Source organism: Anomaloglossus baeobatrachus, chromosome 4 (assembly GCF_048569485.1).
Source record: "Anomaloglossus baeobatrachus isolate aAnoBae1 chromosome 4, aAnoBae1.hap1, whole genome shotgun sequence".
NCBI classification, from domain to species: Eukaryota; Metazoa; Chordata; class Amphibia; order Anura; family Aromobatidae; genus Anomaloglossus; species Anomaloglossus baeobatrachus.
In genome coordinates this window covers 262,599,847-262,744,025 of record NC_134356.1, presented here as the reverse complement: position 1 = coordinate 262,744,025, position 144,179 = coordinate 262,599,847, and the positions used below count along the sequence as shown (strand labels likewise).

The 144,179-nt window shown below is 46.4% G+C and overlaps 1 protein-coding gene across 1 annotated transcript; it reads left to right on the top strand.

Annotated features, from left to right (window-relative positions):
* Positions 1-74,842: 74,842 nt before the first annotated feature.
* MRPL42 (mitochondrial ribosomal protein L42) lies at positions 74,843-133,204 on the top strand. Its single transcript, XM_075342441.1, has 5 exons — positions 74,843-74,998; positions 122,130-122,187; positions 128,367-128,451; positions 129,019-129,176; positions 133,070-133,204. The coding sequence occupies exons 1-5, from the start codon at positions 74,887-74,889 to the stop codon at positions 133,113-133,115; spliced, it is 459 nt and encodes a 152-aa protein (XP_075198556.1). The 5' UTR covers positions 74,843-74,886; the 3' UTR covers positions 133,116-133,204.
* The last annotated feature ends 10,975 nt before the right edge of the window (positions 133,205-144,179 follow it).

Below are 144,179 nucleotides of genomic sequence, written 5' to 3'. Positions count from 1 at the left end.
AATTGTCTTTCAGGTAGGAAGTCACTAGTGGGGAATAGTGGCTCCCGTTACAGGTCATGGTAACTTGAGGGCGTAGGTTCTGCAAAGTAGGGGTATTAATTATGGGATATTAATACCTCATGCCTTGCCTGGTGTGTTGTGACCAGGAATAATGATTAGGTCATGGGATTTGGCTTCTGGACCAGATTTATTGGTGGTTAATTATTTGTAATACAAAAGAAGACAGTTTGCACTCTGATAATGCTAAAGTATGGAAACTATGAATGTGTGAACATGGACCTGCATTACTGCTTAGGAAAATCTAAAAAAAAATGAGATATTTAGCATATATAAATGGCCATTTGTATATCTGCCCAGTTGCCACTTCACGACATATCTCGTAACGAGAATTTTTCAACCTTTTTCCACATTTCAGCCTTCAAACATAAAGATAAAAAATGTAATGTTATGGTGAAGAATCAATAAGTGGGACACAATTGTGAAGTTGAACGAAATTTATTGCTTATTTTACACTTTTTTAAAAAATAAATAACTAAAAAGTGGGGCTTGCAATATTATTCGGCCCCTTTAAGTTAATACTTTGTAGCGCCACCTTTTGCTGCGATTACAGCTGCAAGTCGCTTGGGGTATGTGTCTATCAGTTTTGCACATCGAGAGACTGAAATTCTTGCCCATTCTTCCTTTGCAAATAGCTGGAGCTGAGTGAGGTTGGATGAAGAGCGTTTCTGAACAGCAGTTTTCAGCTCTTTCCACAGATTCTCGATTGGATTCAGGTCTGGACTTTGACTTGGCCATTCTAACACCTGGATATGTTTAATTTGTGAAAACATTCCATTGTAGATTCTGCTTTATGTTTGGGATCATTGTCTTGGAAGACAAATCTTCGCCCCAGTCTCAGGTCTTCTGCAGACTCCAACAGGTTTTCTTAAAGAATGGTCCTGTATTTGGCTCCATCCATCAATTTTAACCATCTTCCCTGTCCCTGCCGAAGAAAAGCAGGCCCAAACCATGATTCTGCCACCACCATGTTTGACAGTGGGGACGGTGTGTTCAGGGTAATGAGCTGTGTTGCTTTTACGCCAAACATATCGTTTGGCATTGTGCCCACATAGTTTGATTTTGGTTTCATCTGACCAGAGCACCTTCTTCCACATGTTTGGTGTGTCTCCCAGGTGGCTTGTGGCAAACTTTAAATGACACTGTTTATGGATATCTTTGAAAAATGGCTTTCTCATTTCCACTCTTCCATAAAGGTCAGATTTGGGCAGTGCACGACTGATTGTTGTCCTAAGGACAGACTCTCCCACCTCAGCTGTAGATCTCTGCAGTTCATCTAGAGTGATCATGGGCCTCTTGTCTGCATCTCTGATCAGTCTTCTCCTCGTTTGAGATGAAAGTTTGAATGGACAGCAGGGTCTTGGTAGATTTGCAGTGATATGATACTCCTTCCATTTCAATATGATCACTTGATAAACGAAAAAGCTGTGGACAAACAAGCGCAAATAGGGTCTTACCCCAAAAGAGTGTAGGGTGGGGAGGGGGGAGTGATGCTACTCACCAGATGTGGTTGTGAGAGTCACAACCACTATAATGGCATGTACAATCGATCCACGGCTGCAGCCACCCAGTGGCAGAAAACAGAGAACAATAGAGAAGGGTGTTTAAATGCCGCGCCAACAGATCACTCGTTCAGATGGTCAGACCAATGTCACTTTATTTTCATCCAGGTCTACTCGTTTCAGGAGCACCTGCTCCCTTCCTCAGGACCGTCAGGTTACAAATAACATCAAATCTGTCTTACACAAGACCAGACATACAATAAGTAGTCAAGGTGACGTCATAGGACCATCCCTCTACTGAAAAAAACAGGCGGGAAAGGGTGCCACGTTGTCAGCTATGACGTATTAGAAAATTCTATAGATATATAAAGTAAAACATTAATATTAAACAGTTAGAAAATCGTAACCATAATCATCTCTCATAAAAGAGAAACAAAGGAACAAAAATTAAAATAGAACAACGTGAATATGCAGCAAAAAAAAACCTCAGAATGTGTGTCAAATAAAGTATACATCAGCGGATGACTACCCGTATATTTACAATTAATCATGCACATACTGAATGTGAAGTGCAACAGGATAGAACCAGGGGTGGTGAGAGCGCAAAAAACCTCACCAATAGGTGTGTGTTGAATTAAACACCGAAGGGGAAAGCACAGCATTAGTGTATGTCACCACCCGGGAGTGCATGGTTTTAATCAAACAAAGTGATCATTTAAAACTTCCAGCACGAAGTACAGGTGAGTTCGTGGAAACATGCAAAACATGAAAAACCACCAAAAGAATTATTCAAGAATCAGGATTCAAGACAGCAGTTTACTATCGGGCAGAAGCGTGGGAACCAACTGATCCACGCATGCGTCCCAGGTCTGTATCTGGAACCGAAGGTTAAACAAGTTCAAGACCGTGGAAACCAACCCATAGCGCATGCGTGACGATCAATAGACCCAGCGCACGCCTGAGACAGCCGAGGGGAGACAACAGAACAGTATAGATCAAAAAGAACCGAATAGACAGCCATACAGGGCCAAGATATACCCTGAAGGCTTATGATGGGAAGGGCATAGAACTAGAGATGTATACAGAAAAGCTCAAGACAAAGGTGTGAGCATTATATCACGGCTCAGTCACACCGAAAAAAAGTCATGACCCGCATACAAAAAAGGGGGGGGTGTGTAAAACAAGTGAGGGAGAGGAAAAGACAGTTATGGAACAAAGGGGAGTGGGGAGGGATCCTCATAAACCCAAAGTAATAGTAGGAATATGAAACTAAAAGTGGAAAGAAAAAACCACCGGGAATCTTGGATAAAAACCATATATATATATATATACACATGCATATACAGATCCGGACATGTGGTAGTGACCAACCCGAAAACAAGTCAAACCAATTATTACATGTGCACATAAAGAATAAGTGTGTGTGCAAAATCATACACGTACATACAATCAAGGTTACATACATAAAGCATCAAACAAATATATACATATATATAAAATCGTATACATGTATATGTATAAAGGTGAGCCAAGGCTCAAAAAGCCGACGGTGAGAGGGATAGATAAAAATCAATAAAATAAGGATAAAATGAAATCACCAGACCTGGTACAGAATCACATGAAAATGTGATTCAACAATAGAATTAATAACAATAAATAGGAGCATACAGATAAAACCAATAAACATATATATAAAAAAATATGTATGTATATATATAAAAAACATATGAATCAATAAAAAACAGGGGAGGTTGTATTCCCCATAAAACACTAAAACATACAACACCGCTTAAAAACATATTACGGATATCAATGAAATAAATCAGTCACCTCATTCAGGCCCCGAGGTTTTAGGGTGTTAAGTCTATAAATCCAATAGGTTTCTTTCCTACAAAGAACTTCCAACCTGTTAGGATTATGTGCAGGTATCTGTTCGATAGGGGTGACTTTTAATTTAATTTTTTTATTATGATAGATGGTAGTATGACGGGACAGCCCATGAAGCATGTATCCCACCTTAATATTATGCCTGTGGGAATTGATTCTGTTATGCAGGGCTTGAATCGTTCTCCCTACATAATGCTTATTGCAGTCGCACTCGATCAAATAAATGACATAATCCGATTGACAATTCAGGTGTCCCTGTATTGGAAAACCCATGTCCCCCGGGTCAGACCCAAAAGAGACCCTTCCATGTTGGATCGATTTACAGCACAAGCAATTTTTGGTCAAACAGCTATAAGACCCAAAAGGTTTATTAGTACTAATAGTGCTGGAGGAACTCCTCAGTCTGCACGGGGCCAACTGATTCTTTAGGTTGGAGGCTCTACGAAAAGTGATCCCAGGATGAGAGGGTAAAACATCTTTGAGAAAAGGGTCATTATGTAATATAGACCAATGTTTCTTTAATATCCCTCTGATGGCATCCCCGTCACTACTAAACGTAGTTAGGAAATTGGATGCAACCACTTGTCATAGTGATTACTATTAAAATCAATATACCCATTGCAGTCTACTTTTTTAAAAAATAAAAAAAAATTTAATAGTAATCACTATGACAAGTGGTTGCTCAACGTTCCTAAAAATCAGTACCAAAGAATCAGGAGAAATTGTACATTAGATAATGATTTGGTTTTTGTGACTTTGGTTCTGAAAGAAAGATTCCTGTATAAAAAATACCCTTTGACTGTTATAAAAAAAGCGTACCAGGCTAATAGACATCAGGTGCAAGGGGACCCGTCCCCTACAGCTGTTTCAGGTGTTGAATCTGTCCCCAAAAATAATTTTGCATCCAATTTCCTAACTACGTTTAGTAGTGACGGGGATGCCATCAGAGGGATATTAAAGAAACATTGGTCTATCTATATAATTGCCTTATTCTGTCTGTCTGTCTGTCATGCTCCAAAATTGTGTCACCGTGACATGTCCTTACGGTGACACAAAGCTGATTGGCCGCTGGGTTCGCCATGGCCCCGCCCCCCCCACACGGATTGGCCTCTCGCCCCGGCTGCGCCCCCACACGGATTGGCCAGCCGCTCGCCCAGGCTCTGCGCCCCCCCCACAGATTGGCCTCTCGCCCCGGCACCCTGCAGGCATTGGCAACTCGCCCACGCCACGCCCCGCCCCCCTCACGCAATAGACGTTAGCTCTCGCCCCCCCCCCCCGCATTGCCCGAACTGACACGGCCACGGAGCCACGAATCCCAGGTGAGTACTGTACTCCCCCCCCCCTTTCCCCCCTCACCAACGGGAGCCCACATCAGCGTACGCCGCCGCCGTATGCTGGTGTTGGCTCCCGTGCGAGCGGGGGACGTGTTGCGCTGGTAACCATGCTTGCATAGTTACCAGTAAATCAAGGTCCTGCAGCGGCGCGACTTCCACACGCACAAACATAACAGCACACACACACGCATACACACACACATCAGATCGCACTCACTCTCACACACACCTCACACACACATCGCATCCACATACTCACAGCATCCGGCGATATCGCTTGCTTCTCGGCCTCGATACTGTGCTGTTGTGATCTTCCAGGACCTGACGGAGGATCACATGGCCAGAGGCATGTGGTATGTCCGGATGTTGTGAGTATCAGCGCGTATGTGCGATATCGTCAGTGTCTGTGTGTGTGAGTGGATGCGATCGGGTGTGTGTGAGTGGATGTGATCGGGTGTGTGTGAGTGGATGCGATCGGGTGTGTGTGAGTGGATGCGATCGGGTGTGTGTGAGTGGATGCGATCGGGTGTGTGTGAGTGGATGCGATCGGGTGTGTGAGTGTCGGCAGAGGAGCACGGCGTTCTGGAGGAGGCTGGGAGCAGAGAGGCTGATCATGGGGAAGGCTGGGAGGAGAGAGGCTGATGATGGGGGAGGCTGGGAGGGGGAGGCTGATGCTGGGGGAGGCTGGGACGAGGGAGGCTGATGCTGGTGGAGGCTGATGCTTGGGGAGGCTGATGCTGGGGGAGGCTGGAAGGAGAGAGGCTAATGCTGGTGGAGGCTGATGCTTCGGGAGGCTGATGCTGGGGGAGACTGGGAGGGGAAGGCTGATGCTGAGGGAGGCTGGGAGGAAGGAGGCTGGGAGGAGAGAGGCTGATCCTGGGGAAGGCTGGGAACGGGAGGCTGATGCTGATGGAGGCTGGAAGGAGTGAGGCTGATGCTGGGGGAGGCTGGAAGGAAAGAGGCTGATGCTGGTGGAGGCTGATGCTTGGGGAGGCTGATGCTGGGGGAGACTGGGAGCGGAAGGCTGATGCTGAGGGAGGCTGAAAGGAAGGAGGCTGGGAGGAAGGAGGCTGGGAGGAAGGAGGCTGGGAGGAGAGAGGCTGAATCTGGGGAAGGCTGGGAAGGGGAGGCTGATGCTGGGGGAGGCTGGAAGGAGAGAGGCTGATGCTGGTGGAGGCTGATGCTTGGGGAGGCTGATGCTGGGGGAGACTGGGAGCGGAAGGCTGATGCTGAGGGAGGCTGGGAGGAAGGAGGCTGGGAGGAGAGAGGCTGATCCTCGGGAAGGCTGGGAAGGGGAGGCTGATGCTGAGGGAAGCTGGAAGGAGAGAGGCTGATGCTGGGGGAGGCTGGAAGGAGAGAGGCTGAGGCTGGGAGGAGAGAGGCTGATGCTGGGGAAGGCTGATGCTGAGGGAGGCTGGGAGAGGAAAGCTGATGCTGGGGAAGGCTGGGAGGACGGAGGCTGGGAGGAGAGAGGCTGATCCTGGGGAAGGCTGGGAGAGGGAGGCTGATGCTGGAGGAGGCTGGAAGGAAAGAGGCTGATGCTGGCGGAGGCTGATGCTGGGGGAGGCTGGAAGGAGAGAGTCTGATGCTGGTGGAGGCTGATGCTTGGGGAGGCTGGGAGAGGGAGGCTGATGCTGAGGGAGGCTGGGAGGAGGGAGGCTGGGAGAGGTAGGCTGAGAGAAGAGAAGCTGATGCTGGGGGAGGCTGATGCTGGGGGAGGCTGGGAGAGGGAGGCTGATGCTGGGGGAGGGTGGGAGGAGGGAGGCTGGGAGGAGAGAGGCTGATGCTGGGGAAGGCTGGGAGGAGAGAGGCTGATGCTGGGGACAGAGAGGAGAGGCTGATGCTGGGAGGAGAGAGGCTCATGCTAGGATGAGAGAGGCTCATGCTAGGATGAGAGAGGCTGATGCTGGGAGGAGAGAGGCTGATGCTGGGAGGAGAGAGGCTGATGCTGGGGGCAGAGAAGCTGATGCTGGGGGGCAGAGAGGCTGATGCTGGTGCAGCATGGGGGATGGAGCACGATGGGGGGTGCGCAGCATCGGGGATGGAGCATGATGGGGGGGTGCGCAGCATCGGGGATGGAGCACGATGGGGAGTTCACAGCATGGGGGATGGAGCACGTTTGGGAGTGCGCAGCATGGCGGGTGGAGCACGTTTGGGAGTGCGCAGCATGGGAGATGGAGCACGATAGGGGGTGCGCAGCATAGGGGATGGAGCACGATGGGGAGTGCGGAGTATGGCGGATGGAGCACGTTTGGGAGTGCGCAGCATGGCGGATGGAGCACGTTTGGGAGTGCGCAGCATGGCGGATGGAGCACGTTTGGGAGTGCGCAGCATGGGAGATGGAGCACGATGGGGGGGTGCGCAGCATAGGGGATGGAGCACGATGGGGAGTGCGCTGCATGGGGGATGGAGCACGATGGGGAGTGCGCTGCATGGGGGATGGAGCACGTTTGGGAGTGCGCACCTCCCCCCAAAACACACACACACACACACACACACACACACTAGGAACCACAAACAACTGCCCTACACAGACACCCACACACACAGACAACGCTGCGCACACACAGCACCCAACACACAAACACCGCGGCACACACAAATATACGCACATACCGCACAACACACACATTGCACAAAACATACCTCCCCCCAAAACACACCACACACACACAAACCGCGCAACACACACACAACGCTACAGACACACAGCGCTCCACAAACAACGCAACACACGCAACACACATACAACACCGCTCTCACCCCCCCGTCACACCCAGACAACACCCAGAACATGTACAGCCCCTACACAAACACTTGGTAACTACACACAACAACATCTATATATATATATAACAAAAATCATACATGAACTACACAATACGTAAATTCTAGAATACCCGATGCGTAGAATCGGGCCACCTTCTAGTATTACATAATGACCCTTTTCTCAAAGATGTTTTACCCTCTCATCCTGGGATCACTTTTCGTAGAGCCTCCAACCTAAAGAATCAGTTGGCCCCGTGCAGACTGAGGAGTTCCTCCAGCACTATTAGTACTAATAAACCTTTTGGGTCTTATAGCTGTTTGACCAAAAATTGCTTGTGCTGTAAATCGATCCAACATGGAAGGGTCTCTTTTGGGTCTGACCCGGGGGACATGGGTTTTCCAATACAGGGACACCTGAATTGTCAATCGGATTATGTCATTTATTTGATCGAGTGCGACTGCAATAAGCATTATGTAGGAAGAACGATTCAAGCCCTGCATAACAGAATCAATTCCCACAGGCATAATATTAAGGTGGGATACATGCTTCATGGGCTGTCCCGTCATACTACCATCTATCATAATAAAAAATTAAATTAAAAGTCACCCCTATCGAACAGATACCTGCACATAATCCTAACAGGTTGGAAGTTCTTTGTAGGAAAGAAACCTATTGGATTTATAGACTTAACACCCTAAAACCTCGGGGCCTGAATGAGGTGACTGATTTATTTCATTGATATCCGTAATATGTTTTTAAGCGGTGTTGTATGTTTTAGTGTTTTATGGGGAATACAACCTCCCCTGTTTTTTATTGATTCATATGTTTTTTATATATATACATACATATTTTTTTATATATATGTTTATTGGTTTTATCTGTATGCTCCTATTTATTGTTATTAATTCTATTGTTGAATCACATTTTCATGTGATTCTGTACCAGGTCTGGTGATTTCATTTTATCCTTATTTTATTGATTTTTATCTATCCCTCTCACCGTCGGCTTTTTGAGCCTTGGCTCACCTTTATACATATACATGTATACGATTTTATATATATGTATATATTTGTTTGATGCTTTATGTATGTAACCTTGATTGTATGTACGTGTATGATTTTGCACACACACTTATTCTTTATGTGCACATGTAATAATTGGTTTGACTTGTTTTCGGGTTGGTCACTACCACATGTCCGGATCTGTATATGCATGTGTATATATATATATATATGGTTTTTATCCAAGATTCCCGGTGGTTTTTTCTTTCCACTTTTAGTTTCATATTCCTACTATTACTTTGGGTTTATGAGGATCCCTCCCCACTCCCCTTTGTTCCATAACTGTCTTTTCCTCTCCCTCACTTGTTTTACACACCCCCCCCCCCTTTTTTGTATGCGGGTCATGACTTTTTTTCGGTGTGACTGAGCCGTGATATAATGCTCACACCTTTGTCTTGAGCTTTTCTGTATACATCTCTAGTTCTATGCCCTTCCCATCATAAGCCTTCAGGGTATATCTTGGCCCTGTATGGCTGTCTATTCGGTTCTTTTTGATCTATACTGTTCTGTTGTCTCCCCTCGGCTGTCTCAGGCGTGCGCTGGGTCTATTGATCGTCACGCATGCGCTATGGGTTGGTTCCCACGGTCTTGAACTTGTTTAACCTTCGGTTCCAGATACAGACCTGGGACGCATGCGTGGATCAGTTGGTTCCCACGCTTCTGCCCGATAGTAAACTGCTGTCTTGAATCCTGATTCTTGAATAATTCTTTTGGTGGTTTTTCATGTTTTGCATGTTTCCACGAACTCACCTGTACTTCGTGCTGGAAGTTTTAAATGATCACTTTGTGTGATTAAAACCATGCACTCCTGGGTGGTGACATACACTAATGCTGTGCTTTCCCCTTCGGTGTTTAATTCAACACACACCTATTGGTGAGGTTCTTTGCGCTCTCACCACCCCTGGTTCTATCCTGTTGCACTTCACATTCAGTATGTGCATGATTAATTGTAAATATATGGGTAGTCATCCGCTGATGTATACTTTATTTGACACACATTCTGAGGTGTTTTTTTTGCTGCATATTCACGTTGTTCTATTTTAATTTTTTTTCCTTTGTTTCTCTTTTATGAGAGATGATTATGGTTACGATTTTCTAACTGTTTAATATTAATGTTTTACTTTATATATCTATAGAATTTTCTAATACGTCATAGCTGACAACGTGGCACCCTTTCCCGCCTGTTTTTTTCAGTAGAGGGATGGTCCTATGACGTCACCTTGACTACTTATTGTATGTCTGGTCTTGTGTAAGACAGATTTGATGTTATTTGTAACCTGACGGTCCTGAGGAAGGGAGCAGGTGCTCCTGAAACGCGTAGACCTGGATGAAAATAAAGTGACATTGGTCTGACCATCTGAACGAGTGATCTGTTGGCGCGGCATTTAAACACCCTTCTCTATTGTTCTCAATATGATCACTTGCACAGTGCTCCTTGGGATGTTTAAAGTTTTGGAAACCTTTTTGTAAACTTCTCCACAACAGTATCACGGACCTGCCTGTTGTGTTCCTTGGTTTTCATGATGCTATCTGCGCTTTAAACAGAACACTGAGAATATCACAGAGCAGGTGCATTTATACGGACACTTGATTACACACAGGTGGCTTATATTTATCATCATCAGTCATTTGGGACAACATTGGATCATTCAGAGATCCTCAATGAACTTCTGGAGTGAGTTTGGTGCACTGAAAGTAAAGGGGACGAATAGTATTGCACGCCACAATTTTCAGTTATTTATTTTTTTAAAAAAGTTTAAAATAAGCAATAAATTTAGTTCAACTTCACAATTGTGTCCCCCTTGTTGTTGATTCTTCACCATTACATTAAAATTTTTATCTTTATGTTTGAAGCCTGAAATGTGGGAAAAGGTTGAAAAATTCAAGGGAGCTGAATACTTTCGCAAGGCACTGTATATATTGTGTGTATTCACAACTTGTATGTTGTTTAGAATATTGTCCTATGTGTTCTGTTTTGTCTGGGGTAGTTTTATATTGAAATAAAGATATAGTTTTATAATCTCTTTATTGGGTATAATGGATGCCACATGAGAAAATATTTGCGTATTCGCATTCCACTTGCATTACACTCAGAAGACCACACAGATTTCACTCGTCCTACTCTCCTTGATAAACATTGGACCTATTTTTTTTACATGCTCATCTGACTCCAGCCTTAAGGCTGCTTTCACACAGCGACATCGCTAGCGATGTCGCTGCCGATCACACCCGCCCCTGTCGTTTGTGCGTCACGGGCAAATCGCTGCCCGTGGCGCACAATATCGTTGGTCCCAGTCACACATAATTACCTGCCTAGTGACGTCGCTGTGGCCGGCGAACTGCCTCTTTTCTCAGGGGGCGGTTCGTACGGCGTCACAGCGACGTCACATGGCAGGTGGCCAATAGAAGCCGAGGGGCGGAGAGCAGCTGAAGGAAAGACACGCCCACCTCGTTGCCGGAGGATACAGGTACGGTGTTGTTCGTCGTTCCTGGGCTGTCACACGTAGCCATGTGTGCTGCCTCAGGAACGACGAACAACCTGCGTCCACAACGAGCAACGATATTATGAAAATGAACGACATGTCAATGATCAACGATTAGGTGAGTATTTTTGATCGTTAACACTCGCTCGTAGGTCTTGCACGCAATGACGTTGCTAACGAGGCCGGATATTTGTCACGAATTCCGTGACCCCCAACGACATCTTGTTAGCGATGTCCTTGCGTGTAAATGGGCCTTTAGAATGGCGCTCATGTGGGACTCAACCACTGATCCATTCATTCCCTCAATTACTGCTTTTTCTGGCAGCGCCAAAGAGGATTAATAGAGCTGTTGACATATATCCGACCTGTCACTGAATTTTAAAATGAGGATAAAAGTTCAATATTCCTCCGATTAGTGTGGCTTTGGTAAGATTCCATCGATTGATAAGTTATTATCACCAATCATGTGGCTCTTCAATAACTTGTTTTCACGAAAGAACCCCTTTAATACAAACTAGCACAAGGCACAGTGCGTTTTTCGCTGCGTTTTGGATGCATTTTGAATGCAGAATGGATGCATTTTTGAAAGTGCGTTCCCACTCGGCTCTGCGACATCCCCATAGAGCATGGCTGGCTGCGAGACAGAGCCGCGCGATCAGAATGAACTCGGATGAACTTCAGCCGACTTCATTGTCATCTCGCGGCTCTGTCTGGGTGCCACGGCCTGATTTATGGTCACCGCAAATCCCCCGAGTGACTGAAGTGAGCTGCGCTATCAACAGTGCAGTCACTCAGGTTACCCGTGGCCAGCTGGAGTCATCTGCCCGATCACTGCAAATCACCTGAGTGAGGGCACCGCTGATCGCGGGGCTCACTTCAGTAACTTGGGTGACTTGCTGTCACAGTTGGAGGACTCCAGCTATGGCCGCCCGCGGGTCACCTGAGTGACTGAAGTGAGCTGCGCGATCAGCGGTGCTGTCATTCAGGTTACCCGCAGCCACAGCTGTGGTCCTCCACATGAGACAGTTGGAGGATCCAGCGTTGGCCGCGGGTAACCTGAGTGACGTCATCGCTGACAGCGTGGTCATCGATGGTGGATCATCCTGGGCCTCCCGGTGCTCGATTCATATACCGGGAGACACAGGCTGAGCAGAGGGGGAAACATCGCCGGCGTGGATCATCCTGGGAATCTGGTGCACGATTCATGCACCGGTAGGCCAAGCCTGGGCAGAGGAGGAAACATCGCCGGTGAGGCTCATCCTGGGACTCCCGGTGAACGATTCATGCACCAGGGAGTGCAGGCTGAGCAGAGGGGAAAAACATCGCCGGAGCGACTCATCCTGGGCTGCTGGCTTCATGAAGCAGATCACTCAGGCTGAACAGAGGAGTACACATCGCGGGTGCAGCTCATCCTGGGATGCCTGCTTCATGAAGCAGGCTGCTCAGGCTGAACAGAGGAGTACACATCGTGGGCACAGCTCAGTCTGAGCTGCCTGCTTTATGAAACAAGACGCTTAGGCTGAGCAGAGCAGGACACATTGCGGACTGCATTTTGAACACGCCCCCATCACGTGACAAATTATGTCATACCTGGAAGGAGCCAATACATTCTAGCATTTACCTTAACTTTTAGTGTACGATCTAGACCCACACAGCTCCGGAAGTGATTGCGCGACCCGGAAGCAGCTTGCCGCCATGACACGGAGCATGGGTGAGTACACTGCGCGCGCTGCTATCCACTATCCCTTTCACTAATATTTTTAATCCTTGGATTCTGGTTCCCATAGACTTATATGAGTACCGGATTCCAGATCAGATCCGGGTTTTTTAAGAAAATGAGCAGGGACCTGGGATCCCGTTTTTTTTGCGAGTCCGCTTAGCTCTAGTGACTAAGCTAATAAAGCCACTATATAAAATTGCCAGAATACATAGTGCATTTGATTATGGACAACTGGAAGATGGTGGCCAGTTGTATTGGAATACATTTGCTTCTAAGTCATTTGGACAACCAGGTGCATGTGTTTCGCTTACCTTGGGAAAAGATATTCCCAATCTCCAAGATGGCAAGGTAGCATGTCTTGCTCCAGGCAATGTTCTGCTAGGAAACGTTGCGTCCTGGCAGTTATGTTACTTTGACACATTATTATATTGAGAAAATGTTATTAGAAATACTGCAGGTGGTGAAAATCAGGGCAAATGTTCTACTCTAACACTAAGCCAAGCTATGGACAGTAAACTATATCAGCACAAAGGCAGGGAAGACACAAATCATGTCGCTCCTGCCAAAACAAGACCATATGTGTCGATCGTGCCTTTTTGAGATCAGTGATGTCATAGGTAACTATGGCAACCCATTTGTGGAAGCACGCAAGTTATGCATCCTCAATTACTGAGCTCATATTTAGTACTGAGCACAGAGAGGTGACAGAGAGGCTGATTTATAGGTAGTCTGTCAAATTGTGAGAACTCAGCTAATTTATATTTATACACTGATCAGCCATAACATTAAAACTGTCTAATATTCTGTAGGGTCTCTTGTGTCCCCAAACAATTCTGACTCATGGAGACTTGGACTTCATAAGACCCCGTAAAAGGGTCCTATCATACATTAAGACTTTAACATAAGTCCAGTAAGTTTTCGAGGGGTGGCCTCCATTTCTTTTCAGCACCTCACACAGATGAGCAGTTGGATTGAGATCTGGGAAATTTAGAAGGCAAGTCAACAACTTAAACTTTGCCATGTTCTTCAAAGTGTTCCTGAGTAATTTTTGCAGTGTAGCATGGAGCATTATCCAACTGAGTGAGATAACCGCCAATAGAAAAAATGTTGTCAGAAAGGGGTAGCAACAATGTTTAGTTTGATAGTACGTGTCAAAGCAACAGTTTCATAAATACCAGGACTCAAGGTTTCCCTGCAGAACGTCACACACACCATCACACTGCCTGACTTCCTCCATAGTGCACGCTAGTACAATGCCCCTGGCCATTCACATGATGTAAAAGAGAAAAGATGCATCCGACAACGCCACCTTATGTCATCACTCCATGGTCTAGTTCTGACGGATGATAGATATCAGCACTCAGACAGAATTTCTTTTTGTAGTTCTAGACGTACTGGACCAAAAATTATAGCAGTAACAACTACCTAGCTCTCCATTCACAAACACCTCATTCGCCTAATAAACTGGTGGGCAGCCTGGAAAACCTGAACCCGGGAATATAGAACCATTTAGATGGGTAATTTTAAGCATGCCTAAGGGGTTCTTCGGGAATAGGAAAAAAAAAACAAACTTGAATAAGTACAGGAAATGTCAGTGTAACTAAATTCCAAAATATGTTTAATTAGCAAATCACAATTGTTTTGTCTAGTTAGGTAATCACTATGGAACTAAAATGGTCGCCGCCTTGCTTCACTGAGAGAATGCTGTCCTAGAATGTTAGGACAGATGCCTGTGAGCATTTGCAGTAGGAAGCTCTGCCCTCTATCATATGTAGGAAGATATACTAACTACTGGAGATACCAGAGGTGCTGAAGTAAGAACAGTCTGCTCAAAATTCTGTATGCCCTGTATTTCTGAATAACAATACAAGTATCTCCAGGACACAACAGGGGAGCATGGTACTGCACACACTCGTAGGCTCCTGTCCTAATATTCTAAGATAGGTTTCTGTCAGTGTAAGAAGACGGCAGCCATTTTAAAGGGAACCTGTAACGTCTTTTTTTTTTTATATTAAACTGCCTCCGAATCAATCTGGGTGCGTACACCCAGATTTAGTGCGCATGATCCTTGGGAGCACAAACGCTAAACACTGTGCTTCCACCATTGCTGTCAGGAGGAGAAGAAGGAAGGACATGCAGAGCGCATGACCGGACAGCTGAGGGGCAGTGCGCAAGTGCAGAAAGCTGAGGGGAACTGCGTAAGCGCAGGAGTTAGGAGATTGCCGTGACATTGTGCCAGTCATGGCAATCATTCACAATGTAGGGGGTGTGCATATATTGAAGAGGAGCCTAACTGAAACAAACAAATGTGCCACCCCTATGACCCTATGTGCCACCCCTATGACTGACAGAAAAGGTCTGTAATGCAGTGACCTGACCATAAGAAATGTTTTTATTTAAGATAAATACAAAAACTTTTGTTTGACAAAACCATGTTAGTGATGTTCATTGCCTCACTAACAAGACATTTCAGGAAGTTTAATATACTAAAAAAGACATGAGAGGTTCCCTTTAATTCTCTAGTGAGTACCTCTCTAGAAAAAAATATTGTGATTTGCTAATTAAATACATTTAAGAATTTATTTATGATGACATTTCCTTCACTTATTTTTTTTTATATTCCTGTGGAACCCCTTTAATGCGCTTGTTTAGCTGCCTATTCTCACAGGCTGACAAAAAACAGTATGGCATAGGGATAGAGGGTTCATTATTACGATTACTGCATCTCCATATATCATCATGTTGTTTTCTGCAAACAACGATGATAAAAAATTGTTAAATTGTTGATCTAGGTAGGGTGTGATAACTGCTACCTGAGTGCAACATAAGTACATTACTCAGTAGAAACAAATAGATTAACCCCTTATATTCACCCACTTCACATGCTGAAAAGGTGTGTACGTGACAAACTGTGTGTTCTGGCTCCTTTCTATCATAGAAATGTTTGCTGAACTTTTTCAGCAATCTGTGCTTTAGAAGTTCACTTGTAGGATTTAAATAAGAAAGCCGCGGAGACACCATCACGTGTTTCTCAACGCTGCCAGGAAACTAGCTAGGTCTTTCACCGGGAAGGAACAACCACGGGAAGGGCAGTCTCCAGTCAAGGAGACCACCTATACCAAACATGGTATCCATCCACAGACAGCCGTTTCGGGGTATTTGCCCCTCATCAGTGTGGAGTAGGAATCTGGCTAGTGGGGGCAATGCCTAGTAAAAGACTACTTAAGCAAGCATTGTTGACCTTAGGGAGATCAACATATCCACTGCGGAGACACCATCACGTGTTTCTCAACGCAGTGATTCTAGAGCAACGCCCCCTGGGAAGTATGCAAATAAGAAAGCCGTGGAGACACCATCACGTGTTTCTCAACGCTGCCAGGAAACTAGCCAGGTCTTTCACCGGAAAGGAACAACCACGGGAAGGGCAGTCTCCAGTCAAGGAGACCACCTATACCAAACATGGTATCCATCCACAGACAGCCGTTTCGGGGTATTTGCCCCTCATCAGTGTGGAGTAGGAATCTGGCTAGTGGGGGCAATGCCTAGTAAAAGACTACTTAAGCAAGCATTGTTGACCTTAGGGAGATCAACATATCCACTGCGGAGACACCATCACGTGTTTCTCAACGCAGTGATTCTAGAGCAACGCTCCCTGGGAAGTATGCAAATAAGAAAGCCGCGGAGACACCATCACGTGTTTCTCAACGCTGCCAGGAAACTAGCCAGGTCTTTCACCAGGAAGGAACAACCACGGGAAGGGCAGTCTCCAGTCAAGGAGACCACCTATACCAAACATGGTATCCATCCACACTTTGACAGCCGTTTCGGGGTATTTGCCCCTCATGAGTGTGGAGTAGGAATCTGGCTAGTGGGGGCAATGCCTAGTAAAAGACTACTTAAGCAAGCATTGTTGACCTTAGGGAGATCAACATATCCACTGCGGAGACACCATCACGTGTTTCTCAACGCAGTGATTCTAGAGCAACGCCCCCTGGGAAGTATGCAAATAAGAAAGCCGTGGAGACACCATCACGTGTTTCTCAACGCTGCCAGGAAACTAGCCAGGTCTTTCACCGGGAAGGAACAACCACGGGAAGGGCAGTCTCTGTGGATGGATACCATGTTTGGTATAGGTGGTCTCCTTGACTGGAGACTGCCCTTCCCGTGGTTGTTCCTTCCTGGTGAAAGACCTGGCTAGTTTCCTGGCAGCGTTGAGAAACACGTGATGGTGTCTCCGCGGCTTTCTTATTTGCATACTTCCCAGGGGGCGTTGCTCTAGAATCACTGCGTTGAGAAACACGTGATGGTGTCTCCGCAGTGGATATGTTGATCTCCCTAAGGTCAACAATGCTTGCACTTGTAGGATTTGACTGTAATGCGGGCGTCACACGGTACAATATATCTGGCGATATGTCGTCAGGGTCACGTCGTTAGTGACGCACATCCGGCATCGTCAGAGATATCGTACCGTGTGACACCTATGAACGAGCAGAAATACTCACCTTCTCATTCATCGTTGACACGTCGTTCATTTTCATAATCTCGTTCATCCTTCTGTGCTCCGGTTGTTCATCGCTCCCGTGACAGCACACATCGCTCCGTGTGACACCCCGGGAGCAACGAACACAGCTTACCTGCGTCCCGCCGGCAATGAGGAAGAAGGAGGTGGGCGGGATGTTTATGTCCCGCTCATCTCCGCCCCTCCGCTTCTATTGGCCGGCTGCCGTGTGATGTCGCTGTGACGCCGAACGTCCCTCCCCCTTCAGGAAGAGGATGTCCGCCGCCCACAGCGACGTCGCCCTTGAGGTAAGTATGTGGCGCCCTGGACAAGCCAGGGGCCACAGGTAACAACACACACACCCCCACCCCCAGCAGTTCACAGCAGTCATCCCCAGTGAGACCTGATTTCTTCCTCGGGTTCAGACAGACAAACCAGGTGGGCGGAGTCAGGCAGATGGGCACGCCCACCGAGGAGTTTCGCTGGCCTGAGGCAGAAAACAAGTTCAGACAAGTCCAGGCAGAGAAAGAGAGAGGAGGTCTGCAGAGAGGGAGACGCAGACTGGGGCCTAGGTTGGAGTCTAGGGCCCTTGTGTAGAGAGTCAGGCAGACGGTAGTGGCCGTCTGCAAGAGCCGGGAAGACAGTCTGGTGGAACCGTAGGTAGCCGGGGCTGGGCGGTGGCCCACCGGTACCGAGCCGGGGAGCCAGCTGGAAACCGGAGCGCGGGAGGAGCGTACGGAAGGTGCAGGAAAGGACTTACATTACCAATCTGGGGTCAGGGGAGAACGACCGCAGCCGCCTGTGGGACCCAGCCATCCAGCCGTTTGTTTCATCAGAGACTCCGTGTGTGTTACTGGCTGAGTGAGTACCACCGTGCCGTGCGGCACAGCGCTGCCCCCGCGACCCTGCACCTCGCCAGGCCCCGTAACCCGCCTGCCATCCATCCCTACCCCATCCCCGGACCAACCAACCCCCCTACCCACGGAGGGGAGAACTAACATCCAGGCTGCTCCCTGTCATCGCTCCCGGGATCCCCGTCCAGAGCAGCAGTGGTGTCACCAATCTCACCACAACCGTGGGTGGCGTCACGGACAATATCAACTCCCCACAACCATTCCCCTTTTCACTCACGGGCGAGGAACGCCGCTCGAGTCCCCGGGATCCGACCCACCACTCGCGAGCAGCAGCAGTAGCCGGACCCGAGCAGTGGGAGAGCGCAGCGTCCCCTCCTCCGCCCGTGACAAGTACGTGTGACAGGGGGTTAATGACTTTGTGCGCCACGAGCAACTAATTGCCCGTGATGCACAAATGACGGGGGCGGGTGCGATCGCTTATGCGATCGCACGATTTATCGTCCCGTGTGATGCCCGCATAAGGGTAGGTGCACATTATCCAGAGTGCCAGTGTCCTGGATGCAGCGTATTTTCTCTTCTGGAGACACTAACGTCCTGGGCAGTTCAATGCACTTTCTGTGCACACGATCAGGGTCACTGACACAGCGTAATTTTACTTTGTTCTCTCAATCAGAGCACTAGAGTCTCTGCAAGAATAAATTGACAGTCTGCGGCTCGGAAAGCCACTCCCCATGTCAGTTTACATAGCATCTAAAAGAAGCACAGTAGGCATGAGATTTCTATAAATCCCATCCGCTGTGCTTGTACTGTACAATGCAGCGATTTGGATGCAGCAAAAACATGCTGCATCCAAAACGCTGCTAACACTGATCATGTGCACTCACACTAAGGCTGCATAGCACGGCCGTAGATTCCTTCATGCGAGAGAACGGAGCTGATTATACTAACAACTAGGGATCGGCAAATCCACAGATGTTCGAGTACGGCAGGTCCGGCCGAACTTTTAAAAAAAAAAATTCCGGTTCGAGACCGGATCCCGAATCACATTTAAGTCTAAGCTACATCCCCCAGAAGTGTGCATTATCTTTCCTGGGTATCAAAATTCGAGGGACCCTTGTTTTTTTTTTTTTTTTAATTATTAAATAATTTTAAACGGCATGTGGTTCCCCCTAATTTTCATACCCAGCCAGGATAAAGCAGACAGCTGGGTACTGGTATTCTCAGGCTGGGGAGGTACATTGTTATTGCACCCTCCTCACTGCAGCCACCCTAGAATTGGCACACACATTAGATACGTCAATCCTGGCGCTTACTCGGCTCATCCCGATTGCCCTGTAGTGGTGTTAATTGGGGCCTAATGGCCTAATGACAGCCGTCACAGTTGTCATCAAGCTTGAGGTTAGTAATGGGTAGGGGTCTATGAGACCCCCTCTTTACTAATCATGTAAGTAAAAAGTAATAAGCACAAAGAAAAATCCTTTATTTAAAAACACTCTTTTCCCTCAATTTATGAAACCCCAAAACACCCCTGCAGGTTTAATGTCATCCACAGACATGATGTCCCATCACGATCCCGGCCCTGCTACATCCGGAGGTTGCAGTGCGCGGTCACATTAGAAAACATGACCGATCACTGCGGCTTGAGGGACACACTGACGTAGTCGCATCTGTGAGAACGCTGCTGTCAGTGAGTTCAACTAAGGTCACAGCTGGCAGTTCCAATGGTACCCCAGCCATGAACTCACCTGAAGTAAACGCATTGAAGTCAAATTCTGTAATCCAAAATTTTGTTCAATGGTCCTGAATTAAAGGATTATTGACTTCAATGGTACCAGTTTAGCTGATTAACCGACACAATTGAATTCAATAATCCAGCTGCATTGAACTCAATGATTATTGGAATGCACACAGTCCGGTAATCTGGAATTGAGTTAAATGAGTTCACCTGAGCTCAACTCAATATCGGTAATTCGGTATTGAGTTCAATAGTCCTGGATTACTGGATTATTAATTTAAAAAAGTGCCAGATTACCTAATTAACAGGCACCAATGAAGTAAATAATCCCTTTACCAACAAAGTCACATGTGAGGCTCAGAAGGGATAGATTGTACATCATAATCAGCAGAAGAGCTGAGAGCTCCAATCAGTCAAGTTACTCACATGTCCCAACCTGCAGGCTTAAAAGCCAGGTTAGATATTATTGAATATGATTCATCAATAGCTACTTTTCTGCCCCCGAAACAGTGGAACTCTTTTCTATATAAAGGGAATGTGTCATCAGAAAATTCCCACTCCAGTGGTATTGTTAATTCTCCCCCTGTTACCAATCAGTAACGTGTGTAATGAAAGCATAAAAATACTTAACTGTCACCATCTTCTGCCATTTCCAGCACTGCTCGTCAGTATCCTGCATCACATGACCGCAGTTGTCACCTGCTGGCTTACACAGAAGTTTTATATGAACCGGAGATTAATTTATTGATAAAAGTCTATAGGACTCTAAATGAGGCTTTCATAGGCTTACATTAAAAAGAACTACAGGTCTATATAGCTGCAGTCACATGATACAGGAGAGGAACGGAGAAGCGCTGGAAACGGTAGAAGGTAGTGATCGGTAAGAATCTTAATACAGTCATTACACACATATTACTGGTTATAGTCCAAAAAGATAAAGGAAAAAGAAAGCACTAGCTGGTTTGCAGAAAATTCAGATGTTACATTTATTCAGGCATAGGGGGAGGGTGCTGGGATGGCGTGCACACAGACTACGGCCGTTTCGCACCGGTTGCCGATGCATCTATGGGTCCAGGGCAAGAAATCAGTTTGGTGCTCCCCCTCCGCTCATGCCATTTGAGTAGTCATCATGTAACCACTCATATGTGATTTGTGAACTTACAGTCACATGCAACTGAGCTGCTTTTTTTAATTCTCTCAATGTTCACTGAAATGCTCTAGCTCCTTCTTTACTGAGAGACACAAAAGCTAGTTGTCATGTGACCAGAAGTATTAAAATGACTGCTGGAACCAGCAAGCAAAGCTGAATCCTGACAGTGAGTACATTACATACTGTTAGAATTGGACATCCTACAGTATTTAATGTTATGAGCATGCTATTGTATTTAATATTATATATTAAAGACAACTCCTTTAATGCTCTTAACTTAAATAAAAACATAGTAACCCTTAACTCGTCAGATGGTGTGAAACTTTATCAACACAGTCATATATCACGTAATTTTACAAGTTACAGATTAATACATGTGTACAGGATCAGAACCATTAGCAATACAAGAATATGTCACCAGAATCACCAGCAGTACAGAAATACATCACTATAAGCCCCATCAGTACAGAAACACAGAATAACAACCCTCATCAGTACAGAAATACATCACCAGAAACACAATCAGTACAGAAATACATCACCACATCCACCATGGAACAACAGTACTGATGAGACACAGGCAGGATCACACCTAAGAATTTACATTCAGGTACCTTATCAACAACATCTTCTCTGATCTGAGTCATTCTCTGTGTTTTCTTTATATTGTCCAGTTGCCATGATGACTTTTCACACTCATACCTCTTCTCTACATGATATAGGGATGGGTTGCTTTGATAGTTAACTGTCTACTGTGCACCTGATTAATGAATAATTAGACATACCTGTGGTTGAATTCTTGTTTATTAGTCTACGTGCACAAGTTGAGTATGTAGTGAGTTTTTTTACTTCAGTATCTGTAAGCCAAATCCAAGAGTGGAAAAATCTGTGAAATACGAGGGGCTGCTGATAAGTCTTTGGCTTTGTGATCTTTTTTGTTTCTATGGTAACAGATGTTACGTCACATGAAAACCTTATGTGTCTAACATGTTTTCAAAATTTTGTCTTTGTTGCTTATGGCAAAAGTGTTCTATGCACGCGGGAAAACAAAATAGTGGAGTCTAATGTGATATTCATAGCAATTGAGAGCAGAGGAGTGATAAAATTCTTGTTTCTGCAAGGAAAGTCTGCAAAGGATATTCATGGTGATATGTCGTACACATTGGGGGATCAATGCCCTTCATAGTCCACAGTCAAGAACTGGGTTGCCAAATTTAAAACGGGCCACTTCAGCACCAATAATGAGGAACGTCCTGGACGACCGAGAGTGGTTGTTCTTCTGTAGATCGTCGATGCTGTGCAGAACCTCATACTGGAGAATCGGCGAATTTCAGCTAAAGCAATAGCAAACATCATGGGGATTTCCTGTGAACGTGTTTGTGTCATCATTATCCATGAGCATTTGAACATGAGGAAGCTATCTGCAAAGTGGGCCCCAAATGTTTGACAACAGATTATAGAAGCATCCGAGTGAAATGTCCCGGTCCATTTCTCAGTGTTTCCAGATAAGAACTTTCTGGATCAGCTGGTCACTATGGATGAGACCTGAATTTATTTGTATGACCCTGAACACAAGGAGAAGTCAAAATAGTGGCGTCACAGTAGTTCTCCTCGTCCAAAGAAGTTCAGGGTGCAAAAATCAGTCACTAAGATGATGGTGTCTGTGTTCTGGGATAAGGAGGGCGTGCTGCTAGTGGACTACCTTCAAAAGGGTTCCACCAACAATGCAAGGTAATACATTTTTGAACTTTTGGACCAACTAAAGGCCAAAAGGCGTGGCAAGCTGTCCAAAGGAATCTTGTTCCTGCAAGACAGACGCCTCCACTCAAACTGCACAAGCGACCACAGCAAAACTGGCAGAGCTGGGCTTCCAGCTGGTTGACCACCCAACTTATTCACCAGATCTAGCTCGATCCAACTATCATCTGTTTCCGAACATTAGGAAACAGCTCAAGGGTACCAAATTTAACACCATTTCTGATGCCATGACTGGTACGGATGCCTGGTTTGAGGCACAACCGAAATTTTGCTTTTTGCTAGGCTTACAGAACTTGGAATACCGATGTAAGAAGTGTGTTGACATCAGTGGAGAGTATGTGCAATAAATGTAAAGTTTCATCATCCCATCTCGTTTCTTTCTGGGCAAAGCCAAAGACTTATCAGCAGCCCCTCGTAGTATAATAGAAACATGGATACCACTTCTGCACTTTTTTTGGATGGCCAGTCATTCCTGGTTTTAGCTTACAAATACTAAGGTAAAAAAAACTCGCCAACTACTTAACATGTGCACGTGGCCTTATCATTTTGTAATCTAAGTTGAGACCTCTGATCTAGATGATCCAGAGGAGGTATGAGAGAAGGTCATGTGGTCAGATGAGACCAAAATAGAACTTTTTGGTATCAACTCCACTCGCCGTGTTTGGAGAAAGAAGAAGGATGAGTACAACCCCAAGAACACTGTCCCAACTGTGAAGCATGGGGATAGAACTATCATACTTTGGGGTGTGTTTCAGCAAAGGGGACAGGACAACTGCACCGTATTGAAGTGAGGGGTCATGTATCATGAGATTTTGGCCAACAACCTCCTTCCCTCTGTAAGGAGGACTGAATAAAAAGGCCCATTTCTCTTAAAAACAGTAAGGCGTAAAACAAAAACCAGCATACTCAGGGGAGCAACGGGAAAACAATTAGATCAAACAAATGGCCACTTTTCATCAAGTGACAAGTCCTCTTTATGTTTAGAATAAACCTAGGTAAAAGAAGGTGACATGGGATGCAACATCACATCCCGTTATATTCTCAGGAATACATCTGCAATTGGTTGAGATGCAATGTCGAGGTTGGACAACCTTCTTCAATGCCCCACTGTCCAGCAAAGACAAGACACTCCTGTGCACTTTTCTTATGGAACTCACCTCTGCACTGTGTTTTGATATAGATGAATTGAAAAGTTACATAAACTAAAAATGGAAAGAGCTGCATGTTGATCTCTTCTTTTCCGGAGTGCAGAAGAAAGGGATCCTAGAAATAAAAGCCCTGGAGAATGTACATGTTTATATGATTAATACTTGCCACCGGACATTGGGTTGTCGTTCCCATGGTCCATTTCATTTTTTATGAGGTCATTTACATTGAGTTCTGCTTTTGTTCTTGGCACTGGCTGCTGCATAATATATCCCCATAAGTCTTTGGCTAAGCAACAGCTGCATGTAAACAGCAGCCCACAGTCTTTGCTCTTCTAGGAACTCACGCCCATCTAATTAAGCCATATGTTGGCCAGATCCGTGGGCAGACTTATGATAACATCAGTTATTCTGAGCATTGAATTAGCCGAATGAATAAATATGACTTACCGTGTTAATACAAATGTTTTCTTTCTAAGAAATGCTTGTTGCTGTTGGGAAAGTGCCACTCCTGAAAACCCAGCAAGGACATTTCTATGAATAATTTAAAGACGCGCTAAACCGAAACTATGCAGCTTATAAGAGCATGGCTTATAAAAAGAGCCGATATTATTAATAAAAATGTATGTGAATGTTTCTGGTTCTAGAATGGGAGAGATGTGAGAGAAAGTAGGCATCATAGAGACAGACATTGAAATTGACATTTTAGCAGCTCTCATCTATGGTTAATAAAGAGGCCTTGAAGGGACACCTGAAGGACACCACTTTATCACTTCCATATGTCCTATTAGAGAATATGGATAGTGGTTGTCCTCAGTAGTTAATAGATATTTTTGCCACAATCTCCATGATGTATGACTCATGGGGGGTTTCCATAATCGTTGCACTACCTAACATGCAGAAGTGAAAATGTAAAAGTGGTTCCTACACCTTATGGGTAAAAATCTCCAAAAAAAAACAAAGTCCAGAACAAGCCAATGTATAAAACTGTCACATTAGTTTACTGCTTCAGAGAACACCATAAAAAGTATGCTTTTTCACCAAATTGAGTAAAAAAAGCAATAAAAAAAATCAGATATGAATAAAAATGGTATCGCTAAAACGGCATCTCGTCCAGCTAAAAAACAAGCCCCTACTAAGCTCAGTCAGCAAAAAATTAAAAAATCTATAACTCTCAGAATATGGTGATGAAAAAAACATTTTTAGCAGCTCTCCTCTGGGGTAATGGAGAGGCCTTGAAGTGACACCTGAAGGACACCAATTCATCATTTCCTTATGTCCTATTAGAGAATATGGATAATTGTTGTCAGTCAGTGGAAAATTAAAAAATCTATAGCTCTCAGATTATGACAATGAAAAAAAACATTTTCAGCAGCTCTCCTCTCTCGGTAATAAAGAGGCCTTGAAGTGACACCTAAAGCCTGCTTTACACGTTGCAATTTCGCATACGATATCGTATGCGATTTGCAACGCCCCCATCGTATGTGCAGCACGTTCAATTTGTTGAACGTGCCGCACAAACGATTAACCCCCGTCACACGTACTTACCTTCCATGCGACCTCGATGTGGGCGGCGAACATCCACTTCCTGGAGTGGGAGGGTTGTTTGACGTCACATCGACGTCACGCGGCAGCCGGCCAATAGAAGCGGAGGGGCGGAGCTGAGCGGGATGTAAACATCCCACCCACCTCCTTCCTTCCGCATTGTGGGCCGGGAGCCGCAGGAGGCAGGTGAGATCTGTTGATTGTTCCCGGGGAGTCACACACTGCAATGTGCGCTACCCCGGGTACGATGAACAATCTGACGTTCAATTCGTCAGGAATGAACGACGTGCGTACGATGAACGTTTTTTCGTTCAATCGCAATTGCACGTCGCTGTCATACGCTACAACATACCTTACGATGCCGGATGTGCGTCACTTACGACGTGACCCCGCCGATACATTGTAAGATATCTTGTAGCGTGTAAAGAGGGCTTTAGAGCTATATCTCAGAAAATAGATATGAAAAAACATTCTCAGCAGCTCTCCTCTCTGGGTAATAGAGAGGTCTTGAAGTGACACCTGAAGTACAATGCTTTATCACTTCCTTATGTCATATTAGAGAACATGGTTATTGGTTGTCCGTCAGCGCGAAATTAAAAAATCTATAGCTCTCAGAATGTGGCGATGAAAAAACATTTTCAGCAGCTCTCCTCTCTGGGTAGTAAAGGGGTCTTGAAGTAGCACCTGAAGGACACCGTTTTATCACTTCTATATGTTCTATTAGAGAATATGGAGAGTGGTTGTCAGTCAGCGGAAAATTAAAAATTCTATAGCTCTCTGAAAATAGATATGAAAAAACATTCTCAGCAGCTCTCCTCTCTGGGTTATAAGAGGCCTTGAAGTAACAAGCCAAGACCAGAACAACCCAATCTATATAACAGTTTTTCACATTGGTTAACCAGTTCAGTGAACAACGTAGAAAAGTAGAAAAAAAAAATGTGGCAAAAACTATGCTTTTTCACCAAACTGCTGAAAAAAAGAGTGGAAAAAAAATCAATAAAAAAAATGAAAAGAAAAATAGTATCCTTAGAAATGACATTTCATCCAGCAAAAAAAACAAGCCCCTACTAAGCTGTGCCATTGGAAAATTTAAAGCTATAGCTCTCAGAATATGGCAATGCAAAAACAATTTTTTTTTGTAAAAAAAAAAAGTTTAATGAGTAAAAAAAGACAAAACATACAGTAACAGTACAAAAATATCTAAATGTGGTATCGCTGTAATCATACTGACCCGAATAATAAAGCTGTCATTACTTTTATTAAACAGTAATGAGCATTAAAAAAAAACAAAACCTCTAAAACTATAGAAAAAGATCTGCCTAGTCTCCGTGCTGCACTTTCCTGGAGTAAAGGTTCTCTCCCCATGTTTGTGCTTATAAAGAGATCTGGCAGTAATAGGTAGCGGGGCAGGGAGAAGCTGCTGGGGACTTGTCATCTGATATGCATAGTCCCCGGCCGACTTTTCAAAGTATGTTTTCTCTGAAATGCCACAGCACTTCAGAGTAAAACGTACAGAACTACAATAATTCAATGAATGTCTGATTCATGTTGCTCATGCTTTGGACAGCATGAATCACTGACAGGTTCCCTTTATATAGGGCGATTCCTTTCATTACATGATTACATAATTCACTCTGAAAAATGGTTGTCAAGAAATTAATTTTGCCTCAAACAATGCCCCACATTTACTAAGAGCATGTGCACATGGAGTTTTTTGAAGAGTCTTAAAATGCCTGAAATATCGCTTAAACACTTGAAGGACTCTTCCTAGTCATTACTAATGGTAAACTACTTTGTTCTCCTTATGTTCAGTCTATTGAGCGTTCTTCTTTTGCTTCAAATTGTGAAAAATGTCTGGTGGGAGAAAAGAGAATGCATGTCACTTCTCCAAACTTGGTAGTGTCCAAAATACTTCAAACCATCTCATTATACAAAAAACTCCACAAAGAAGCGTTTCCTGATGCGGTTTCCACTAGAGAGCACTTAGATTTTGTCAGCCTTAAAACAACTCTGTGGGCACAACCTAACAAGTGAGGCACCACCTTTTAATATTTTGGCCACTTATGATCCCTTCACACGTCCCTGTTTCCAGTACGTGTGGTGTCTGTTTTCATATGGACTGGAGACTCATTAAAATCTGTGTTGATTTTCACACCTCCTTGAACCGCGTGTCCATATGAACCACTCTGCGATGACAAGGGCCAATTGATGTCTATAGGTTCGTGAAAAACATGTACGGCATACGGATGGCATCCTTGTGACATCTGACACGCCCCACGTGCCTGGGGGCACTTGTTACCGGCTCTGTTTCTGTCTGGGAGGATGTCATGGCGACAGGGCCCGGTTCCGTGACCCCGGCGGTGTCGTTTTAAGAGGATGATGGTGGGGATTATTTACAGGGCATGATGTCGTGACGCCACCTGTGGTATGTGGCCAGATATCTGCCGCCGCTGCTATTCAGTTCCCTTGGGGTTGGTGGTGATACATCTGAGTTGGTTTAGCTATCCACAGGGTGGTTGATGGGAGTAGTAGTCTGTAATGGCAGAGATGTAAAGGTGGGGTGCAGGGCCAGAGGCACAGGCAAATACCTGGGCAACACAGGGATGCAATCTCAAGATTTTACTCACTGTTGATAGTTCCAGGTTACCATGACTAGGCAGAGGCTGCCCTCGGAATGCTGAGTCCCGCTGTTATGGGCTCTAGCCGATTCCGGATAGTTTGCAGGCACAACCCGGTACACCCTTCTGTGTTCCTTTCTGGTTATCTTCCTGCGCTGACCTCTCCCGCCTGTCTCAAGCCTTCACACACAGAGCACCGAGTCGGTGTCCACAGACCCTGTTGGGTGGCTTGAAGCTCTATCTCTTGGCCCTATATGGTCACCTTTTCACTGGATGTGTGTGGATGTGGCTTCGATACTTACAGTAATCTCAGCCTCTGGTTTGCTAGCTGAGCCTTGTAGTTCTCCACTAGTTGAGGGGCCAGTCCCCTTCTGCAGCCAAATCCCTCCACTCCGATATGCTGTTTGTGGAACGAGACCACGGGTGTATGGCGCACTTCCCGTGGGCTCTAGGACCCCTTCTGTCGTGTGCCTGAGCCAAGCTGCTGCAGCTCGAGACAGATCTTCACTCCTCCGCTCCTACTTCCTGACTGACTAACCTTCCACAGTGATGCTCCCACTAACTAGACTACACCTCCAAGCTGGCTTAGGGGACAGTGCTTCTACCGGAGAAGATAGCTTAGTTGCACTAGGCCCTAACCATGGCCTGATGGAGTGTTGCTAAATAAGAGTGTATCTGTGTTTGTGTGGATACCGATTTGTGACTTCCTACTTAGGCTATGTGCGCACGTGTGTGTATTTCATGCAGTTACGCTGCGATCTGCACCGCAGCGTAACTGCATGCGTCCTGCGTCCCCAGCATAATCTATGAAGATTATGCAGGAGACGTGCGAACGTGGAGTATTAGAGCGCAGCGCTTTGGCTGCTGCCCGAAGCGCGCGTTCTAAGAAGTAACATGTCACTTATTCTGTGCGCTCTGCATGCAGCCCCTGCTCTGTCTATAGGAGGGGCTGCACTCAGAGCGCATGAAATCTGCTTTTTTTTTTTCATTACGGACTCTTTCTGCAGCGATTTGAAGTGCACGTGTGCTGTTCAAATCGCTGCAGAAATTTCTGCAGGGACAGAACGCAACGTGCGCACATAGCCTTACCCGGGAATGGAATACCACAGTTCTGGCTGAGGTGCAGTACCTCTGTGGCAAGTGGAGCCTCAGGGGCGCCACACATCCATGTGCTGCACGTGGAACACGGAGCAGAATTAAATGCACTCAAGAAAATAAAGATGTAAGACCACGTGCACACGCGGAGTATTTGGTGAGTACATACAAATGAACGTCAGTATTTGTAAGACAAAACCAGGTAGCGGACCAAAGAGAAGTAGGCTACATGCACACTCTGCAGATTTGGTGCAGAAATTTTCTGCATCAAATCTGCACTTTCTGGCAGAAAAACACACCAACAAATGCATCCGGTATTGGTCCGGTTTTGGTGCTTTTTTTTTCCTCCGTGCCTTTTTTTAGTGAAGTCAATGGCTGGAAGAGATAAAAACGCAGTAAAAAATGCCCCAACAATTGACACGCTGCAGATTTTATTTTGCATCGAAATCTGCAAGGAAAAAAAAGTGCAATGTTGGCACAGCACAGTAGAAACCTCATACTTTGCTGTCTTCAGGAAAGACGTGCAGATTTTGAAAAGAAAAATGCATGAAAAAAAGCGTCAAAAACTGCAGCATGTGCACAAGGCCTAAGGGATACTTTACACATTGCGACATCGCTACCGAAATATCGTCGGGGTCATGGTTGTTGTGACGCACATCCGGCGCCGGTACCGACATCGCAATGTGTAAATCCTAGGAGCGACGATGAACGAGCGCAAAAGTCAAGAATCGCTGATCTGTGTCACGTCATTCATTTTCATAATGTCGCTCCAGCTGCAGGTACGATGTTGTTTGTCGCTCCAGCGGCGTCACACATCGCTGTGTGTGAAGCCGCAGGAATGACAAACATCTCCTTACCTGCGTCCACCGCCAATGCGGAAGGAAGAAGGTGGGCGGGATGTTACGTTCCGCTCATCTCCGCCCCTCCGCTTCAATTGGCCGGCCGCTTAGTGACGTCGCGGTGACGCCGAACGCACCTCCTCTTGAAGGAGGGATTGTTCGGCGGTCACCGTGACGTCGCCGACCAGGTATGTGCGTGTGAAGCTGCCGTAGCGATAATGTTCACTACGGCAGCAATCTCAAGATATCACATGTACGACGGGGGCGGGTACTATCGCGCTCGACATCGCTAGCCGATGCTAGCGGTGTCGCAACGTGTAAAGTACCCCTAATAGAAACATGCGCACCACTACTGCATTTTTTTACCCATTCCTGGTTTTGGCTTACAAATAATGATGTAAAAAACTCCTCACCAAATAACGTGTGCATGTAGCATCACACATCAGTATCAAAACGTCGAGACTGTGGACTTAGCTGTACTTTCCACTATTGATATTAAAGGATAATATCTGATGTGCTTCACTCTCCCGCTAAAGTGCTGAAATATTTCTCTAAATAAACCCTGGACATTGTTCTTTCCTATAATAAAAATCATGAGAATGTCCTCCAATGGTGACGTACCAGTTTGCAGATCTACATTTGGTGAATCTTCATGCATAATATCAATATCAGATCTGCACTCTGCTTACAATGAAGTGATCTAATTGTTCCCTTCTAGATATTGTATAATATTGCCATCTAGTGGTATGTCCTGGAAATGCACATGAACTCCGGTAACCCTAAATTACATTTCCTGGAGAATCTGAAAGAAAAAAAACAACAACAATCTATCCAATCATAACAAAGACAAATCAAAGCAATGCAAAATGTGCACTGACATGCATGGAAATTCTCAGTGGATTACTATTACTGCAATACAGGTCTGTAGGTAAATAATTATTTCATGAGAACCAGAAAACTATCTCATTATTTAAATAAATAAGCATTTTAGCTTTGATCAAGTATTCACTGGCATATTATATGGGATCTAGGTGTTGGTTCGGACCTGTGATGGGCTTAGTTGTTATATTATGTTGTACACATAATGATATTTAATATAACCCTTAAAGGGTCTATTTGGCTTTTACCATTAATGCCATATCTCTAGGAAATGTCATCAATGGGTACTTCTAGAGGAGGCTGTGTTTTGTAGGGACACCATACAGCAGGTGCCCCCATACAGGGTCCTTGCAAAAAGTATGCTTTATACATTGGGCCTTAGACAACACTGGATTATGACTAGGGAACTGGTATACTGGTTTGTTTGAAAGTACACACAGTGGCGTAACTAGAGTTTGATGGGCCCCTGTGCAAAGTTTGGACTTGGGCTCCCTCCATGTACACTGACACTTGGGGTACGGGATAATGACACCAACACTCGGGGTATGGAATAATTATGCTGACACATGGCTCTTTCCCTCAGCACCCAGCTTTCCTATGTTCTGATATCCATCTTGTCCTTGGCACCCAGCTTCCCCATACTCTGCTATACGTCTTTCCCTCAACACCCAGCTTTCCCTTATCAGACCATGGGAAAGCTGGGTGCTGAGATATGTATAGCAGAGCATGGGAAAGCTTGGTGCTGAGGGAAAGAACCTTTTTCCCTTAGCACACAACTTTCCCATACCATGCTTGTATCTTTGTCCCCCTCATATATAGTTCTCTAAATACAATAATGCCCCCCCACATAGCCTTCCAAATAGTTTAAAGGGTCCCACATAACCCTTCATATATTAGAATGCACCCCCATAGTCCTCCATGTATTATAATGCATTTCCCATAGTCCTCCATGTTTAAAGTAGCCCTTATAGCCCTCCAATTATTATCATGCAACTCCCATAGTCCTCCATGTATTATAATTCACCCCATAGTTCTCCATATATTAAAATGCACCCCATAGTTCTCCATATATTATTCTGCACTACATAGTCCTCCATATATTATAATACACCACAATAGTCCTCCATGTTTTATAATGCACCCCCATAGTCCATGTATAAGGTAGCCCCCATAATCCTCCATATACTAAAATGCAGCTCCCCTAGTCCTATATGTATTATAATGCAGCCCTATAGACCTTCATACTGTATTATCTAGCCCCATAGTCCTCCATATATAATGCACCCCTATAGTCCATTTATAAGGTGTCCTTCATATTATATTATGCAGCCCCATAGTCCTCCATGTATAATGGACCCCTATAGTCAATGTATAATGGACCCCTGTAGTCAATGTATAATGGACCCCTATAGTCCATTTATAAGGTGTCCTTCATATTGTATTATGCAGCCCCATAGTCCTCCATGTATAATGCACCCCTATAGTCAATGTATAATGGACCCCTGTAGTCAATGTATAATGGACCCCTATAGTCCATTTATAAGGTGTCCTTCATATTGTATTATGCAGCCCCATAGTCCTCCATGTATAATGGACCCCTATAGTCAATGTATAATGGACCCCTGTAGTCAATGTATAATACACCCCTATAGTCCATTTATAAGGTGTCCTTCATATTGTATTATGCAATGATAGTGGTAAAGTTAGGATGATATTTTTTGTGTTTATTTGTAAAAATATATGAAATGTAGAGAAAAAAATTGAAAATTTTGACATTTTCAAACTTTGAATTTTTATGCCCATAAATCCGATGGTTATGGCACACACAATAGTTACTAAATAACATTTCCCACTTGTCTACTTTACATCAAAACAATTACTGAAACATATTTTTTTGTTATGAAGTTAAAAGGGGTCAAAGTTTATCAGCAATGTCTCATTTTTCCAACAAAATTTACAAAACCATTTTTTTAGGGACCATATCACATTTGAAGTGACTTTGACAAAACCTAGTTGACAGGATATTTGTGGGTATCTTCTTTCTAAAAACTGCACCCATCACACTGCTCAAAACCACATCCAAGAAGTTTACTATCTCTTCAGGGGCTTCACAGGAACTTAAGCAATGTGGAAGAAATTAATGAAAATGTTACTTTTTCCTACACAAATGTTACTTTAGCCTCAAATATTGCATTTTAACAAGGGTGAACAAGAGAAAATGCACTGTACAATTTGTTGTGCAATTTCTGCTGAGTACAACAATACCTGATATGTGGAGGAAATGGACTGTTCGGACGTACAGCAGAACTTGGAAGAGACGGAGCACCATTTGAATTTTAGAGCACAAAATTGTCTGAAATAGATAGCGGACGCCATGTCGCATTTGGAGAACCCCTGATGTCCCTAAACAGTGGACCTCACCAGGGGCGTAACTACCGCGGTTGCAGAGGTTGCGACTGCGACTGGGCCCGGCAGCTTAGGGGCCCGCTCTGCAGATCAGCAGGCAGCTCCTTTCTGTGAGAGGAGCTGCGCTGTTCTGGCGCAGACCATGCGACCACTATATGACCCGGTGCCGCCGCCGCTGACACCAGGCCCCCCTGCCCGTCATCACACACAGCAACAATGAAGCATGGAGCAGCCCGTGCAGCTCCACGCTCCATCATTCTCCCTCTGCTCCTGTGCTGTGACGTCACTCCTGTGCGACAACTGACTGTGCTCAGAGCACAGAGCGCAGGGCGGGAGGACACCGGCCGCAGTTGCAGAAGAACGGAGGAATGGGATGACGGAGCAGCGGGGGAACCAGGAGCCGTGAGGACAGCAGCGGGGGAACGAGGAGAAGTGAGGACAGCAGCGGGGGAAGTAAGAACTTGTTTGTTTTTTTGGGGGGGTTTGTTTGTTTGTTTGTTTTTTTGGGGGGCTGGCTGCATTATACATGGGGGGCTGGCTGCATTATACATGGAGCATGGGGGGCTGGCTGAATTATACATGGGGGGTGGATGCATCATACATGGAGGCCTGGTGTGAATTATAATATATGGAGGACTATGGGGTAAATTATAATATATGGAGAACTATGGGAAATGCATTATAATACATGGAGGACTATGGAGCTGCATTCTAATATGAAGGGTTATGTGGGACCCTTTATACAACATGGAAGGCTATGTGGGGGCCATTATAGTATTTGGAAAACTATATACAAGGGGGGACAAAGATACAAGCAGGAGATGGGAACGTTTTGTGCTGAGGGAAAAGGGCTCTTTCCCTCAGCACCCAGCTTTCCCATGCTCTGCTATACATCTTCTCTCAGCACCCAGCTTTCCCATGTTCTGATATGGGAAGGCTGGATGCTGAGGGAAAGACGTATAGCAGAGCATGGGGAAGCTGGGTGCTAAGGACAAGATGGATTTCAGAACATAGGAAAGCTAGGTGCTGATAGAGGGATTTCAGATCATGGGAAATCTGGGTGCTGAGGGAAAGAGCCAAGTGTCAGCGTCATTATCCTGTACCCCGAGTGTTATTGTACCGTACCCCAAGTGTCGGTGTACGTAGAGGGAGGGCCCAGGTCCGAACTTTGCAGAAGGGCCCATCAAACTCTAGTTACGCCACTGAACCTCACCCCTCACCTCACAAGTGATCCCATTTGGAATCTAGACCCCTAAGGAATTATCTAGATGTTTGGTGAGCACCCTGGACCCCAAGGCGCTTCACAGAATTTTCTAACATTGAGCAGTGAAAGTGAAAAAATACATTTATACCGCAAAAATTTTGCTTTAACCACAAATCTTTCATTTTCACAAGGGTAACAGGAGAAAGAGCACCATACAATTTGTTGTGCAATTTCTCCTTAGTATGCCGCTTCCCCTTATGTGGTGGAAATCTACTCTTTGGGCACATGACAGGGCTCAAAAAAAGATCACCATTTGACTTTTTAATGCAAAATTGGTTGCAATAGTAAAGGCCGCTTTACACGCAACGACATCGCTAACGAGATATCGCTGGGATCACGGAATTCGTGACGCACATCTGGCCTCGTTAGCGACGTCATTGCGTGTGACACTTACGAGCGACTGATAACGATCCCAAATACTCACCAAATCGTTGATTGTTGACACATCGTTCATTTTCAAAATATCGTTGCTCATTCTGGACGCAAGTTGTTAGTCCTTCCTGAGGCAGCACACATCCCTACGTGTGACACCCCAGGAACGACTAACAACAGTGTTCCTGCGTCCTCCGGCAACGAGGTGGGAGTGTCGTTCTTGCGGCTGCTCTCCGCCCCTCCGCTTTTATTGGTGGCCTGCTGTGTGACGTCGCTGTGACGCCGCACGAACCGCCCCCTTAAAAAAGAGGTTGTTCGCTGGCCAGAGTGATGTCGTTAGGAAGGCAAGTTTGTGTAACGCTTACTTGCGATATTGTTACTAAAAGGTATGTGCGTGTGACGCACACTACCAATATTGTCCGCCACAGGCAGCGATTTGCCCGTGATGCACAAACGATGGGGGCGGGTGCTATTGCTAGCGACATCGCTAGCGTTGTCGCAACGTGTGCCTTTAGCGGATGCCACGTCATGTTTGGAGAGCCCCTGATGTGTGCAAATTGTGGACCTCCCCCACAAGGGACTTAATTTTGGAGACTAGGCCCCTCAAATAATTTATCTAGATGTTTGGTGAGCATCTTGAACCCCCAAGTCCTATTAAGATTTTGTTACACCATGAAAATGAAAAAATAAATTTTTAACCATAAAAATGTTGATTTAACTCCAAATTATTAATTTTCAGTAGGGTAACATGACATAATGGACCATGCAATTTGTTGTGCAAATACCCCATATGTGGTTAAAAACTACTTGTGAGACACAGTACAAAGTGAAGATGGGAATGTGCTCTATATTTGAGTCCAGATTTAGCTGGTATGGTTTGGGGGTGCCATGTCACATTGGCATTGAGGTATCAGAACAGCAGTGATCCCCAAGTGGCCCCATTGTAAAAACTGCACCCCACAATTACTGGTAATTCATCTAGGAGTGTAGTGAGCATATTGACACTACAGGTGTATCACAAAATGTTATGCTATTGGGCAGTGAAGAAAAATTAATTACATTTTTTTACCAATAAAATGTTGTTTTAACTCTAGATTTCCCATTTTTACAAGGGGAATAGGTAAAAAAAGGCCAGATAGTGTGTTACACAATACTGTTTGACCACACCGCAGGGTACAGGAGAGAAGCAGTGCAATGTAATAAAAATGTATCACTGAGGCCCCCTTCACACGTCCGTGAAACACGTGCGTGTTTGGTCCGTTTCCATATGTAGCGGAGACACGGACACACGCACACGGGCGTTATTCTGTACGGTGCTTGTGTCTGTGTGCGTGAAACGTATGTGTATCCGTATAGCGCGGATGCATGTCCGTTTTCTGCACGGAACACACACACACGCACCCAATGAAAGTCTATGGGTCCGTGAGCACACGTACGTGACACGGATGAATCTCCGTATGCTCTGTATACGTTTTGTGCTTTTTTTCTAGCGATGTCGGTCTCTTTTTTTTTTTCTGTGTATGTCAGTCAATCTCTCTCAGCCCGTCGGTTGGTCTCTCTCTCTCTCTGTCTGTAGGTCGGTCTCTCTGTCTTGTCTGTCCCTCTCTCAGTCTGTCGGTCAGTCTCCCCCTCTCTCATACTCACCGATCCCGATCACCGGCGCAGCGCTGCACGGCTGTTAAAAAAAACTCCGGCGGCTTTTACTATTTTGAAAAAGCCGGCCGCTCATTAATCAATCTAGTATTCCCTGCTTTCCCCGCCCACCGGCGCCTATGATTGGTTGCAGTGAGACACGCCCCCACGCTGAGTGACAGCTGTCTCACTGCAACCAATCACAGCAGCCGGTGGGCAGGTCTATACTGTGCAGTAAAATAAATAATTAAAAAAAAAACGGCGTGCGGTCCCCCCCAATATTTATACCAGCCAAGATAAAGCCATACGGCTGAAGGCTGGTATTCTCAGGATGGGGAGCCCCACATTATGGGGAGCCCCCAGCCTAACAATATCCATTAGATGAGACAGTTCTGGGACTCTACCCGGCTCTTCCCGATTTGCCCTGGTGCATTGACAATCGGGGTAATAAGGCGTTAATGGCAGCAACCCATAGCTGCCACCAAGTCCTAGATTAATCATTGCAGGCGTCTATGAGACACCCCCAATGATTAACCTGTAATTTAAAGTTAATAAGCACACACAGTGAAAAAAACCTTTATTTGCAATAATAAACAATAACAAATACCCTCGTTCACCACTTTATTAAGCCCCAAAAACCCATCCATGTCCGGCATAATCCACGGAGGTCCTGCGACGCTCTCAGCTCTGCTACATGGAATCACAAAGTGGATGTGATTCCATGAGAAGACGCCGCTGAACTCTGCGGTTTTGGTGCTTTTTTTTCCTCTAGAGGTTTCTATGTGGAGCTTAAAAAAATGCAGGAAAAAGCTTCTCTGTACAATAAAAACACTTATAAATGCAGATTCACATCTGAACCAAAAACACATTAAATAATGGAGAAAAGGCAGAAAAAATGCAGCAAAAATTGAATAATCAGAGAAGATTGTTACTGTGTTGCTTAGTGTAGACAGCGGCAGAAACATAAAACACAGGAGTTATGCAACGTGTGAACATGGCTTTATAGGCACAAATAAGCAATATGTCATATAGTAATGCTTATATAAATATAAGAAAATTCTGGCTGCTATGATTATGAATAAACAGTCCAGGGCATCTGCTGAATGACCCTTACTGCCAAATGGGTGTGGCTAGGGGTGCAGTAGAAATTTACGGCGGCACGCAGTTTGTTGCTCTTTCCTTACTTCAAAAGTTGGGAGGTATACACCATATATTATAATACACCCTGTAAGATGGCGACTGGCCTGTTCATAGGGCCCAGGATCACAGATGGCCGGTGACATGGGTGGGTCTGGTTATCCACATACCCCGCCCATGGGTTTGTTAGAGGTGTCACTGCTGACGTCTAAAATGGAGTGTAATATTTGGCACATTGCAGAGAGTGTGTATGTCTGAGAAGAAGCCAGTGTAGAGAGGCTGCTCATCTGCCCACAGAGGTATTGAAGCCTTTCAAAAGGAGAGAAAGAGAAGGAGAGAGAGAGAGAGAGATAGAAAGAGAGAGAGAAGGATAACCACCATAGTCCTCCATATAATATACTGCACCCCCCATAGTCTTCCATATATTATAATGCACCCCCCATAGTTCTCCATATATTATAATGCACCCCCATAGTACTCTGTCTATTATAATGCACCCTCCATAGTCCTCCATATAATGTACCCCATAGTCTTCCATATATTATAATGCACCCCCATAGTCCTCCATATATTATGCACCCCATAGTTCTCCTAATATTCTAATGCCCCCCCATAGTACTCCATATATTGTAATGTACCCTCCATAGTCCTCCATATATTATAATGCACCCTCCATAGTCCTCCATATATTATAATGATCCCCCCATAGTTCTCCACATATTATAATGCATCCCCATAGTACTCCATATATTAAAATGCTCCCCCCATAGTCCTTCATATAGTATTATGCACTCCCTATAGTCCTCCACCATTGTATTCATTGATTTAAAAAAACAAAACAACTTTAAAGGAATTTGACACAATAATAAAATCCGGTGATCCACTTATGGAACTATAGTATAGGACATGTTCACCATCTTGGATGTAGTACTTGTCTACAGCAGGCAAATATTGTATTAGGCAGTTATGATGACATCACAGGGCACATGACATCACAGTGGGTATAGAATGTACAAAGTTTTTCACCAGAGCCATCTTGTGCACTAGGACCTGACAGCAGAAGGAGACAAGGGCAGGTAGGTGGCTCTTTACTTATAGGCGAATGGCAGCTAAAACCTTCTGCAATCAGCTGTTATTGCTGTGGGAAGTAGCAGCCCCTACAGGACACATGCGGCATTATGGCCCTTATAATAGGAGGGTGCCTATGTAATAGAGGTTTGTGGGGTCTTCCAGAACATGAGCTGCTATTTGTACTGGCTCCCACTATGGAGCTCACTCTCCATGAAATCTATGTGTATGTACATATGTGAAAACACACATATCAATATATATATATATATATATATATATTATACACACCTCAATATACACACAGACACGGGTGGAGACAACTTCACGTGGCTCCATTTTTGGGTAGTTTTGCCATTTTGCGTGGACAAATGATAGCATTTTAGAACAGAAATTGAGTTGCAAATGCTATTAGTCTCTGGTATCATCTCTTTTCTTCCTGTGGAATCAGTGGATGACCTGGGAGTTGTCGTTTACTGTGGTCAGGAGCACCAATAAGGAGTCCGGAGTTTTCCATTAGTACAAAGGGAACTAGATAATATGGATTAAAATACAAGGCAAGGGTCCCTTTAAATGTGTGTCTCATGATTTTAAAATGAGGCAGGGGTTTTACCTATTTATTAAATTAAATCTTCCTTGATGTTGTAAACTTGATGCATATCAGCAGTGACCATTCTGATGACATCACAGGTCACATGATCATCAACATTCCATGACATCACAATTTCAATAGAATGTACAAAGTTCTAAACCAGAATCTTTTTGTGTTTTTAGACCCTGACGTTACGAAGGTGACAAGTCCAGGTAAGTATCTCGTCTCAGCCTGGATGGGCAGCTGGAACCCGGCAGGGCCAATCTGGTTGGGCAGCTGGGACCCGGCAGGTCCAAACTGGTTGGGCAGCTAGGACCTGGCAGGGCCAAACTGGTTAGATAGCTGGGACCCGGCAGGGCCAAACTGACTGGGCAGCTGGGACCGGGCAGGGACAAACTGGTGGGGCAGCTGGTACCCGGCAGGGCCAAACTAGTGGGGCAGCTGGGACCCGGCAGGGCCAAAGGTGCGGGGCAGCTGAGATCCGGCAGGGCCAAACTGGTGGGGCAGCTGGGACCTGGCAGGGCCAAACTGGTTGGGCAGCTGGGACCCGGCAGGGCCAAACTGGTGGGGCAGCTGGGACCCGGCAGGACCAAACTGGTTGAGCAGCTGGGACCCAGAAGGGCCAAAGTGGTGGGGCAGCTGGGACCCGGCAGGGCCAAACTGGTTGGGCAGCTGGGACCCGGCAGGGCCAAACTGGTGGGGCAGCTGGGACCCGGCAGGGCCAAACTGGTGGGGCAGCCTGGACATGGCAGGACCAAACTGGTGGGGCAGCTGGGACAAGGCAGGACCAAACTGGTGGGGCAGCTGGGACATGGCAGGGCCAAACTGGTGGGGCAGCTTGGACCCGGCAGGGCCAAACTGGTCGGGCAGCTTGGACCCGGCAGTGCCAACCTGGTCGGGCATCTGGGACCCGGCAGGGCCAAACTGGTCGGGCAGCTGGGACCTATACAATTGAAAGTGCGATCCTCGGCGGGGGACCTGTAGGGAGGTGGGGGGTGGGCACCGGGCCACCCTGACTCATGGGCCCCATAGCGGTGGTATGCCGTTAGCAGTACACCACTGGGTGAGGAGCTATGCATTACCACCTCTAAAGCTTGTGGAATCATGCTTTATGAGGAGATATTGGACTGCACAGAGAGCCTCTATCATGTTCTGGCAAAGGGGCCTCTCCTGCCTATATCCACCCCTGACGTACAGTTATACAGCAATATGCAGCAGGACAGACGAGATCCAGGGAAATATCCGATCGCCAGAAATGGGGTCAGGAAGGAATTTTTTCCCCCCTGAGGTAGAACTCTCCGGAGGGTTTGTTCGCCTTCCTCTGGATCTTTAGGTCCAATGGCTTTCATCAGGTCCACAATGTCCGCAGCAAGTTCTGTGGTCTCCATCAGGGCCGGACCTGAGAGTCACTGTGACCCTTAAGTAATTTATTAAAGGCCCGGTAATATTTTCATTACAATGTTGCTTATTGATATTCCAATAAAATAAGAAAAAAATGACAGATAATATATTGTGTTGTGTGTTTTATTTGCCTGCACTTCACCTACACAGGGACAATTGCTCAATACTCCAGAACTAGAACCAGACATGGCTGCTAATTTGGCATCTAATAAAAAGAGTCTCGTCTGCGGGGAGTTACAAAGAAATCATGGGGCCCATAGCAGAAATTCTAATTACTCAACCCCCCAAACACCCCCCCCCAAGAAAAAAATAAATAAATTATATAATATGATTCCAACAAAAATGCCCCTCAAACACTGATACCCCCACAGTGAATTTCTCCACACACCCAGTATATTGACCCTACTGTACCCCTCCTTATCTATCCAGCAAATCAAGAAGGCCTGCGGAGACACCATCACATGTTTCTCAACGCTGGCAGGAAACTAGCCAGGTCTTTCACCGGGAAGGAACAACCACGGGAAGGGCAGTCTCCAGTCAAGGAGACCACCTATGCCAAACATGGTATCCATCCACAGATAGCCGTTTCGGGGTATTTGCCCCTCATCACTGTGGAGTAGGAATCTGGCTAGTGGGACATTGCCTAGTAAAAGACTATGTGAGCAAGGATGGTTGACCTTAGGGAGATCAACATCCACCACTGCGGAGACACCATCACGTGTTTCTCAACGCAGTGATTCTAGAGCAATGCCCCCTGGGAAATATTCAAATCAAGAAGGCCTGCGGAGACACCATCACATGTTTCTCAACGCTGGCAGGAAACTAGCCAGGTGTTTCACCGGGAAGGAACAACCACGGGAAGGGCAGTCTCCAGTCAAGGAGACCACCTATGCCAAACATGGTATCCATCCATAGACAGCCGTTTCGGGGTATTTGCCCCTCATCAGTGTGGAGTAGGAATCTGGCTAGTGGGACATTGCCTAGTAAAAGACTATGTGAGCAAGGATGGTTGACCTTAGGGAGATCAACATCCACCACTGCGGAGACAGGCATAGGTGGTCTCCTTGAGGCATAGGCATTGGCATAGGTGGTCTCCTTGACTGGAGACTGCCCTTCCCGTGGTTGTTCCTTCCCGGTGAAAGACCTGGCTAGTTTCCTGCCAGCGTTGAGAAACATGTGATGGTGTCTCCGCAGGCCTTCTTGATTTGAATATTTCCCAGGGGGCATTGCTCTAGAATCACTGCGTTGAGAAACACGTGATGGTGTCTCCGCAGTGGTGGATGTTGATCTCCCTAAGGTCAACCATCCTTGCTCACATAGTCTTTTACTAGGCAATGTCCCACTAGCCAGATTCCTACTCCACACTGATGAGGGGCAAATACCCCGAAACGGCTGTCTGTGGATGGATACCATGTTTGGCATAGGTGGTCTCCTTGACTGGAGACTGCCCTTCCCATCAACCTTTCCTCTCATTCTATATCTCCTGACATGATTTCCGTACTTTCCAAGGGTCTGAAATTTTGTATTCCTGAACCTTTTGATTTTGCTGAGTTTAGGGTGGATTTGTTTAAAGCTATCCATAAGATCCATTTATACAAACATTTTCAGTCTGCACCGGGCAGTCCGGGATCTACTCCGGAGGGGCATATCCCGTGCACTGTTGATAGTAACCACTTCGATGTCACGGGTGCTTTTGACGCAGATGTGGTTCGGGACGCTGAGGTACTCCTCAGTCTGAATGAACCCCATCATGGGTCTAGCCCCGGTGTGGCTACTTCTGCGTTACCAGTGAATAGGTTCACTAAAGGGATTAAATCCGATTTTTATCCCCCCACGGTACCGGGTAATTTGGTGGACTTGTATCAGGATACTGTCCTTAAAGACACTGAGGCATTGATCTATACTAACCCCACTCAGAATCTGAGTCAGGGCGAATTGACTGCCATTCGCATTATGCGGGGTTGGGAGGACACTGTGTTCCGCAAGGCGGAAAAGGGGGGCAACATTGTCCTCCTGACACGGCAACAGTATGTCCAAGAGTGCCTCCGACAGATATCTGACAAAGCCACCTATACCCCGTTGCCTAGCAACCCCATTCAGGAATTTAAGAAGTCTTTGGTGCGGCTCTTGAACAAGTTCGTTGGTCTAGGTTTTCTCTCGCAGACGCAGGCGGACAAATTGATCCCTCCTTACCCTACGAAGCCTTGCTGGTATTGTATACCCAAAGTCCATAAGAGTAGAGACAATCCCCCAGGCCGTCCTATAGTGGCTGGTATCGGCTCTTTAACGGAGCCTTTATCACACTATTTGGACTGGCTGCTAAGACCCATTCTTAGTCATATCCCCTCTTATGTCCAGGACACTGGTGACTTTCTGGCACTACTTAAAGGTATAACATGGCAGCAAGGCTTCCAACTAACATCAATTGACGTGGAGAGCCTTTATACCCGCATTCCCCAGCGTTTGGGGGTTCAAGCTGTGAAGGAAATGGTGGCACAGAGTGGGAAGGATGCTCGTTATTGCAATTTTGTGGAGGAGTCCCTTGATTTTGTTCTTTCTAGGAACGCATTTACTTTTTTGGACCGTTGGTACTTGCAGTGCGGGGGTACCGCTATGGGTACCCCTGTCTCTTGTGCCATGGCCAATATATTTTTGGGATCTTTCGAGAGCAAGTATGTGTTTTCCGATACCAACCCCTTTTTGAGGTATATTCGCCACTATTTGTGGTATGTGGACGACATATTCATTGTATGGGATGGCACGGAGGATTTATTCTCTGATTTTGTGTCACATCTTAACAACTCGAATACAATGAATATGTCCTTCACTTCCTCTTTTGGTGGCGATACCCTCAATTTTTTGGACGTTGAGGTTTCCATCAGGGATGGTAATATTCACACTCAATTGTTTAGGAAACCAACGGCATCCAACTCACTCTTACATTTCCAGAGCGCACACCCCCTTCATACTAAGACGGCTTTACCGTACAGTCAATTTTTGCGGGTACGCAGGGCTAATAGTTCTGAGGAGACTTTTCTCCAGCAGTCAATGGAATTAAAGGAAAGGCTTCAGCAAAGGGGTTACCCTGAGGAGTTGATTGATTCTGCTTTTGAGAGGGCTAGATCTGGTGTCCATTGTTCTAATCGCATGGGCCGCCCTGACAGAAAGATTGATGATCTGAATAGATTTGTGTTTAGCTTTCGGTTCGGTCCCTTGGAGCATGTCATTAGGAGAACTTTGTATAGGCATTGGCACATTCTGGAAAGAGATCCTACTTTGGTTGAAATGACCAAGGCTAATCCTTTGGTCTCGTTCAGACGTTGCGTTAACCTACGGGATAAACTAGTGAGAAATAGACTTACCAGCCCCTCTGTGTGGCTCGATAGATGCTGCCCGCCGGGTAACTACCGGTGTGGCAACTGCAGATTTTGTAACCTGCATCTCACTGGCCGATCCCTACAGGTGGGTTCGCACTCACATTCGGTCCTCCAGTTTATTTCTTGTAAAACTAAATTCGTTGTCTATGTGATTTTCTGCCCTTGTGGCAGATTTTACATAGGCAAAACAATCAGATGTTTATACGTCAGGTTCAGGGAGCACTACAATTCGGTAACTTCAGGCAAAGGTTCTCCTAGACTGATTTCTCACATCCGCGAGCATCATAATGGTAACCCTGATGTCCTCCGTTTTGCTGGCCTGCAGAAGGTTGTCCTCCCATCGAGGGGGGGCAACCTTCAGCAACTTTTACTACAAGTTGAGGCCAAACTAATCATTAATTATGGAGCTCAGGGGGCATTGGGGTTAAATGATCGCGTGGATCTGTCAGTTTTTCTGTAGGTCCTCCATATGTGTGTGCTTTGACATATTTTGCATATGTATTCCTTCGGTGTCCTTTCTTTCTTCTTTTTTGGTATAATCGTTTTGTAATAACCTTGTTTTTATTGTTTTGTATTGTGGCATGGTGTGTTCCATGTTTTATATGCACATTACATTCTCCTACGTATGTTTTTATGTGGCATGCGACGCACCTGTGAGCACTCCTATATAGGGGGCGCCGTTGTAGCTCCACATATGGACCTGTGGAAGCCTAATTAGTTAGGCGAAACAGCTGTCGTCCTCTACCTGGGAGCCAGCTCACAGCTTGTCTCCTGCTTTTTACCCTGCACCGTCTAATAAACTAAAGATTCCTGCACAGCGGTACGGAGTGCGGTCCCTCATTTCCTTCACTCATCCATCCTGAAGAAGAAGGTCTGCCACAGTATGCAAATGCACTCCAGAGAATAATGAGACAAATGCTTACAGCAGAGTCAGGGCTAGCACAAACCCCCGGTTATGCTGACCGTACCCTACGAGATCAATTCCTCCGTGGGTTACATAACCCCAAGATCAAAGGTGCCCTCCGTGAATGGCTCAGGGTAGAAAAAAAACGAACTTTCCAGGAAATATTGGAAGAAGCAGTCTCCCGCGCACAAACTGAAAATTGCGACCCACAGAACGTCTGGGGAGAAGTTTGTATGCATAAGGTAGTCCCGGGTGAGAAAAACCGAGAACCGAGCCAACTTGAGGCTAAAGTGGATCAGTTACAAAAGACTGTTACTGCTCTACAAGAGTTGCTGAAGAATATGCAAGCCCCGGCGTCAGAAGTAAGAACAACAGCACCTCGGCCAAATACCCGCACGCATACCTATCAAGAAGAGAGGGGACAGAGCGAGCAGAGACGATCGAGACCCGCTGGAGAGTACCAGTGTTGGAACTGTGGAAATCGGAACCATTTATTCGACACTGTCCGGAGAGGAAGACGTCTCAAGAAAGACCGCCGTTAAACTAGTGCCTCCCTCCATGGATGGGCACATGGCGGGGAGACCAACTGAGCTTAGAGAAAACCAACGTCCTGAAGATATAGCAGCCAATAATCACGGCCGAATTTGAAGGGAAAGAAGTAAGATGCCTGATGGATACTGAGTCCCAAGTGACCACCATGCCAGAACAGTTCTTCTACCAACATTTTGGACACACTGTATCCATTGACAAAGGGGCACATATCAAACTGAGGGCTGCAAATAATCTTCCCATTCCGGTTGTAGGGGATGTGTGGATGAACATACGTGCCTGTGGCCAGAACTTAGGCAAAAAAAGGATTGTGTTAACGGAGGGCCGGTACAACAGAGAGGTGCCAGCTATCGTGGGCATGAACGTCCTGAAAGAATTATGCTCTTCAACAAGGGGGGCTGTGATAACTGGAAGACAACAGTTGCTAACAGGCCCGCCCAAAAGGTCTTCCAACACTTTATCCATCCCCGAGGACTGTGGAGGAATGGTGGGAGCCGCTACCCGGTGGAGAGGGTTCGAGTCCCAAGACAGACAATTACTTTACCTCCAAATCGTCAGACAGTCCTCACCTTGCCAGTCGGGGCCCACCGTACACTCGAGGGGATGGAGGTGTTGGTGGAGCTTTACCGTGGTGAAGAGAACGGAGACGAACCGTTGGTGGCTCGCACTTTAGCAACAGTAAGAAATTGAAGAGTCCCTTTCCGTTGAGTGAACACCGGTGAACAGGCCTACACCTTGACCTCCGGAGTTGTTCTGGCCCATGTCTACCTGGCGCCTGAAGAGGTGGCGACCGCAGAATCGATTGAATTGCAGCCCATGGCAGGGGAAGCCTGGACTTGGGCTGTTTCTATGGAAAGAAAAGAGAAACCCACTGATCAGTGGAACAGTCGCGTCATCTTAGGACAGATGGGAGTGGACCTGAGCCCCTTCGCTTTGGAGCAAGCCCAAGCCATAGAAGACTTTATTTGGGAGAATCAAGCCACGTTCTCCCGTCACGCAGAAGATTTCGGCTGTACTGACAAGATTCAGCACGGAATACCCACAGGAGATGCCCCACAGATCAGGGAAAGGTACAGACAAATACCCCCAAAGTACTACCAAGAGGTGAAACAGCTTTTGGCGCAGATGCTGAAGAGCGGGGTGATAAGAGAAAGTCAGAGTCCATGGGCTGCCCCAATCGTGCTGGTCAAGAAAAAGGATGAGTCTACCCGCTTCTGTGTTGACTACCGCAAGCTTAATGGATGCACGGTTCATGATTCCTACCCTCTGCCCCGGATAGAGAAGTCCCTGTCGGCGCTGAGAAAGGCACGTTACTTCTCCTCCCTCGATCTAGCCAGCGGATATTGGCAGATCCCTGTGGCAGAGAAAGACAAGGCCAAGACCGTATTTATTGTACCCATGGGACTCTTCGAGTTCAATCGCATGCCGTTTGGACTAAATAATGCCCCAGGAACTTTTCAGCGCCTTATGGAAAGTTGCCTTGGAGACATGAACTTCGAGGTCACGTTGATTTACCTGGACGACATAGTAGTGTATTCTGCAACCTTCGAGAAACATCTAGAAAACCTGGGCCAAGTGTTTCAGCGGTTACGGGCCCATGGGCTTAAACTGAAACCAAAAAAATGACGGATGTTTCAGGAAGAGATTGAATATCTCGGACACAATGTGTTGGAAGCCGGCATACAGCCCTCCGATGGGAAAGTGAGAGCAGTGCTACAATGGCCCACACCCAGCACAGTGCGGGAGGTTCAAGCTTTCCTGGGGCTAGCCGGATATTACCGTCGTTTTATCAAAAATTTCGTGAAGGAGGCAGAACCTTTGCACGAATTGCTCCGAGGGACTGCGAAAGGACCAAAAGCACAGAAAATTTGCTGGGGACCAAGACAAGCAGAAGCCCTACACCGATTGAAAGAGGCCTTTGTTAGCGCCCCTGTGCTTGCCTATGCAGACTATAACCTCCCTTTCGGTTGTATACAGACGCAAGCCTCTACGGCCTGGGTGCAGTACTGGCCCTGGTACAGAATGGTACAGAACGGGTGATTGCATATGGAAGTCGGACGTTACAGGAAGCCGAGCGCAACCCCGAGAATTACAGTTCCTTTCGGCTGGAGTTACTGGCACTAGCATGGGCAATAACTGAGAGGTTCTCGGAATATCTCACGAGAGCCGAAATTGAAGTCTATATGGATAATAACCCCCTGGCTCACATCTCCACCGCCACACTGGGAGCAATGGAACAGAGGTGGCTGGCACGACTCTCCAGATACAATTATGTGCAGTACCGCTCCAAGCATAAAAATCAGAATGCGGATGCCCTTTCTCGTATTACCACCGAAGCCCCAGTGGGGGAGAGAGATGAACAGTTGGAGGAAGACGAAATTCCGGACTTCAGTAAATTCACCGCTCAAGTGGTAGAGGCTCGTATGCTGGAAATTACGTCGTGCACGACATCACGCCTGCTTGGCCAAACCAGAGAGGAATGGGTGAAAATCCAGTCATCTGACCCAGAACTGCTTCAAGTGAAAGAGTGGGTGATCCAGCAGTGCAAGCCTAGAAAGGAAATACGGGCCACGCTGGCGCACGTGGCCCTCCAGATTCTCAGCCAGTGGGATAAGCTGTCGGTGCAAGAAGGGATGCTGTATCGGAAGGTGCACCTAGCTACAGAGTTGGAAGTACGGTGGCAGGTAGTGATACACCAGAAGATGGCAGTACCATAGGCCCGAGAGGCGCATGAGAAGGGAGCCCATTTCGGACCGGACAAGACTTACCAGTGGTTGCAAAGAATAGTATACTGTCCTCAGATGCTTCGGGCAGTAGAGAAGGCCTGTAAACTGTGCCGTTCCTGCGAGTTAAGTAAGGCTCCCCCACATCCACAGGGCAACGGAGCCTGCGAGAGATTTAACCGGACCCTCCTACAAATGCTACGCACATTGGAGGATGATCGTAAGAATCACTGGCCCCCTGCTATCTCTCAGAACTCATGTGGGCGTACAATAATCGTGTCTACTCTACCACTGGGTATACCCCGTACGTGCTACTGTTTGGAAGAGCCGGAAGAGGCATTGAAGAGCTAAACCTGGCTCCCCCCCGAGATCAGTGAAGGTCAGAGTGTGGGTTCCTGGGTTGACTGTCACCGTCGACGGCTGGAGACTATCCATCGAATTGTTACCAAGCGGCTGCAAGAAAAGACACATCCACAGCGGAAACCTGTGTGTGAAACCCCGTTCTTGCCAGGGGACCGAGTACTAGTTGCAGAGAACCACCCGAGATACAAGTTGAGCGAGCGCTGGAAAACAGAGCCTTACATTGTGATCAGAAGAATCTCGCCCCACGGATCAGTATACGAAGTGAGAGGTGAGCAAAGAGGCAGCACCCTCATCCTGCATCACAATATGCTGAGGCCCTGCTATTCAGAAGACAGGACCAGAAAAAGTACCTCGGAGACGGTGCCCATGCCCGTTCTTGTTACCCTCGAAGAGGGCTCTGACGATGAAGAATGGTGGCGGGCCCCGACCAACCCAGCAGACTGGGAGAGATCCACACTCCCATCCGTTCAAGACACAGGTGCCACCCCTGCATAGCAGAAGTCACTAATAGCCAGAGATGGGGAAGAGAATACTGTACTCCCTGATACGGCGCTGACGTCTGGTGACTTAGCCGTAGTACCATGCCGGACTGAGCGGGCTAATGCTGGTATTCCCCCTGATCGGTACTTGGCAGATGAATTTGTGTGTTCTGTCACTGGATCCTGTTTTAAGACATTGGCTCTCAAGCAACAGGTTGTGAAGCAGGGCAGGAGTTGCCACTGTGTGCCCCTGTGCAGAGCGCCTCAGGAGAGTATCGGCCGGGATGGCCGAGGTTAAAGAGGGGGGTAAATGTAAGACCTGTTAACATTTACATATATAGGTTAGAAGACTGTTTGTGGACTTTCCCTTGTGTTATGCTGCCACCTGCTGTCAAAACAAAGAACAGCGGAGTAAAGGCCCCTGCTGGTCCGATTTACTTTGTACAGTCCTGAAGAAGATGTGAAGAGAGACAGGAGGAGGAGCTAGTGTTGTTTTGTAGCTGTTTATGCAGAGAGCAGTGTGTTCGGCCGTGCTGAAGAAGAGAGGGCCGCAGTCTGCTCTGCTGAATGAGGTCCAAGTACCTGAGAGTGTTGCGTGGCGTCTCCCCAAGACACAGATCCAAGAAAGGCTGGATGTGGAGCGAGGTGCCAGTCAGCACGGGCAAGTTACAGATCCGGGACAAAGACTGAACTTTACAGGTGTCTGCCGGCGGAACACGGGCCCCAACGGTGACGAGATACCCCACGCTGAAACCTGCAGTTAAGTGTGCACACTACTTTTAGTTAGGGACAGATAGGAAAAGACTCTGCACTGTGTTATACGAGTAAGGTAACAAGGACCCTGCGGTTTTTTTTGCTTAATAAGGATTTTGTGTTTTGCGTTTGGAGGACAATCTGAGGCTTTGCAGCCTTGACAAGCTATTCAAAGTAGTTGTATGTATATTACATTATATCTACTGCTGTGCACCTTCCCGCTTTTCTCCCCTTCCTTTCCCGCACTTTTCCTCCACCTGTGTTGTGCAATACGTTATTAAATTTGCATTGATTAACCCCCGTGGTTTCGTGCAGTCCTTGCGTATCCCGTTACCTGCAGGTTATTACACTAGTGAGAGGGTAGATGGACAACTCCTAACCAGTCCCTATACAGTCTCCGCATTTGTCACCGAGCAGCACCCTGGGTCCCTGAGAAACCCTATAGAGGCCCTGATTAGTGAGTGGCGGGTGAGGTTTACTAGACCCACTGCTGCACTAAATAGATAATAGGGTATAAGAAACAAACAGCAAGTAAAGAACCAAAAATGGAGCAGATACGACTTCTGGACAATCCATAGAAGCTTCCTTCCTCCAAGCCAGCTTTCGTATAAAAGGTTTGTATAGTCAGCAAAGCTTGCTGGGAGACCTGGCTATTTAAGCACAAGGGTGTGTGTGTGTGATGCCCTGGCCGGGCCAGGTAGTCACAAATAGACCCCTGCACAACACCTTCCCTCACAGGTAACAGCAGGGGGGCGGAACCAAGCGGTTGGAAGACGCCCACCGAGGAGTCTAGACAGCCTGGAGCAGGAAAGTAAACAGTGAAGTGTTAGAGTTCAAGTTGGAGAGGAGTGTGGGCTGGAGCTGTGCCCAGCTCCAGCAGAGGCGAATACCCCCAAATTGAACGGCGCCAGGGTAGGAGCCCTGGTGCCACTGGCTAGGAGGCAGATGGCGGTCTCCATCTGCAGGAGCTGGGAAGACAGCTCGGTGGAACCAAGGTGGACCGGGACAGGGTTGTAGCCCGCCGGTACCGACGCTGGGAACCGACTCGGAAACCGGAGCACACAGGGGGGACTCGGACCCTGAAGCCAGGACCAGAAGTGACTGGAACCGGTTAATTAACCGATTGAGGCCAGGACTAGAGGTCCTGTCCCACCCAAAGTCCCTATTAGAAGACAACAGCCCACCGAGGGGGATAGAAGGCCAACGCCAGGGCTCAGAGATCCTACGGACCAGCGTCTGCGGGTAAGGGCTTCTTAGGCCACATCCAGCCGAGAGCAGACTCCTGAAGTTGCAAGCACAGGCAGTCCACCGTTCTAAAAAGGTGCAGGAGAAAGACAGAGACCACCAGCTGAGTGGGGAAACCAGAACGCAGACGGCTGCAGGCACTGACCACCATCACCTTGGTTTACTAGAGACTCGTGAGTTTCCTTAATAGTGAGTACACCAGCACCCTGCGGTTGCCCATCTCCCTGCACCAAAGCCCCCAACGGGTCCCGGGGCCACCATCCCTGCCCACGGAGGGGTGAACAACTTGCTGCATAACATCTCCCCTGGGTGCCCCGTAACTGCAGCGGTGGTGTCCAACCTCACCACATACCGTGGGTGGTGTCACAAACTTAATACGGCTCAGCCCGTACATATACGTCCCACATCAACCAGCCCCCATCCCTTTTCATTCGGAGTGTCCGCGAGACCCCCGGGTCCGGAGACCCTCGAGCCACCCACCGGAAGGTCCGGATTCGAGCAGCAGCAGGCTGCTGGCACGGGGGCGGCACACCCCGAAACTTGGCGTCACGAACAGGATAGATACCCGTCCACTTACCTTGTGGAAGTGCGCCTTGTATTGAAGTCAGCGGTGATCCGTTGCGAAATTTCCAGAAAACGCCATCTTGCCGCCATTTGTTTTTTGGCGCGAAGATTCCCGTCCAGGGAAGAGCACCAAATCAGCATAGTTCAGCAGCATCTTTAGATGCACCAGTAGTGGAAATTTAATGACGTCACATCCACTTTGCTTGGACATTTAGTCCGTGTGAACATGTAGTGGAAATGCTGCATTTTTTCTGCTGTTTTTTTGCACACAAATTCTGCAGTGTGTAAATTTCCAAGCAAAGTCAATGTGATTCCATGAGAAGACGCCGCTGAACTCTGCTGTTTTGGTGCTATTTTTTCCTCTAGAGGTTTCAAATGTGGAGCTTAAAAAAATGCAGGAAAAAGCTTCTCTGTACAATAAAAACATTTAAAAATCTGAACCAAACAAACTTTATATAATGGAGAAAAGGCAGAAAAAATGCAGCAAAAATGAAATAATCAGAGAAGATTGTTATTGTGTTGCTTAGTGTAGACAGCGGCAGAAACATAAAACACAGGAATTATGCAACGTGTGAACACGGGCTTATAGGCACAAATAAGCAATATGTCATATAGTAATGCTTATATAAATATAAGAAAATTCTGGCTGCTATGACTATGAATGAACAGTCCAGGGCATCTGCTGAATGACCCTTACTGTCAAATGGGTGTGGCTAGGGGTGCAGTAGAAATTTACCGCGGCGCGCAGTTTGTTGCTCTTTCCTTACTTCAAAAGTTGGGAGGTATACACCATATATTATAATACACCCTGTAAGATGGCGACTGGCCTGTTCATAGGGCCCAGGATCATGGTTGGCCGGTGAGATGGGTGGGTCTGGTTATCCCCATACCCCGCCCATGGGTTTGTTAGAGGTGTCACTGCTGACGTCTAAAATGGAGTGTAATGTTTGGCACATGGCAGAGAGTGTGTATGTCTGAGAAGCAGCCAGTGTGGAGAGGCTGCTCATCTGCCCACAGAGGTATTGAAGCCTTTCTGAAGGAGAGAGAGAAAAAGAGAGAGAGAAAGAGAGAGAAAGAGAAAGAGAGAGAGAAGGATAACCACCATACACCTCCATATATTATACTGCACCCCCCATACTCTTCAATATATTATAATGCACCCCCATAGTTCTCCATATATTGTAATGCACCCTCCATAGTTCTCCATATATTATAATGTACCCCCATAGTCTTCCATATATTATAATGCACCCCCATAGTCCTCCATATATTATGCACCCCATAGTTCTCCTAATATTTTAATGCCCCCCCATAGTCCCATAGTACTCCATATATTGTAATGTACCCTCCATAGTCCTCCATATATTATAATGCACCCTCCATAGTGCTCCATATATTATAATGCTCCCCCCATAGTTCTCCACATATTATAATGCATCCCCATAGTACTCCATATATTAAAATGCTCCCCCCATAGTCCTCCATATAGTATTATGCACTCCCTATAGTCCTCCACCATTGTATTCATTGATTTAAAAAAAACAAAACAACTTTAAAGGAATTTGACACAATAATAAAATCCGGTGATCCACTTATGGAACTATAGTATAGGACATGTTCACCATCTTGGATGTAGTACTTGTCTACAGCAGGCATATATTGTATTAGGCAGTTATGATGACATCACAGGGCACATTACATCACTGTGGGTATAGAATGTACAAAGTTTTGCACCAGAGCCATCTTGTGCACTAGGACCTGACAGCAGAAGGAGACAAGGGCAGGTAGGTGGCTCTTTACTTATAGGGGATGGCAGCTAAACCCTTCTGTAATCAGCTGTTATTGCTGTGGGAAGTAGCAGCCCCTACAGGACACATGCAGTATTATGGCCCTTATAATAGGAGGGTGCCTATGTAATAGAGGTTTGTGGGGTCTTCCAGAACATGAGCTGCTATTTGCACTGGCTCCCACTATGGAGCCCACTCTCCATGAAATCTATGTGAATGTACATATGTGAAAACACACATATCAATATATATATATATATATATATATACTGTATATATACCGTGTTTTTCCAAAAATAAGACACTGTCTTATATTTTTTTTGCCCCCCAAAAAAGCACTAGGGCTTATTTTTGGAGGAGGTCTTATTCTTGGAGAAACACGGTTGGGGGTAAGTTTACCCCCCAAAAAAGCAGACCTCCCCCACTTCCCAGGAGACTCATACTCACCAGACCAGGACGTCTGCGTGGTTCCCAGGTCCTCCTGTGATCTCCGGTCGGTGCTGCACGCCGTTCTTCCCTGCTGCTAGCTGACACGCTGACACACACAGCAGATCGCAGGCACACACAGCAGATCACACACACACACACCAGATCGCAGATATACCCAGCAGATCGCAGGCACACACAGCAGATCGCAGGCACACACAGCAGATCGCAGGCACACACATCAGATCACAGGCATACACAGCCGATCACAGGCATACACAGCCGATCACAGACACACACAGCCGATCACAGATACACACCGCCGATCACAGATACACACCGCCGATCACAGATACACACAGCCGATCACAGATACACACAGCCGATCACAGACACACACACAGCAGATCGCAGATATACACAGCAGATCACACACAGCAGATCACACACACAGCCATCACAGATACACACATCCGATCGCAAGCACACACAGCCGATCACAGATACAAACATCCGATTGCAGGTGTGGCGCCCTGGACAAGCCAGGGGCCACAGAGAACAACACCCACACACCCCACACTCCCAGCAGGCACACCGAAGTTAAACACAAAACCCTTGTTGCCTTCCTCCAGGGGCTGATGTCCACACCAGGGGGTGGGCCAGGCGGTTGGTCCCGCCCACCGAGGAGTTCACAGTCCTGGAGGCGGGAAAAGTAAACAGATTAGTTTTGGAGAGGAGTGAGGACAGTTGGAGAAGTGAAAGTGGAAGGAGGAAAGTAGTAAAAGAGCAGCCTGAAGTTGGTCCGGGTGTGTGGCCTGGACAGATCAGCAAGGTTGGCAGACGTTGGTGACCGTCTGCAGGAGTGGCCAATTGGAGTCTACCGTAAGGACCGTGGACGGGCGGTGGCCCGGCGGTACCGGACCGGTACGCAAAGAGAAGCCAGCACCATCTGGCAGGGGCTTACGGACCCCGGCAAGGCTAGGAGTCGCCGTGAATTTGCCAAATTCGTTAGTGAAGGGAACCTCCTGGGTTTCCCAACAGCCAAGTCCCGACAGAAGGCAACAGTCCAACCAAGTGAGGGAGACACCGCCACCGCCAAGGCAACCGTTTCTCAGGGCCAGCGCCTGCGGGCAAAAGGGGCTCCTCCGGCCTATATCCAAGCCGGGGAGCGGGTTACCGGTGGGAACCCATTGGAACCATCTACCGTATCTAGGTGCAGGGAAAGGCAGTCACCATCAACCTGCCGGGAGAAAACAACACCGCAGCCGTCTGTGGGGCCCGTCCATCCAGCCGTGTGTTTTACCGAGAACTGTGTCCTCATCATTGGCTGAGTGAGTACCACCGTGCCGTGCGGCACAGCGCTGCCCCCGCGACCCTGCACCTCACCAGGCCCCGTAACCCGCCTGCCATTCATCCCTACCCCATCACCGGGCTCCGGGACAACCAACCCCCTACCCACGGAGGGGAGAACTAACAACAAAGCTGCTCCCTGTCACCGCTCCCGGGATCCCCGTCCAGAGCAGCGGTGGTGTCACCAATATCACCACAACCGTGGGTGGCGTCACGGACAATAATCAAAACCCCCACAATCAAAATCCCCTTTTCACTCACGGGCGAGGAACGCCGCTCGAGTCCCTGGGATCCGGCCCACCGCTCGAGCCACCACCGAGCAGCAGCAGCCGCAGCAGCAGCGGCAGCCGGACCCGAGCAGTGGGAGAGCGCAGCGTCCCCTCCTCCGCCCGCGACAACTTGGCGTCACGAACAGGATCCTACCGTTCTACCGACTGGTGGAGGTGCGCCTTGTGTGACCACCGGAGGTGTCCGGCCGGAAAATTTTAAAAGCCGCCATCTTGGGCGCGAAGAGTTCCCGCTCGAGCGTCTCCTCGAGTAGTGAAGGCGCGAAGGCCTAAACCCCGCCCCGATAGAGGAGGAGCCGGAAAGAGGCTAAGGGGGACGGAAACAAGATGTCTGCGCCCGACGAAGCCGCTGGAGGAGCGGCGGACGCAGCCGCGGGAGCACCAGTAAATTGAAATGGGCCTGCCCAGGTCCCGGCCGTGTTGGCGGGGGGCGCCGCGGCCCCAGCTCTCGCTCAGGTGATGCCGTTCTCTTTGCCCTATGTGCCCGGAGCTGCCTGGCTACTGCAGTACGATGGGAAACCTGATGCCTTGCAGGTTTTCCGGAAAAAACTAAGTCCGCTGCTAGAACTGTACCCCCTGACTGATAAGCAACGTGCAGCGCTAGTGCTGGGGCAGCTAACCGGCGCGGCTGAGCAAGAGGCGGAGACCTGGGCCGAGGGGGACCGGTCCTCTTTAGCCACCATATTTGAAAAGCTGCAGACTGCATTTGAGACCTGTACCGAGGCAGAGTTGCGGATGCAGTTCTATCAATGCCGACAACAGCCCGCAGATAGCATTCGGGACTATGCTCTGCGCCTGCAAACCGCACTCCGCACACTGAAGCGGGTGGACACCATCAGCAGTGTGGACAGTAACAAGATGTTAAGTGAGCAGTTTGTGCAGGGGATGAGGTCCTCAGAGGACCGTAAGCAGCTTCGGCTGTGGGCCCTAGAACACCCTGACGTGGACTTTGCCATATTAAAGGAACGGGCCAACAAAGCTCTGCAACCCCCCGCATCGGAAGCTCCTGAGCCAACCCCGTGGCCAGTTGAGACTGCTCCCGTTGTAGTGGCTCCTACCCCACCGGCACCTCCAGTGCCTGCAGCCCCAAGTGGGACGATGGAAGAGCTCGCTGCTCGAGTTCGCCGCATGGATGGGGACCTTGCTAAGATTCTCGCCGCACTCCAGCCTCCAACCAGATCCCAGGCACCAGTGGAGATGCAGCTCGCCGACAGCCCGGAGGACGTCCCCTGGATGCAGCGGAGAAGGGCCAATGGCTCACGGAACGGGCCCCCAATCTGTTACAGGTGCAGCAAACCCGGCCACTACTCCCGACGGTGTCCGTTAAACGAGCAACCCCTGGGGCCACGGGCCAATCCTCAGGAGTAGAACCCCATGGCCCCCTAGACTGGCGGGACCGGTACATCGGGGCCCGGCCTATCATCCCTGTGGCTGTGGACGGCATACCAGTGATGGCTCTCCTGGACACTGGATCACAGGTAACCACTATACCATACACACTGTATCAACGGTACTGGGGAAAAGATGAGCTGGCTCCCCCAGATGCCAGTATAACACTGATTGCTGCTGATGGACTCCCATTGACCCAAGTGGGATACAAGCAAGTGGCCATGACTGTGGGACGAGCTGAACTGCAACACCAGGGTATGATTGTGATAATGAATGAACCCAGTGATCATAACCTGAAGATAGTGCTAGAAACTAATGTGATGGAGCACTGTATGAGTGATGTGCTGACCCTACTGCAGCAGCTGGCCGCCACGGCGGCAGGGAGCCGACAGAGAGCTGTGCAGCGTGAGATCCGAGCCTTGATGTACCGCCAGCATGTGAACTCGACAGGAGGAGAGATTGGTGGGGTGAGAGTGATGGATGTTGCCCCGTTGATTGTGCCCCCTAGGAGCGAGATGATGATTTGGTGTAGGGCAGCAGTAGGGCCCCAGGGGCGTGACTACCCTGCCATGATAGAGCCCATGCCCTCCGAGCACTGGCCCACAGTAATGGCCACCCGAGGGGTGGTAGATGTAAAGAAGGGGAGAGTGCCTGTGAGGGTGCTCAACTGTGGGGAGGAAGAAGTCAGGCTTCCCCGGTATGCTACACTTGCCAAGTTGCTCACTCTGGATCCCCACACCATCCGCGAGGCAGTTCCCCCAACCTCACCACCGACTGCCAGCACTCGCCCGCCCCAAGGGGAGTTAGATGAGAGGCACCGACAGTTACATGTAGGCACTGACGATACCCCTACACATCACAAAGAAGGGGTATACAAGGTGGTACGGTAGTATGAGCAAGTTTTTAGCAAACATCCCCTAGACTTTGGGCAGATTAAAGGGGTCCAACACCGTATCCCCACCGGTGAACACCCCCCTATCAAAGAGAGGTACAGGCCTATTCCCCCTGCACACTATCAATGTGCCAAGGACATGTTGAGGAACATGAGGGAGGCAGGGGTTATCAGGGACAGCTGTAGTCCCTGGGCCGCCCCGTTGGTACTGGTTAAGAAGAAGGACGGCACCATGCGGATGTGTGTGGATTACCGGAAGATTAATCAGATAACGTATAAAGATGCTTACCCACTGCCCCGTATTGAAGAGTCCTTGGCCGCACTGAGAACCGCAAACTACTTCTCTACCCTTGACCTCACCAGCGGGTACTGGCAAGTGGCCGTGGCACCCGAGGACCGGGAGAAAACTGCCTTCACCACCCCAATGGGGCTCTGTGAATTCAATAGTATGCTGTTCGGGCTGTGCAACGCCCCTGGAACCTTCCAACGGCTGATGGAATGCTGTCTGGGGCATCTAAATTTCGAGACCGTCCTGTTATACCTGGATGATGTGATTGTGTACTCCCAGACATATGAAGCCCACCTGGAGCACCTGGCCGAGGTGTTCGCGTCCCTTGCCAAATACGGGATGAAGTTGAAGCCCTCCAAGTGTCATCTGCTGAAACCCAGAGTGCAGTACCTGGGGCATGTGGTGGGTGCAGAAGGTGTCGCCCCCGACCCCAAGAAGATCACTGCCATCCAAGACTGGCCGAGACCAACCACAGTGAGGGAAGTAAGGCAGTTTCTGGGTCTGGTGGGGTACTACCGTCGCTTCATCAAGGGGTACACGAAGATGGCTGCCCCCATGCAAGACCTCCTCGTGGGACAGACCAAAGGTGGTAGACCCCTCGGAGCCCCACTGGTGTGGGAAGAGAGGCATGAGGAATCCTTCCGCCAGCTGAAAGCGGCCTTGACCGGAGAGGAGATCCTAGCGTATCCTGATTACAGCCACCCGTTCATCCTCTACACCGATGCCATCAATGTGGGCTTAGGGGCAGTCTTATCCCAGGTCCAAGACGGGAAGGAAAAAGTGATTGCTTATGCTAGCCGAAAGCTCCGACCGACTGAAAGGAATCCTGAGAACTACAGCTCTTTCAAGCTCGAGCTCCTGGCGCTGGTGTGGGCTATCACCGAGTGGTCCCGCAAATACCTGGCCGCAGCAAAGTTCACCGCTTTCACGGATAACAATCCGCTGACCCACCTGGACACGGCCAAGTTGGGCGCGTTGGAACAGCGGTGGGTGGCCCGGCTAGCCAACTACGATTTCACCATCAAATACAGGGCCGGTCGTGCCAACGTTAATGCTGATGCACTCTCTCGGATGCCCCACTTGTCGGAAGAAGGGTGCGAGGACGACGACCTCGAAGAGATCGAGTTGCCTGCATTCCACCAGCCACCAACTGAGAAGGTGCATGTCCACCAACAACGGGTGAACCTGGACCCGCTGCCCAGTCAGGAGTGGCAGGAAGCTCAGAACCAGGCGCCCGCTGTCCGCCTAGTCAAGATCCTGGTGGAGCAAGGCGCTGCTGGTATAGACCCTGCCGCCCCAGCTGAAGCCCAACGCCTGTGGCAAGAACGGACCCGGCTGTATCTACACCAGGGGAAGTTGTACCGTGAGCTGATTAACTCGAAGACTCATGTGAAAATCCGCCAGTTGGTGATTCCCCAAGCTAATGTGCCCACCGTTCTACAAGCGTACCATGATGGTGCCGGACACTTCGGATGGAAGAAGTTGGAAATGCTGTTGAGAGAGCGGTTCTATTGGAGCGGGATGCGGGAGTCTGTAGAGGCCTGGTGTCGAGAGTGCGGCCCTTGCACACTGAGAAGGAAGGACGAGGCCAGCCAGAAGGCGCCCCTACACCCGATCGTTACACATCAACCGCTGGAGCTGGTCGCCCTGGACCATGTAAAGCTCACCCCCAGCCGAAGTGGGTACACCTACGCTCTAACCATAGTAGACCACTATTCAAGGTTCATGGTGGTTGTCCCAGTCAAAGACCTAACTGGCCGTACCGCCGCTAGAGCGTTCCAGGCTTATTTCTGTCGACCACATGGATACCCAGAGAAGGTGCTTACTGACCAAGGCCCAGCCTTTGAAGCGGAGGTGTTCCATGAGTTTTGTCAGTTGTACGGCTGCAAGAAGATCTGGACCACGCCTTACCATGCCCAGACCAACGGCATGTGTGAGAAGATGAACCACTTGGTCCTGGGCCTCCTCAAGACGTTGCCGCTAGAAGAGCAGAACCTGTGGCCGGAGAAGCTACCTGACTTGGTCGATATGTACAACAATATTCCTTCCAGCTCAACGAAGTGCACCCCAGCATACCTGATGAGGGCTCGCCCCGGCCGGCTACCGGTGGATCTGGACATGGGATTGGAAGCCCCAGAAGCACTCCCTTCGACAGCTGAATGGGAAACTCGGCGGAGGGTGCAATACCGACAGATTCAGGAATATAATATGTTGAGAAGAACTTGAGTCGGAGTCGGGAACAGCAGGAGCAGCGCTTCAACCAGAGGGCGTCTGCTGGCCCTTTCCAGCCTGGAGATGTAGTGCTGAAGCGGAAGAGGAGGACCCACAAGCTGGATGATCAATGGGAACAAACCCCATACGTCATACAGCCCACAGGATGGGAAGATGGGAAGGCCTACCAGATCAGTCGTGACGTGGCACTTTGGCCACGGTTTCCCGGGACCATCTAAAGAGGTGCCCACCAGCATTGAGGGCAGCGGCTGAAGTTCCGGTTCCTCCACCAGCGGAAGAGGCAAAAGAGGTAATCCACACCATGATGGGTGACTTCCCAGCGGACTGGCCTACACAGAACAGCGCGGTGATTCTTCCAGTGATACTGTTCCCACAACCCGTGGATGAAGAAGTGATGGAGACGGTCAACCGTGAGCCAGTGCCAGTGCCCAGGGATGAACCTGTGCCCAGCTCCCCTATGCCTCCGCCTGCCCCACACGATAACAGGGAAGAGGAACTGATTGTTCCCTCTCCCCCGCTGCCTGTCACCACTGACACCGGACCCCGGAGGTCCACTCGCCCCCAACCTAGGTAGACCCCCATTTAGGTACAGGGAAACTACTATTTAGAGGGGGGGGGACATTGTGTGTTAAAAGTGCAGTTTGAAAAGTTTGAAAATGAATGATAAGTGAATAATCTACCGATAAAGTCATCTGATTTGCACCTGATTGTCAGTCTGCTTGAAACCGGTCGTTGCCGGCAACTGGTCCCCGTTGGGACCCCCGTCACCATTTTACATAAGGAACTCCTTATGAACAGGCCCGAGAACTAGCAGGGCAACCACAAACTAGTGGCATGTAAATATGTTTGTTGTGGCTTCCACCGTTACCGCCTCCGGAGAGGCAGATTGGAGGAAGGGCCTGCAGTGGAGCAGGCTGGGGCCCAGCCACCACCGGAACCGGTGGCGATCCTCTGGGGGTTTCAGGGGTTCCCCATGGACGTGGGTCCCCTGAAAAGGACAGAACCCGCTGGGGCAACTTGTGCAGGACTGGGGTCAAGGGGTGCTGCCTGTTTGCTTAGGGGCAGCATCAGGGCCAGGTTGCTTGGGTGGGAGAGAGTGGAAGAAGTTATTATAATTGTATGTGTGTTACCGTTTTTCTATCTTTTCCAGTTTGTGAAAATAAAACCGGTGATGGACGGGCAGCCCGCGGACGGTCTGCATTTAACTAAGGGGGAATGTGGCGCCCTGGACAAGCCAGGGGCCACAGAGAACAACACCCACACACCCCACACTCCCAGCAGGCACACCGAAGTCAAAAACAAAACCCTTGTTGCCTTCCTCCAGGGGCTGATATCCACACCAGGGGGTGGGCCAGGCGGTTGGTCCCGCCCACCGAGGAGTTCACAGTCCTGGAGGCGGGAAAAGTAAACAGATTCGTTTTGGAGAGGAGTGAGGACAGTTGGAGAAGTGAAAGTGGAAGGAGGAAAGTAGTAAAAGAGCAGCCTGAAGTTGGTCCGGGTGTGTGGCCCGGACAGATCAGCAAGGTTGGCAGACGGTGGTGACCGAATGCAGGAGTGGCCGATTGGAGTCTACCGTAAGGCCCGTGGACGGGCGGTGGCCCGGCGGTACCGGACCGGTACGCGAAGAGAAGCCAGCACCATCTGGCAGGGGCTTACGGACCCCGGCAAGGCTAGGAGTCGCCGTGAATTTGCCAAATTAGTTAGTGAAGGGAACCTCCTGGGTTTCCCAACAGCCAAGTCCCGACAGAAGGCAACAGTCCAACCAAGTGAGGGAGACACCGCCACCGCCAAGGCAACCGTTTCTCAGGGCCAGCGCCTGCGGGCAAAAGGGGCTCCTCCGGCCTATATCCAAGCCGGGGAGCGGGTTACCGGTGGGAACCCATTGGAACCATCTACCGTATCTAGGTGCAGGGAAAGGCAGTCACCATCAACCTGCCGGGAGAAAACAACACCGCAGCCGTCTGTGGGGCCCGTCCATCCAGCCGTGTGTTTTACCGAGAACTGTGTCCTCATCATTGGCTGAGTGAGTACCACCGTGCCGTGCAGCACCGCGCTGCGCCTGCGACCCTGCACCTCACCAGGCCCCGTAACCCGCCTGCCATTCATCCCTACCCCATCACCGGGCTCCGGGACAACCAACCCCCTACCCACGGAGGGGAGAACTAACAACAAAGCTGCTCCCTGTCACCGCTCCCGGGATCCCCGTCCAGAGCAGCGGTGGTGTCACCAATATCACCACAACCGTGGGTGGCATCACGGACAATAATCAAAACCCCCACAATCAAAATCCCCTTTTCACTCACGGGCGAGGAACGCCGCTCGAGTCTCCGGGATCCGGCCCACCGCTCGAGCCACCACCGAGCAGCAGCAGCCGCAGCAGCAGCGGCAGCCGAACCCGAGCAGTGAGAGAGCGCATCGTCCCCTCCTCCGCCCGCGACACAGGCACACACAGCCGATCACAGATACACACATCCGATCACAGGCACACACAGCCGATCACAGATACACACAGCCGAACGCAGACACACATAGCCGATTGCAGACACACACAGCAGATCACACACACACATACATACATCACATCACATCCAGCACTTACTACAGCAGGGAATGAGAGCAAGTCACGTGTCCGGCCGCAGGTCCTGTTTGTCGCGCTGCACTGCACTGCCTCTCAGGATTCTCCCGGTGAGAAGAGATCGGTGTCGCTTGATGAGGTGTGTATGGATGAGTGTGTATGCCATCCGATGTGTGTGCGATCCGATGTTTGTGTGTGTGATTTGATGTTTGCGTGTGATCCGATGTTTGTGTGTGCGATCTGATTATGTGTGCGATCTGATTATGTGTGCAATCTGATTATGTGTGCAATCTGATTATGTGTGCAATCTGATTATGTGTGCAATCTGATTATGTGTGCAATCTGATTATGTGTGCAATCTGATTATGTGTGCAATCTGATTATGTGTGCAATCTGATTATGTGTGCAATCTGATTATGTGTGCAATCTGATTATGTGTGCAATCTGACTGTGTGTGCAATCTGACTGTGTGTGTGCGTGAGATCTGGTGTGTGTGTGAGATCTGGTGTGTGTGTGAGATCTGATTGTGTGTGTGTGTGTGTGTGTGTGTGTGTGAGCTGATGAGTGCGGGTGTGTGATCATTGAAGGTCCTGCCGCTCAGTGTCGGGTGAGTGTAATTGCCGGGTGCCGCTGTCTATAATGAAGTGTCCTGCAGTATCTGTATGTTTTTTAGCTGCACGGACACTTAATTATTGATCCGCGACTAGGGCTTATTTTCGGGTGAGGGCTTATATTTAATCCTTTCTCCGAAGATGCTGAAAATCCCTGCTAGGGCTTATTTTTGGGGGAGGTCTTATTTTTGGAAAAACACAGTATATATATATATATATATATATATATATATATATATATATATATATATATAAATATACATTATACACACCTCAATATACACACAGACACGGGTGGAGACAACTTCACGTGGCTCCATTTTTGGGTAGTTTTGCCATTTTACGTGGACAAATGATAGAATTTTGGAACAGAAATTGAGTTGCAAATGCTATTAGTCTCTGGTATCATCTCTTTTCTTCCTGTGGAATCAGTGGGTGACCTGGGAGTTGTCGTTTACTGTGGTCAGGAGCACCAATAAGGAGTCCGGAGTTTTCCATTAGTACAAAGGGAACTAGATAATATGTATTAAAATACAAGGCAAGGGTCCCTGTAAATGTGTGTCTCATGATTTTAAAATGAGGCAGGTGTTTTACCTATTTATTAAATCTTCCTTGATGTTGTAAACTTGATGCATAACAGCAGTGACCATTCTGATGACATCACAGGTCACATGACATCACCAACATTCCATGACATCACAATTACAATAGAATGTACAAAGTTCTAAACCAGAATCTTTTTATGTTTTTAGACCCTGACGTTACGAAGGTGACAAGACGAGGTAAGTATCTCGTCTCTCAGCCTGGATGGGCAGCTGAGACCCGGCAGGGCCAAACTGGTGGGGCAGCTGGGACCCGGCAGGGCCAAATTGGTTGAGCAGCTGGGACCTAGCAGGGCCAAACTGGTGGGGCAACTGGGACCCGGCAGGGCCAAACTGGTTTGGCAGCTGGGACCCGGCAGAGCCAAACTGGTTGAGGCAGCTGGGACCTGGCAGGGCCAAACTGGTTGGGGCAGCTGGGACCCGGCAGGGCCAAACTGGTTGGGGCAGCTGGGACATGGCAGGGCCAAACTGGTGTGACAGCTGGAACGCGGCAAGGCCAAACTGGTGGGGCAGCTGGGACCCGGCAGGGCCAAACTGGCGGGGCAGCTGGGACCCGGCAGGGCCAAACTGGCGGGGCAGCTGGGACCCGGCAGGGCCAAACTGGTGAGGCAGCTGGTACCCGGCAGGGCCAAACTGGTGGGGCAGCTGGGACCCGGCAGGGCCAAACTGGTTGGGCAGCTGGGACCAGGCAGGGCCAAATTGGTGGGGCAGCTGGGACCCGGCAGGGCCAAACTGGTGGGGCAGTTGGGACCCGGCAGGGCCAAACTGGTTGGGGCAGCTGGGACCCAGCAGGGCCAAACTGGTTGGGTAGCTGGGACATGGCAGGGCCAAACTGGTGGGGCAGCTGGGACCCGGCAGGGCCAAACTGGTGGGGCAGCCTGGACATGGCAGGACCAAACTGGTGGGGCAGCTGGGACATGGCAGGACCAAACTGGTGGGGCAGCTGGGACATGGCAGGACCAAACTGGTGGGGCAGCTGGGACATGGCAGGGCCAAACTGGTGGGGCAGCTGGGACCCGGCAGGGCCAAACTGGTCGGGCAGCTGGGACCCGGCAGGGCCAAACTGGTCGGGCAGCTGGGACCCGGCAGGGCTAAACTGGTCGGGCAGCTGGGACCTATACAATTGAAAGTGCCATCCTCGGCGGGGGACCTGTGGGGAGGTGGGGGGCGGGCACCAGGCCACCCTGACTCATGGGCCCCATAGCGGTGGCATGAGCTGCTGCCGTTAGCAGTACACCACTGGGAGAGGAGCTATGCATTACCACCTCCAAAGCTGATGGAATCATGCTTTATGAGGAGATATTGGACTGCACAGAGAGCCTCTATCATGTTCTGGCAAAGGGGCCTCTCCTGCCTATATCCACCCCTGACATACAGTTATACAGCAATATGCAGCAGGACAGACGAGATCCAGGGAAATATCCGATCGCCAGAAATGGGGTCAGGAAGGAATTTTCCCCCCCCCCCGAGGTAGAACTCTCCGGGGGGTTTGTTCGCCTTCCTCTGGATCTTTGGGTCCAATGGCTTTCATCAGGTCCACAATGTCCGCAGCAAGTTCTGTGGTCTCCATCAGGGCCGGACCTGAGAGTCACTGTGACCCTTAAGTAATTTACTAAAGGGCCGGTAATATTTTCATTACAATGTTGCTTATTGCTATTCCAATAAAATAAGAAAAAAATGACAGATAATATATTGTGTTGTATGTTTTATTTGCCTGCACTTCACCTACACAGGGACAATTGCTCAATACTCCAGAACTAGAACCAGACATGACTGCTAATTCGGCATCTAATAAAAAGAGTCTCATCTGCGGGGAGTTACAAAGAAATCATGGGGCCCCATAGCAGAAATTCCCCAAACACCCCTCCCCCAAGAAAAAAAATAAATAAATTATATAATATGATTCCAACAAAAATGCCCCTCAAACACTGATACCCCCACAGTGAATTTCTCCACACACCCAGTATATTGACCTTACTGTACCCCTCCTCATCTATCCAGCAAAGTATGGTGACCCCAACACAGTATGATCCCCCAAGTGTGCCCCCAAACAGCTTTCCATGCAGTATACTGGGCTTACATACTTTATAATAGCCCCCAAACACAGTGTCACACATCGAGCGTGTTCAGACCAACCGAAGTCTAAAGCACAACGAAAAAATACCACAGACAAGGAGGAATACAGAAACAACAGTGGGACCTGATACTAGTGAGAGGGTAGATGGACAACTCCTAACCAGTCCCTATACAGTCTCCGCATTTGTCACCGAGCAGCACCCTGGGTCCCTGAGAAACCCTATAGAGGCCCTGATTAGTGAGTGGCGGGTGAGGTTTACTAGACCCACTGCTGCACTAAATAGATAATAGGGTATAAGAAACAAACAGCGAGTAAAGAACCAAAAATGGAGCAGATACAACTTCTGGACAATCCATAGCAGCTTCCTTCCTCCAAGCCAGCTTTCATATAAAAAGGTTTGTATAGTTCGCAAAGCTTGCTATTAAAGACCTGGCTATTTAAGCACAAGGGTGTGTGTGTGACGCCCTGGCCGGGCCAGGTAGTCACAAATAGGCCCATGCACAACACCTTCCCTCACAGGTGACAGCAGCCGACCTTTAAACCCTAGTCACCCCCCTCAGGGCTAGATGGACACACCAGGGGGCGAAACCAGGCGGTTGGAAGATGCCCACCGAGGAGTCTAGACAGCCCGGGGCGGGAAAGTAAACAGTGAAGTGTTAGAGTTCAAGTTGGAGAGGAGTGTGGGCTGGAGCTGTGCCCAGCTCCAGCAGAGGCAAATACCCCCAAATTGAACAGCGCCAGGGTAGGAGCCCTGGTGCCACTGGCTAGGAGGCAGATGGCGGTCTCTGTCTGCAGGAGCCGGGAAGACGGCTCGGTGGAACCGAGGTGGACCGGGACAGGGTTGTAGCCCGCCAGTACAGACCCGGGGAACCGACTCGGAAACTGGAGCACACAGGGGGGGACACGGACCCTGAAGCTGGAACCAGAAGCGACTGGAACCGGTTACTTAACCGATTGAGGCCAGGCCTAGAGGTCCTGTCCCACCCAAAGTCCCTATTAGAAGACAACAGCCCACCGAGGGGGATAGAAGGCCATCGCCAGGGCTCAAAGATCCCACGGGCCAGCGCCTGCGGGCAAGGGCTCCTTAGGCCACATCCAGCCGGGAGCGGAGTTCTGAAGTTGCAAGCACAGGCAGTCCACCGTTCTAAAAAGGTGCAGGAGAAAGACAGAGACCACCAGCCGGGTGGGGGAACCAGAAAGCAGACGGCTGCGGGCACCGACCACCATCACCTTGGTTTACCAGAGACTCGTGTGTTTCCTTAATAGTGAGTACACCAGCACCCTGCGGTCGCCCATCTCCCTGCACCAAAGCCCCCAACGGGTCCCGGGGCCACCATCCCTGCCCATGGAGGGGTGAACAACTTGCTGCATAACATCTCCCCCAGGTGCCCCGTAACTGCAGCGGTGGTGTCCAACCTCACCACACACCGTGGGTGGCGTCACAAACTTAATACGGCTCAGCCCGTACATATACGTCCTACATCCACCAGCCCCCATCCCTTTTCATTCGGAGTGTCCGCGAGACTCCCGGGTCCGGAGACCCTCGAGCCACCCACCGGAAGGTCCGGATCCGAGCAGCGGCAGGCTGCTGGCACGGGGGCGGCACAGGTGTGACTACAGAGCAGATGCAGCTGAGCTTAACTGCAGGAGAGTGCCAAAGGAAAGAAAATTACATTTAAATTCAGAGCCCTGGATAGAGATAAGGGGCTCCAATTTGCAAACTGCCACTAAGTCAGTCTCCAAAAACAAGGAGACAACCGTGACAGTACCCCCTTTAAACGAGAGGCCTCCAGACCTTTGTGACGCCCTGGCCTATCAGGTCGTCGTTACGTTATTTTGCCTTCTAGGTAACATGGAACTGGGGTGATACATTTATATCTTTTGATTGTTTTGATGTTTCCTGCGTGAATTGTATCTTTGTTCTAATATTTATATGTAAGTTATTGGCTTTATTAATATAATATTCTGTAATTGAATTTGGAATTTTATACACATATTGCTGGTGTAATGTATTGATTCAATTGTTATAAAGAAAAAAGGTTAACATTAATAGGGGTGCCCAAACTTTTTCATATGACTGTATATAGGGACTCATTCTGAATATAGGGGATGTATGGGGCTCCTGCTATATATAGGAGACTATGTGAGGGTGAATGCTGTATATAGGCGGATGTTTGGGGTTCATGCTTTGTATAGGAGACTATGTGGGAACACCTATATAGGAGGATGTGTGGGGGCTTATACTGAATATAAGGGGATGTGTGGGGGCTTCTGCTGTATATAGGAGACTATGTGGGGATGCATACTGTATATCAGAGGATGTTTGGCGGCTCATGCTGTATATAGGAGACTATGTGGGAGTGCATACTGTCTATAGGAGGATGTTTCAGGGTTCATGCTGTATATAGGAGGATGTGTGGGATTCATGCTGTATATAGGAGGCTATGTGGGGGCTCACACTGTATATAGGAGGATGTGTGTTGGTGCATGCTATATATAATAAGCTATGTGGGGGTTCCTAATTTGTATAGTAGGCTATGTGGGGGCTCATGCTGTTGTGACACCCTGGACCCCAGGGGTCCCAGGTAAATACATCAGACACATACACACACACCCCCAACCCCTGTGAGGTCACACACATGTCACCCGATAGGGAGACCTGATGCCTCCCCCAGGGCAAGTAGAGCACACCAGGTGGGCGGAGTCAGGCAGAAAGACACGCCCACCGAGGAGACTAAGGAGACTACTGTCCTGGGGCAGGAAGTTAAAACAGAACAGTTTAGAGACAGAGTTGGGAGTTGACAGTGACAGGAGGTGAAAGAGGAGAGAGACTGTCAGGGACCCAGGTTGGAGCCTGGGCCCCTTGGAAAACGTCAGGCAGGCGGTGGTGGCCGTCTGCAGGAGTACCGGTACAGCAACCGGCGTAACCGTACGGACCGGGCTTGGGTTGGAGCTCGCCGGTCCCAAACCGGGGAGCCAAACGTGTACCGGAGTACCAAACAGAAGAAGGGTACTCAGACCTCGTCCTAGCTTAGAAGCCACTGAGTATAGGCAAATTGACTGATTGCTGGCCGGACCTCAGGGGTTCATCCACAACCAAAGTCCCGAAAGAAGGCAAAAGCCCACCGAGACGGGTGAGCGCCACCGCCAAGGGCCAAACACCCGACGGGCCAGCGCCTGCAGGCAACCGAGGGCTCCTCCGGCAGCTCAACGCCGGGGAGCGGGCTCCCACTGCTCAGGCAGGGGGGGCCGAAACACAAACATTCAGAGTTGCACAGGAAAAGGGGCCACCATCAACCCCACAGGGGACAACAGCAGCCGGCCGCGGGGACCGACCACTACCGAACTTTGGTTTACCAGTGACTCATTGTGTATTAATCGTGAGTACACCAGTGCCATCCGGGCACGACACACTACACCGCAGCACGGCGCCCTGCACCCCGACTACAACGACCACCAACCCTTACAGTCCTCCACCGGGCCCCGGGACACACCACCCCTACCTACGGAGGGGCTAACATCTCGGCTGCGGCCGCAACACCGATCCAGGACGAGCCCGCCATTACCTCAGCCGCAGCGGTGGTGCTTCCCCCGTCACCACGACCCGTGGGTGGCGTCACGACCCGTTACCCGACCACCATCCTCCCACCGCCTACTTCCCCTTTAACAAGAGTGACGTGGCCCCCGGTCCGGAGGCGCTCGTGCCACCGACAAACCCGAGCCCGGACCTCGAGCGGCTCGGCCCGAGCAAGCGGAGGAAGCGGCCGGGCCCCTCTCAGGGCGGTACACTGTTTATAAGGGGCTATATGTGCACTCATACTTTATGTATGGAGCTATGTGATGGCCTATACTGTCTATAGGGGACTACACTTGCACTGAGAATGCTTGCATTCAGTAGTCGGGTCCTGGCTGAGATTGTGCATATTGCATAGTTGTTCATAGTTCCCAACCCTGACACTGACAAATCCTCGCAGTGTACAACACATGCGCTGGAGGATTCACAAGTCTGCAGTCACATAGAGTGGCACACAGAGTGACTGCAGAGTTTTCATTATAGACCGAATAACCACTTTTACATTATTACATGATAGGGAACACAAGTAAATGAAGAACCTAGGTTGAGCAGCATACATTATTAGTCTATGGTGGCTTTTGGGGGACATTATTACTTTAGGAGCCATTTAGAAGACATTATTACTGCATTAATATAATATATTTTAGGGCTCGCTCACACTGGTGTACGTTCTCTCATACAAGAGAATCGAATGCTATATGTAAATGACACTAGGGTCAAACTCTGCTGCAAACGTGAGTTGAGTGTTATTCACTGAGCTCCGATTCTGTCACATGCGGGAATCAGATCACAGGTGCGATGAAGATGGTGATAATAATTTCTCCATTGGTCTCGGCATATATCAAACTGCACTCAGATGACGTCACTGGAGTCTGATGTTTTGCACACACCCCTAGACTTGTATGGGTGTACGCCGTCCAATGTAAGCTGCCAATCACAGCATGCAGTGAGTATTTTATTCTCATGCCAAATTGGCATAAGGAAAATAACGCTGGTCGGCACTGCTGCGTAATATAACATTGGAGCGAGTGTTATCCAATAAAACATCAGGCAGCACTCGTCCAAGTTATATGCAAATGTGAGTGAGCCTATAAGAGTTTGTGACGCCACCCGTGGTTCGCGGTAAGGGGAGTACCACCGCTGCCGATGGGAGTACCCAGGGGAGATGGAGTGGGGGCAGCCAGATGATGTTTCCCTCCACGGGTAGGGGAGGGCCCAGGACTCTGGATGGTAGTGTTCGGGAGCGTGGTGCGGATTGGAAGCAAGGGAGGACCATGTACTCACTCAGGCAGTGTCGTTGATGATGCGACCGCAAAGCAGACTCTGACAAAAAGGTAAACCAAGTCTCTGGGTGCCGCTGCCCTCTTGGGGGAGCCCGTCCGGGTATCCGTTCCCTATAGTACTGCCGGGTGGTCCAGAGCCTGCCTCTGTGCACAAATTTGAAGTGTTTTGGTGGCCCGTTGGTGTAAAGCTGTCTGGGTCCTGCTCCCTACTTTTTGGTAGTGGAGCTGTGCTCTCAAGAGCTTACACTTGGGATTTCTGTGGGCTGCTTGGGTTGGAAAACCCTATTTCCCTAGTGCACCTGATCTTCTTGGGGACAGTCCATAAAGTCACTATCCTCTGCCTGAAACTACTCCCCGACCTAGGGTGCAGTACCCCGCCGTGCTTTTGGTCCCGGACCGGTTATTAGACTCAGATGCCTCCCGTCCTCCAAGACCGGGTCTAGGCACCCAGCCTCAATACCCTGCGACCAGGACTCCGACTCCTCCAGTCCCAGACCACTGTCTGCGACCCAACCTCTCGCTCCCAGGGAGCCACACACTCCCCAGCTCCTCACTTCCCGAGGGCTACCACTGTTCTCTACTACTTCCCTCCCACCAGTCTTCCTGACCCCTAGGTGGGCGGCCCTATTCCAGCTCAGCAGCCCACTGGTGTGTCTGACAGGGTGTGATGTGAGGTGTGGTTGGGATTTGGATGGTGATGGAGGTAGTACTATAGGTTAGGAACCCAGAACCATGGGGGGCTGAGTCCTGCTCTAAGAGATAAAGAGCGTGCAGAACCCTGTGACGACCTGACGAGTCCAGGGGCGTCACAATTTCATTGGCTATGATTATTTTATATCTTTTGTTGTTATATTTTCAGTGTATATTTGAAAAAAGGCACCTAGACCGAAACGTCAAATGTTTTGTACACTACTACATTGTCAACCGAATTAAAGGGATGTTTTCTTTCAATTCTTAGTGCCAGATTTTCTTTCTATTGCATACGGATTTGGACCCTATCTGACCACCAATCATAACCCCAGGAGTTCCGTATTCCAGTGGTGTACCGTCAATAGAGTCAGGCCACGCCACTGCTATGAGGCCCCATGAGCTGGGGGGGCCCGCGGCGGCTGCCCACTTTCACTTTAATCTCAGGCTGAGTGTCACACTGTGTCATAGCGCCGGCCTGTACAGAGTGCTAGGAGGAGCTCCGCTCTCTGGCTGAATATATATGCACACAACATTCCCCTTGACTGCCGCAGCTTTCCAGACAGAGAGTGGAGCTTTGGTGGCAGACAAGCAAGAGGCAGCCATTGGTGGTTACTACTGCTCGTGGGCGGCACTGCACGGTGTCGACACTCAGCAGGGACTCAGGCAGGCACAGTCACAAAACAGGAGTACTGCCCTGGGCCGGCGATGGTTTAAATCTACTTATGGGAAGGTAGATGCTAGAGTGTATGGGCTCCGTCCAGGTATGGCTGAATAGTATGGGCTCCGTCCAGGTATGGCTGAAGTGTATGGGCTCCGTTCAGGTATGGCTGGAGTGTATGGGCTCCGTCCAGGTATGGCTGGAGTGTATGGGCTCCGTCCAGGTATGGCTGGAGTGTATGGGCTCGGTCCAGGTATGGCTGGAGTGTATGGGCTCCGTCTAGGTATGGCTGGAGTGTATGGGCTCTGTCCAGGTATGGCTGGAGTGTATGGGCTCCGTCCAGGTACGGCTGGAGTGTATGGGCTCCGTCCAGGTACGGCTGGAGTGTATGGGCTCCGTCCAGGTACGGCTGGAGTGTATGGGCTCCGTCCAGTTACGGCTGGAGTGTATGGGCTCCGTCCAGGTATGGCTGGAGTGTATGGGCTCCGTCCAGGTATGGCTGGAGTGTATGGGCTCCGTCCAGGTATGGCTGGAGTGTATGGGCTCCGTCCAGGTATGGCTGGAGTGTATGGGCTCCGTCCAGGTATGGCTGGAGTGTATGGGCTCCGTCCAGGTATGGCTGGAGTGTATGGGCTCCGTCCAGGTATGGCTGGAGTGTATGGGCTCCGTCCAGGTATGGCTGGAGTGTATGGGCTCCGTCCAGGTATGGCTGGAGTGTATGGGCTCCGTCCAGGTATGGCTGGAGTGTATGGGCTCCGTCCAGGTATGGCTGGAGTGTATGGGCTCCGTCTAGGTATGACTGGAGTGTATGGGCTCCGTCCAGGTGTGGCTGGAGTGTATGGGCTCCGTCCAGGTGTGGCTGGAGTGTATGGGCTCCGTCCAGGTGTGGCTGGAGTGTATGGGCTCCGTCCAGGTACGGCTGGAGTGTATGGGCTCCGTCCAGGTACGGCTGGAGTGTATGGGCTCCGTCCAGTTATGGCTGGAGTGTATGGGCTCCGTCCAGGTATGGCTGGAGTGTATGGGCTCCGTCCAGGTATGGCTGGAGTGTATGGGCTCCGTCCAGGTATGGCTGGAGTGTATCGGCTCCGTCCAGGTATGGCTGGAGTGTATCGGCTCCGTCCAGGTATGGCTGGAGTGTATCGGCTCCGTCCAGGTGAGGCCAGTTTCATATTTGCGTTGTTTTGACGCAAACGGAATCCGTTACTAATGTAGTACAGTTCATTTATTTACAGTGGTAGCGCGACAGCATGCTTCATGCACTACCTGCATGTGTCCACATGGTGTCGCGCTTACACTGTAAATAAATGAACTGTGCTATATTAGTAATGGATTCCGTTTGCGTCAAGACAATGCAAATGTGAAACCGGCCTAAGGCTGGAGTGTTTGGGCTCCGTCCAAGTATGACTGGAATGATAATGTGAATGCTACCCCCCCCAGTAACATGTATGCCCCATTCCGACAATAATGCATGGAGGACTATGCGCGGTGCGTTATAATGCATGGAGGACTATGCGGGGTGCATTATAATGCATGGAGGACTATGCGCGGTGCGTTATAATGCATGGAGGACTATGCGGGGTGCATTATAATGCATGGAGGACTATGCGCGGTGCGTTATAATGCATGGAGGACTATGCGGGGTGCATTATAATGCATGGAGGACTATGCGGGGTGCATTATAATGGATGGAGTACTATGCGGGTTGCATTTTAATGCTTGGCGTACTATGCGGGGGGCAGTATAATGCATGGAGGACTATGCAGGGTCATTATACTAATATGGAGGGCTTGTGGGGACCATTATACTTTATGTAGGTACAGTATACTGTATGTAGGGTTCTTTATACAGTGTGGAGAGGTGTGGGGGGTCACAGTTGGGGATCATATTGTGTTGGAGTAGTTGAAGGGGGGACAGTAGGGTCATCATACTGTGCGTGTGGAGGGTACTGTGGAGGAATTCACTGTGGGGGTATTGTGCAGCGTGTGAGACTCTTTTCTTGGCATCATACCTTCTGGGTGCAATGAAAGGGGAAATCCAGGGTCTCAATAGGAGGAAAATAGTTTGTAAGGGCTTCAAAGTTGTGTGATATGCTCTCGATGACTTTAACTGAATATATATAATTTTTGGAAGTGGGGCCCCAATTAGAACTTCTGCTATGGGGCCCCCTGATTTCTATGTACGCCCCTGGTGGGGAGGTGTGGGTAACTATGGTACCACGAGCGGCGTATGGTGTTGCTGTGCCATAGAAACCATTGCTTCTCTCCCTTCTCCCAGAGCAGGTGGTCTCCTCCGTGTCTGCGGGCGGGCTGATCACTCACTGTAGTAGAGCTGCTGAGCGGAGACGTGACCTCTCCGGGGCCGGATGCTCCTCCTCCAGTCTTCCGCTTCTCCCGCCCCCTCACATCATGGCGGCCTCGGTGCTGAGCCGGTGCAGGGCTGCGCTCGGGATCTGCCGGACTCTCCGCTGCTCTGTTCTGGGGGGGATTTCTGGCCGAAGCAGCACAGGACAAGTGGGAGGTAAGAGATGGCTGCAAGGGGCGTCCTGTGCCCTGTGTGACCTTGGCTGGCAGCGCCTGCACCGCGGCCCCTGCATACTGTGTGTAATGTATGGGATGGACACTGTATGGAATATATGAGCCACACTGTGTGTAATGTATGGGATGGACACTGTATGGAATATATGAGCCACACTGTGTGTAATGTATGGGATGGACACTGTATGGAATATATGAGCCACACTGTGTGTAATGTATGGGATGGACACTGTATGGAATATATGAGCCACACTGTGTTTAATGTATGGGATGTACACTGTATGGAATATATGAGCCACACTGTGTGTAATGTATGGGATGGACACTGTATGGAATATATGAGCCACACTGTGTGTAATGTATGGGATGGACACTGTATGTAATATAGGGGCTACACTGTGTGTAATGTATGGGATGGACACTGTATGTAATATAGGGGCTACACTGTGTGTAATGTATGGGATGGACACTGTATGGAATATATGAGCCACACTGTGTGTAATGTATGGGATGGACACTGTATGGAATATATGAGCCACACTGTGTTTAATGTATGGGATGTACACTGTATGGAATATATGAGCCACACTGTGTGTAATGTATGGGATGGACACTGTATGGAATATATGAGCCACACTGTGTGTAATGTATGGGATGGACACTGTATGTAATATAGGGGCTACACTGTGTGTAATGTATGGGATGGACACTGTATGTAATATAGGGGCTACACTGTGTGTAATGTATGGGATGGACACTGTATGGAATATATGAGCCACACTGTGTGTAATGTATGGGATGGACACTGTATGGAATATATGAGCCACACTGTGTGTAATGTATGGGATGTACACTGTATGGAATATATGAGCCACACTGTGTGTAATGTATGGGATGTACACTGTATGGAATATATGAGCCACACTGTGTGTAATGTATGGGATGGACACTGTATGGAATATATGAGCCACACTGTGTGTAATGTATGGGATGGACACTGTATGGAATATATGAGCCACACTGTGTGTAATGTATGGGATGGACACTGTATGGAATATATGAGCCACACTGTGTTTAATGTATGGGATGTACACTGTATGGAATATATGAGCCACACTGTGTGTAATGTATGGGATGGACACTGTATGGAATATATGAGCCACACTGTGTGTAATGTATGGGATGGACACTGTATGTAATATAGGGGCTACACTGTGTGTAATGTATGGGATGGACACTGTATGTAATATAGGGGCTACACTGTGTGTAATGTATGGGATGGACACTGTATGGAATATATGAGCCACACTGTGTGTAATGTATGGGATGGACACTGTATGGAATATATGAGCCACACTGTGTGTAATGTATGGGATGTACACTGTATGGAATATATGAGCCACACTGTGTGTAATGTATGGGATGGACACTGTATGGAATATATGAGCCACACTGTGTGTAATGTATGGGATGGACACTGTATGGAATATATGAGCCACACTGTGTTTAATGTATGGGATGGACACTGTATGTAATATAGGGGCTACACTGTGTGTAATGTATGGGATGTACACTGTATGGAATATATGAGCCACACTGTGTGTAATGTATGGGATGGACACTGTATGTAATATAGGGGCTATACTGTGTGTAATGTATGGGATGGACACTGTATGAAATATATGAGCCACACTGTGTGTAATGTATGGGATGGACACTGTATGGAATATATGAGCCACACTGTGTGTAATGTATGGGATGGACACTGTATGGAATATATGAGCCACACTGTGTTTAATGTATGGGATGGACACTGTATGTAATATAGGGGCTATACTGTGTGTAATGTATGGGATGGACACTGTATGGAATATATGAGCCACACTGTGTGTAATGTATGGGATGGACACTGTATGGAATATAGGGGCTATACTGTGTGTAATGTATGGGATGGACACTGTATGGAATATATCAGCCACACTGTGTGTAATGTATGGGATGGACACTGTATGGAATATATGAGCCACACTGTGTTTAATGTATGGGATGGACACTGTATGTAATATAGGGGCTATACTGTGTGTAATGTATGGGATGGACACTGTATGGAATATATGAGCCACACTGTGTGTAATGTATGGGATGGACACTGTATGGAATATAGGGGCTATACTGTGTGTAATGTATGGGATGGACACTGTATGGAATATATGAGCCACACTGTGTGTAATGTATGGGATGGACACTGTATGGAATATATGAGCCACACTGTGTGTAATGTATGGGATGTACACTGTATGGAATATATGAGCCACACTGTGTTTAATGTATGGGATGGACACTGTATGGAATATATGAGCCACACTGTGTGTAATGTATGGGATGGACACTGTATGGAATATATGAGCCACACTGTGTTTAATGTATGGGATGGACACTGTATGTAATATAGGGGCTATACTGTGTGTAATGTATGGGATGGACACTGTATGGAATATATGAGCCACACTGTGTGTAATGTATGGGATGGACACTGTATGGAATATAGGGGCTATACTGTGTGTAATGTATGGGATGGACACTGTATGAAATATATGAGCCACACTGTGTGTAATGTATGGGATGGACACTGTATGGAATATATGAGCCACACTGTGTGTAATGTATGGGATGGACACTGTATGGAATATAGGGGCTATACTGTGTGTAATGTATGGGATGGACACTGTATGAAATATATGAGCCACACTGTGTGTAATGTATGGGATGGACACTGTATGGAATATATGAGCCACACTGTGTGTAATGTATGGGATGGACACTGTATGGAATATATGAGCCACACTGTGTTTAATGTATGGGATGGACACTGTATGGAATATATGAGCCACACTGTGTTTAATGTATGGGATGTACACTGTATGGAATATATGAGCCACACTGTGTGTAATGTATGGGATGGACACTGTATGGAATATATGAGCCACACTGTGTGTAATGTATGGGATGGACACTGTATGGAATATATGAGCCACACTGTGTTTAATGTATGGGATGTACACTGTATGGAATATATGAGCCACACTGTGTGTAATGTATGGGATGGACACTGTATGGAATATATGAGCCACACTGTGTGTAATGTATGGGATGGACACTGTATGTAATATAGGGGCTACACTGTGTGTAATGTATGGGATGGACACTGTATGTAATATAGGGGCTACACTGTGTGTAATGTATGGGATGGACACTGTATGGAATATATGAGCCACACTGTGTGTAATGTATGGGATGGACACTGTATGGAATATATGAGCCACACTGTGTTTAATGTATGGGATGTACACTGTATGGAATATATGAGCCACACTGTGTGTAATGTATGGGATGGACACTGTATGGAATATATGAGCCACACTGTGTGTAATGTATGGGATGGACACTGTATGTAATATAGGGGCTACACTGTGTGTAATGTATGGGATGGACACTGTATGTAATATAGGGGCTACACTGTGTGTAATGTATGGGATGGACACTGTATGGAATATATGAGCCACACTGTGTGTAATGTATGGGATGGACACTGTATGGAATATATGAGCCACACTGTGTGTAATGTATGGGATGTACACTGTATGGAATATATGAGCCACACTGTGTGTAATGTATGGGATGTACACTGTATGGAATATATGAGCCACACTGTGTGTAATGTATGGGATGGACACTGTATGGAATATATGAGCCACACTGTGTGTAATGTATGGGATGGACACTGTATGGAATATATGAGCCACACTGTGTGTAATGTATGGGATGGACACTGTATGGAATATATGAGCCACACTGTGTTTAATGTATGGGATGTACACTGTATGGAATATATGAGCCACACTGTGTGTAATGTATGGGATGGACACTGTATGGAATATATGAGCCACACTGTGTGTAATGTATGGGATGGACACTGTATGTAATATAGGGGCTACACTGTGTGTAATGTATGGGATGGACACTGTATGTAATATAGGGGCTACACTGTGTGTAATGTATGGGATGGACACTGTATGGAATATATGAGCCACACTGTGTGTAATGTATGGGATGGACACTGTATGGAATATATGAGCCACACTGTGTGTAATGTATGGGATGGACACTGTATGGAATATATGAGCCACACTGTGTGTAATGTATGGGATGTACACTGTATGGAATATATGAGCCACACTGTGTGTAATGTATGGGATGGACACTGTATGGAATATATGAGCCACACTGTGTGTAATGTATGGGATGGACACTGTATGGAATATATGAGCCACACTGTGTTTAATGTATGGGATGGACACTGTATGTAATATAGGGGCTACACTGTGTGTAATGTATGGGATGTACACTGTATGGAATATATGAGCCACACTGTGTGTAATGTATGGGATGGACACTGTATGTAATATAGGGGCTATACTGTGTGTAATGTATGGGATGGACACTGTATGAAATATATGAGCCACACTGTGTGTAATGTATGGGATGGACACTGTATGGAATATATGAGCCACACTGTGTGTAATGTATGGGATGGACACTGTATGGAATATATGAGCCACACTGTGTTTAATGTATGGGATGGACACTGTATGTAATATAGGGGCTATACTGTGTGTAATGTATGGGATGGACACTGTATGGAATATATGAGCCACACTGTGTGTAATGTATGGGATGGACACTGTATGGAATATAGGGGCTATACTGTGTGTAATGTATGGGATGGACACTGTATGGAATATATGAGCCACACTGTGTGTAATGTATGGGATGGACACTGTATGGAATATAGGGGCTATACTGTGTGTAATGTATGGGATGGACACTGTATGGAATATATGAGCCACACTGTGTGTAATGTATGGGATGGACACTGTATGGAATATATGAGCCACACTGTGTGTAATGTATGGGATGTACACTGTATGGAATATATGAGCCACACTGTGTTTAATGTATGGGATGGACACTGTATGGAATATATGAGCCACACTGTGTGTAATGTATGGGATGGACACTGTATGGAATATATGAGCCACACTGTGTTTAATGTATGGGATGGACACTGTATGTAATATAGGGGCTATACTGTGTGTAATGTATGGGATGGACACTGTATGGAATATATGAGCCACACTGTGTGTAATGTATGGGATGGACACTGTATGGAATATAGGGGCTATACTGTGTGTAATGTATGGGATGGACACTGTATGGAATATATCAGCCACACTGTGTGTAATGTATGGGATGGACACTGTATGGAATATATGAGCCACACTGTGTTTAATGTATGGGATGGACACTGTATGTAATATAGGGGCTATACTGTGTGTAATGTATGGGATGGACACTGTATGGAATATATGAGCCACACTGTGTGTAATGTATGGGATGGACACTGTATGGAATATAGGGGCTATACTGTGTGTAATGTATGGGATGGACACTGTATGGAATATATGAGCCACACTGTGTGTAATGTATGGGATGGACACTGTATGGAATATATGAGCCACACTGTGTGTAATGTATGGGATGGACACTGTATGTAATATAGGGGCTATACTGTGTGTAATGTATGGGATGGACACTGTATGGAATATATGAGCCACACTGTGTGTAATGTATGGGATGTACACTGTATGGAATATATGAGCCACACTGTGTGTAATGTATGGGATGGACACTGTATGTAATATAGGGGCTACACTGTGTGTAATGTATGGGATGGACACTGTATGGAATATATGAGCCACACTGTGTGTAATGTATGGGATGTACACTGTATGGAATATATGAGCCACACTGTGTGTAATGTATGGGATGGACACTGTATGTAATATAGGGGCTATACTGTGTGTAATGTATGGGATGGACACTGTATGGAATATATGAGCCACACTGTAATGTATGGGATGTACACTGTATGTAATCTAGGGGCTACACTGTATGTAATGTATGGGATGTACACTAATCTAGGGGCTACACTGTAATGTATGGGATGTACACTGTATGGAATATATGAGCCACACTGTGTGTAATGTATGGGATGGACACTGTATGTAATATAGGGGCTATACTGTGTGTAATGTATGGGATGGACACTGTATGGAATATATGAGCCACACTGTGTGTAATGTATGGGATGGACACTGTATGGAATATAGGGGCTATACTGTGTGTAATGTATGGGATGGACACTGTATGGAATATATGAGCCACACTGTGTGTAATGTATGGGATGGACACTGTATGGAATATATGAGCCACACTGTGTGTAATGTATGGGATGGACACTGTATGGAATATATGAGCCACACTGTGTGTAATGTATGGGATGGACACTGTATGTAATATAGGGGCTATACTGTGTGTAATGTATGGGATGGACACTGTATGGAATATATGAGCCACACTGTGTGTAATGTATGGGATGTACACTGTATGGAATATATGAGCCACACTGTGTGTAATGTATGGGATGGACACTGTATGTAATATAGGGGCTACACTGTGTGTAATGTATGGGATGGACACTGTATGGAATATATGAGCCACACTGTGTGTAATGTATGGGATGTACACTGTATGGAATATATGAGCCACACTGTGTGTAATGTATGGGATGGACACTGTATGTAATATAGGGGCTATACTGTGTGTAATGTATGGGATGGACACTGTATGGAATATATGAGCCACACTGTGTGTAATGTATGGGATGGACACTGTGTGGAATATAGGGGCTATACTGTGTGTAATGTATGGGATGGACACTGTATGGAATATATGAGCCACACTGTGTGTAATGTATGGGATGGACACTGTATGGAATATATGAGCCACACTGTGTGTAATGTATGGGATGGACACTGTATGGAATATAGGGGCTACACTGTATGTAATGTATGGGATGGACACTTTATGTAATATAGGGGCTATACTGTGTGTAATGTATGGGATGGACACTGTATGGAATATATGAGCCACACTGTGTGTAATGTATGGGATGTACACTGTATGGAATATATGAGCCACACTGTGTGTAATGTATGGGATGTACACTGTATGGAATATAGGGGCTATGCTGTGTGTAATGTATGGGATGTACACTGTATGGAATATAGGGGCTACACTGTGTGTAATGTATGGGATGGACACTGTATGGAATCTAGGGGCTATGCTGTGTGTAATGTATGGGATATACACTGTATGGAATATATGAGCCACACTGTGTGTAATGTATGGGATGGACACTGTATGGAATATATGAGCCACACTGTGTGTAATGTATGGGATGGACACTGTATGGAATATAGGGGCTATACTGTGTGTAATGTATGGGATGGACACTGTATGGAATATATGAGCCACACTGTGTGTAATGTATGGGATGGACACTGTATGGAATATATGAGCCACACTGTGTGTAATGTATGGGATGGACACTGTATGTAATATAGGGGCTATACTGTGTGTAATGTATGGGATGGACACTGGAATATATGAGCCACACTGTGTGTAATGTATGGGATGTACACTGTATGGAATATATGAGCCACACTGTGTGTAATGTATGGGATGGACACTGTATGTAATATAGGGGCTACACTGTGTGTAATGTATGGGATGGACACTGTATGGAATATATGAGCCACACTGTGTGTAATGTATGGGATGTACACTGTATGGAATATATGAGCCACACTGTGTGTAATGTATGGGATGGACACTGTATGTAATATAGGGGCTATACTGTGTGTAATGTATGGGATGGACACTGTATGGAATATATGAGCCACACTGTAATGTATGGGATGTACACTGTATGTAATCTAGGGGCTACACTGTATGTAATGTATGGGATGTACACTAATCTAGGGGCTACACTGTAATGTATGGGATGTACACTGTATGGAATATATGAGCCACACTGTGTGTAATGTATGGGATGGACACTGTATGTAATATAGGGGCTATACTGTGTGTAATGTATGGGATGGACACTGTATGGAATATATGAGCCACACTGTGTGTAATGTATGGGATGGACACTGTATGGAATATAGGGGCTATACTGTGTGTAATGTATGGGATGGACACTGTATGGAATATATGAGCCACACTGTGTGTAATGTATGGGATGGACACTGTATGGAATATATGAGCCACACTGTGTGTAATGTATGGGATGGACACTGTATGGAATATATGAGCCACACTGTGTGTAATGTATGGGATGGACACTGTATGTAATATAGGGGCTATACTGTGTGTAATGTATGGGATGGACACTGTATGGAATATATGAGCCACACTGTGTGTAATGTATGGGATGTACACTGTATGGAATATATGAGCCACACTGTGTGTAATGTATGGGATGGACACTGTATGTAATATAGGGGCTACACTGTGTGTAATGTATGGGATGGACACTGTATGGAATATATGAGCCACACTGTGTGTAATGTATGGGATGTACACTGTATGGAATATATGAGCCACACTGTGTGTAATGTATGGGATGGACACTGTATGTAATATAGGGGCTATACTGTGTGTAATGTATGGGATGGACACTGTATGGAATATATGAGCCACACTGTGTGTAATGTATGGGATGGACACTGTGTGGAATATAGGGGCTATACTGTGTGTAATGTATGGGATGGACACTGTATGGAATATATGAGCCACACTGTGTGTAATGTATGGGATGGACACTGTATGGAATATATGAGCCACACTGTGTGTAATGTATGGGATGGACACTGTATGGAATATAGGGGCTACACTGTATGTAATGTATGGGATGGACACTTTATGTAATATAGGGGCTATACTGTGTGTAATGTATGGGATGGACACTGTATGGAATATATGAGCCACACTGTGTGTAATGTATGGGATGTACACTGTATGGAATATATGAGCCACACTGTGTGTAATGTATGGGATGTACACTGTATGGAATATAGGGGCTATGCTGTGTGTAATGTATGGGATGTACACTGTATGGAATATAGGGGCTACACTGTGTGTAATGTATGGGATGGACACTGTATGGAATCTAGGGGCTATGCTGTGTGTAATGTATGGGATATACACTGTATGGAATATATGAGCCACACTGTGTGTAATGTATGGGATGGACACTGTATGAAATATATGAGCCACACTGTTGTAATTATGGGATGGACACTGTATGGAATATAGGGGCTACACTGTGTGTAATGTATGGGATGGACACTGTATGGAATATATGAGCCACACTGTGTGTAATGTATGGGATGGACACTGTATGGAATATATGAGCCACACTGTATGTAATGTATGGGATGGACACTGTATGGAATATAGGGGCTACACTGTATGTAATGTATGGGATGGAGACTTTATGTAATATAGGGGCTATACTGTGTGTAATGTATGGGATATACACTGTATGGAATATATGAGCCACACTGTAATGTATGGGATGTACACTGTATGTAATCTAGGGGCTACACTGTAATGTATGGGATGGACACTGTATGGCATATATGAGCCACACTGTAATGTATGGGATGTACACTGTATGTAATCTAGGGGCTACACTGTATGTAATGTATGGGATGTACACTAATCTAGGGGCTACACTGTAATGTATGGGATGTACACTGTATGGAATATATGAGCCACACTAATTTATGGGATGTACACTGTATGTAATCTAGGGGCTACACTGTATGTAATGTATGAGATGTACACTGTATGTAATCTAGGGGCTACACTGCAATGTATGGGATGTCCACTGTATGAAATATATGAGCCACACTGTGTGTAATGTATGGGATGGACACTGTATGGAATATATGAGCCACACTGTGTGTAATGTATGGGATGGACACTGTATGGAATATATGAGCCACACTGTGTGTAATGTATGGGATGGACACTGTATGGAATATATGAGCCACACTGTGTGTAATGTATGGGATGGACACTGTATGGAATATATGAGCCACACTGTGTGTAATGTATGGGATGGACACTGTATGGAATATATGAGCCACACTGTGTGTAATGTATGGGATGGACACTGTGTGGAATATAGGGGCTATACTGTGTGTAATGTATGGGATGGACACTGTGTGGAATATAGGGGCTATACTGTGTGTAATGTATGGGATGGACACTGTATGGAATATATGAGCCACACTGTGTGTAATGTATGGGATGGACACTGTATGGAATATATGAGCCACACTGTGTGTAATGTATGGTATGGACACTGTATGGAATATAGGGGCTACACTGTATGTAATGTATGGGATGGACACTTTATGTAATATAGGGGCTATACTGTGCGTAATGTATGGGATGGACACTGTATGGAATATAGGGGCTACACTGTGTGTAATGTATGGGATGTACACTGTATGGAATATATGAGCCACACTGTGTGTAATGTATGGGATGTACACTGTATGGAATATAGGGGCTATGCTGTGTGTAATGTATGGGATGTACACTGTATGGAATATAGGGGCTACGCTGTGTGTAATGTATGGGATGTACACTGTGTGGAATGTATGGGATGGACACTGTATGGAATATAGGGGCTACACTGTATGTAATGTATGAGATGTACACTGTATGTAATATAGGGGCTATACTGTGTGTAATGTATGGGATATACACTGTATGGAATATATGAGCCACACTGTGTGTAATGTATGGGATGGACACTGTATGTAATATAGGGGCTATACTGTGTGTAATGTATGGGATGGACACTGTATGGAATATATGAGCCACACTGTGTGTAATGTATGGGATGTACACTGTATGGAATATATGAGCCACACTGTGTGTAATGTATGGGATGGACACTGTATGTAATATAGGGGCTACACTGTGTGTAATGTATGGGATGGACACTGTATGGAATATATGAGCCACACTGTGTGTAATGTATGGGATGTACACTGTATGGAATATATGAGCCACACTGTGTGTAATGTATGGGATGGACACTGTATGGAATATAGGGGCTATACTGTGTGTAATGTATGGGATGGACACTGTATGGAATATATGAGCCACACTGTGTGTAATGTATGGGATGGACACTGTATGGAATATATGAGCCACACTGTGTGTAATGTATGGGATGGACACTGTATGGAATATATGAGCCACACTGTGTGTAATGTATGGGATGGACACTGTATGGAATATATGAGCCACACTGTGTGTAATGTATGGGATGTACACTGTATGTAATCTAGGGGCTACACTGTATGTAATGTATGGGATGTACACTAATCTAGGGGCTACACTGTAATGTATGGGATGTACACTGTATGGAATATATGAGCCACACTGTAATGTATGGGATGCACACTGTATGTAATCTAGGGGCTACACTGTGTGTAATGTATGGGATGGACACTATGGAATCTAGGGGCTACACTGTATGTAATGTATGGGATGGACACTGTATGGAATATATGAGCCACAGTGTGTGTAATGTATGGCATGGACACTGTATGGAATATAGGGGCTACACTGTATGTAATGTATGGGATGTACACTGTATGGAATATATGAGCCACACTGTAATGTATGGTATGTACACTGTAATCTAGGGGCTACACTGTATGTAATGTCTGGGATGTACACTGTATGAAATATATGAGCCACACTGTGTGTAATGTATGGGATATACACTGTATGGAATATATGAGCCACACTGTAATTTATGGGATGTACACTGTATGTAATCTAGGGGCTACACTGTATGTAATGTATGGGATGTACACTGTAATTTAGGGGCTACACTGTAATGTATGGGATGTACACTGTATGGAATATATGAGCCACACTGTATGTAATCTAGGGGCTACACTGTAATGTATGGGATGTACACTGTATGAAATATATGAGCCACACTGTGTGTAATGTATGGGATGGACACTGTATGAAATATATGAGCCACACTGTTGTAATTATGGGATGGACACTGTATGGAATATAGGGGCTACACTGTGTGTAATGTATGGGATGGACACTGTATGGAATATATGAGCCACACTGTGTGTAATGTATGGGATGGACACTGTATGGAATATATGAGCCACACTGTGTGTAATGTATGGGATGGACACTGTATGGAATATAGGGGCTACACTGTATGTAATGTATGGGATGGAGACTTTATGTAATATAGGGGCTATACTGTGTGTAATGTATGGGATATACACTGTATGGAATATATGAGCCACACTGTGTGTAATGTATGGGATGGACACTGTATGTAATATAGGGGCTATACTGTGTGTAATGTATGGGATGGACACTGTATGGAATATATGAGCCACACTGTGTGTAATGTATGGGATGTACACTGTATGGAATATATGAGCCACACTGTGTGTAATGTATGGGATGGACACTGTATGTAATATAGGGGCTACACTGTGTGTAATGTATGGGATGGACACTGTATGGAATATATGAGCCACACTGTGTGTAATGTATGGGATGTACACTGTATGGAATATATGAGCCACACTGTGTGTAATGTATGGGATGGACACTGTATGGAATATAGGGGCTATACTGTGTGTAATGTATGGGATGGACACTGTATGGAATATATGAGCCACACTGTGTGTAATGTATGGGATGGACACTGTATGGAATATATGAGCCACACTGTGTGTAATGTATGGGATGGACACTGTATGGAATATATGAGCCACACTGTGTGTAATGTATGGGATGGACACTGTATGGAATATATGAGCCACACTGTGTGTAATGTATGGGATGTACACTGTATGTAATCTAGGGGCTACACTGTATGTAATGTATGGGATGTACACTAATCTAGGGGCTACACTGTAATGTATGGGATGTACACTGTATGGAATATATGAGCCACACTGTAATGTATGGGATGCACACTGTATGTAATCTAGGGGCTACACTGTGTGTAATGTATGGGATGGACACTATGGAATCTAGGGGCTACACTGTATGTAATGTATGGGATGGACACTGTATGGAATATATGAGCCACAGTGTGTGTAATGTATGGCATGGACACTGTATGGAATATAGGGGCTACACTGTATGTAATGTATGGGATGTACACTGTATGGAATATATGAGCCACACTGTAATGTATGGTATGTACACTGTAATCTAGGGGCTACACTGTATGTAATGTCTGGGATGTACACTGTATGAAATATATGAGCCACACTGTGTGTAATGTATGGGATATACACTGTATGGAATATATGAGCCACACTGTAATTTATGGGATGTACACTGTATGTAATCTAGGGGCTACACTGTATGTAATGTATGGGATGTACACTGTAATTTAGGGGCTACACTGTAATGTATGGGATGTACACTGTATGGAATATATGAGCCACACTGTATGTAATCTAGGGGCTACACTGTAATGTATGGGATGTACACTGTATGAAATATATGAGCCACACTGTGTGTAATGTATGGGATGGACACTGTATGAAATATATGAGCCACACTGTTGTAATTATGGGATGGACACTGTATGGAATATAGGGGCTACACTGTGTGTAATGTATGGGATGGACACTGTATGGAATATATGAGCCACACTGTGTGTAATGTATGGGATGGACACTGTATGGAATATATGAGCCACACTGTGTGTAATGTATGGGATGGACACTGTATGGAATATAGGGGCTACACTGTATGTAATGTATGGGATGGAGACTTTATGTAATATAGGGGCTATACTGTGTGTAATGTATGGGATATACACTGTATGGAATATATGAGCCACACTGTAATGTATGGGATGTACACTGTATGTAATCTAGGGGCTACACTGTAATGTATGGGATGTACACTGTATGGAATATATGAGCCACACTGTAATGTATGGGATGTACACTGTATGTAATCTAGGGGCTACACTGTGTGTAATGTATGGGATGGACACTGTATGTAGTCTAGGGGCTACACTGTATGTAATGTATGGGATGTACACTAATCTAGGGGCTACACTGTAATGTATGGGATGTACACTGTATGGAATATATGAGCCACACTGTAATGTATGGGATGTACACTGTATGTAATCTAGGGGCTACACTGTGTGTAATGTATGGGATGGACACTGTATGGAATCTAGGGGCTACACTGTATGTAATGTACGGGATGGACACTGTGTGTAATGTATGGGATGGACACTGTATGGAATATATGAGCCACACTGTGTGTAATGTATGGCATGGACACTGTATGGAATATAGGGGCTACACTGTATGTAATGTATGAGATGTACACTGTATGTAATATAGGGGCTATACTGTGTGTAATGTATGGGATGTACACTCTATGGAATATATGAGCCACACTGTAATGTATGGTATGTACACTGTATGTAATCTAGGGGCTACACTGTATGTAATGTCTGGGATGTACACTGTATGAAATATATGAGCCACACTGTGTGTAATGTATGGGATGGACACTGTATGAAATATAGGGGCTATACTGTGTGTAATGTATGGGATATACACTGTATGGAATATATGAGCCACACTGTAATGTATGGGATGTACACTGTAATCTAGGGGCTACACTGTAATGTATGGGATGTACACTGTATGGAATATATGAGCCACACTGTGCGTAATGTATGGGATGGACACTGTATGGAATATAGGGGCTACACTGTGTGTAATGTATGGGATGGACACTGTATGGAATATATGAGCCACACTGTGTGTAATGTATGGGATGGACACTGTATGGAATATATGAGCCACACTGTGTGTAATGTATGGGATGGACACTGTATGGAATATAGGGGCTATACTGTGTGTAATGTATGGGATGGACACTGTATGGAATATAGGGGCTATACTGTGTGTAATGTATGGGATGGACACTGTATGGAATATATGAGCCACACTGTGTGTAATGTATGGGATGGACACTGTATGGAATATAGGGGCTATACTGTGTGTAATGTATGGGATGGACACTGTATGGAATATATGAGCCACACTGTGTGTAATGTATGGGATGGACACTGTATGGAATATAGGGGCTATACTGTGTGTAATGTATGGGATGTACACTACATGAAATATATGAGCCACACTGTGCGTAATGTATGGGATGGACACTGTAGGATCATTCCGTGTCAAGTGGACCAGTTTTAAAAATCGTCCCCACTCGACGTTCTCCGACTTTGCTGAAAATGTATAAGGATGTGCATGTATGTTTGAAAAGAGGTTCTGTAAATTTTTAGGGCCAGATCTCAAATATATTGGGGACTGTTGACCTTTCACTGGAGGCCCCCCCCAAGGCTGCGGCTTCAGCTAAGAGGATTTTGCAAACTTTGGCACATAGCCATTAGAGTTCTATACTGGCTATGATGCTGAAATTTGGCATACTAGCTCAACTTTTGCTGCTAAACGCGATAAAATTATTAACGGCTATGACAAAACAATATTTCGGCCGCAATTTTGTGTCAAAGTAGCTTGCAAAACGCCTCGCATAAAATTTATGCCAAACTTTGCCCATATATAACTCAAGACCAAAAACCAATAGTAACTGGTGCTTTACCCTGTACAACAAACATCTTCATGACTTTGCATTGCTGCAATATCACGGTCAAAGCATATGTATTTGTGGAAATATTCACACCCACATATGATGAAAAACTTTAAAAAACGAATTTTACCTATTTTTAGGTCAAATTTCCCAAAAAGGGTACCCCTAAAATATATTAATTCTGTTATCATTTGCAAGAACACATTTTTCTCTACAAGGATCATTGGGGGGTTTTTTGGAGTCTCTCCATTTAAGAAAAGAAAAATGCCACTGAACATGGTGTTATTTATTAATACGCAATGAATGCTAACTGCACTATTCAAACCCTTGCGTTGGTCCATGGCCGATAGCCGTGCAAGGCAAGTCGCGGGTGGTCTCTTTATCGCAGGTTCCAAAGCCTGAGGGTGGGTGTCTTTGCCTAGGATCCCAAGCCTAATATTGGGTATCTTTTGTTGGATCCCAAGCCATAATGTTCAGTCTAAGTAAGTGGTCTGGAATTGCCTTGCACGGCTATCGGCCATGGCTCCTAGGCGATGGGACTGCCAATTCTCGAAAGACAGCATTATTACAATTCTTAATAGGATTATAATACCAATTCTTAGGGAATTGATTGTGGTATAACCACCATGGACCAACGCAAGGGTTTGAACAGTGCAGTTAGCATTCATTGTATTAATAAATAACACCATGTTCAGTGGCATTTTTCTTTTCTTAAATGGAGAGACTCCAAAAAAAAACCCCAATGATCCTTGTAGAGAAAAATGTGCTCTTTCAAATGATAACAGAATTAATATATTTTAGGGGTACCCTTTTTGGGAAATTTGACCTAAAAATAGGTAAAATTCGTTTTTTAAAGTTTGTCATCATATGTGGGTGTGAATATTTCCACAAATACATATGCTTTGACCGTGATATTGCAGCAATGCAAAGTCATGAAGATGTTTTTTGTACAGGGTAAAGCACCAGTTCCGATTGTTTTTTGGTCTTGAGTTATATATGGGCAAAGTTTGGCATAAATTTTATGCGAGGCGTTTTACAAGCTACTTTGACACAAAATTGCGGCTGAAATATTGTTTTGTCATAGCCGGTAATAATTTTATCGCGTTTAGCAGCAAAAGTTGAGCTAGTATGCCAAATTTCAGCATCATAGCCAGTATAGAACTCTAATGGCTATGTGCCAAAGTTTGCAAAATCCTCTTAGCTGAAGCCGCAGGCTTGGTGGACCCTCCAGTGATAGGTCAACAGTGCCCAATATATTTGAGATCTGGCCCTAAAAATTTACAGAACCTCTTTTCAAACATACATGTACATCCTTATAAATTTTCAGCAAAATCGGAGAACGTCGAGTGGGGACCACTGGTCCACTTGACATGGAATGACCCTGTATGGAATATAGGGGCTATACTGTGTGTAATGTATGGGATGTACACTGTATGGAATATAGGGGCTACACTGTGTGTAATGTATGGGATGGACACTGTATGGAATATAGGGGCTATACTGTGTGTAATGTATGGGATGTACACTGTATGAAATATGAGACACACTGTGTGTAATGTATGGGATGGACACTGTATGGAATATAGGGGCTATACTGTGTGTAATGTATGGGATGGACACTGTATGGGATACATGAGCCACACTGTGTGTAATGTATGGGATGTACACGGTATGTAATATAGGGGCTATACTGTGTGTAATGTATGGGATGTACACGGTGTTACGGTTGCTGCGAGCACTGGAGACTATGTCCAGATTTCTTGCTACTGCACATGTGCGAGCGCTGGAGACTAAGTCCAGATTTCTTGCTACTGCACATGTGCGAGCGCCGGAGACTAAGTCCAATCTTGGAGCCATTGCACATGTGCGGGTGACATCATCGCTGACACGAGGTCACATGTCTCTGACACCTTCTATGCCGATTGGTCGCTGGTCATGTGCTTGTGACGTCTTGCTCGGTGATAGGCCAGCATGACGTCACTCCTGTCGTTCTGGCAGCGGATTGGCTCTGGTGTCCTCCATCTTGGATGAGGCACAGAGTCTATATAAGACCCTGACACACGCCGCATGGTGCTCAGTCCTCTTGGTTCATGCATATGAGTAGACGCTCTGTGCGCGTTCCTCTAGGCATTCCTCTGTCTATGCTAGGTGAGCGCTACCGGCAGGGTAGCGTTCTTATACCTTACAGCTTCGGCTGCTGTCCGTATCCTTACCTCTTAGGGGAGCGGACATAGGCAGGTGCCTGAGGCACATGGTCTGGCTGGGCCTTGTGATTCTACTCGTAGGTGGACGTTGCCGCTAGGGTAACGTTCCTTATACTGCGTCTGGCAGTTGTTCGTATCCTCGCACACTAGGGGAGCGAACAGAGGTAGGAGCTTTGTGCGGCTTACGCTGCTGTTCGTCTCTTTTGCACCACTAGAAGAGCGGACCTAGGCAGGTGCCATATCTAGTGGTTCGTGTCCTCGCACACTAGTGGAGCGAACGCAGGTAGGAGCTTTGTGCGGCTTACGCTGCTGTTCGTCTCTTTTGCACCACTAGAAGAGCGGACCTAGGTAGGTGCCATTTCGCACACATTGCCTTTGTCTCTGTGATTGTTAACAGAGATCATTCCACACACCCTCCAAGTAAGGGAGGAATTGCTTTACTTACTTATTATATTCTTCTGTGAGTTAACAGAGGTATTGCACTCTGCCATAGTCTGCAGCAAAGTCTTTGCACGGTGGACCCTGACTGTCTGATACTCCTTTCAGTTATTATCAGACAGCCCCCCGTAACATTAGGACTGAGCCAAGGGTCTGGCAGTTATGGCAGAATATCAGCAGTTACACCGTTACATACAAGTACTTGAGTCACGGCTCAAGAGTATAGAGGATACACCTCAGACCATGGTGACATCTGCACATGATCCTCGACTTGCTCTGCCAAACAGATATTCTGGCGATGCCAGATCATGTCGTGGTTTCATTAGTCAGTGTCAGATACACCTAGAGGTCAACTCTTCTCGCTTCTCTACGGAGAGGTCCAGAGTAGGCTTTATCATCTCCTTACTTCAGGACAAAGCCTTAGAATGGGCGACTCCCCTATGGGAGCGCTCTGATGTGGTTACTCTGAGACATCTAGACTTTCTTGATGCTCTTAAGGCGGTATTCATGGGTCCGCAGGTTACCCATGATGCGGCCCTGAGACTGTTAGATCTATCTCAGGGTTCGTTATCCACTAGTTCTTATGCCATTGCTTTTAGAACTCTGGTGGCAGAACTAGATTGGCCAGAGAAGGTGTTGATTCCTATCTTCTGGAGAGGGTTGGCAGGCTATGTCAAGGATGCCCTTGCTACTCGTGAGGTCCCTGCTTCTCTGGAGGACTTGATCACAGTAGCAACGAGGATCGATGTACGCCATAAGGAACGTAGACTCGAGGTCTCTTCCTCACGCCCTAAGCATCGGGCTATTCCAGTTGTTGAGGGTCCACTACCATCTTCCTCAGCATCTGAAACATCTCCCACTCCTATGGAGTTAGGTCATACGTCCTCCAGACTACGCAAGTCTGGTCCTCCTATATGTTACGTATGTCGTCAGGCTGGGCACTATGCCAACAAGTGTCCTAGTCGTCAGGGAAACTTCCTGGCCTAGTAACCATTAGAGGGGGGGTTACTAGAGACGTCTTCTGCACCCTCTAAGTGTTGTATCCCAGGTCAGCTCTCGTTATCTGAGAATACATGGCCTATTATGGCTTTTGTGGATTCCGGAGCTGACGGGATTTTTGTGTCCTCAGGATTTGTAAAGGGACACAATATTCCCTCTATCATGTTAGAGGCGCCTATTCCTGTCCGTGTTGTTAATGGAACTATGTTGCCTGACTCCATTACATTGAGGACAGTTCCCTTGCGCCTTTCCCTGTCTCAGGGTCACATAGAGGAGATTTCTTTTCTTGTTTTGCCTGAGGGTATAGACGACGTCCTTCTGGGTCTTCCATGGCTTCGGACTCATGCTCCTCACATTGACTGGGAGTCTGACAGCATTATTAGTTGGGGTTCGAAATGTCAGTCCCGATGTCTTCCCTTACCACCTAAGGTCGTTGCGGTTGCATCAACTGATCTCTCTCTCTCCCATACCTACACCCTATTTGGATTTCGCTGACGTGTTCTCCAAACAGGGTGCTGAGGTTCTTCCACCCCATAGGCCGTATGACTGTGCCATAGACCTTATCCCAGGTTCGGTTCCACCTAAAGGCAGGGTTTACCCCCTGTCGATACCTGAGTCGGAGGCCATGTCGACCTATATAAGAGAGAGTTTAGAGAAGGGGTTCATTCGTAAGTCTGTCTCTCCCGCGGGAGCTGGGTTTTTCTTTGTTCGGAAGAAAGAGGGTGATTTGCGTCCCTGCATAGATTACAGGGGTCTCAACGCAATCACAATAAAGAACAAATACCCATTACCTTTAATTTCGGAGCTCTTTGACAGACTGAGAGGAGCTCAAGTTTTTACGAAGTTGGATCTGCGGGGTGCGTATAACTTGGTACGAATTCGAAAGGGTGACGAATGGAAGACCGCTTTTAACACCCGAGACGGTCACTATGAATACCTCGTCATGCCTTTTGGGTTATGTAATGCACCCGCAGTATTTCAGGACTTCGTAAACGATGTGTTCAGGGATTTACTGTTATCCTCAGTAGTGGTGTATCTGGACGACATCCTGATTTTTTCTCCTGATCTGGAGACTCATCGTCAGGATGTCGTTCGTGTCCTTTCCCGTTTAAGGGAGCACTCATTGTTTGCTAAACTCGAGAAATGTGTATTCGAGCAGTCCTCATTGCCTTTTTTGGGTTACATTATCTCACAAGAGGGTCTGGCTATGGATCCTGCGAAGCTCTCTGCTGTCCTGCAATGGTCCGAACCTCATTCCTTGAAGGCGGTGCAACGCTTCTTAGGATTCATAAATTATTACAGGCAGTTCATACCCCATTTTTCTACTTTGGTGGCCCCTTTGGTGGCCTTGACTAAGAAAGGTGCTAATCCCAAAGCCTGGTCTACTGAGACATCTCAGGCTTTTGAGGCAGTAAAAAGACACTTTTCAACTGCTCCCGTTCTTCAAAGACCCGATGAGAATAAGCCCTTCCTCTTAGAGGTTGATGCCTCTTCAGTGGGTGCTGGTGCGGTCTTGTATCAAAAGAACGGTGCAGGTAGAAAAAGGCCGTGTTTCTTCTTTGCTAAAACCTTTTCACCGGCAGAGAGAAACTATACCATTGGGGATAGGGAACTGCTCGCCTTGAGATTAGCCTTGGAGGAGTGGCGTCACTTGCTGGAAGGAGCGAAACATCCTTTCCAGGTCTATACAGACCATAAGAATCTGACGTACTTACAAACCGCTCAGCGTCTGAATCCTCGCCAAGCCCGCTGGTCCTTGTTTTTCTCCCGCTTTCACTTCTCCATCAACTATCTGTCTGGGAGTAAGAATAACAAGGCAGACGCCCTGTCTCGCTCTATGCTTTCTACCCAGGAAGAGATTGACGAACCTCGTCTTATCCTTCCCTCCAGGGTTTTTCATACGCTCTCCCCTGTGACGTTAGACCAAATCCCACCGGGCAAGACCTTTGTTCCGCCTGATCGACAGAATGATATACTGTCATGGGCCCACACCTCAAAGGTGGGTGGGCATTTTGGTATTAGGCAGACACGAGAGTTACTGGAAAGGTGGTATTGGTGGCCACACTTAGCCAGCCACGTCAAGAGATATGTCGGTTCCTGCTACTCGTGTGCTCGCAACCGTCCATTACGGCAGAGACCGGCTGGGCTCTTGCATCCTTTACCAGTGCCAGATAGACAATGGGAGGTGGTAGGCATGGACTTTGTGGGTGATCTTCCATGTTCACAGGGACATAGATTTGTGTGGGTCATTACGGACCATTTCTCCCGGATGGTTCATCTCGTACCGTTATCGAGAATCCCATCTTCCAGGGTACTAGCCAAACTATTCCTCAAGCATGTCTTTAGGCTTCACGGGATGCCAGATCGTATCATTTGTGATAGAGGCCCGCAATTTACTTCCCGTTTCTGGCGAGATCTTTGTAGCCTTCTGCAAATTGAGTTGAATCTCTCTTCGGCATACCATCCGGAGACTAATGGTTTGGTTGAACGTACCAATCAATCTATGATTATATACCTTCGACACTTTGTTGCTGAGAACCACGATAACTGGTCCTCCCTCCTACCCTGGGCAGAATTTGCCCTTAACAATTCGCTGGCTGAGGCCACTGGGCAGACACCGTTCGTACTCAATAATGGGCAACACCCTAGGGTACCGGTACCGTTTCCCGCTGCTGCACCGCCTCCTCTTGTGGCCGACTGGGCAACTAATGCCAGAGAGGTTTGGGATCGGACTCAAGAGTCGATCCAAGCAGCTAAGGACCGTATGAAGACGGTGTCCGATCGGTTTCGTCGCCCGGCTCCTGTCTTTTCTCCAGGGGACTTTGTGTGGCTCTCTGTAAAACACGTGAAACTTAGAGTGAGCTCTGTCAAATTTGCTCCTCGCTTCCTGGGTCCTTATGAGGTTCTTCGACAGGTAAATCCTGTAGTCTATCAATTGAAGTTACCTGTCCATCTTAGGATTCATGACAAATTCCATGTCTCACTGCTAAAGCCGGCTATTTTACCTCACGCTCGTGAAGTGCACTCTCCTGCCTCTGATTCCTCTCGCTCTAGCTATGAGGTACGAGCCATAGTTGGTTCTAAGATGGTTAGAGGGCGCAGGTTCTTCTTGATAGATTGGGAGGGCTATGGCCCGGAACATCGCTCTTGGGAGCCTGAGGAGGCTGTCCATGCTCCCGACTTAGTTGCCGATTACCTGCGTCGCCGGGAGGGGGGCCCTTGAGGGGGAGGTACTGTTACGGTTGCTGCGAGCACTGGAGACTATGTCCAGATTTCTTGCTACTGCACATGTGCGAGCGCCGGAGACTAAGTCCAATCTTGGAGCCATTGCACATGTGCGGGTGACATCATCGCTGACACGAGGTCACATGTCTCTGACACCTTCTATGCCGATTGGTCGCTGGTCATGTGCTTGTGACGTCTTGCTCGGTGATAGGCCAGCATGACGTCACTCCTGTCGTTCTGGCAGCGGATTGGCTCTGGTGTCCTCCATCTTGGATGAGGCACAGAGTCTATATAAGACCCTGACACACGCCGCATGGTGCTCAGTCCTCTTGGTTCATGCATATGAGTAGACGCTCTGTGCGCGTTCCTCTAGGCATTCCTCTGTCTATGCTAGGTGAGCGCTACCGGCAGGGTAGCGTTCTTATACCTTACAGCTTCGGCTGCTGTCCGTATCCTTACCTCTTAGGGGAGCGGACATAGGCAGGTGCCTGAGGCACATGGTCTGGCTGGGCCTTGTGATTCTACTCGTAGGTGGACGTTGCCGCTAGGGTAACGTTCCTTATACTGCGTCTGGCAGTTGTTCGTATCCTCGCACACTAGGGGAGCGAACAGAGGTAGGAGCTTTGTGCGGCTTACGCTGCTGTTCGTCTCTTTTGCACCACTAGAAGAGCGGACCTAGGTAGGTGCCATTTCGCACACATTGCCTTTGTCTCTGTGATTGTTAACAGAGATCATTCCACACACCCTCCAAGTAAGGGAGGAATTGCTTTACTTACTTATTATATTCTTCTGTGAGTTAACAGAGGTATTGCACTCTGCCATAGTCTGCAGCAAAGTCTTTGCACGGTGGACCCTGACTGTCTGATACTCCTTTCAGTTATTATCAGACAGCCCCCCGTAACACACGGTATGTAATATAGGGGCTATACTATGTGTAATGTATGGGATGTACACGGTATGTAATATAGGGGCTATACTGTGTGTAATGTATGGGATGTACGCTGTATGCACTATAGGGGCCACACTGTGTGTAATGTATGAGATGTACACTGTATGTAATACAAGGGCTACACTGTGTAATGTATGGGATGTACACTGTAATATAGGGGCTATACTGTGTGTAATGTATGGGATGTACACGGTATGTAATATAGGGGCTATACTGTGTGTAATGTATGGGATGTACACGGTATGTAATATAGGGGCTATACTGTGTGTAATGTATGGGATGTACAGTCATGGCCAATCGTTTTTGAGAATGACACCAAAATTATATTTTCACATGATCTGTTGCCCTCTGGTTTTTAATGGTGTTTGTCTGATGTTTACATCACATACAGAAATATAATTGCAATCATATTATGAGTACCAAAAGGTTATATTGACAGTTAGAATGAGTTAATGCAGCAAGTCAATGTTTGCAGTGTTGACCCTTCCTTCTTCTTCAGGACCTCTGCAATTCTCTCTGGCATGCTCTCAATAAACTTCTGGACCAAATCCTGACTGATAGCTGTCCATTCTTGTATAAGCAATGCTTGCATTTTGCCAGAATTTGTTGGTTTTTGTTTGTCCACCCGTCTCTTGATGATTGCCCACAATTTCTCAATGGGATTAAGATCTGGGGAGTTTCCAGGCCATGGACCCAAAATCTCTATGTTTTGTTCCATGAGCCATTTAGTGATCACCTTTGCTTTATGGCAAGGTGCTCCATCATGCTGGAAAAGGCATTGTTGGGCACCAAACTGCTCTTGGACAGTTGGGAGAAGTTGCTCTTGGAGGACATTCTGGTACCATTCTTTATTCATGGCTGTGTTTTTAGGCAAGACTGTGAGTGAGCCGATTCCCTTGGCTCAGAAGCAACCCCACACATGAATCGTTTCAGGATGCTTAACAGTTGGCATGAGAAGACTGGTGGTAGCGCTTACCTCTTCTTCTCCTAATAAGCTGTTTTCCAGATGTCCCAAACAATCGAAAAGGGGATTCATCTGAGAAAAAGACTTTACCCCAGTCCTCAGCAGTCCACTCCCTGTACCTTTTGCAGAATATCAGTCGGTCCCTGATGTTTTTTTCTGGAGAGAAGTGGCTTCTTTGCTGCCCTCCTTGAAACCAGGCTTTGCTTGAGCAAGTCTCCGCCTCCCAGCCTGCTGCCATTGCTGAGCTAGCTCGGCACTGCTGGTAGTCCGATCCTGCAGTTGAAACCGTTTTAAGATATATAGTCCTGGCGTTTGCTGGTCCTTCTTGGGCGCCCTGGAGCCTTTTTGGCAACAATGGAAGCTCTCTCCTTGAAGTTCTTGATGATGCGATAGATTGTTGACTGAGGTGCAATCTTTGTAGCTGCGATACTCTTCCCTGTTAGGCCATTTTTGTGCAGAGCAATGATGGCTGCACGTGTTTCTTTAGAGATAACCATGGTTAACTGAAGAGAAACAATGATACCAAGCACTAGCCTCCTTTTAAAGTGTCCAGTGGTGTCATTCTTACTTAATCATGACTGATTGATCGCCAGCCCTGTCCTCATAAACACCCACACCTGTGATAATGGAACAATCACTAAAACAATGTTAGCTGCTCCTTTTTAAGGCAGGAATGCAATGCTGTTGAAATGTGTTTTGGGGGTTAAAGTTCATTTTCTTAGCCAATATTGACTTTGCAAGTAATTGCTGTTAAGCTGATCACTTTTTATGACATTCTGGAGTATATGCAAATTGCCATTAGAAAAACTTAAGCAGTAGACTTTGTAAAAATTAATATTTGTAGCATTCTCAAAACTTTTGGCCATGACTGTACACTGTATGTAATATAGGGGCTATACTGTGTGTAATATATGGGATGGACACTGTATGTAATACAGTGGCTACACTGTATGTAATGTATGGGATGGACATTCTGTAATATAGGGGCTACACTGTGTGTAATGTATGGGATGTACACTGTATGTAATATAGGGGCTATACTGTGTGTAATATATGGGATATACACTCTGTAATATAGGGGCTATACTGTGTAATATATGGGATGTACACTGTATGGGATGTACACTGTATGTAATGTATGGGATGTACACTGTATGTAATATAGGGGCTATACTGTGTGTAATATATGGGATGTACACTGTATGTAATATAGGGGCTATACTGTGTGTAATATATGGGATGTACACTGTATGTAATATAGGGGCTACACTGTGTAATGTATGGGATGGACATTCTGTAATATAGGGGCTATACTGTGTGTAATGTATGGGATGGACACTGTATGTAATATAGGGGCTATACTGTGTGTAATATATGGGATGTACACTGTATGGGATGTACACTGTATGTAATATAGGGGCTACACTGTGTGTAATGTATGGGATGGACACTGTGTAATATAGGGGCTACACTGTGTAATGTATGGGATGTACACTGTATGTAATATAGGGGCTATACTGTGTGAAATGTATGGGATGGACACTGTATGTAATATAGGGGCTATACTGTGTGTAATATATGGGATGTACACTGTATGGGATGTACACTGTATGTAATATAGGGGCTACACTGTGTGTAATGTATGGGATGTACACTGTATGTAATGTATGGGATGTACACTGTATGTAATATAGGGGCTACACTGTGTAATGTATGGGATGTACACTGTATGGGATGTACACTGTATGGGATGTACACTGTATGGGATGTACACTGTATGTAATATAGGGGCTATACTATGTGTAATGTATGGGATGTACACTGTAATACAGGGGCTACACTGTAATGTGCTATACTGTATGGGATGTACAATGTGTATAATATATGGGCTACACTGAGTAATATATGGGCTGTGCTGTACTGTGTGGGATGTACAATGTACCGTATGTGATATAGCGGCTATACTCTGTGTAATGCATGGGATACACTGTATGTAATGGGCTATACAATATGGAATATATGGGCTAGGCTAGGCACTTTTATCTGGCTCACACTACTGATTGTAGTGATGTTGGATTAGGGTAAATGTTTTGATGAATGCACTAGGCCAGGGGTGGGGAACCTTTTTTTTCAGCCGGGGGCCATTTGGAAATTTCTACCAACTTCGGGGGCCACACAAAATTATCAATGTGAAAATTACCCGGCTGTATTTGGTCAAACAATTAACTCACCCCTACTGTGGGGCCGGAACGGCTTCTCTTTGGTGCGGCTGTGATGTTGGATGATACTAATCATGTTTCTTCTTACAACTGCTTTTCTGTCTCGGTCTGAAGCGCAGTCAACTCTTTGTGATAACATTTGCTAAATCATATACATCACATAGGAGACGCTGGAGGTACACACAACACATAGGAGACGCTGGAGGCACACACAACACATAGGAGACGCTGGAGGCACACACAACACATAGGAGACGCTGGAGGCACACACAACACATAGGAGACGCTGGAGGCACACACAACACATAGGAGACGCTGGAGGCACACACAACACATAGGAGACGCTGGAGGCACACACAACACATAGGAGACGCTGGAGGCACACACAACACATAGGAGACGCTGGAGGCACACACAACACATAGGAGACGCTGGAGGCACACACAACACATAGGAGACGCTGGAGGCACACACAACACATAGGAGACGCTGGAGGCACACACAACACATAGGAGACGCTGGAGGCACACACAACACATAGGAGACGCTGGAGGCACACACAACACATAGGAGACGCTGGAGGCACACACAACACATAGGAGACGCTGGAGGCACACACAACACATAGGAGACGCTGGAGGCACACACAACACATAGGAGACGCTGGAGGCACACACAACACATAGGAGACGCTGGAGGCACACACAACACATAGGAGACGCTGGAGGCACACACAACACATAGGAGACGCTGGAGGCACACACAACACATAGGAGACGCTGGAGGCACACACAACACATAGGAGACGCTGGAGGCACACACAACACATAGGAGACGCTGGAGGCACACACAACACATAGGAGACGCTGGAGGCACACACAACACATAGGAGACGCTGGAGGCACACACAACACATAGGAGACGCTGGAGGCACACACAACACATAGGAGACGCTGGAGGCACACACAACACATAGGAGACGCTGGAGGCACACACAACACATAGGAGACGCTGGAGGCACACACAACACATAGGAGACGCTGGAGGCACACACAACACATAGGAGACACTGGGACTGCTCTATATACATTACAGGAGTCACTGAAGGCACATACATCACTGGAGGGGCTGGGGCATATACATCACATTGAAAACGCTGGGACTGACGTATACACCACAGAAAGGAAACGCTGGGACTGCTGTATATACACAACACAGGAGACACTGGAGGCACATACATCACATGAGGAGCTATATATGCTCCCAGCCCCTCCTGTGATGTAAATGCCCACAGCCCCTCCTGTGTTGTGTATGTCCCCAGTGTCTCCTGTGATGTATATGCCCCCAGCATCTCCAATGTGATGTATAAGTCACAGGAGACGCTCAAGGCAAACAACACAAGAGGGGCTGGGGGGCATACACAACGCAAGAGGGGCTGGGGGGCATACACAACGCAAGAGGGGCTGGGGGCAAAGCCATCAGTGAGGGGGGCACAGACATCACTGGGGGAACACAACACTGGGGGTGATGCACAGCATTGGGAGGGCACACAGCACTGCCCCCCAGTAATGTCAAGGCTCTGCACACAGCACCTGCAGAGCCTTGACATTACCGGGGAGCCACAAACCTGAGGTGATAAGACAGCATGGGGTGAGGGACACAGCACTGATCGTTGCACACAACTCTGGGGGGAGGGTACACAAAGTACTGGACGGGGAGCAGAGTGCAGGCACGCACACACAGCGCCGGAGACTGTGCAGGCCGGAGGGCAGAGGGCCGGGCAGATCGCTCTGGAGTTGAAAGGTGCGGTCACACCACACGACAGGACATAGAGGGGGCAGATCGCTTCGGAGGGCAGAGGGGCGGGCACACCGCACGAGGAGAAAGAGGAGCGGGCAGATCGCTCCGGAGGGCAGAGGGGCGGGCACACACAGCACGAGGGGAAAGAGGGGGGGGCACATCGCTCCGGAGGGCAGAGGGGCGGGCACACACACAGCACGAGGGGACAGAGGGGCGGGCACACACTGCTGATTACGCTACTGGACAGCGGGAGAGCCCATTGATTCTCCCAAACAGTGCATGTGGTCATTTAAAGGGCTGGCGGCCCCAGCACTACAGCCCCCGGGAATGTGCCCGGGGGCCGCATAAAAGGTCATGGCGGGCCGCATGCGGCCCACGGGCCGGAGGTTCCCCACCCCTGCACTAGGCCCTTCTACCTGCTTCATGTGTTGGTAGACTAATATTGAGCGTTTATATATTTATTTATATTTGTTTAATTGTCACATTTTTTCATTGTTTTAAATATTTACACCTTGACACGTAATAAATATGGTAATAATAATTTAACTTATTGATTTAACTTTTTTTTTATATACAGTACAGACCAAAAGTTTGGACACACCTTCATTAAAGAGTTTCCTTTATTTTCAGGACTCTGAAAATTGTAGATTCACATTGAAGGCATCAAAACTATGAATTAAAATATGTGGAATGAAATATTTAAAAAAGTGTGGAACAATTGAAAATATGTCTTCTATTCTAGGTTCTTCAAAGTAGCCACCTTTTGCTTTGATTACTGCTTTGCACACTCTCGGCATTCTCTTGATGAGCTTCAAGAGGTAGTCACCGGAAATGGTTTTCCAACAGTCTTGAAGGAGTTCCCAGAGATGTTTAGCACTTGTTGGCCCTTTTGCCTTCATTCTGCGGTCCAGCTCATCCCAAACCATCTCGATTGGGTTCAGGTCTGGTGACTGTGGAGACCAGGTCATCTGGCGTAGCACCCCATCACTCTCCTTCTTAGTCAAATAACCCTTACACAGCCTGGAGTTGTGTTTGGGGTCATTGTCCTGTTGAAAAATAAATGATGGTCCAACTAAATGCAAATCGGATGGAATAGCACGCCGCTGCAAGATGCTGTGGTACCCATGCTGTTTCAGTATGCCTTCAATTTTGAATAAATCCCCAACAGTGTCACCAGCAAAGCACCTCCACAACATCACACCTCCTCCTCCCTGCTTCACGGTGGGAACCAGGCATGTAGAGTCCATCCGTTCACCTTTTCTACAAAGACGCGGTTGTTGCATCCAAAGATCTCAAATTTGGACTCATCAGACCAAAGCACAGATTTCCACTGGTCTAATGTCCATTCCTTGTGTTCTTTAGCCCAAACAAGTCTCTTCTGCTTGTTGCCTGTCCATAGCAGTGGTTTCCTATCAGCTATTTTACCATGAAGGCCTGCTGCACAAAGTCTCCTCTTAACAGTTGGTCTAGAGATGAGAAGCTGTGTCCAAACTTTTGGTCTGTACTGTATGTGGCACAGAGGCACCTTTTTCTGTGTTGTATAGATTATATATATATTTTCACTTGAATATTTCATCACATTTAAACTTTTTTTTAGGATATTTATTATTTATTTATTTTTATAGCACTGTAGCACTTAAATATATAATAATTATATAAATATATTTAAAAAAAACATTTTTTTATAAGCTCAATACAATTTTATTAATTTTTCATCATTCAAGTATTAGATACATTTTTACCCTATTACAATATGTATTACCAATTTTTCCCAGATTAATTATGATTGGTTTCATGTCTAGATTTATACTATGCACTTGCTATTAATGGATATTTGTATGTTGGTCTGATGTCTTATGCTCTTGACTGTGGACATTGTGTTTTCCCCTGTATTTTGTATTTTAGCACTAGCTATATATTTTATGATATTTGTTTTGGATATGTTTTCTGAAATATTAATAAAGAAATATTTATTGAGCATAATACTTGGTCTTGGTTGTTTTTGAGCAACCTTTGTGTTTACGAATTTACCGTATTTTTCAGACTATAAGACGCACTTTTTTCCCTTCACCACGACAGCGCCACCAGAGAGATAGGTCCGCCCATCTTAGGACAGGAAACCACTGAAATAAAAGGGCGGCTCCTCTCTCTCGCCTCAGTTTGGTTTCCTGTCCCAAGATGGGAGACCCTGAATAGCTGTGGTGCTGCCACAGTGAAGAACGGCGTTTCAGGGGTGTGTTTTTCTGCTGAGGCATCCTGGAGGTCTGGGGAGAACGATTCTCCTATATCCCGCTCCATATCCCGGTGACCCTGTCTCGGCGCCCGGTGGCTGGCCCTGCGGGGTTCACTGCTCCTGCTCCCGCCTGCGCCCCTGTCTCGGCGCCCGGTGGCTGGCCATGCACAGGGAGCGCGGCACAGTGATTCCTCGGCGGTCAGGTTCCGGGTCCGGTGGTGACGTCATCGGATGCAGGAAGTCTCTGTGCATGCGCGGTGGACTCCAAGATGGCGCTGTCCACCGCTTCTCTGCCTCCAGCGCATAAAGGGATGCTGGAGGCGTTTCTAAGGTGCTCACCATCCAGATCCAGTATGGAGGAGCTTAGGGAAGGATCCCAGGAGGGTGATCTCCCTGACAAGCGCCCGCAGAAGCAGGCACAGCACCGTGGAAGTGGTGGAAGTCTCTCCAGTGGGGGACGTCACAACAAGAGATCCTCACCTCCGCGCAGGAGTCCCAAGAGACCGGCTCGTTCACCTGACCCGGTACCGTATGGCCTACTGTGGGTGAGTGTTTGGGGTTGCCTATTCTCATTAATAGGTTTTTCCTTCTTCTGCTTCCTCTATTCTTAGGACAAACCTAGAAACGATCAGAGAAGATTAAGCATAAGGAATGTGTCCTATGTAGTTCCCCGCTCCCCTCTGATTACCGGAAGAAATTATGTAAACTCTGTATTCAGAAGACTGTTGCTGAGGAAGCGCCGGACATTGCTTATAGTTTTAAGGAAGTCATTAGAGCTGAGGTCAGGGAGTCCCTGAAGGGGTTTTCTCTCCCTCCCATTCCGGGCACCTCCAGTAAGACCAGGGTGCAGGATCGAGAGTCGGGAGAGGCCTCAGACTCTGCTTCCGGTTCCTCATCCTCATCTCCAGGTTCATCCTCCGGGGACGATATGGGAGGCAGGCCTTGTTTCCCGGCTGCTGAAGTCAATCACCTGGTAAAGCAGTCAGGGCTACCGTCGGCATGGTAGAAACTAAGGATCCTGAATCAGTTGAGGATCTCATGTTCAGGGGACTGGACCAAATGCGGCAGCGCTCCTTTCCTCTCCATGAGAAGGTTCGGCGACTGATTGCGAACCAGTGGGAGAAGCCGGAGAGAAGGGCTTACCCTCTGTCCCTATTTAAAAAGAAGTATCCCTTCCAGGAGTCCGATTGTTCCTGTTGAGACCATTGCCCTAAAATAGATGTGGCGGTGGCTAAGACGGCAAAACAGTCTTCCCTGCCATTTGAGGACCTGAGTTCCTTAAAGGTCCCTTTGGATAGGAAGGCAGATACTGATCTCCGCTCTGCCTGGAAAACTGCTGCGGGGGTGCTTGACCTGCAGTGGCCGATACCTGTGTCGCTCGCTCCCTGATGGTCTGGTTGCAGCAGCTAGAAGACCAGATTACGGAAGAGGCCCCGTGGGAACAGATCCTCGCCAACATCCCTCGTGCCAAGGGTGCTGCTGCTTTTTTGGCCGACGCTTCCTCCGATACCCTCCAGTTATCTGCCAAATCGGCGGCATTGTCCAACTCTGCTAGACTATCGCTTTGGCTTAAAGGGCGGCCGGGTGATTCGAAGTCGAAGCTATGCGCTCTGCCTTGCGAGGGTACCTATCTATTTGGCACCGCACCTTCCGGAGGAAGGGATTCGGTAAGGGTAAACAACCCGCATCCGAGAAGGGGTGGAGAGACAACAAGAGGAAGAGATCTAGCTTCATGTTCAGGCCCCCTACGGACGGTAAGAAGCCAGCCCGGTGATCCCTCTATTCCAGTGGGAGGTAGACTCTCCCTCTTCTACCCTGCATGGCACAATATCTCGTCCAGTTCTTGGATTCTTGGGATTATTAATGATGGTTTACACTACAATTCCATTCGACCCCCTCGGGGGTCATTAATAATTACATCGCTCTGCAGGTCCACAGAAAAACGGCTCGCGTTGCAGCAGGAGGTGGAAACCCTCCTCAGAAAATCTGTTCTGGTTGAAGTTCCGGCTGAAGAATAACGCTCCGGTTTTTATTCTCTGCTGTTCCTGGTAGGAAAGCCCGATGGGTCTTTTCGGACGATTATCAACCTCCGTCATCTCAACAGACGTTTGGTGTATCATCACTTCAAGATGGAGTTGGTGAAGTCTGCCATAAAACTGCTGTTTCCCGGGTGTTTCATGGCGGTTCTGGATCTCCGGGACGCATATTACCATATTCCGATTCATGCTTCCCATCAGAGGTTCTCAGGGTGCCCCTTCAGATCAGGGGTGTGCTGAGACACTTCCAGTTCCTGGCACTTCCCTTCGGGTTGGCGATGGCCCCAAGGGTCTTTACAAAGGTGTTGGCAGAGGTGATGGCCCACATGGTCATCATCCCATACCTGGACGATTTTTTAATAGTAGGGACCTCCGAGCCATATTGCAGGTCCAGGATTCAGGCTGTACTCTCCATCCTGCGGACATTGGGGTGGATTGTGAATCTAGAAAAGTCCAGACTGGAACCCTCCACAAGGCAGATTTTTTTGGGTCTCACCTTGGACTCTCGTTCTCATCTCTGCCTCCTTCCTCGGGAGAAAGTGTTGTCTCTCAGTACACGGGTCTCCTCGATACTCTCAAACTCTGTTCTCAGCCTCAGTGCGGCCATGTCGTTGCTGGGCTCCCTGGTTGCATGTATCCCGGCGGTCCCCTGGGCATAGTGGCACACCCGAGTTCTGCAGCAGGAAGTGTTGAGGGCGCAGCGGTTATTGGGAGGGTGTTTGGACACGTGCATCACCCTTTCTTCCCACACCCTTTATTCCCTCCGCTGGTGGCTGCAAATTCGGAATCTGTCTGCTGGGGTTCCCTGGTCGCTTCCACTTTCGGATGTCATCACTACCGACGCTAGCGCACTGGGTTGGGGGGCCCATCTCCGTGGACGGGCGGTGCAGGGTGCCTGGAATCCTCTAGAAAGTCGGGGCTCCTCGAACGCCAGGAAATTGGGTGCCATCGGGAAGACTTTGCATACCCTTCTTCCTCATCTGGAGGGTACGCACGTCCGAGTCTTCTCGGACAACAGAGTTGCTGTCTCCTATCTCAACCACCAGGGGGGAACTTGGTCTTCTTCCCTGATGGGGATAGCGGACACTAGTGTAATGACAAAAAAATTTTTTTTATGAAACCATGTGCAATCGAGGAACTTTTATGGGTAATTTAAGAATAAGTATTCCCTTTTTTTTGTTTTTTTAAAAAAGTCCCCCCTTTCATTCAAATGTAATAAGGCAAAAGATTTTTTCTCCCCAAAAAAGGACATGCAATTTTGCATTATTGAAACGATAATAGTAATAACTAAGCAACTTTTATTATTTGTTTTTTAACAAATACGGTAAAAAAACAGTTTAATAAGTACAATATGTACAAAAGAAGTGTTTAAAAAAATTTTCCTATGAATTTTAGATTCAAAAATTACATTTTTTTCAATTTCGCATGTAGTTCCTCCATCAGTTTTACAGCACGTTCAGCATTTTGATTAGATCTGGGAATGTCAATTAATGACTCCTCGGCCAACCAGTGCGCCTTCAAACCCTTAATTGCCTTCTTGCACTTTGTCTTGGTGAGTGAGGTTAACAGTTCATTGAAGGACGCTTCGTTGTAGTGTTGCGACTGGAACCAGGCATTTGCCCATTCATAGCAGATGAAGTCGCATGCTATATCGAGGACGCGGCGCCACTCTGGTATCAGAAAAAATGCTATAACAGCATATACAGCTCGCGAGTTCCATCTTGCCATGTGCAGGTTTGGGAGTTTCTTCCAACTGATTCGAGGCCAACGTGATGTTGTTTTGTAATGACGATATGCCTGACATAGTTCATATAAGAACTTGAAATCATCTCGCCATTCAGGATTCTCGCCTGTGTTGACATCATCTGTTGCAACTTGGTGGTAATCAATCTGAAGTGAGGCATAGTTTTCTATCAATTTGTCAATGAAGAAATAATTGAGTTCTGGTTTCTTCGTTGACTCTGGAAGAAGGAAATTCATGACGTGCTTCAGTAGGAGGTCGAGTACATGGTGTTGACAGCTAATGTATTGTGGCTTCTGAAAGCCCTTTCTCAAGACGTCATCCTGTATCAGCGTTACAATCCCGTTCAAACGACCAGTATTTACTGCTGCCGTGTCGCAGATTATCATGCGAATATTTTCCCAAGCGTCGTATTCATCAATTAGCTGATGTAGGTCATTGTGAATAGCTGTGGCAGAACCATTCTCACATTTCAGAATACAGAGTTTGATTTCGGTTGTGATATTTTTCAGCAGAACTACTTGATACTCTTCCCTTTTGGATTCTTTTACCATCGAAGTGGAGACAATAGGGATCTTTGCTTTGAAGTTTTTCAAAAATTTTGGTTTTCATTTTCTGTCTTTCTGAGATTATTCGTCTCCAGACACTCGACTGACTTGGAACGGGTACATCATGACCTTGTTCAGCAATGTTGCAAGCACTTTATTTGCTTTATGTGTAGAAATGTTGTTTTTCAGTACCAGTAAACTCGCTGTTGTAGTGCTTGCTCTTTTGTATTTCGGTGTGCGTTCAGGAGAAGATGACGTGGAAGAAGAGGTTGGCTTTTGAGTCTCGGGTAAAGATTCAGAGACAGTATCATGTGTGGTTTGCGATTGCAAAGTGCTGGCTTGAGCTTGAAATATTGATAGTCGGATTCGTTTTCTTGGATGAATTGATTCCAAAGGAGCTTGTTTGAGCGAAAAATCGTTTTTTTGAAAATTTTGAAATGAAAAAGAGGGGGAACTTTTTTGAGTATTTTACAAATTTGATGATACTAATGTCATTTGAATGCAATTTTTCCTCGAATGTAAGGGTTCCATTTTCGTTTTGCAAATTTTTTAAAATAGTCATCACACTAGCGGACACCATACGTTTTAGAACACAGCGATTTTGCATGCTGCCAAATCGCTGTGTTCTAAAAAGCAACATGTCACTTCTTTCGTACGCTTTGCATGCTGTTCCCAGTCTGTCTATAGGGAGAGGCAGCATCCAGAGCGCACGACTTCTGCTGTCACCAAAGTTTCAGAACGGAGCTTTTCAGCTGCGCTCTGAAGCGAACATGCAGTGACATTACGCTGCGGTGCAGAGCGCACACACGTGGGCACATAGCCTTACAGTTATTGCTCCACTTTCCTTCACTGTCTCCATACCCCATCACTCTCCAATCAAATAATTATCTCTTCTCTTCCCTCTTGCCTCTCTCGACCTAACCTCATTTGCTGCCCTCCTTCTCAAACTCACATCCCTCCTACTAAAAAACAAAACCAGTCCTACTCTCACACTTGTTTGCTCTGATTTGAGGACTACTCCTTAACCCTCAAATCATCTTTATCCCACAACCCCAGTTATTTAACACTTTTATCACTACCCTCCGACCATCACTGCTCCCTTCAACCTATTTCATCTCTGTAGAAGACTGCCGCACATTTCAGAACAAAGATCCACCAAATTGGGCAAGTTTTTACTACTCGACTATAACCCCTATGTATAGCAGAGCATTGCTTTTCCCCTATAACCTTCCTCCCCACCATCAAAGAAAAATACTTACTCATCTTCTCTCCAAATCCCACCTAACCACTTCTGCACTTAACTTCACCCCATCTCTTCCCCAACCTCACCACTAAGCTTGTCCCGGCCCTAACTCATCTCTTCAACTTATATTAAAGCTATTCCAATCTCCAAGATCCTATACCACTATGTAGTAGGTGTATTAAAAATATCAAATACCTCCAAATATAAATTTAATGTTCTCCTGATTAGCTATGTCTCTTACCTCATGTGCAGGGCATTGCAGCATAGGTATGCCCCCTTGGCCGTACAGATCCCACCCCCAGGTGGCCACCATTGCAGTACAGATCTCACCTTCCAGACTGCACCCTTTGCAGTACAGATCCCACCCCACAGGCTGCCCCCTTTTCCATACAAATTCCACACCGCGGGCTGACTCCTTTCCTATACAGATCCTACTCTAGAGGCTGCCCGCTTTGCCATACAGATCCCATTTCACAGGCAGCCCCTTTGCCATACAGATCTCATGCCACAGGCTGCGACCTTTGCCATACAGAACCCATCCCGCAGGCTGCCCCTTTTGCCGTACAGATCTCTCATCGTAGGCAGCACCTTTTTCCATACTCGTCCCACTCCACAGGCTGCCCCTTTTTCATGTAGATCCCACCCCATGCAGACCTTTTTTTCCATACAGATTTACCCCAAGGTTGCCCATTTTTCCATACAGATCCCACCTTGTATGCTGCCCCCTTATTCATACAGATCCCACCCCCAAAGGCTGCCCTCTTATTCATACAGATCCGATGGCACAGACTGCCCCCTTTTCTTTACAGACCCAATCACGTAGGCTGCCCCACAGGCTGCCCCCTTGACCATACAGATTCCACATGCAGGCTGCCCTCTTTGCAATACAGATCCCACCCCACAGGCTGCCCACTTTGCCATACAGATTCCATCCTGCAGGCTGCTCCCTGTGCCAAACAGACCCCAACTCGTAGGCCACCTTCTTTGCCATACAGATTCCACCCTGCAGGCTGCTCCATTTTCCATAATCATCCCACCCAATGCTGCATCTTTCCATACTCATCCCAGCCCACAGGCTGCCCCTTTTCGATGTAGGTCCCACCCCATTCAGCCGCCTTTTCCATACAGATTTGCTCCCAGGTTGGCCCTTTTTCCATACAAATTCAACCTCGCAGGCTGCCCCTTTATTCATACAGATCCTATAACGCAGTCTGCCCCCATTTCTATACAGATCCCATCCTGCAGGCTGCCCCCTTTTCCCATACAGATCCCACCTCGCAGACTGCCCGCTTTGCCATACAGATCCCACCCCGCAGGTTGCCCCTTTTTCCATACTCATCCCACCCAATGCTGCCGCCTTTACATATTCATTTTTATCCCACAGGCTGTCCCCTTTTCCATACAGATCCCACCCCATGCAGCCCCCTTTTTTTCCCATACAGATTTACCCAAAGGCTGCCTCTTTTTCATACAAATTCCACCTTGCAGCCTGCCCCCTTATTTATACAGATCCCTTCTCACAGGCTTCTGACTTTTCTATACAGATCCAACCCCACAGGCTACCCCCTTTGCCATACAGATCCCACTCGCAGGCTGCCTCCTTTGCCATACAGCTCCCTCCATACGGCCCTCTCTTCCATGCAAACCCACCCTATGCGATTTCCCTTTTCTTTACAGATCCCATCACGTGCAACCCCCTTTTCCATACAGACCCCACCCAAGCTGTCCCTTTTTTCCATACAGTTCCCAAACCACAGCTCCCAGTATCTTCAGCTCAAGGAGCGCTTACCTGCTCCTGGCTCCAGCGACCTCTCCTCCTCAGTGGCATTGTGTAGAGATGCTGGCAGCGTGATTATGTAAACTCATCACGCTGCCATGACCTTAGGAGCATGTCGGGTCACAGAGCTGATTGGAGCTCTACTGAACCCAGAAATGACGGAGGTACAGATGTTAATTCGTATTAGACGCTCAAACAAATAAACAACAGCGCCCCCCCCTTCCCTCCCTAGACCCCCAAAAAACAGTAATATCCAGTTTTCACTTAGTAATTTATTAGAGTAGATATGACACAGGACAATTATCACTAAAATACAGGAGGCGACTTACGTAATAATATTTATCAAGTTAATTTATAGACCTTGAGCTAGTAAACTAATTCCCTGATCTGTCATTTCTGAGATTGGTTGTAAACTACTTGTGCCAGCTGCTGTGCATGATGTCGGCCGACTTGCACTATAAGGTGCTGGGCTCCATGACATTGCAAGTAGCAGCTGTGTCAGAGCTGGTGGGCATTAGCGGTTCAACTAGCAGCAGTAGAGCAGTGGGCAGAACTCTTACAGGTATCTGATTAGGTATCTGTGTGGGTCAAATAGGAGGAGTAAGTTGGTAGACATGGGGAGCCATAGCAATCAAGCAGCACCTGCAATCTGCTTGCTGGGAAGCCATTGAGTGTAGAGAGAGCCCTCTTCTGACTAACCACCTAGATGCAGACTTAGGCATATGAGGGGTTGTCTTGCTAAATTCTACTAAAAAAGGGGGCTGAAAGCCCGTACTTACGAAGCGCTCACTGATATCCTAATCAGGCACGAATACTAATATTCTTTATAGCAAGATACTATTTATTTTAATAGCACATGAATAGTTAATGGTACATAGGCATTTAGAATCTTATACAATAACAGAAATATGCATCAACATTACCGTTTGTTGTAGCAATCCTTTCACATCGGAGGGAACTCGAGTTAATGATAAGGAATCAACATGGCATCTTGCATCACAGGAGCAGTGCGTACACTTCAATGTCCTGGAAGGTTTCCCTAACATTAAGCGAGTCCGGTGTATTTTTTATAGGAAAACTTTGTAGGTTGTGTTTAAATGGTCACCAGCATGTGACAGCTGAGTCATGTTCATGTAACTTGACCACAAACTGCTGTGGGCACCAGCAGCTTCCTGCACATTTCCTGCACATTTAGCCAGTTGTCAACTGGCCGACCACAGTTTGACCATAGTGTTAGTGAAATATTGCAATGAGCCGTAAATTTCATATGCAAGCTTCCTTAAACCTGTCTTTAAGCCAACGACAAGTTTCCGGTAAGTGGAACTGTAAATGTGACTTCCTCATGGTCATCATAGTGAAATTGGTTATCCAAAGGACATCTCTTTGATACTGAATTATTGATAGGTCAAATAATATCTGGGATCACTCCTATCTTTTGATTATGATTCCTATCTAATCACACATTCTTTCAGTCATATCACATTGGTATCACAGGGGTTAAGCTGCCAGGAGTTCTACATAGATACTATATTTTCTCTAAAAATGCATGTGAGGTTCTTGGCACACAATCTGATCAAATTGTGTGAGCCCATCTGCCAACATCAAGGCGACCTCTTCAGATGGGTCCCTACACTAACTTATCACTAAATCACTGACTAACTGGGACTGTCACATCTGAGATTATTACTACCATTTTTACTATTACTGCACTATTACTTTTTTAAATGTCCATCTGTTATTATAATTTTCTTTTTTTATCATTTTTCTACCTTTGTTCAAATTGTTGTATTAAAAAATCCTAATAAATTAAGACTAATGCTTTTTGATCCAGAAGAAGGCAAAAACCCCAGGACACGTTCAGCCAATTTTTGTCACAGGGGAAAAATTCCTTCTTGAGCTCGGGAAAAGGCTATCAGTCCTAGAACCCTGGATCAAACTGCTGTTCGACCTATTACTACTGTTATTTTCTTCATATTTTTACTACTTTCTTATTATCGCTCATATTATTGTTCTTATTATAATTGCCACCGCCATTTTTGATGTTTCAGTCTAGAGGTCCCAGCAGGATTTTTTTTCTTTCATCTTCTTCCCTTTTCATTTTTTTCTGACATCGATTGTCCTGGATGGCTCAGGCTGTTCTTCTCGCCGTACTGCATATATTTTCTGGGCCTCGGGGCTGGTCGGCACCAGGCGTTGGGAAGACTAGATTAAATTACAAGGATTAATAGGAACATCCGCATACACAACAACCTTATAATAAAAGAAACAACAATGTTGTCCTTAGTTTTTTCACTGACCTCCTTCTTGAAGAGCGGTGATGGTAGCGGCTTCATACAATAGGCCAGTCTTCTTAGTTTAGGCTATGAACATTTTCTGCGGCAGTTCATGCAGCAAAACTGCGGCACAGGGCCTCAAAGTGGAAATCCTGAATCTAGGGAACAGTCGGCCCTCACAGACTGATGATACTACCTGGTCCAATGCTGGCACATGATCCAGTCCAATCCATGGCGTCTTCTGACCTCTTCGTTTTGTTGAAATTGTATCAAAATCCTATAAAAGAGGAGCAGAGGTTGTAGGGACTTTGATCCATATTTCTGACTTGGGTGATAGTTCTTGAAAACACTGAAGAACATTGTCTCTATATTCAGGGGCTGTTGTGGACGGACGAGATTGGCAGATGGAAAGATATTTCCTGTTACATATGTGATCAATTCCACTAAAGGGGCTGCCTGATGGGACAAGTGGTGGCCGATACCTCCTGGTGTGAGTGCAGATGATGGATGTATCGCCACCTAGTATCTGGTGTGAGTGCGGGTGATAGATGTATCGTTGCTCGGTATCTGGTGTGAGTCCGGGTGATGGATGTATCGCCACCCGGTATCTGGTGTGAGTGCGGGTGATGGATGTATTGCTGCCCAGTATCTAGTGTGAGTGCGGGTGATGGATGTATAGCCGCCCGCTATCTGGTGTGAGTGCGGGTGATGGATGTATAGCCGCCCGGTATCTGGTGTGAGTGCGGGTGATGGATATATAGCCGCCCGGTATCTGGTGTGAGTGCGGATGATTGATATATCGCTGTCCTGTATCTGGTGTGAGTGCGGGTGATGGATATATAGCCGCCCGGTATCTGGTGTGAGTGCGGATGATTGATATATCGCCGCCCACTATCTGGTGTGAGTGCGGGTGATAGATGTATCGTCGCTCGGTATCTGGTGTGAGTGCGGGTGATAGATGTATCGTCGCTCGGTATCTGGTGTGAGTGCGGGTGATAGATGTATCGTCGCTCGGTATCTGGTGTGAGTGCGGGTGATGGATGTATTGCCGCCCAGTATCTGGTGTGAGTGCGGATGATGGATATATCGCTGTCCTGTATCTGGTGTGAGTGCGGGTGATGGATGTATCGCCACCCGGTATCTGGTGTGAGTGTGGGTGATGGATGTATCGCCACCCGGTATCTGGTGTGAGTGTGGGTGATGGATGTATCGCCGCCCGGTATCTGGTGTGAGTGTGTGTGATGGATGTATCGCCGCCCGGTATCTGGTGTGAGTGCGGATGATGGATGTATAGCCGCCCGGTATCTGGTGTGAGTGCGGGTGATGGATATATAGCCGCCCGGTATCTGGTGTGAGTGCGGGTGATTGATATATCGCTGTCCTGTATCTGGTGTGAGTGCGGGTGATGGATGTATCGCCGCCCGGTATCTGGTGTGAGTGTGGGTGATGGATGTATCGCCGCCCGGTATCTGGTGTGAGTGCGGGTGATTGATGTATAGCTGCCCGGTATCTCGTGTGAGTGCGGATGATTGATATATCGCTGTCCTATATCTGGTGTGAGTGCGGGTGATGGATGTATCGCCTCCCGGTATCTGGTGTGAGTGCGGGTGATGGATGTATCGCTGTCCTGTATCTCGTTGGAGTGCGGATGATGGATGTATCGCCGCCCGGTATCTTGTATTAAGTCTTATACCTGAAATCTCGTGCTGATCGCTGGTGTCTGTCTTCACACTCAGATGAGGTGTAAGAAACTGAGGATAAACTTTTTATTTTTTTCTTCAAGCTGAGCAGTTCTATTGGCTGTTTATAAATGCAGTTACCATGGTGACAGATGCATCTGCAGATTTAAAGGGACAGGATGCAGTCATTGTGCTACAGTACATTTTACCATAGATTTCATATAACACTGTATATTACATGGAGCTGCTCAGATAATGTGTGGGCAGACGCTCCTGTATCTCTTCATGTATTATGTAAATTTACTTAGAAGAGCTGTAGAGATATCTGGGGTAAAATTACTTGTGTTGTGAATTGTACGTGTATAAAGAAGGCCTGGAAGTGTCTGTAATGGGCCGAAAATTGTGCTTTTATGTTCAGATCAAATCTAAGTATTTTTTTCTCAGTGTTCCTATCAACTTTCTGCCGTATTTCCATCACAAAACATTGTTACATATAGCTAGGAGATGCCATAGCAATCAGACCATTGGGGTCCATTCAGGGGGCAGAGCACTGAGGTCCCTTTTGGCTTTTCTTCTGCAGTCAGTCCCCCTGGCTAGAAGACTGTACGTGACAAAGTGAGTGCACCCCTCACAGTTTTGCAAATATTGTATTATATCTTTTCATGGGACAACACTGAAGATAGGACACTTTGATATAATGTAAAGTAGTCGTACAACTTGTATAACAGTGTAAATTTGGTGTGCCCTCTAAATAACTCAACACACAGCTATTAATGTCTAAACCACTGGCAACAAAAGTGAGTACACCCCCCTAGGTGAAAATGGCCAAATTGTGCCCAAAGTGTCAATATTATGTGTGGCTACCAGTTATTTTCAAGCACTAAATAAATAAATGCCACAATCGCTGTGAAAAGTAATTACAGTATACTATTTTTATATTGCAAAAAAGTAAATGGAAGTAGCCGTTGGTAGAGGACAGATTCCGTGTCCAGATCTGTCAGATAATGGAAAAAAAGACAACCAAATAAGTACTACCGCGCTACTAAAAGCTGGAGTCCAAACTACTTGAGTTAGGAGGTGTGGACCCTACAGACAAAAGGGTGCTAATAGGAAATATAGTATATCCAGGGGCGTGATTAACCATGGTTGCAGAGGTCACCATTGCGATCGGGCCCGGCAGGTTAGGGGCCCGTGGTCGCCCTGCAGATCAGCAGCCAGCTCCTTCCTGTGAGAGGGGAGCTTCGCTGTTCTGTCGCATACCATGCGGCCGCTATATGACCCAGTGCCATCGCCACTAACATTGGCCCCCTCCCCTGTCATCGTACACAGCAATGATAAAGCATCAAGCTGCCCGCGCCGCTCCATCATTCTCCCCCTGTGCCTGGGCGTTGACATCACTCCTGTGCGACTGCTGTGTGAGGCATGCGGAATGCTGGACGGGAGGACAGTGACCGGAGCAACAGGGGAACGAGGAGAGAGGTGAGTACTTGTTGGTTTTTTTTTTTTTTGTTTTTTTTTTCTTTTCTTCATATAAATTAGGGAGTACACGGTGGCCAGAGACCTGGGGGGGCTGCATTATACATGGAGGCCTGGGGGGCTGCATAATAAACATGAAGGACACCTTATTCAAGGACTATAGGGGTGCATTATACATGGAGGACTATGTGGCTGCATAATACAATATGAAGGTTTATGGGGCTGCATTATAATACATATAGGACTATGGGGGCTACATTATATTATATGGAGGACTATGAAGGCTACCTTATACATGGACTACAAGGGTGTGTTATAAAACATGGAGGACTATGTGGTGCAGTATAATATATGGAATACTTATAGGGTGAATTAGAATACAGGGAGAACTATGGGAAATGCGTTATAATACATGGAGGACTATGGAAGTGCATTCTAATATATGAAGGGTTATGTGGGACCCGCTATACTATATGGAAGGCTATGTGGGGGCCATTATAGTATTTGGAGAACTATATACAAGGGGGGGACAAAGATACAAGCATGGCATGGGAACGTTTTGTGCTGAGGGAAAATAGCTCTTTCCCTCAGCACCCAGCTTTCCCATACTCTGCTATACATCTTTCCCTCAGCACCCAGCTTTCCCATGCTCTGATATACATCTCTCAGCACCCAGCTTTCCCATGCTCTGATATGGGAAAGCTGGGTGCTGAGGGAAAGATGTATAGCAGAGCATGGGGAAGCTGGGTGCTGATAGAGGGATTTCAGAGCATGAGAAACCTGGTTGCTAAGGGTAAGAGCCGAGTGTCAGCGTCATTATCCTGTACCCCGAGTGTCAGCGTCATTATCCTGTACCCCGAGTGTCAGCGTCATTATCCTGTACCCCGAGTGTCAGTGTCATTATCCTGTACCCCGAGTGTCAGCGTCATTATCCTGTACCCCGAGTGTCAGCGTCATTATCCTGTACCCCGAGTGTCAGCGTCATTATCCTGTACCCCGAGTGTCAGCGTCATTATCCTGTACCCCGAGTGTCAGCGTCATTATCCTGTACCCCGAGTGTCAGCGTCATTATCCTGTACCCCGAGTGTCAGCGTCATTATCCTGTACCCCGAGTGTCAGCGTCATTATCCTGTACCCCGAGTGTCAGCGTCATCATCCTGTACCCCGAGTGTCAGCGTCATCATCCTGTACCCCGAGTGTCAGCGTCTGTATCCCGTACCCCGAGTGTCTGTGTACGTGGAGTGGGGGGGGCCCATCAAACTCTAGTTACGCCACTGACTGTGTGTAATACTATATATGGGCTACACTGTGTGTAATATATGGGCTGCGCTATGCTGTATGTTTTGGAAGGGTTTCAGCTTTCAAAAGAGTAATTTATGAAACCAATGGATGAATTTAAAGTCAGGTTATAAGCTTTTATTTACATAACATGGATAAGCGACAGAACTTCTGTCAGGGACTGTATATAATATATTTTATATATAGTGTATATGTGCCCTGCCTGCAATATGATACAGGGGATGTACAGTATATAATATATGGTATGTACACTGTACAATATATGTATATACACTGTATAATGTGTGCCCTGCCTGCAATATAATACAGGGGACTCACTGTATATATGTTATATACACCATATAATGTGCAGCCTGCATGCAATATGATACAGGGTACGCCATGTATATATACACCGTACACTGTACGCCCTGCCTACAATGATTCAGGAGACGCACTGTATATAATATATGGTATGTACACCATATAATGTGTCACCTGCTTGCAATATGATACAGGGGATGCACTGTATATATGGTTTATACACCGTATAATATATGGTATATACACTGTATAATGTGTGACCTGCCTGAAATATAATATGGGGTATATATTCTGTAGAATACTGTATTTTCCTTAAAATATGACAGGGCCTTATTTTATTTTTTTTTTTTGCTCTGAAAGATGCGCTAGGGCTTATTTTCAGGGGATGTCTTACATTTTCCCCAGGAACAACAATCCATATTTATTCATGAACAAAAAAAATCAGCAATTATTCAAACATAATCAGTCATCACATTCTGGAATATATAACATTTTGTGCTAATCCTATTGCTGGGTCAGATGCACATTTTCTTATCTGATCTGCTATTCTCATGGTGCAGAACCAGTCATACACCATATAAACAATGATTAAATTACTGTTTCCATTTATTTCTCTTTGTAGTGCCAAGTTCACCCTAAAAAGAAAACAGTTACGTCTTAAAGAATTTCCCATATCAGACCCCACACAATTGCAGGGCTGTGCACGTTAAATATACACACAGAAGCATGAGCTGCAAACTACCTGGATAAGTAATAATACACCGTGCATAAATAGTTAAAGGGAATCGGTCACCAGGTTTTTGCTATCTCATCTCTGAGCAGTATAAGGTAGAGACAAAGACCCTGATTCCAGTTATGTCACTTACTGAACTGCAGCTAAATTTATTCTTTTTTATTCTTGTTTTATCTGCTGCAGATCTACTAGTTCTCTGAATGCTGAGCTCTTTATAACCCCACCCACACCACTGATTGGTAGCTCTCTGCTTAAACTGTGCCTAGGCAGAAAGCTGTCAGTGTTGGGGGTTCAGTTATACACAAGTTATAAATATGTAGGGCGGCATGGCAGCAGGTCTACTAGGCGCTAATGATAATCTCCTCGTGATAAAACAGTGATTGTTATCAAAACTACAGCAAGCAAATTAGTAAGTGACATATCACTGGAATTAGGGCCTCTGTCTCTTCATTAGACTGCTCTCAGGTTAGGTGGCAAAAGCCTGGTGACAGATTCCCTTTAATCTACACTGACAAGTTTCCTATAGGAGAGCAGTGGGGAGTATAGCAATGCCCGGAGTATATTCTCAATAGATGGTAAGCATAAGAGGCAGACCACAAAGGTAAATGCAAACCATGAGATGCAACACAGCCCCAAAGTGAGCCATAAATAACATGTATAGGTAGTAATACGGGACGGCACGGTGGCTCAGTGGTTAGCACTGCAGTCTTGCAGCGCTGTGTTCAAATCCCACCAAGGACACCATCTACAAGGATTTTGTATGTTCTCCCCGTGTTTGCGTGGGTTTCCTCCGGGTACTCCGGTTTCCTCCCACACTCCAAAAACCATACAGTAGGGAATTTTAGATTGTGAGCCCCAATTGGGACAGTGATGCCAATGTATGTAAAGCGCTGCGGAATTAATAGCGCTTCATAAGTGAATAAATATTCTATATTATTATTATAATACACGTAGTGAATGAGATTATTAAATACCCTTCTACACAAGTCTCATTAGTTTCCCTTTAATTATCATTATAATACAGCAGATTGAAACAACAACGAATGACAAAGTAAAAATCCTATTATCTGCTGTGACTTCGGCAGTACCTGCGGAGTATAAATGGCGATCATATGAGAACCCCATTAGTGGAGACTACTTTGCTGTATGGTAATATTTTTTTTCTGCTATCATCCAAGGAAATAAACACCCATAACCTAGCCGTAGCAATATGTTTTCTATGACACCATGCATATAACTTGTGATTGTACATGATTTGACAATGTATTTCTTTTTTTTCTTTTCTTCATAGACCAGTGCCTACTACATCACGAGTCTTCCTATTCTGCCCTCCCTGATGATTATAATTGGTATGTGACCTGAAATCACACTGATGTGTATTGAAATTGTGATCTACCTGAAAATGCGCTGGTTAAAAATGGAAAAATCTTGGAAAATCCAATTGGTAAATCTTAACCCATGTATCTGAGAGATCTATATGATCCTGCAACGACTCCACTTCCCAGTGCTCGAGAGACTTGGAGTAGAAAAGGGGCATGCAAGATTATGCCTGCGTGCGCTTGGTATATGTTTGGTTAGGGCGTCCATGCAAACATGTTTATAGGCCCCTATGCACACGTTTGCATTAGCATACCTCTGTTATAACACTGCCTTATTTGTAATTGAATTAAAGAGAACCTTTCACTACATTTTTCATGTTGAACTGGACACACAATGTAATGGTGGCTGCAAAGTGGGATCTAACATTTCTTTTATTACGATTTATTTTTGCCTTCCATTACAGATGTATTAGCAATGAAAGTATTGGTTCCTCATGGGTTAACTTTTAGGGCCAAGTGGGTTTTAAATCAGCTAGTTTTCATTGGGTCTGTGTAGGTCCCCCCCCCCCATATGAGATGCTTACCAATCATAAGCAGAAGAAAGGGGGGAAAAAAGCGATCAAAAATACAAAAGAGCAATCAGATTGATCAAAATTGATTTTTATTAGATATAAATATATTTTATCAATTATTAGTGATACAGGTACTAATAGAGACAACTCTGCATGCCTCAGTTGTTAAACAGTTAACAGAACCGCATCATTATTTATATATACATATAGAAAAGTCCATATACATATATCTGGGCTCAAGAATCATAATGGGCCATACAAAAGGGACCTAGTAGAAAATAGAAAATACAACTGCAATGCATAAAATTAGAGATCACTAAGGGTCACTCTTGGTGCATGAAGAAGATATAGTGAATCTATTAGCATTATTTATAATTCAAAACCACTAGGGGTCACTCTAGATGCACCAAAAGGTATTAGGCTATGTGCACACATTGCGTAATTGCATGCAGTTATGCTGCGATCTGCACCGCAGCGTAACTGCATGCGTCCTGCGTCCCCTGCACAATCTATGGAGATTGTGCAGGAGCCGTGCGCACGTGGCGTCTTAGTGCGCAGCGCTTCGGCTGCTGCCCGAAGCGCGCGTTCTAAGAAGTGACATGTCACTTCTTTCCTGCGCTCTGCCTGCATCCCCCACCCTGTCTATGGGAGGAGCTGCAGTCAGAGCGCATGGAATCGGCTTTTTTTTTTTTTTTCTTCATTCCGGACTGTTTCTGCAGCGATTTGAAGCGCACGTGTGCTCTTTAAATCGCTGCAGAAATTTCTGCAGGGCCAGTACGCAACGTTTGCACATAGCCTTAAAGCTATGAGATCTATAGTTTAGCAAGAAATTTGGACACAACCAATATAAGATTAGTCCATATATGACCCGTAGAAAAAAGGCACAATTAAGATGAAGTTACATAGCAGATAATACAATTATTACATGATTGAGCCCATAAGAGCAGTTTACCGTTGAAAGCGTGTGACACCCGACACGTGTTTCGGTTTCTTCGTCAGGGGGCGTGTCTAAGAGACCAAGCGGGAGGTTTAAATACTGCCCACCTCCAATCGCCATTCAGCACCCATCCTGACGTGTGCGTCGTCATGGTAACTCACTGACGCGAGGCCAGCCGCCGCGTCACGGATCATCTGACCCAGGGCAACACGTGACCCGAGTAAAGAGGAACCGTAGAGACACAGCAGGCTGGGCAAGCGTCGGAACACCATGACCACCGCGCGTGCAGGTGCCGGGCCTGGATGATTATCCATGCAATAGAGTTAATATTAGACATAGCATTAGAATTTAATGAGGAAGAGAGATTATCCCATATAGTGAATACAAATACATAAATATGAAAATAAGTCAATCCACAATATGCATCATTAGCTAGGAAACAGCATACAAAAACCAGCAACAGATATGCGATGATCAATAAATACACCCAGCAATCTTATAAATCCACATACGCATAGAATATGGCTATTATTCAGCAAAATAGTACTGAAAGAGACATATTATATGTATCTCATTATACTAAGCATTACAGACCCAAATCTGCTCTATTTGATATAGCTCTGAACAAAGTCCATATTATATATGTCAATTTATATTAGACATTACTGAACAAGGTAGACCATTTTAATGAGTAATCACCAACTACATGTATTCCGTAAAAAACGGGGCAAATTTTGTACAGACGACAAATCACAATTATATTGCGACGCTGAAGGTCATCACATAGTCCCCCATTCTGCTTCTAGGCGAACCCTCTTCTGCTTAGCAGTTTGAAGTGTGCACATAAAGTTGTTGTATGGTCAAATACTCCAATAATACAAAAGGTATATGTTATGCTTGCTAGTTGTCATATCCGTTCCCCACGAACCAAATCCCTCCTCATGGATTCAAATATTTCCACTTGTCACTACAATAAAATGGTCAATTAGACAAAAATTAACACCAAATTAAAAACAAAATGCAAACAAGGCATATATTAAATAGATTTTAGCATGCACATAGCCTAGAACGATCAGCATCTCCACATTTATAGAAACGACGCAAAGCTGATGTTTTCATTGAGGCCAGATGGATGCACAGTGCCAAGTGTGTATATCCATCTGACCTCAAGTTGAGCCAGTCACCTACTAATTTCACCCCCTCTGATGCCCAAATTCAACTGATCAATTCCCATAACCTTTAAAAAGGTTGCTATTGGAGAAATGATAGTTACGAAAATGTTTCGGAATGGTTTTAAGGCTTGCAACATCCGTCTCGTTGCGAGCAGCCTCAATCCCCAACACATGCTCACGAGTTTGCACCTTCAACTGACGTGTTGTAAGTCCATATAAATTTTTGGACACTGATAAGTAGCGTAGTAGATGACTGCTTTAGAATTACAAGTAATTCTCTTATTAATCTGATAGATTCTACGATTCTTAGCGGCAGTGAAGGTGCTCTCGTGGCATATGTTGGGGCAGGCGACACTCGCCACAGGGAAAACACCCAGATTGTACATTTGGTTTGAACTTCCCTAAAAAGGTCTTATCTTCTTTATCACCCTCATAGTGACTATGAATAAGATGGTCTTGCAAGTTTCTAGACCTACGCATGGTGATAGATAGGCGTTCAGGAGTGATTTTATTTAAGGTTGTGTCAGCCTGCAATATCGGCCAAGCCTTGTTAAGGAATTCACGTATAGAGGGGATTTGGGAATTATAGTTTGTGATAAACCGGATCTGGTCGGTCGACCCAATCATAAGCAGGCAGAAACACTCAACAAAAAGAACATGCCCCCATAATAGCTTGGAGCAGGCTTCTCCGGTGTGAGACATGTGATGTCAGACAGCCAGATCACCTGGTCTAACCACCTGTATGACTTAGTAGGTGCTGGGAGTAGAACACAATGACTAGCACTGTTTATTAGTGATGAGCGAGTATGCTTGTTACTACTCGGTACTCGCACGAGTATCACTGTACTCGGGCTACTCGGCGGGTACCGAGTAATCTCGCGATACTCGTGCTGTACTCGTGGTCTTCATGTTGGCGCTCTTTTTACAGCCATCCCTTATGCAGGGATTGGCTGGCAGACCACTGCAATGCCACAGCCCTGTTACTTGTGGAATTGCAGTGATTGGCCGGCACGCACAGCATGACCGTGCCTTTAGCCCGACACTTCCCCGCTCGGCTACGGCCCCTCCCGCACTCCACTCCGCGTGTATATATATATATGCACGCTTACACACACAAGCACGGTTTTTTTTTTTTAATTTACAGTTTTATGGTTTCTACATGCTGCCGGGGGTCATTTCAGAATAATACTCGGGTCTCCCATAGGTTAACATTGGGCTCGGTGCTCGGGCCGAGTACACGAGTATTTTGAGATGCTCGGCCCGAGCCTCGAGCTCCCGAGCATTTTATTACTCGCTCATCACTACTGTTTATATGTCTCACAAAGGAGGAGAGCTATTACAAATTTCTGTGAGTACTGACGCTTTTTTTTTTTTTATTTTAACTCTCAGCTTCAGATGGGCAGTACAGCAGAGGTGACTGTGCCACAAGAGGAAGAAATCTTATAGAAGAGTTTGTAATGTGACACAGCTAAACTGAGCTGTAGTGTCCCTCGCCCACACACACTGTGTGACCTTATTTGAAAGATATTCTCCATCTGTTATACTTTCAGAACCTTATAATCATGCACAAGGTTAAACCAGAAGATCCGCACTGTCTAAGCGCTAAGCTATGGTGGGGGCATGTTCATTTTCTCGTTGTGTTTCTACCTGCTCATGATTGGTCAGCATGATACAGGGAGAAAAAGTACACACCCCCAGTGAAAACTCTGACAACACCTACTTGGCCCTAACTAAAGTTAACTCAAGTACTGACAGGTACTTTGATTGCTAATCTCTGCAATTAAAAGGTAAAATTTAAAAAAAAAAAATTATTTTGCTATGCAATCCCTATTAAACTGGTTGTCCAGGTCAATATGAAAAATATGGTGAACGGTCTTCATTAAACCAAATGTTCTTTAGCACTTCATCCCATATTTGGTTGTAATATTAATACAATTGTCAATAGGATTTGTGAAGTTCTACGTAGCCATTGTCAGTCATAGAATCCAGCATGGTGACCTAGTGGTTTGCGCTAATGAGGTTCTGGGCTTACGTCTGAACAAAGTCATAATCTTTAGTTTGATTTTTTTTCTATCTGTCTTTGTGGGTGCCGTGACGAAAAATGTTTATAAATCGACCATTATTAAAAAAAATATATATATAAAAATTAGTGTATGGTATGGACACAAGACAAAGGCACCGTAGAATAAAAATAACAAACTTTACTAATGTAACACATGACATCATACAGCAATGAAGAAAATGACTATTATGAAAGCCCAAATTGGACCTATTAAGAGGTTAAGTAAACTTGGAGCAGAGGTTACATCACTGACATGGCTCCTCAGAGTAGGGCAGATTCCTAGGAACACCTAAGGCTGCTTTCCCAGCATAGATCACTAACCACATGGTAAATGGCATAATTTGGGAATGTTATGCAAGGTGTAGATGCACTAAGCAAGTGATAATGTTTCTGTATAGTAATTACCCTTTTGTTTTTTTTTGTTTGTTTTTATTTCACCGCTAGAGTGGTGGTTTAAATCTAAGTTCTCCTGTCTTAAGCGGGTTTTACACGCTACAATATATCTTACGATGTGTCGGCGGGGGTCATGTCGTAAGTGACCCACATCCGGCATTGTAAGTTACATTGTAGCGTGTGACAGCTATGTGCGATTGAACGGTAAAGCGTTCAGCGCATACATGTCGTTCAATTGCTAAAAATTGAACGTGAGGTTGTTCAATGTTCCCGAGGCAGCACACATCGCAGTGTGTGACACCCCGGGAATGATGAACAGATCTTGCCTGCGTCCCGCGGCTCCCGCCAGCAATGCGGAAGGAAGGAGGTGGGCAGGATGTTTACGTCCCGCTCATCTCCACCCCTCCGCTTCTATTGGCCGGCTGCCGCGTGACGTCGCTGTGACGCCGAACGTCCCTCCCACTCCAGGAAGTGGACATTCGCCACCCTCATCGAGGTCGTATGGAAGGGTAAGTACGTGTGACGGGGGGTAATCGTTTGTGCAACACGCTCAAGAAATTGAACGTGCCGCACAGGGGCGGTTGTGATCACATACGATATTGTATGCTTAATCGTAACGTGTAAAGCAGGCTTTACATTCACCTTCCGATGGCTTTACCTTCTGTCAACACCTCACCGGTTGGTCTCCGGGGATTTGTGACCTGCCTGCTTACTCCAGTGTTTCATGATGCAAGCTGGAGTTCACTCTGCAATGTAAGTCTATGGGGACCTCATTCTGGCACTCATAGATTTGCATTGAGAGCCTATGATGTAACTTCTGACCAGTCAGATGTAAAAAGTCACAAGATGGTGGCTCAAGACCAGACCGGTGCTGAAAAAGTATGAAAATGACGGAGGGTACTTGTATTTAAAGCGCCACTCCAGCGCTGAAAAAAACAACCAGCCAGAGTGGTGCTTTTAAACTTACTTGTGACATGGTCTTCACATTAAGCCTGAACGATTACAGGTTCCTTGTGATAAAGATTCTTACTCTTCTTTACCCCTCAATTTACATCTCCACCATCCTTTTGTAGTGAAGTGAAGCTGGCCCAGACATCAGACGGAAAAACCATTGTCTGCTACCATCCATCAGTGGATATTCCATATGAGCACACCAAGGTAACTATGTAGTCTCTTGCGTTTGATTACGTCTAAGGTAATTTCACGCTTACCTGCATGGTGCACATTTTGGCATACAATTACAAGATATGAGTGCGGAGGATTCTGCAGCCTCAATTGTCTTTAAAGATGAAGTAAAGTAAAATGGTTAAGGGTACGTTTACATGTCCAAATGTAGTGCTCATTACATTCAGTCTCAATATTTGTATGTCATATATACGAATTGCACCCTGTGCATTGCCAGGGGTAAAATCTGTACCAACGATCTGCAGATCATCTACCCTGTTGCTACTGTAATACGATGTGGATATTCTGCTGCCAAAATCAGACCGAAAATCTGCAGCATATTCGCCACATGTGAATATGTCGTGATTTAGTTAATATTAGCAGATAACTTAAAAGACTAACCATTATGACCTCACTTTTTTGGTACAAAGCTTTTGAATTTAGTTGGAAGTAATGACATTCATAACTATGGTCATGCAGACTGTAATATCGGTGGTAGAATGTGCAGAAACATGTTATGAAGCAGAGTCTTATCCACTGTTACTTATCTTCATTCCGTAGCCTATTCCTCGACTAGATCCATTACACAACCAGGAAGAATCACACAAGCAGGTACTAAAAGCCAGACTTTACCAAACGGAGGGTAAACCAGCGCCAACTAAAGAAGAGCTGAGCAAAATGTTCTACACCACCAAGCACAGATGGTACCCTATCGGACAGTAAGTTAGAAACACACCTTGATGTACGGTATATTGAGCTAAACTGAGAATTGAGTTCTGTCTGGCTTAAAGGGGTTATCCCACATCATTACCAACTATACAAAGGAAATGTATGATCACTAGGGTCTGATAACTGTGCATGGAGCGGTAGTGCGCATGTGTGACCACTGTTCCTTTTACTTCTAAGGGAACTATGGTGAATAGAGCAAGTTGACACATATGCGCTCTACTGCTCCACTGAGACAAGAAACAAGGCTGCTGTTCTCAGGATCAGTGGTCATATAAGCTCATTAATTGGAGTTTATCACCCTCAAACTCCAATTAAACTGTTAGTACAGCCCCTAAAAAAATGCCTATACTGCCTACATGCCTATACTGTAGATTTTACTTATTTTGCTGTCCAGAAAAAAAAAAACATTTTGTTTAATCTGTAAATTAGGGCTCCTTGTTGCGCTCTTACTGTGGCCAAGAGCTCTGTGGACCCTTCCATTCCCTCAGTTATCATGGGGTGCAATGTCCTTTTAGGTCACAGCGCTCTGTTGCCCAGACTGAGTGCTACCTTAGCCAGATCCCACTTTCCTCGCTCCTGCCACACAAATACAACGGTCAGTGTAGCAGGAGTCGGCCAATGACCGAGCGAGGAAAGGGAGCATGCACTCCAGGAGTGTTCGTGTGCATGCGCGATTCAGCTAAGGCAGTGCTCACTTTGGGCAAGTGTTTTTAATCAACTAAGGGAGAGTGCGTCCGTGTTAATTGAGGGGATGAAATGGGGTACCAAGGAGCCCAGATTTGCATATTAAATTTAGCTTTTGTTTTTTTTTTTTTCTCCCCCTGGATAGCAAAAGCCATAAATCTAGAGTTCTGGCATGAATTTTATAGGGGCTTAAGTGGGCTTTACACGCAATGACATTGCTAACGAGATGTCGTTGGGGTCACGGAATTCGTAACGCACATCCGGCCTCGTTAGCGACGTCATTGCGTGTGAAACGCAGGAACAACCGTTAAACAATTAAAATTACTCACCTAATAGTTGATTGTTGACCGGTCGTTCTAATCCCGATTATCGTTGCTGTTGCAGGACGCAGGTTGTCTGTCATTCCTGTGGCAGCACACATCGCTACGTGTGACACCGCAGGAACGAGGAACATCACCGTCCCTGCGGCCACCCGCAATAAGGAAGGAGGTGGGCGGGATGTTCGGCCTGCTCATCTCTGCCCCTCCGCTTCTGTTGGGCGGCCGCTTAGTGACGCTGCTGTGACACCGAACTGTTTGCTGGCCACAGCGACGTCGCTAGGCAGGTAAGTCCGTGTGACGGGTTTTAGCGATGTTGTGCGCCACGGACAGCGATTTGGCCTGTGACGCACAACCGACGGGGGCGGGTGCTTTCACCAGCGACATCGCTAGCGATGTCGCTGTGTAAAGCCCGCTTAAGTCTCCTATATGCCTTACTACCAGTTTAGTTGTAGTTTTGGGAATGACCTACTCTTTTAAAACTGATTATCCATTATACATAACCCATATTCTACATAATTACAAACAATCTGCATTGCAAGCTCCAGTATCCATCAAATGTCGATTTTTTTGTGAAGCAGTTAAAAATGTCACCATATAGGCTAGAATATTATCTGCCTCTTTAAAGGGAACCCATCATTCGCACCATGAGCAGCATGAATCAAAGCCCGGCTGTGCTATTACAGTCCGGTATCCTTTGAAATGCCACAGCGCTTCAGAGTAGAGAAAACCCTACAATGAAAAGTCGGCTGGAGACAGAGATGAGAATAGTCTGATGTGGTTTTAGGTCAGCTTGTCTCCGTCGTGCTCTAGTTGATTGACAGGTCTTTCACTATGTACATGCTGCAGTGATTCAGAATACAACGTAAACCGCTCCAATCACAAAGCCAGGCTCTGATGCATGCTGCCTTTGGTTCTGTCAGCATGAATCTAGGGATAGGATCCCTTTTTTAAAGGGGTATTTCACTACTAGGACAACAAACGTCTTAATTACACTTACACTCACTTCTGGTACCAGCGGCATTTCAGTGGTGTCGGCACTTGCTCACATGTGCCCTGCAGCCAATCAGCGCCAGCTTCACTCTACCGTCAAATGAATCGGACATCAAGAAGAAGACAGAGTTGTGGCTGATCTCTCAGTTCCTCTTGATGTGTGATATGTCTGAAGGTAGAGTGAAGCCAGGCTTATGTGCCATAACAATTTCACTTGAGCCCCGAAAATGCTGTCACCGGCGGAATGGCATCGGGTATAGTGTTGTTGCTTCATTTTGGGGTAAAGATGTTGATTGAGATGGGGTTGTTCAAGTAGTGGACAACACTATTAAGTAGTTTCTGGTAATTTTTAGCAATGATTAATTACATTAGAAAATGTGAACATTAAAGATTGGTAGAATTGGCATAACTTTATATCTTTTGTAGTCAGTCGTTCATTATATAAATGGTCTAAGGCTGTGATCACACTTAAAGGAAACCTGGGATGTTAAAAAAAAAAAAAAAAAAAAAAAAAAAGTGTATGTATATATATATATAAAAAAAAGAACTGTTAAAGTTCCAATTATGGAGTTAATGTGTAGGTTAATGGCGTTCTGATGCCGTTCGGTTGCCGAACTGAGAACCCCGCTGCCAGGAGGAAGTGCACTTTATTCCTCTTGGCAGCCTCTGATTTTGTCATAAGGATGCAGCCGACGTTCAGTGCATAGTGAGCAGAGGATGTAAATACGCTCCCAGCACTGACTGAGATCTGGCTATGTACTGATGTAATATAGAGCTGGCTGTCAGTCAATACAGGGGGCGTGGTTACAGCCACTGTACAGTAACTGAAGCTGTGCCAGCAGCACCCCTATGACTGACAGCTTGTGGCTACCAGGAGCAATAATTTAATTTCTTTCCGGTAGGCTTTAGAATGCTATTAACCTGAAGATTAAACCCATGTCTACAGGTTAATTGTGTTTTGTTTGTTTGTTTTTTTTTACTTGACAGATTCCCTTTAAGTCTGCTAGATTTAGTTGAGTTTCCATTAAACATTCCGCTAATTTGGCCAGCATGATTGAACATTGTGCAGTACAATTCTAAAGGCGGTGTTACACGCTACGATTTATCTGACGATATGTCGTCGGGGTCACGGTTTCTGTGATGCACATCCGGCATCGTTAGCAACGTCGTTGCGTGTGACACCTACGTGCGACTCCGAACGATCGCAAATAGGTTGAAAATCGACACATCTTTCAGTTTCAAAATATTGTTCGTCGTTTGGATCGCAGCAGACATATTGGTACGTTTGACACCCTGCCAACGACAAACAACATCCAAACGACCGCCTTGGTCAAACAATATATCGCTGATCGCTGTTGTGTCATTTGTGAGATCGTTAGGTGTGACCGCAAATAAACGACCTATGTGCGATCTCGTCACATCGTTTAAGAGATCGTCAGATAAATCGTAGCGTATAAAGCGGTCTTAAGTCTCACAAATGGCAGAAAGCATAGCATCCCGACATTAATGGGGTCTGTCATTGTCTATGCATATCCATCACAGCAGTCATGGCTTTGTTACAAATAGAAACTATGATGCAAGCATGATCAAATCGGGAATACTTCTCCCTTTATACATTCATACAATGCTGATATTTTACCCATTCCCCATACATATAGTATGCATGTTTTCTAGAAAAGTTCATTGTAAAAGCCCAATAAAAGGGTCCGGCATCTCTGACTCCATATCAAGAATAGTGGTGGCTCTCAATGTGTAAAAATTCAATGGTGAGCGCACAGGCAAAGCCTGCTTTCAGTTAGCACATTTACCAGTGGATAGAAAATCATCGCGCTGAGATTGTAAGAAATGACTAAACTTGTTTTTTTTTTTTTTTTTTTGCATTATTCCAGGTATCGTAGAAGACGAATAAAGAAAGACCCTCCTAAGGACCGCTAATTGAGATGTGAAATTTCCTGCATGGATTGTACAAAATGTCCATACTGCACACATCAGATCTATAATAAAATATTCCATTTTGTGATAAATTTTCTGAAGCTTCACACATTGTGTACTCATTGATCAGCTGCACTTAATAATAATAAGATGAACAAATATCAGTACAATCAGGTCATGTTGAATTTAACATTGGGTGCAACTACATAGAAACTTGTCTACAAAGGATACTGTCAAGACCCACTGTATCAGCATGTGGCTGAAAAGAACAGACCCCTGTTTAAAGGATAGACTTTGGTTATGGAGATGTAAGGCTGCGGTTTTTTTGCTGCTTTTTTTATGCTTTTTTTTTCCTTGCAGATGTTAATACTGCAAAGAATAACATATGCTAGCAAAGTCTATGAGAATCCTCACTTGCTGTGCACATGTTGCAGGTTTTTTTTTTCCTTACAGATTTTGGTGCAGAAAAAATCTGCAGCATGTTAATTCTTTCTGCGGGTTTTCCTGCATCTGATATAATCCCCTGCACTGCTTGTGCTCGATCACTGCAGTGGATTAGATCTGTCAGTGCTGCATTCGCAGCACTGACACATCCCCTCAGACACCATGTATCAGACATGGTCTGTGAGGCTATCTGTAGCTCAGTAACCCGGGGTCATCATGGTGACGACCCAGGTTTGCCATGGCAGCGATCGGGTCCCTGTGATCGCAAGTTGTAGATGGAGAACAGCAGGGGTCCAAGAACTGAACCTTGGGGGACACCAACGGATAGAGGGTGGGATGATGAGGAGGTGGTGTGAGAGTGGGAGACGCTGAAAGTTCGGTCGGTTAGGTATGAAGAGATCCAAGATAGGGCCAAGTCTGTGACGCCCAGAGAGGAGAGAATCTGTAATAGGAAGGAGTGCTCTACCGTGTCAAAACCAGAGGACAGGAGGAGGAGGACAGAGTAGTGTCGCTTGGCTTTGGCAGTTACTAGGTCATTGCTGACTTTAGTTAGGGCAGTTTCAGTAGAGTGATGTGGTCGAAAGCCAGATTGTAGCTGGTCAAATAGTTATTAGTATATATAGTGTGTGTGTGTGTGTGTGTGTGTGTGTGTGTATTTTTATATATATATATATATATATATATATATATATATATATATATATATATATATATATATATATATATATATATATATTACAGTCGTATGAAAAAGTTTGGGCACCCCTATTAATGTTAACCTTTTTTCTTTATAACAATTTGTGTTTTTGCAACAGCTATTTCAGTTTCATATATCTAAACTGATGGACTGAGTAATATTTCTGGATTGAAATGAGGTTTATTGTACTAACAGAAAATGTGCAATCCGCATTTAAACAAAATTTCACCGGTGCAAAAGTATGGGCACCCTTATCAATTTCTTGATTTGAACACTCCTAACTACTTTTTACTGACTTACTAAAGCACTAAATTGGTTTTGTAACCTCATTGAGCTTTGAACTTCATAGGCAGGTGTATCCAATCATGAGAAAAGGTATTTAAGGTGGCCACTTGCAAGTAGTTCTCCTATTTGAATCTCCTATGAAGAGTGGCATCATGGGCTCCTCAAAACATCTCTCAAATGATCTGAAAACAAAGATTATTCAACATTAGTTGTTCAGGGGAAGGATACAAAAAGTTGTCTCAGAGATTTAAACTGTCAGTTTCCACTGTGAGGAACATAGTAAGGAAATGGAAGAACACAGGTACAGTTCTTGTTAAGCCCAGAAGTGGCAGGCCAAGAAAAATATCAGAAAGGCGGAGAAGAAGAATGGTGAGAACAGTCAAGGACAATCCACAGACCACCTCCAAAGACCTGCAGCTTCATCTTCCTGCAGATGGTGTCAATGTGCATCGGTCAACAATACAGCGCACATTGCACAAGGAGAAGCTATATGGGAGAGTGATGCAAAAGAAGCCGTTTCTGCAAGCACGACACAAACAGAGTCGCCTGAGGTATGCAAAAGCACATTTGGACAAGCTAGTTACATTTTGGAAGAAGGTCCTGTGGACTGATGAAACAAAGATTGAGTTGTTTGGTCATACAAAAAGGCGTTATGCATGGAGGCAAAAAAACACGGCATTCCAAGAGAAGCACTTGCTACCCACAGTAAAATTTGGTGGAGGTTCCATCATGCTTTGGGGCTGTGTGGCCAATGCCGGCACCGGGAATCTTGTTAAAGTTGAGGGTCGCATGGATTCAACTCAGTATCAGCAGATTCTTGACAATAATGTGCAAGAATCAGTGACAAAGTTGAAGTTACGCAGGGGATGGATATTTCAGCAAGATAATGATCCAAAACACCGCTCCAAATCTACTCAGGCATTCATGCAGAGGAACAATTACAATGTTCTGGAATGGCCGTCCTAGTCCCCAGACCTGAATATCATTGAACATCTGTGGGATGATTTGAAGCGTGCTGTCCATGCTCGGCGACCATCAAACTTAACTGAACTGGAATTGTTTTGTAAATAGGAATGGTCAAATATACCTTCACCCAGGATCCAAGAACTCATTAAAAGCTACAGGAAGCGACTAGAGGCTGTTATTTTTGCAAATGGAGGATCTACAAAATATTAATGTCACTTTTATGTTGAGGTGCCCATACTTTTGCATTGGTCAAATTTTGTTTAAATGCGGATTGCACATTTTCTGTTAGTACAATAAACCTCATTTCAATCCAGAAATATTACTCAGTCCATCAGTTATTAGATATATGAAACTGAAATAGCTGTTGCAAAAACCCAAATTGTTATAAAGAAAACAATTAACATTAATAGGGGTGCCTAAACTTTTTCATATATATTAGAAAATGACCTAAATATGAGCCACTTATTGATTTGAAATTGCAAAATTAAGGGGCTAAAATATAACCTTTTATTCAAGAAATTATAAAAACCCTATGAAAATAGGTATGCTACCATAAGCAACTCGCGGGTTGAAAAAACATTTGATCAAATTGATCACAAATTGGCCGTCATACATATAGTCGAGTTGCCCACCCAGAGACGCTACTGATATATAACAAAGAACAATACACAAACACATCACAAAAAACAAATTGTGTTGTTTTTTTCCCCCCAATTTCCCCTATTGCTGAACCCCTCAAATCTCCCTAAATTCGTCCTGAAGGGTTTCATCAATACAGACTCATCAGGGGACATCTGTGCATATACGGGTAAGAGGTTCTATGTCCCACCTCCCACACAAAATAGACTGAGGACTGTATTGATAAAACACTTCGGGACAAATTTAGGGAGATTTGAGGGGTTCAGCTGTAGGGTCAGCTGTGGTCTGCCCTTGTAAGGGCAGAAGTCATTGGGATGGTAGGCTTGAATGTTTCCTAGACATGTACAGGGTCAGTGATGTCATGGACACCTGAGCACCTATATTAAGGAGATGCCGATTCATCCCACACCCTACTAATCCGCTGTAGATGTTCATACTATTTTATTCATACTGCCAATGTAAACCTTTGGGGCTGTATGAATTGTTGACCACTGTCAATAATAACTTGAGTTGTTTTAATATGTATTTTTCTATATAATTGCACCTACAGGACCACTGGTCTGTTTAGGGTCGGGGTTTTTTTTGCAATGTGTTTAGTGTATTATTCTTTGTTATACAGTGTGTCCACCCATATTGAAAATTGATCACAAATTGGCCATACATTCAATCGAGTTGGCCTACCCAAAGACGCTACTGATATACAGTGTGTCCACGCATATCCTGTCCACTGCCATTAAACTTGAGAACAGCGGCAGCTATAGGCATTGAAGTGGTGTCTAGGTATAGTAAAGTAGCCATGCGCTACGTAATGAAACCACCTATAGTGCCACCTGGTGGAAAACAACAGAGTTAGCATTTTTATCTCAAACGGAACGAGATAGAGAAAAAAAGTAAATTACAAAGTTGTAGGGCATCATCAATTCAATACGAATAGACACCTTGCATACAGAAATGCTATGATTAGAACGTGTAAAACTCACAAGGCTGCGGACGTGAAGCGATAGCTCATGGAGACCTTCCTACAAGTCATTGGGTATGGTTGCTGTGGAGTGGCCTCCCACGCTCACCTGACCTGACCCCCCATTGGACTTCTTTCTGTGAGGTCACATCAAACAGGAGGTGGGGGGGGGGGGGGGGAGTCATGGGTTTCATATCATAGCATTTCTGTATGCAAGGTGTCGATTCGTATTGAATTGATGATGCCCTACAACTTTGCAATTCACTTTTTTTTTCTCTCTCATTCAGTGTTCGAGATAACAATGCTAACTCTGTTGTTTTCCACCAGGTGGCGCTATAGGTGGTTTCATTGCATAGCGCATGGCTACTTTACTATACCTAGACACCACTTCTATGCCTATAGCTGCCGCTGTTCTCAAGTTTAATTGCGGTGGACAGGATATGAGTGGACACACTGTATATCAGTAGCGTCTTTGGGTAGGCCAACTCGATTGTATGTATGGCCAATTTGTGATCAATTTGATCAAGTTTTTTTTCAACCCAGAGGGGCTTATGCTTGCATACCTATTTTCATAGGGTTTTTATAATTTTCTGCATAAAGGTTATATTTTAGCCCCTTAATTTTGCTATTTCTATTAGTAATTATAATCATATAGATTTCAGTTGGTGCTCCAAGTTCTATGGTGTCGGATGTTTCAGGAGAACTTGCAGCATAATGTCTATTTGCTTCTAGTTCCTTCTTCCATTGAATTTTTAAAGCACCAACTGTCATCTATCTGAATAATGGGAATATCTGTCATCACTAAATAGATTGTCTGTAAAGTGAGAGAAAATGATCAATCCAGAAGAAAGCAGATTGCTCCAATGACATATTAAAAAGTTTCTTATTTTTATGTGCACTATTGATTAATGAACTAAAAATGAAAACCAACGGTTACTCTAAGGTGATTGGAAGGATAGTCAAGAAACTAATGCAAAGTGGAAATCTGAGTCCTCTAAAACTGCTCTTTAACATGTTCCCATTAATTACCCTGCTAAAATAAAAAACTGATCAAATTTGGTATCGCTGTAATCGTACTGGCATAGTGAATCATGTTACCATGTTGCTTTTACCATACAATGATTGCTGTAAAAAGTAACCCTAAAAAAAGTCAGAATTGCATCATTTGTGCAATTTCATCACACCTGGATTTTTTTCCTTATTTCCCAGTGCGTTCTATGGAAAAATGAATGGTGACCTTCAAAATCACATCTCATCCTGCGAAAAAAAAAAAAATAATCCAGATATATTGGGGGTGGAGGGGAACATTAGAAAAAATAATGCCCCTTAAAACGGATAAAGTGCAAAAACAAAAATTGGATACATTGGAAAAGTGTTAAACATTATAGGATGAGGTGAAGGAAAGAGGGAAATTCACAACACTTTCCACTATTATATTGAAAGACTTATTCTTCTTTATTGAACAAATGATTCAAACATCAATTTTAATATAGTATTGCGCATGTACTACCGACTGCGGCATTTTTGGCGTTTATCGTGTCCATAGTCATAGCTTATTCACAAAATTAGGGGAAATAATCTACTACCACCAACATCCCATCAGGTGGAGACTTGATACACGCTATAATTAAAGGGAATCTGTCATCATGGTTTTGCTACCTAATCTGAGAGCAGCATAACATAGGGGTAGAGATCCTGATTCCAGTAATGTTTCAGTTACTGAGCTGTTAAGTAGTTTTGATAAAATCATTGTTTAATCAGCAGTAGATTATCATTAGAGGACTACTTAGTCTGCTGCAGGTAGTCCAGCATATTCATGAGCTCTGTATAACTGCCAGATCTACAGGAGAGAAAACATTGATTTTATCAAAATGACAGCAAACAGCTCAGTAAGTGACACATTGCTGGAATCAGGGTCTCTGTCTCTACATTATACTTCTCTCAAATGAGGGCGCAAAAACCTGGTGGCAGATTCCCTTTAACAATTTGAAAAGCACAAAAATATTTTATGTAGTGTGATTTATCATTTATTTATTGATTCACAACCATTCGTAAAATTTCCCATCTGATCGTTAAGTAATTAGTTTAATTTTCCAGGAAGCTTCTCTTGGGGGCAGGTGTAGTTGGCCATATTTTCGGTCTGTGTGCGATCCGACAAACGAGATTGCACTTGGACAAATGTTAGTCTATGGGGCTGCTCACATGTCAGACTTTTTCCTCCGATAGTGTCTGAGGAATAGTTGTTGCATGTCCAAATTTTATCCAATTATGCAACTCAGCGAGTGTGTGGAAAACATTGGGCTCCATTGGTTGACAGCTGAGTGCAGTCTGGTTTCTGTGGATTCACAGAATGGAGAAATGTTGTTCTTCATCTTCCAATCCGAGAGAATTAAGCCTGCTTTGCACATTACAATTGATTGTGCGATCGCACCCGCCCCCATCGTTTGTGCGGCACGGGCAAGTTGTTCCCCGTGTCGCACAATCCTGTAACCCCCCCCCCCGTCACACGTACTTACCTTCCAAACGACGTCGCTGTGGGCGGAGAACATCCACTTCCTGAAAGGGGAGGGACGTTCGGCGTCACAGAGACGTCACACAGCGGCCGGCCAATAGAAGCGGAGGGGCGGAGATGAGAGGGACATAAACATCCCGCCCACCTCCTTCCTTCCTTCCGCATTGCCGGCGGGACGCAGGTAAGCTGTGTTCATCGTTCCCGAAGAACAGGACGTGCGATTTTTAGAAAATGAGCGACGTGTCAACGATGAACGAGAAGGTGAGTATTTCTGCTCGTTCATAGCTGTCACACTCTACGATATCACTAACGATGCCAGATGTGCGTCACTTACAACGTGACCCCGCCGACATCTCGTTAGATATATCGTAGCTTGTAAAGCCCGCTTTAGATCACACTATGCTGACACTCGGATCTATCTCCTGATCACGGTCTGTTGCATATTCTTCTCAATTCTCTGGCCTGTGAGCACAAGCCCTAACACCACCTTTATTGCCAAGCTCCAACCTTGATTTTCCACTCGATAGAAAGTCAAGTAGTTCCCCTCTCATCTCTGAGATTTGTCATTTCTAGCCCCAAATGAGCAAACATTACCCACAATCTTAAGTTTGGAAGTTATCCCCATATGATAACTTTTGACTTAGGGGTCTGAAAAGCCCTGTGTGAATGGAGTGGAGGTCAATCATGCAGACTGCTGCTCCTTTCATTCTTATAGGAGTGCCGAAGACCAATCAAGCACTGAGCTTGGCTATCTTTGGTGGTCCCATTAAGAATGAATGCAAAGTGGGGAAAAAGGTCAGCCCCATATACTGTAGCAGATGTTATTTTTCAATCCACATGGAGACGTGCAGGTGGACACTGGAAGCACTGCTTAATGGAAAATATATGTGGTATTCCTGTGAAGAGAAGAACTGTGAAGTTTTATACAGAACATTGGTCCATTAAAAATCAAGCAACAGGACCTGAACAAGATACCAACCATGAATACAGACCTACACGTTTCGGCAAAGCCTTATTCATGGGCATGAGATTTCTATAAATCCCATCCATTTTGCTGTAAATGTAAGAGGTTCTGTTTTTTGTTTTTTTTGAGCAGTGAAAAAATTCAGCATTAAAACTCATTGTGTGAACTACATTTTAAAGGGGTTGTCCACTACTAAGACAACTCATCAAACTGTAAGATTCTTCTTTTGCAAACAATAAAATTCATCTCCGATGCTGGCGCTGTTCCAGCATTGTCAGCAATGTTCTTCTGGGATTGCGTATCAGTGTAATGTCATGTGATCCCTGCGGCTAATCAGTGGACGCTTCACTCGTTGGACAGATTGTTTTCATTCAGAGGAGGTGATGCTTCTGCGCTCTTTCTCTGGATGTATGTGATACATCCAAAGGCGGGGAGAGTGCCGCTGATGGGCCGCAGGGATCGCATGATGTCACACTGCTACGCAATCCCAGGAGAGACACTGCAGACACCGAACAGCGTCAGCCTCAGAGGTTGTTATTTTAAAAGTGGGAACATACAGATTGAGAAGGTTGTGTCCGAGCAGAGGACAACCCTCCTAATAAAAGCCTAAATGATTGACAGTGGTAGCCATCAGAATCTTCAGAAACTAGAGGATGTAAACATTTTGAGCACAGCCAGTTAAGCGCCCATGAAAAAGATGTGTAGCACCCCTGAGACACTGAGGGCACTACAAGGAACTGCATCCTCTTGGGGATGCAGGACCTACCCTCTGGGACTTGAAGTACCAGTGCCGATACCACCAAAGCACAATTAAAATCCTAGTTCTCCACTCCACACCGGGCATAGAGGGTTAACCATGTAAGGGGATGGTCGCAATGGAAAGGAACGAGTCCCTGGGATTAGCCAGCCTAGTGGGATGGGTCAGCAGTCAGTAGAGATTCTAGAGAAGTGTGGCACACAGGAGAGGTGTGCCTGAGCTGGGTCTGTGCAACGGTGATCCGGGGGCACAGGAGAGAGGTCGCCAGGTCGGGTACCGGCGATACCGCTGGGACCGGAGCACGCCCGGGGCACTGGGCCCTAGATCAGGCGCCAATTCTACACGGCTTGATAAATACCTGCCCGGTGAGGACACCTTCATGGACTTCACCGAACCAAATAATCCGGGGGCATCAGCAGTAAACTAGGATCGGGGTTCGGACACTTACCTCCCCACAGGGTCCGCACTGCCCGCCGTACGGAGAAGGAGACTGTACCCCAAAAGGGACAGTCGGGCTCCAAACGCTCCACGCTACAGGGACCCAACCATCAGAGATTGCCGGGGACAGAGGAACCTGGGTCACTACATTGGCACTGATATGCCAAGGGACCTGAACCAGCAACCCCTGGGTCCAAGTGAGTAGAGACTGTTATAGACAACCCAGTGTGGTCTCCGTTATTATCCCTCATCATCTCCTGGGCACGGCTCTACCTGCGGAGGGCCTAACACCATTGCTGCAATCACCACCAGCTCTGGGAGTACCCACATTTAGCAGCGGCGTTTCTCTCTCCTTAAACGCAATCCGCAGGTGGCGTCACATTACATTAACTCTATTCACCCCTGTAAATATCCCCTTTTACAAAAGAAGCCCCAGGGCACGGGACCGGGCAACGGCCATCAGGGTGACATTCCCATTTGTTACCGCCCGGGAACAAGTACCCCCTTCCCTGGGCGCGACAGATGCAAGAACAGTCAAGCTTTTATTACCACCCTGACAAATAGGGGTCTGGTCACATTGCTCCTAAAACCTTCAATGAAGTCCAGTCACCACTCCATGTGACTGTTCGTAGATGCAGTCTCCTCTGTGTGTAGAACTGGGGTCTCATCACCCTTATTTATTCAGCCAATATATAAATCTGACCAAGACTAACAGTGACAGAGAGTATTTTAGTATGCCATGCTTGGGTGGATCTCTTCTAAGATCTTCTATTTCCGTAAAAAACAATATAAAACATGTTAAGAAGGCCAGTAGATTGTGCATCTCCGGCAGCGCTTTTTTTTGTAAAAAAATATTTGTTATATAACGGCAGTCCCCATAGAGCTCTGCCCCCCGCCTGCATTGCCGCCCCCTGAATATAGTGCCGCCTGAGCAAACTGCTCAACTTGTCCAATGGACGGTGCGGCCCTGTTTCTCATTATTCAGTTTTGTAGTCTGTACGCTAATTTCAATCAAAAACTATGTAATTCAGATTTCAAAAGAAAAATAAAAAAATGACATACTGTATAATCCTTTTTTTTCACTTTCAAAATATGGTTTTCGACTTACCTAGGCTGTATTCTAGAAGAAACGCCAAGTTTCAACCAAATTCATCAGGATCATTAACACTAGCTGATGCAGGTTCGATAGTTGAAGAACCGGTGGCCACGTTCTGCTCTATCATCTGATTTAGTTCTGTCTCCACGTCTGTTCGGGGTCTTTTGCGTGCCGGAGCCGCACCGACCGAGAAATAGTGCGTTATTTTATCCATCTAAGACAAGTTTGACGAAACAAAACTCAATGAATCCTGCTCCCTCCATCCCCCTCTTCCTTCCATCCTCCATCCCCCTGCTCCCTCCATTTTCCATCCCCCTGGTCTCTCCATCCTCCATCCCCCTGCTCCTTCCATCCTCCATCCCCCTGATCTCTCCATCCTCCATCCCCCTGATCTCACTCTATCCCCCCTGCATCCTTCTTCCCCCTGCACAGCCTGCAGCCCTCTGCACACCTTTCTCACATACCCTGTACTCCTCCATCTTCTCCAGCTTCTTTCCCGCTGGGCAAAACTCCATGGCTCCGGCCACCTGAGTCACATGTACGTGACATCATTGCAGGTCCTGCAGCTCCAGTAGCTGCTCTGCTTGTGCCTCCTCTCCACACATGGCTAATTTGTATAGTTTACAAATTAGCCATGTGGACAGAGCCATAAGTGCTGGCCCTCAGCGCTTTTCAGATTTTCCGGTACACCGTACCGCCGCAAAAAAAGCACTAGTCTCCGGGATTAACAGTATTAAAAAGCTATACTGTATATGAATTTGCTCAGGTCCAACCATTCAGCCTATTACTGCCAGATGTGACTACATCTACAACATGACATGATTCCCCAGTGGCACAGTGTGGATGGCCAGCAACCAGGGCAAGGCAAGTATTTTGTACACACTAACCCATAAACGGTTAATACTCCATAAGTTCCTTCAGCCAGTCTAGTATTGAACCAATTATTACCCGCAAGCATATGTATTGTATGTTAAAATGTCAATACAATGACTTATGATGTACATTTTCATCATACGTTGCCAAGCAAAGTATGAAGCAGCTCAGGAGCTGAGCCTGCCTTATATCAGCCAGATGCCGGCTGTGTAACAGAGCCAGCATCTGCCTATACCTGCAGCGATTGGCGCTTGCAAGAAAAGAAAGGAAAGATAAAATAGAGGGCTAGAATTGTCATTTTTTGGTTGTTTGCTATACTACTTCCCCCAAAACTACACTTAAATACAAATGGCAAAAACTACTCAGGGCGCAAAAAATAAGCTGATTTTCCATGTACAGAAAAGTAAAATTATGGGTCTAAGAAAATTGTGTCATTCA

Coding starts and splice junctions, on each gene's coding strand:
- MRPL42 (XM_075342441.1), top strand. CDS start 74,887: ATGGCGGCCTCGGTGCTGAGCCGGTGCAGGGCTGCGCTCGGGATCTGC. Junction 122,188..128,366: donor CTCCCTGATGATTATAATTG/GTATGTGACCTG, acceptor ATCCTTTTGTAG/TGAAGTGAAGCTGGCCCAGA. Junction 129,177..133,069: donor AGATGGTACCCTATCGGACA/GTAAGTTAGAAA, acceptor GCATTATTCCAG/GTATCGTAGAAGACGAATAA.